The sequence below is a fragment of the Megalobrama amblycephala genome, linkage group LG10 (assembly GCF_018812025.1).
Source record: "Megalobrama amblycephala isolate DHTTF-2021 linkage group LG10, ASM1881202v1, whole genome shotgun sequence".
NCBI lineage: Eukaryota > Metazoa > Chordata > Actinopteri > Cypriniformes > Xenocyprididae > Megalobrama > Megalobrama amblycephala.
This window is the reverse complement of record NC_063053.1, coordinates 836,268-980,446: the sequence shown is the minus strand read 5'-3', so window position 1 is coordinate 980,446 and position 144,179 is coordinate 836,268. Positions and strand designations below refer to the sequence as shown.

At 36.5% G+C, this 144,179-nt stretch overlaps 2 protein-coding genes across 11 annotated transcripts in view; both read left to right on the top strand.

The window, feature by feature from the left end:
* LOC125276421 (arginyl-tRNA--protein transferase 1) overlaps positions 1-1,390 on the top strand; it is a 128,800-nt gene extending 127,410 nt beyond the window's left edge. For all 5 annotated transcript variants that reach the window (XM_048203867.1, XM_048203865.1, XM_048203866.1 and 2 more), the window contains one exon: positions 575-1,390. In XM_048203867.1, the coding sequence (XP_048059824.1) occupies positions 575-753 (179 nt within the window). In that variant the 3' untranslated portion in view covers positions 754-1,390. The remainder of the gene's footprint in view (positions 1-574) is intronic.
* A 52,452-nt stretch (positions 1,391-53,842) lies between these two features.
* On the top strand, positions 53,843-108,433 carry fgfr2 (fibroblast growth factor receptor 2). Of its 6 annotated transcripts, none has more exons than XM_048203860.1 (18): positions 53,843-54,412; positions 57,334-57,581; positions 66,320-66,586; positions 67,125-67,199; positions 71,193-71,362; positions 73,174-73,297; positions 78,601-78,791; positions 79,033-79,171; positions 82,573-82,769; positions 84,725-84,864; positions 87,868-87,989; positions 92,377-92,487; positions 92,729-92,919; positions 95,777-95,899; positions 98,955-99,025; positions 102,520-102,657; positions 104,394-104,499; positions 106,861-108,433. In XM_048203860.1, the coding sequence occupies exons 2-18, from the start codon at positions 57,410-57,412 to the stop codon at positions 107,023-107,025; spliced, it is 2,502 nt and encodes an 833-aa protein (XP_048059817.1). In that variant the 5' UTR covers positions 53,843-54,412; positions 57,334-57,409; the 3' UTR covers positions 107,026-108,433. The 6 variants fall into 6 exon arrangements, with proteins under 6 accessions (XP_048059817.1, XP_048059814.1, XP_048059816.1 ...); XM_048203857.1 differs by lacking the exon at positions 79,033-79,171 and adding an exon at positions 79,790-79,934 and having other exon boundaries at positions 53,844-54,412; XM_048203859.1 differs by having other exon boundaries at positions 53,844-54,412; positions 82,573-82,775.
* The last annotated feature ends 35,746 nt before the right edge of the window (positions 108,434-144,179 follow it).

The following is a 144,179-nucleotide window of genomic DNA, read 5'->3' as shown; positions in this document are numbered from 1 at the left end:
TGATTACGTCATGCGTGGAGCATCACAGAGCAGTGCAAGACGAGCATTTGTGGTTAAAAAGTGTATAATTTTTATTTTTTTAGAAAATGTCCAATGGTTTCTCTAGATGAGACTCTTATTCCTCGTCTGGGATCATGTAGAGCTCTTTGAAGCTGCACTGAAACTGACATTTGGACCTTCAACCCGTTGAACCCCAGTGAAGTCCACTATATGGAGAAAAACCCTGGAATGTTTTCCTCATTTCTTTCGACTGAAGAAAGAAAGACATGAACATCTTGGATGACATGGAGGAGAGTAAATTATCAGGAAATTTTCCCTTAAGTAGTCACATGGACTATTTTAACGATGTCTTTACTAGCGTTGAATGTGGTGATTACGTTGCTCCCTAATAAGTTGTTATATCTTGGGATATAACAACAATGATGTTGCGTTACTTTACTAGTTACTTAAAAAATGTAATCTGATTACTTTTATTTGTAATGTGTTACCCCAACACTGGTTACTAGTGATCCTGCAGATCCTGTTTCTCAGGGTTCATCTACAGTAACTTTTCTCCTCTTTCTGTGTGTTTCAGGTGATGCTCTTGCGCTGAAGGATCTGGGCAGGGCGTTGGTGCTCCACAGGAGGACAGTGATGCCCTATGCGGCCTACGCCCGTAAGCGGAAGGGTTTGAACGACGAGAAGGAAGTGGAGCAGTACGCTAGTCTGGTGGGCCAGACGTGTGCCGAGAGAATCCTGCTCTACAGAGCTTAGATCCCCTTATACCGTACAAGCATCTGTCTGTCTCTCTGTCTGTCTGTAAGTGTTTGTACGCTTGTCTGTTTATTGTCTCCCCGATTGTTTATTTGTCGGCTTTTCTTCTTCAAGTATTTTCCCCATATGTGTGTACAGTTTGCTTTCATTTTTTGTATTGCTTCACTCTCCCTGACTTTCGTAATCTCTTTGAACTCTACTTTTATATTATCTGGCGAGCAGCGCTTTATAATCCCACTTGCACACATGCATCACGCAATCATCAGGCACATCTATTGTCTCACATTGTATCCCAAGATATAACAGCTCACCATCTTAACTAGCCATATATCAAGAAATGATGTGCGCCTAAATATGTGTCATGTCTGGATGACTGTGGTTACCCTAAAACATTTGGCCTTTTGTGACATAATCGCTGCTTTCCCAAACTGTTTAATATTCCTGGTATTTATATATCTTCTTAAGTGACTAACACCATCTGAAGACTTGTCATTGGATTTTCTGGAGGGTTAAATCAATCCATTTTCCTGTGGAACAGATTTTTCTTTTCTCACTTTCTTTCAGTTGAAGTAATAACTCGAGTGCTTTTATTTTAATATTATTGTAATGTTTCAAGTAAAATAAAAAATATATATAATCTGCTGGTCTGGTCTGGATTTAATGCACCTCCTCTTCTCCAGCTGTATGTGACATCCTCTGGGCCGAACTCCAGCCCTCGTTCCTGCGCTTCGGTCAGATCTGAAGACTAGCGTGTGAACGCTGACTCACTCGCGTCTAGCCGGGGACGCTGTGTTTTGTCGGCAGAACTGGCTCTGTTGAGAAGGGGTGGGTGGCCTTGGTGATGAACCAAGAGCGAGAGCCAGCTGTAGATCCAGGAAACATGCGGAATGAACCGCGAGACTTCGGCGGGAGTCACCTGACATCTGATGCTGTTACGTCTTTGGATGGCCACATGAATAACTCTGAGTCCACAGTCAACGGTTGAGATTATCTCAGCCTTTTCTGTCCATGAACGCCCCACTTAGACAGGAATAGACTGTTTGACTGACATGGAAAGTGACCAATCACAGTTCATTTTGTTTTTAGATGCAGTTTAAAGGCGGGTTTAGCGGTTGACGCTGCCATAATAGGCTGGTGTGGGAAAAAAGAAAAACGAATTGCCCAGCGTTGTCTTTACATGACCGTGTTGTGAATTTCTGTCGATCCCAAAAAAAAAAAAAAAAAAGTATTCAAAATTTTTGTTTTTTTCTTAATGTTTTTAAAAGAAGTCTCTTGCTCACCAAGGCTGCATTTATTTAATCAAAAACACAGTAAAAAATTAATGTAATTTATTCCTGTGAATTTTCAGCATCATTACTCCAGTCTTCAGTGTCACATGATCCTTCAGAAATCATTCTGATATGATGATTTGCTGCTCGAGAAACAAATTTTTTGGAAACCATGTTATTTATTTATTTATTTATTTATTTGCAGGATTCAAATGAATATATGAATATAAAGTTCAAAAGAACATTATTTTAAATTTTTTGCAATATTGTAAAGGTCTTTATTGTGACTTTTGATCAATTTAATGTATCCTTGCTGAATAAAAGTATGAATTTCATTTTAATAAAATTGTACCCAATACATTTGAACAGTACAGGTCAATATTTAGTTAATTTTCACCAACAAAGTGTCTTTAAAAGATTCGTTGCCGTTAATGTGGTGAACTTTGTCGAATCTAGTGATAAGTTGGTCACACAATTCCCACTTTTAGCTATTAACTATGACTTTTGCTTCAATAAACTCCTAATTACTGCTTATTAATAGTTAGTAATTAGTTGTCAAGTTTAGTATTGGTAGGATTAAGGAATGCAGAATAAGGACTACAACGAGCTTCTTCCTAGGTTAGTGACATCACAAACCCTAAAATTTACATAAACCCCACCCCCGAGAACACGCAACAAAGGGGGCGGGGCCATGTCATGCTGCTTTAGAGAAGAGGAAGAGTTGTTTTTGTAAATGCCATCATTTTACGCTGGACTGCTTCACAAATGAGGGTCAATTCAACACAAAAGATGAACATGACGGCACATGCTAGTGGATGAGTTGAATCAACTCCACAGCAACTACATCAATTTATCCACTAACCATTCAGAAACGTCTAAAAGTTGTAACTTCTTCCTGAGTCTCTCCATCAGTGTCGACTCCGGTTTGAACAATGTAAGGCTGAACACTTTCCTCATTTTGGCTGCGTGAGATTCTCCAGCTTTGTTGTTGTTGAGCTGTTGAAGCTCCGCCCTCTTCTGGAAAGCGGAGCTCATTTGCATTTAAAGGGACACACACAAAAATGGAAACATTAAATGGCGGCCAGTTAATGAGACAATGCGTCTGTGAAGGGCTGATAGGGTTTAATAAGGATGCTGAAGATGGACTAAATAATACATTTGTGTGTCATCTCAAAGAGCTAGTGGCTCACAGCCCTCTTAGACATATCATTGCCAAATTTTCTATATTGGTAAAGCGATGCCTGGTGTTTTTACAGTCCTGGCTCCAGAGCTCCGCTGGCAGAGTCCAGCACACACAGCGCAGAGACACTCCAGAGAGCCAAGAGACTAAGAGAGAAAGATAAAACAGTTACAAAGACGAGGCGTGTAGACGACACACCCAAAGACAGCATGGTCCGACGTATACTGCATAGAAAAACGAAACTTGCTTCCTCTGGTGAGCTTTAATGTGATCGACCGACTTTATGCGACTCCCAGAAGTCAGTGTGTTCAGGATTGTACCTGGAAACAAAGTCATGAAACACTTCTGAAGAAAACTTATCGGTGACACTTTAGTTTAGAGTCCAATTCTCACTGTTAACTATGTATAATACTACGATATTGATTAGTACTTATAAAGCACATATTAAACAGTGATTTCTGTAAAAGTAAATATCTCTCTTTGCATTGAACTTTGACTTTGCAGATGTTGTTTATGATCAAACAGCACCATTACACACTAACTAAAGTTAAAAAAGTCAAATCATAATCAACGACCCCTTTAATATAGCTGAAGAGTGTGTATTTTTGATGCTTATATACTTTCACTTATGTTAAAATGCTTAAGTGGCTAAAATGTACTTATTTCATTTGCTCCTGTAGAAGTGTTTTTCTGTGGGATATCGTAGACAGTGAAGGATATTATCTTCACTGCCATCTAAAACGAACCACATGCACTCATACGAGTAGAAAGGATCTCATGCTGACACTGGATTGAGACGTGTCTTGATGCCTTCATTCCTCTGTATTCTGCTTGCAAAGGTATCATTTTTCAGGTTTCGGGACACATCCAAGATCCACTGTGCATTCCGCACAATCCGCTTGACCAGCTTATTTCAGTAGAGGTAAACTCTCTGATATTGTTTAAAGCATGTTCAAACACACACACACACTTTGGTAAACCCCTCTACTCCACAGTTTGATCTGAAGAAGAAATGCTCTTGGATTGAGTATGGAGCGGCGACCACAGGACAGAAACACTGGGTTCTTTGTGGCGCTGGTGAAGATTCTTCTCTGCTCTTAGACTCTCTTCATGTTTCATGGAATTAACCACTGGGTTTCCGCACGGATAGGCCACATGAACCGAAGGGAAGCGGAGAAAAGAAAAACGGTAAACATGGAATGAGATGAGAGGATGTAATGTAACCTCTGGTAATGATTCTGCCGTCATCCCACTCAATCTACTGCCGCTGGGTACAATCAATCAGATTATTTCGATGACTTGAGCATGGTGAGGTTAGCTTTCTGTTATTTGAACAGTCTTAATTTTATTTTAATAAGTGGCATTATGGGTTTTGTATCATGTTAAGCATGACAACAGTTTAAGGAACTTTGCACGGTTTTATAGGACTGTATTATGATGCTAATACCATGATATTCTTTGCATTTCTATTCAAATATAGGGCATATGTGTGTGGTACTCAAACAGCTTTATATATAGTGAACTACTGTTTAAAAGTTTGGGGTCTTTTTTTTTTTTTTAAATGGGTCATGAATTGAGAATTTTAACTTTTCCTTGAGCTTTTGATATATAAGAGGTCATCCTGTAAGTTTCAGAACTGAAAACTTCCTTGTTAGTCCAATAAAAGCTTTTATTGACAGCAGACCCAACGAACGACTCGTCCACGAATGTGCCTATAGATAGGTGAAACTCCGCCTCCACAGAAGAAATCAACGCCTACTTCATCATTGCATCATTAGCCCCGCCCGCTGGTGTGTTCGTGAGATGAGGAGGAGAGAAGAGCGACACAGGACTAAAATAACATTACCTTTCAGAGGATCCTAATGCAGGAATATGATTATTATGTCTCAGTTGAGCTTTATTTATTTGTATTCGGTTCATTTCACTGTGGATTCTTTGGTAAATCAATCGCATTTCGGACTTTTACGATATGGATTCGACAGTAATGCAACAACATGTCAGTAACTGTGTTCATTCTAATGCCTGATCTGATATTAATGATTCATGTACAGTCACATGATCTTTGTCTGTGTGTCAGTAAATCAAACCAGTGACTAAACGCTCAACTTCACCTTGTTTCTCTTAGTAGGATGAAAATAATCTGTTATTTAACAGTTATTGAATTATATATAGAAAACTATCAAAGAACGCTCCCTTTACAATCTCTGGAGCTGTCAATCAAACAGAGCGAGTTTATCAGTGACTGAGTTCTGGACTCGCGCCAAAACTCACGTTTTATTCAACAAATCTTATTTACATCGAGTTTGCACTGTTAGTTATGATGAAAGCATTCGTTAGTGTGCAGAAATTGAGTTGCAATGACGAGATCACTGCTTTCATGAGCTCAACAACATGTGTGTGATCGACTACATGTTCATCACTGCAACCTTTCATGCCACGATCTGAATATAATGCAACACTTTTCATGATTAGTTAACCTTGAGAGCTGTAATAGTAAAAACGTGCTAAAAGTTTTTGAAAGAGTAATACTTATTTCATATGCAAATATGTCAGCCAATCACAGCAGTGGGCGTTTACACTGAAGTCTCACAGAGACACGCCCCTTAAAACAGAGCGTTCAAATCAGAGGATAAAATCAGGGTAGGAAAAATGCCTTTTATTTCTGCATTATGACAATTTTTGATGTAAAAATCATACTAACGTTATAAGTGCACCCCAGGAAACATTATAAAACAATAAAACAACGCAGTTCATGACCCCTTCAACGAATTAATTTTATTTAACGAGAATGCATTAAATTGATCAAAGATGACAGTAAATATTGATTCAAAGAAATGCTGTTCTTTTCATCAAAGTATCACGATTTACACAACAATATGGAGCAGCAGAAATGTTTCTTGAGCTTCAGAATGATTCCTGAAGGATCATGTGACACTGAAGACTGGAGTAATGATGCTGCAAATCACAGGAATACATTACACTTTACTATATATTCACATAGAAAACAGATATTTTTAATAATATTTCACAATTTTACTGTATTTTTGATCAAATAAATGCAGACTTGGAGAGTACCATAGTATCACCATCTGTCACTGTGGTACCATTTATTTTTTCCTCCAATCTAATCAAATCTCAGATCTGGATTGAATTTTAAATATTGCAGCAGAATAAACGTGGCAAACAGGCACGTCTCCAGTAAACATTATCTCTCCTTTATCTGTCTGTTCAGAGAAGCTTGTTTTTCCATCTAAACACTCACAATGCCCACCAGTGTGTGTGTGTGTGTGTGTGTGTGTGTGTGTGTGTGTGTGTGTGTGTGTGTGTGTGTGTGTGTGTGTGTGTGTGTGTGTGTGTGTGTGTGTGTGTGATACGTACGTGCTCTTTATACATGTTTGTGCTGGCGCGGACACGAGGAGGAGCGAGTGTTTCTTCTCTGGACTGGGATGAGGGCTGTATCCTGGCATGAGGGGTTAACCTTCTAATTTTGTGGTTTTATTTTTGACATGTTCTTTTGGATGCGTGTTGTTTAGTTTGGCAGCCGGATGTGCGGTGAAACTCTATCAGATATACCGAGCGCGGCGTGTTTATATCGCTCACTCAACTGTGATGATCGCATGGAAGCTTGATGTGAATCACTGCTCAAGTTTGATTTGTTGAAACCGTCCATGTGTCGTAGTTTCCGAACCTTTCTTTCTCTTTGTGTTTTTCATGGCACCCGGACGGGCCCCGAGCGGAAGCGCAGCGGCCAGAGGAAGATCTGAAGTGTATTGTGAACAGGGGCCCTGGATTAAGTGTACCAGGGCCTAAATGCAGGGTTTTTCTCTGAGGGATTATGCCTGGGGTCTGTGGGACCCCCGCCTTCCCTTTGGCTCTGTCAGGAAAATTCATCTGCTTTGAACCGTGATGCTCATGTGAGTCCGCTGAGGGCCGTGTTATATCAGTGCCCAACTGCCCATATTACGCTCGTTTACAAGTTCATAGTTTAATTTTTGGGGTCTGCTAGAATATAGATTTTTTTTTAATCTTTTAGATGCCACAGACACACAAATATGATCCCTGAGGGACCCCCATCCTAAAATTTAAAAGGCCCCTGTCTTTTATAAACACCAGATTTATACATTGAAAAGAATATTATAAATTAGGAGTGTAATGCACATGTATTCCTCCCGAACCGTACGGTTCATACAGTCAGATGATGAATACAGTCAGTCACATGCAATCCACACTCCAATCCAGAAGGGGGCGCTCACGGTAATGAAATACAAAAATAACGACTTTATTGAACAAATTCGTCTCTCTCCCGTCATTCTCCTACGCTGTTGACGTTGAAGCGCTTCCAGGTTCTACATCAGAACGCCGACTCATTATTGGCCGGCTCCTGCGTCAGCATCACATGCATGCGTCGTGCTGATCATGTGACGAGAGCCAATACTGAGCCGCCATTCTGATGTAGAACCTGGAAGAGTTGCAACGTGGGAGACAGGGTAGAGACGAATTTGTAGAATAAAGTTGTTATTTTTGTTTTGTTTTTGTGCACAAAAAGTATTTATATATTTTATTATAATTTTAATCCAAACTGAAAACAAGATTATATATCTTATTTTTGGTTTGATATAAGATTATTTTACTTGCCCCACTGGCCGATTATTTTGCTTGTTTTAAGGAAAAACTCGCTTAATTTTGACTTATTTTTTCTGAAAGCAAGAAAATAATTTTTACTTGTCTAGAAAATGCTTCTTGATTTAAGAACTTTAAGATATTTTGACTAGACACAAGACAAAAACTCTAAGTAAGAACAGCATTTTTTGCAGTGTTGGAGACGCGTCATGCAGCTGACAGACATGTAGGTATCGCGTTTATATCGTTTTTTCATTTTTTATTCAAAATATTCACAAATTTGTTAACTATATCAGAGCTTTCGGATTTACGAAATCTTCCCGAAATACATAAAAGTATGTGGCCGGTGAACTGGGAGAAGAATAGAGTAAACTTTATTGTTTCATAAACAATGTTTATCTGATATAAATAAAACACTCAAATTATATAATTGAAAGGGTTATTGTTGCAGTTTCCGTAGACATCAGCGTATGGAATTTGATTTTAACAAACAATAAATATCTATTTTATGCAGTAGCCTACTTAATTCAAATGTGCATTTAAATGTCTGAAACCTAAAATAAACCTGATGTGGTTAAAAACACCGAATAGTTGTGACACATGACAAGCGCAGAGCGCTGTCTCTGGATCAGCGTTAAAGCACATTTGAATTTAGCAGTGAATCTTTGCATTTTATTCTTTGCCATAATCCTAATCGAACACTGGGTGTATTACAGCTTCAGAATTATATTCATATTGACTATCAACAGTGATGAGGAATAGCTAAGAGTGCTTCAGACCAGAAGGTATACTTAACTAAGAATGTTTCGGGAAACATGTATTAACGTTAAGGTACAGCTTAAGGTATAATTTAAGAACGATGTAGAGTTAAAGGGTTAGTTCACCCAAAAATGAAAATTATGTAATTAATTACTCTCCCTCATGTCGTTCCAAACCCGTAAGACCTTCGTTCATCTTCAGAACACAAATTAAGATATTTTAGATTTAGTCCGAGAGCTTTCTGTCCCTCCATTGAAAGTGTATGTACGGTAGACTGTCCATGTCCAGAAAGGTAATAAAAACATCATCAAAGTAGTCCATGTGACATCAGTATTTTTTAAAATGGGGCGTAAGTGTGCATGTCGCGGATGTCCTAATCAGCAAAAACAACCACTGCGACGTAAAAGTGCATTACCAACGCCGACAGATGAAAGGATTCAATGGAATCAATTCAATGGAATCAATTCAATGGAATCGATTCAATGGAATCAATTCAATGGAATCGATTCAATGGAATCAATTCAATGGAATCGATTCAATTGAATCGATTCAATGGAATTGATTCAATGGAATCGATTCAATGGAATCGATTCAATGGAAAGGATTCCGGAAGAGAAGACGATGCTGAATAAAGTCGTAGTTTTTGTTATTTTTGGACCAAAATGTATTTTCGAGGCTTCAAAAACTTCTAACTAACCCACTGATGTCACATGGACTACTTTGATGAAGTTTTTATTACCTTTCTGGACATGGACAGTCTACCGTACATACATTTTCAATGGAGGGACAGAAAGCTCTCGGACTAACTCTAAAATATCTTAAACTGTGTTCTGAAGATGAACGAAGGTCTTACGGGTGTGTAACGACACGAGGGTGAGTAATAAATGACATTATTTTCATTTTTGGGTGAACTAACCCTTTAACTAATCATTCCCACGACTTGCTAATACTAATTCATTCCCTCGTTTTAATGGGAAAGTTCATTGGGAATCCAAGATTTCTACTTCCTGCAACAGCAAAGACCCCTCATAGCAAGACTGGAACACCTCCATGATTGACCATGGAGATGGTGTTCTTCTGATCATAAGCTTTGCACCCTTGTCGAATGCCACTGTTAAAATAAAAGGCTGACTTGAATATGCATAAATTAATTTGAATACACCTGTGGAGTGGATGTGATCAAACTGGAACTTTTTGGTCCCATGGATCAGTGGTACATCTGGTGCAAAAAAGGCAGATCTTATGAGCAGAAGAACACCATCTCCATGGTCAATCATGGTCTCGTTATGAGGGTTCTTTGCTGTTGCAAGAAGTAGAAATCGTGACATCATGAATTCTTTGAAGTATCAAGCCATTTTGGCAAAGATATTGATGCCTCCAGTGCAGAGACTGAAGCTTGAAGATCAATGGACTTTCCTGAAGGATGGCCGTCCCTACATTTGAGGATAGGAGCGTGTCAGTGATGTTTTAAAACAGAACTGTGGAAAATGAACATTCTCTCACTGTCCTCAGAACCTCAGGTGAGGAGAGATGAAAACCTGTATGAATGCTGCTGTTGTTCTCTAAAGCCTGGCGTCGGCTCTCAAACCCTGCTGTGTCTCAGGGAGAGTTGGCCCGCGCGACAGCAGGAAGATTATAAAATCTCAGATGTTTACGGTCCCTTTGGGCCACACTGTTTTTTTAGCTCACAAAATGGCGCATGTATGTAATATATGTTTGTCTTGGCTCTGGTAGTGTCTCGTTCCAGTGTCTCACCTGGCTTCTGTCATGGATAAACGCAATTAAAAGCACCGAGCGTACTACTGTTCACTCTCACAAAGCTAAAGATGTGACTCCTTCACCCTCCTCGTCTGTTTCTCAGCTCTTCACACCTCATTTGATGCTCTTGGCTCGGCTCTTCGTCCAGTAAATGGTACTTCTGCTCATTAATAGTCTGTAATAGCCCATTATTCCAAGAACTGCTATTGTTCTGTGGGTTCATTTTCCAATTCGGTCTTTATTTTATTTATTTATTTATTTTATTCCCAGTAGATCTCGTTATGAGACTCATATTCGCTAATTCGGTTCCAGTTGCATTTTCTTTGAGAAGCTGAAGTATAATGAAACATGGTATCAGGTCATGTGATCCACTGCCAGAAAAGTGTCCAGCTTTGGGTTCGGAAAATGTTGACCTAATGTTGTAAAGATTTTTAATAAAATGTTCTGTTTTTATTAAAGGTTCGATAATAAAAAAGGAAAAAAGTCAGTTCTGTCATCATATACTCACCCTCATGTTGTTTCAAACATGTATTATTTTCTTTAATACTAACATACTATGTTGTTTTGGACCCCATTGGCTTTAAATATATGGACAAAAACAATCTTTGAAATGTCTTATTTTGTGTCCCACAGAAGACATTTGGACATGAGAGGGAATAAATGCTGAACTGTCCCTTTAAGAGTCGTCCGTCAATCATGTTTGCAGTTTAATATGAAGAAGATGGCAGGAGGTGAAGCGGTGACAGAACGTCTCGGCTGGTTAGTATCTACAGTGTCTTTGTTCGTGGTTTCTGCGTCCGCGTTGTGTGTAAATCACAGACACTGAGACATTTACTGCCCTTCCTGATTTAACACACATTTCAGCAATGTCAGAAATGTTTCAAGCATTACATCCTCCTAAATCCTGCATTTATTTTACATATAAAGCAAACAGATGTGCTGATTTACTAAACGCTTACTACACATTTAGCTGTGATGATTCAACAGTGATTGGCACATGCCAGTATATATATATATATATATATATATATATATATATATATATATATATATATATCAGGTCAGTGTTGAAGTGGATCTAGACGCTCTGTGCTGTGTAACTCTGTGTGTTTGTACCTTCAGAGGATGGGTGGAGCAACTATTTGCCTTTTTCCATGTTCTTGTCCAAAACTCTGAAACCGGACTGCTTGACCACAGACTCATCACTGCCCTTGGATGGATGAACTGCTGATTCGGAGAAACTTTCAGAAGTATAACTGCTTTTTCCTCCAAAACAATCAAATCGTACTGACGCAAGCAATCCACGGTAAAAACTTTTGAGACTGGATTCATAGACGTCCATCTGATTATTTCAGTAAAAGAAAAGTGCTTATTACACACACACTCCACTTTCATTTATTTTATATATATCTATATATGCATGTGTGTGTGTGCATATTTTTTGCCACTGTCCAGATAATGTTTTAATAATTTGCAGTAATTTTAATACATGTTTAGTTTAAGTACAATGCCAAATTAAAGGCATTTTGTTTTTACTATTTCACATTATTTTTCATAATATTTGGGGGCCCTTGTCATTGAAAATATTAAATACTTTAACATGTTAATTACAAAAATAATAATTAAAAGAAATTAGACTCTTTAAAAATATATATATGTTCTTTGCCATTGTCCAGATAATATTTGTAATAATTAAAAATAAATAAATAAATAAATCTGTAAGTTGACTCAGGTCTAATGTTTTGATTTTAATAATCTTTAAGTACAATGTCAAACACAAAAATAATAATAAAATTAAAAATCAAGTCTGCATATATCGTTTTTTTTTTCAATAATAATAATAATAATAATTATAATAATAATAATAATAATAATAAATATAATAATAATTTGTTAAATATTTTTTAGTTATATATGCCACTGTCCAGATAATGTTTTAATAATTTAGTTTAAGTACAATGCCTTTTTTTTTTTTTTTTTTGCAAACTGCCTTTCTTTTTTTCACATTATTTTTCATAATATTTGGGGGCTCTTGTTATTGAAAATATTAAATACTTTAACACCAAAATAATAATTTAAAAAAATAAAAAATCAAATCTGCATATATAATTTTTCAATAATAATAAATATAATTAGTTCTGTATTTGTTGCCACTGTCCAGATAATGTTGTTTTAATAATTTAATAATTTTAATACATTTTTAGTTTAAGTACAATGCCAAATTAAAGATTTTTATTTATTTTTTATTTTTTTGTAAACAATGTTTTCTTTTTAAAATTATGCCTTACTATTTTTCACATTATTTTTCATAATATTTGGGGGCCCTTGTCATTGAAAATATTAAATACTTTAACGCGTTAATTACAAAAAATAATAATTAAAAGAAATTAGAAGTTTTTAATTTAAAAAAATAAAATAATATATATATATATATATATATATATATATATATATATATATATATATATATATATATATATATATATATATTCTTTGCCACAGTCCAGATAATATTTTAATAATTTAGTTTAATAAAAATAAAATAAATAAATAAAATCTGTAAGTTAACTCAGATCTAATGTTTTGATTTTAATAACCTTTAAGTACAATGCCAAACACAAAAATAATAATAAAAAAAAAAAAATCAAGTCTGCATATATCGTTTTTTTTTCAATAATAATAATATTTATAATAATAATAAATATAATAATAATTAGTTATATATTTTTTGTGCCACTGTCCAGATAATGTTTTAATAATTTAGTTTAAGTACAATGCCATTTTTTTTTTTTGCACACTGTTTTCTTTTTAAATCATGCCTTTCTAATTTTCACATTATTTTTCATAATATTTGGGGGCTCTTGTTATTGAAAATATTAAATAATTTAACATAAAAATAATCATTTTAAAAAATAAAAAATAAAATCTGCATATATAGTTTTTTCAATAATAATAAATATAAAATTAGTTCTATATTTGTTGCCACTGTCCAGATAATGTTTTAATAATTTGTAATCATTTTAATACATTTTTAGTTTAAGTACAATGCCAAATTAAAGATTTTTATTTATTTTTTATTTTTTTGTAAACAATGTTTTCTTTTTAAAAAATTTTCACATTATTTTTCATAATATTTGGGGGCCCTTGTCATTGAAAATATTAAATACTTTAACGCGTTAATTACAAAAATAATAATTAAAAGAAATTAGAAATCAGTCTTTAAGTTAAAAAAAAAAAATATTCTTTGCCACAGTCCAGATAATATTTGTAATAATTAAAAAAAATAAAAAATAAATAAATAAATAAATAAATAAATAAAATCTGTAAGCTGACAATGACAAACACAAAAATAATAATTAAAAAAAATTAAAAATCAAGTCTGCATATATCGGGGTTTTTTTTTTCAATAATAATAATATTTATAATAATAATAAATATAATAATAATTAGTTATATATTTTTTGTGCCACTGTCCAGATAATGTTTTAATAATTTAGTTTAAGTACAATGCCATTTTTTTTTTTGCAAACTCTTTTTTTTTTTAAATCATGCCTTTCTATTTTTTACATTATTTTTCATAATATTTGGGGGCTCTTGTTATTGAAAATATTAAATACTTTAACACAAAAATAATAATTTAAAAAAATAAAGAATCAATATTTTCAATAATAATAAATATAAAATTAGTTCTATATTTGTTGCCACTGTCCAGATAATGTTTTAATAATTTGTAATCATTTTAATAAATTTTTAGTTTAAGTACAATGCCAAATTAAAGTTGTTGTTTTTTTTGGGTTTTTTGCAAACAATGTTTTCTTTTTAAAATTATGCCTTATTAATTTTCACATTATTTTTAATAATATTTGGGGGCCCTTGTCATTGAAAATATGAAATACTTAATATTGTATTAATAATTTTTAGTAATTTTAATACATTTTTGGTGCAATGCCAAATAAAAGGTTTATGTCCATTTTCTTTCAGGTTATTTTTCATCTTAGTTGTTGGTCTTTATTCTGAACTAAACACTGTCATGAAATGATTTTTCCCCATGCTGCTTTGTGTTTGTGGTTTAGATGTTTTAGATGAACCTGCGTCTAAATGACAGTTTCTGCTGACAGTTCAAAGTCTGTATATCAAAGATAAAAAGAAATCATTTCTATAACCTGACTCGGGTCTAATGTTTGGAGACACTGGTTTCTCACTTAGTTTCTTGGCTGTGGCGCTTTAACTGAGTGGAATAGAGATTATAGCGGTCTTAATTAGCGGTCATTAGAGAGCGAGAGGAGACATGCTTCATTAAACCCTGAGGGAAACCAGCGGATCGTACGCTTCCACCCTCCACACGTTCATGTGGTTTCAGCTGCGGTGTAAAATTATACACTGCTTTTTCAATTACTCTGATGCTGTGAGTGTCCATCAACTCCGTATATCATGTCTACAGGTGTGTCAGCTTAGAGAATAAACCTAGACAAGATTAAGATAAGGCTTCTATTCTTTTAGCAAAAGACATTAATTCCACTCATATGCCAAGAGCAGTCTCCAGGCACTTCACAATCTCTTAAACTTCTCATCCAGCTTTCTGAGGAATATTTCTCATTATTTGATGCTTGTAAAACACATTATTATTGTGAGGTGTGTTGGAGTTTATGCTGATGGACTCTGACTGGACATAACAGCAGGTATGATGTAGTAATTTCTTCTTGTTTTTAAAATATTAAGAAGTTAATAATAATAATAATGCATTTTATTTACTCATTTAGCAGAACATTGACCTATTACATGCAAATACTGACGATCTTTCAGAGCAGGATGTCCAAACATCAAGATGAGTTTTTGATAGTGTGAATAATCATCCACTTTCAATGTATGGAAATATATTGCACAACATCTCTTTTTGAGAGAGTAAATGATGACTGAATCTCCTTTTTTGGGTGCATTTTTTCTTTAATGCTGATTTATGCAACTTCAAGTGACTTTGTTGAAAGAAACGCTCTGTTCTTCCATGCACAGGCCCGGAGCCAGATGGGAAAATAGTGCTGAGCGATGGAGTCTCTGCGCTGCCGGACCTCTCCGAGCTTCTGTGCCGCAGAACCGAATCCGAGAGCCGTGGTTTAAACCATAAATCCATCCATATATGGAGTCCTTTGACCAAGATGAGCTTCAGATAGCGCGGCGGGTCTGTCCTCAGGGCACACTGCTCTCAGCCGCTGTGTCTTTTGGACGAGATGAACCGGTGGCTTTGAGAGGCAGATTATACGGAGACGTTTCTCTCCCTCCCGTCTGGCCGCAGAGCCGCTGGGTGCGTGAGTGAGTCGTCTTAAGGAGTCTTGCAGGAGATCAGTTGCTCACACACACACACACACACACACACACACACACACACACACACACACTGTGTGTTCCAGAGCAAAGCCTCACACCTTCCTCGCCAAACGTCTGGACGCTCGCCCTCCCTCCATTGTGTCTCGGCTGCGTACAGAGATGGTTTTTCTCTCTCAAAGTTATACATTAACTTTGGCTGCCCTCCATTTATTCTTGCATTTCTATTGCAGTGTCCAAGTCCAATTAATCCAGAAAAATTAAGCCTATTTATAGGGCCATTATGTTTTTTTTTTTTTCCATTCTGACAATTTTCGTGACAATTAAGCACCAATTTTCTCTCAAATACTCATTACTATAATGCACTTTTTTTCTATGATTCTAATCTATACAATTAATTACAGTGAACATTCTTAATCAGCATAAATTAAAGCCAACTTATCAACCACTACCGTGAATGTTTGCTTACATTTCAGTAATGAGAACTGAAGGGGAATCTGTGCTTAAAAATGAGTGAATCTCTGTGTTTCATATCTTGTGTCCACATGACTCAATACAAAAATATCTAAATATCTATCTATCTATATATATATATATATATATATATATATATGAAGACTTCAGATGCAAAAACCTTTAAGTGCCGTCTGAAATTTTCTTCTAAAATAAGCATTTCTATCAAGCACATTTGTTTATGTTCAGTTATTTCACTTTAATGGCAATGAAAAGGACCTATTAAGTGCCATTAAAGTGAAATAACTGAACATAAACAAATGTGCTTGATAGAAATGCTTATTTTAGAAGAAAATTTCAGACGGCACTTAAAGGTTTTTGCATCTGAAGTCTTCATATATATATATATATATATATATATATATATATATATAGACATAATGGAGATATAATTAATTTTGAAGTTTTATTAAGTGTTAACAATGAGATTGTGTTTTTTATAATCAATTAACACTGATTTTATCATTTTTTACAAGATGGACAAAATTTTTCTCCATAAAAGTAATTCGGTTTAACCAAAATTTCGTTTTTACTGAATGACGATATTTTCAATCAATGCTAACAGGCTGATATTTAGCTAGCTAGCAAAAGAACAATCAAACATTTTATATTTAGTACAAGTTTTTAAAATATTCCAACATTTTCCATGTTTTATAGCGGTTGCACCGAATGACCTGATGTTTCGGGACATGCGTATGATCAAGAGAAAACATGAATTTATCAAATAGTTAAGAGAGAGTTAGTTACTTTGCTTCATGATCATGTGGTCTCTTTTAGGTGTCTGAATGATGTCACATCCTGTCACATGATATTGATTCAAAATGGTCCCTTTATATTGGTTACTCCGAATGACATCAATGAAATTCATTTTTCCGGACATTCTTTCTCATAACAAAGCAACGACTTCTACACATAATTTTAGCACCATTTTGCACTTTGTTGATATATGATGTTATAAAATCATGCCAGAATAAAAAATATATACATTTATTACATTTTAAGATATTTTAATCACAAATGAACGGTTGGACGGTTAAACCGAATGATCTTTTGACACTTCAAAATCTTTAAAATACCTTTATATGAAGCAAAATATAATTAAAACCTTTTGGATTCAATAAAAGAGATCTAGTTGTACTACCTTACATACTTTGGATGTCATATCTTTGTTCTTTATTATTATTAAGGCCTTTGGACAAAAAAAGACCCATCATTTATATATATATATATATATATATATATACAGTATATGGGTGGTGGACAGGGGTCAGCATGGGCATATGCAGCTCCATACGCAACAAACTGATGCACTGTGTATTCTGACACCTTTCTATCAGAACCAGCATTAACTTCTGGAGCAGTTTGAGCTACAGGAGCTCGTCTGTTGGATCGGACCACACGGGTCAGCCTTCAATGAGCCTCGGCCGCCCATGACCCTGTCGCCTCCAAAGACTCAAATCAATCATGTGACACCTCTGATAGTGTTTTTAGAGCGGAGTGATCAGTATCGACTGTATCACAACACACTACAGAGGTTTTATTTTTCCACAGCCTTTATAGTCTGTACACTTAATTTGTGAAGGTCAGCGTTTAAGACCACAGCACTGAAAGTTTGTTGGCCGATGCGTTTTCTCAGAAAATATTCCCCACTCCGACTGGAGAAGGACCAGCCACAAATCCCAGTCTTGGCCCGTGTATTTGCTGAATGTGCAAAAAAGTAAAAGAAGAGGGGGAACGGTGGACTGCCATGCAAATTAAGTGCAGATTCTGTCTGTATATGATTTTTTTTTTTTTTTGAGTATGTGTGTAATAAGAGAAAAAAAGAGAAGGGTGAAAAATGGAGAGAAATAAATAGAGAGAAGCTGGCAGAAGTCATTGTTTCGCTTGGCTGCGAGCGGCGCTGTACGGTTACAGCCCAGTCATTATCCTGGAATTCTGAGCTGAGGAGACTAAAAACCTTGACGCCTCTCTTTCTCGCTCTTTCTCCTTCATATCCAGGGCTAGAAGTCATTTAAAGAGAATTTGAATTCACTTACAAAACCCCAAAGAACTGTGACGTGCGGCCAGGGGGAACTGTTTCAGGGGGTTTGTGGCACCGGCGGTGTTCAGACCCCAAGAATCCAGGAGCAAATTTTGGGTTAAAAAATGGAAGAATTAATGATATCAATAATTTGATACTCTGGGCAGGAGGAGAGGAAGTGTTTAGTTGTGGTTGTGTAATTATGATAATTGTGTTTGTACAGCATATATTCCAGGCTGGTTAATGGGAATGCTGGGAGCTGAAGGGCGATGAAGGCCTGACTTCCTTCTGAGCAGCTGAAGAGAAAAACCAGAAATGGAATCAAAAATGGATGCTGGGTTAAAAACAACCCAAGTTGGATTAAATATGGAAAAACCCAGCGGTTGGGTTGTTTTAACTCAGTGGTTGGGTTAAATGTTGGGTAGTTTTATTTAACTCAACTATTGTTTAAAAATTAATGTATTGATCACTTAAAATGAACCCAAAATATGTTGGAAATTATCATTTATTAATATGTTTAATGAATAATAATTATACAATAAACATTTATTAAATTGCTTATTAATAAATGATCACCTTTTGATTATTATTGTTGCCTCTAGTAATTATGTGTCTGATTTTGGGTTCATTTTAAGCCAGACATACAGTAATATGGATAATAAGATGGATGGACGGAACGATAGAATGTTGGATGGATGCATGGATGATGGATGGATGGATGCATGGATGAAAAGAAAGATAGAATGATGGATGGATGGATGGATGGGTGGAAGGACTGATAGAACAATGGATGATGGATGGAAGGAATGATAGAAAGATGGATGGATGGATGGATAGAAGGAACGATAGAATGTTGGATGGATGCATGGATGATGGATGGATGGATGCATGGATGAAAAGAAAGATAGAACGATGGATGGATGGATGGAAGGACTGATAGAACAATGGATGATGAATGGAAGGAATGATAGAATGATGGATGGATGGATGGATGGATGGACGGAACAATAGAACAGTGGATGGATGGATGGATGGATGGAAGGAATGATAGAATGATGGATGGATGAAAGGACTGATAGAACAATGGATGATGGATGGAAAGAATGATAAAATGATTGATGGATGGATGGATGGATGGATGGATGGATGGATGGAAGGAATGATAGAACGATGGATGGATGGATGATGGATAGAAGGAACGATAGAATGTTGGATGGATGCATGGATGATGGATGGATGGATGCATGGATGAAAAGAAAGATAGAACGATGGATGGATGGATGGAAGGACTGATAGAACAATGGATGATGGATGGAAGGAATGATAGAATGATGGATGGATGGATGGATGGATGGACGGAACAATAGAACAGTGGATGGATGGATGGATAGTTGGATGGAAGGAATGATAGAATGATGGATGGATGGATGGATGGATGGAAGGAATGATAGAATGATGGATGGATGAAAGGACTGATAGAACAATGGATGATGGATGGAAGGAATGATAGAACGATGGATGGATGATGGATGGAAAGAACGATAGAAAGATGGATGGATGGATGGATGGATGGATGGAAGGAACGATAGAATGATGGATAGATGGAGATTGGATAGATGGAATGATGGATGGATGGAAAGAATGATAGATATGACAGAACGATGGATGGATGGATGCATGGATGGAAAGAATGATAAAATGATGGATGGATGGATGGAAGGAATGATAGAACGATGGATGGATGATGGATGGAAAGAACGATAGAACGATGGATAGATGGAGGATGGGTAGATGGAATGATGGATGGATGGATTTTAAACAATAGTTGAGTTAAATAAAACTACCCAACATTTAACCCAACCACTGGGTTTTTCCATATTTAACCCAACTTGGGTTGTTTTTAACCCAGCATTTTTTAGAGTACAGTCAAGTCTCATTTAAGCATTAACTTCCTTGCAGGTGATTGTCCGAAACTTTATTAGGGAAATAAATGATTCAATAGTTTATATTTTGTGCACTCTGAGAATTGCTGGGTTAAAAACGACCCAAGTTGGGTTGAAAATGCACAAAACTCAGCAATTGGGTTGTTTTGACCCAGCGGTTGGGTTAAATGTTTGCACAACCTGCTGGGTAGTTTTATTTAACTCAACTATTATTTCAAAATTACTGTATTGCATGCTTAAAATGAACCCAAAATAGATTAGAAATTAAAAGCATTAATAAATGTAATCAATAATTGAGTTAAATAAAACTGCCCAGCAGGTTAATCAAACATTTAACCCAACCACTGGGTCAAAACAACCCAATCGCTGAGTTTTGTGCATTTTCAACCCAACTTGGGTTGTTTTAAACCCATTTTTAACTCATTTTTTAGAGTGTACTAAGGTGGTGATGGAAAAAACATGAGACAGAGAGAAAAAGTCTAAATGTTTTTGTTGTCTCGCAAAAGTTTTGTGTCCCCTCGAGAAACTCTCACAAAACCACTGAAATGTAGTTTTTCCTCCCACATCATATTATTTTCATCACCAGTCTTGAGTTTCTTGGGCGAACACAAAACTTTTTGCGATCAGACGCAAAGTTTCTAGAGGGAAAAAAGTTTTGCAAGCTGATGCAAAGTTTCTTGGGTGAACACAAAAGTTTTGTGAGTGAGATATGTGTGATTATTGGGTGGCTTTTTTGTGTGAACTGTTGATGAACGTTCACTCGGTAAAAGGGCTTTCAGTGATATTTACTAATCTATTTTGCCTATTCAGTGTTCTCTTTCCCAAGCACCTCATGCAAATAACTTCTGAATGATCTTTTAGTCAACATTGGGTCGTCACTGTCATGGAATAATAATCAATCTGTTGATGTCATTCTTTTCAAAATGAAGGCTTGACGTTTTGTTTGTAGTAGTTCAGAACTGATGGTTTATTTGCAGTAAATTGATCCTTGATTCTTTATTGTTTACAGTAGGAGACGTTTGCTCTCGTCTGACGCCCACCGTGGAAACTCACGCTCACTCAAAAGCTCTGAACTTGTCTTCGAACCGATCCAGAATAAATCTGCGAGGAGTCAAGCTAACCCCTCCTGAAGCTGTCTGTGTAAGTTAGACGAGATTAGCTCATCTTCTCTTAGGCTCTCGTAAGCCAGGCGATCACTTAGCCGGGTCTTAATGGATGTGCGGTGTGACAGTGCAATTCCATTTGGAAAGAACGTGAGCCTTGGACTCTTCCCAGACGAGACGGTGGAGAGCATCTGGACAACACCCACGTCTCCCTCCTTTGTCTGACCACATTAAGTCTTCAGATCATGACTAGATGCTCTCACCTAAAGATGAGAACTTGCGTAGTCTACGTAGTCTCTGAATCTTTTTCACAGAGGACAGTCCTTGTGCACGATTCGCCTCAGTAGATCGGCATGATGTTGGATATAAGCTGGAGATTGAAAACTAGAGGTCTTATGAGGAAACGTCCTTGCATTTGAAAACTATTAATCCTAGCAGGGTAGAAATGATCTGAGTTTGTTTGAGGCTAAAGTTCAGTTTTGGGTTTGCACTCATGCCAACTCTTACCCCATCCAATGCCTTTATGCATAAGAATGTGAGGACAGGAACTGTTGTTTACCCACCCAGGACGAATCTCTTTCTAACGCTGGCCTGCAGCAATAGGAGCATTTGCCTCCATGTGCCAAGAGGCTGTAGCACCAGCTCGGCTCCATTCAACTGTCCGTCGGCTGAAGAAAGCACATTTCTCATGGTACATTCTTCCTATTCAGTGGCGCTTTCAGACAGACAGTGTGATGGGCCTCTGGTTTTGTTCGGCCTCTGGCACACAGGAGGTTATAGAGCAGGAAAACCGGCATTGTGCCCGCTCCGCTGTGACTGTGATGAGTTATGGGGAGAGCGGGAGTTTGTCTAGTTAACACTGGACTTTCACATCTGTTGCTTAAGAACATCATTCTTAATTGAGTGTTGAGTTGCATGGGGTGGATGTGGAGTTATATACAGAAACTGGATTTGTTCATTGCTAGAGCCTTCCTATTAGGCCTGGGTAAAAAATATTGATTTCTCGATTTTAATCGATTCTCATTTTTACGAACCGATATCGATTCTTAAATCCCAAGAATCGATTAGTCTAGTCTGTTTTCAGTTGATGAATGAGCAGAATATGTAGCGCCTCCCATCCGATAAATCGCAATAATCTTTGTTACTTTTGATATGAAGCAAAGTCTCAGATTTCAAACGACGTCCATCTTATTATGAGATTCAAAAAATAAATACAGTTTTGGCGCTGTTTAATGTGGCGTGACAGATCGCTTTAGCGCCTCAGTTAAAGAGAAGCATGTGATCATCCTCTCCTCCGCTTTAATACCAGTTACAGCGAAATAAACATGAACATCTGAAGGTATGTTAAAATATACAGTACAACTTACTGAAATCCGTATCATGTCTCGTGTAATCGCTCAATCAGTGTTTCAACCTCAATAAAACAGCTTCAATGTCACGTGACGTCACATTTACCTCAGAAAAACATATTCAGTGACCATAAACTCATTAGTCAGCTAGAAAAGTGACTCTAGAGAGCAGCATTCTGATAAATATAGCTATGCACCGTTACATATTCATTATAATTTTTAATGTTCTTCAATATTTAATGCATGTTTGAATAAATCAGTTATGACAGCCGCGATTTAAATGTTTATATTTCAAAAAAACGAATTGGAGTAGAAATATGATTATGTAATTCTAAACTTTATTTATAATAAAAACATTAATGAGTGTAATTTAAGTGTTTGTATATAAATAAGTTAATTTAATCTTCAATATTATTATAGTAGTACCAGCTGACTCTCATGTGTAGTTTACAGCATTAGTTGAGAGATTTTTTTCCTCTAGAAAATTTACCATGTACTGAAACTGAAATACTACATCCAAAATAATCGATATCGAATCGAAATCATAATCGAATCGAATGCATGTGAATAGTAATCGCATCGAATCGTGAAAATTGTGTCAATACCCAGAACTACTTTCTGTGCCATTGCTAATCTGCTCTGAGGGCATTGATATGGGGTTTCTTTTTTGTATTTTTCTATGGGGTTGCTAGGGTGTTCTGGGTTATTTTTGTGTTGTTATGGGGTTGTTAGTGTGTTCTGTGTTTTATGTAAGTTTGTTACAAGACACATTATTTGAGAAATCATTCATGTGTGTAACACAAACATGCAGAATGAGATACAGCAGACGCGAGCCAGATTCATTTCATTATAATCAGTATTGCTGTCTACACTGGATGCATTGCATTTGTCGTGTTGCGTCGTGCTGCACCTCAAGTAATGTGTCTTGCTTCTGCTGGTGTCTAGTGTAGACATGGTGTTACTGTGAGCAATAGTGACAGTAGCTGGGTATCCGTTACAGATTTGTGCAAAACTTTTGAGATATTTTCTAAATGTCTATTGCGAAATGACGCCGTTTCCATTAACCGATGTTATTCGATGAAAACGTAATTTTTTTCTCTTACGATGTCATTCCAAAAATCATGGCAACTGATGTTAGTAGGTTTAAGTACATCACAATGATCAGGTGAGTTTAACGTACGCCAGGTGACCTGTAAATGCGAAAAAACTCATTCCATTTAAGTTTTGCGAAATATTACTATTTCGAGCACAAATTTTTTTTGTGACATATGGGATTTTTTTGTGAAATTGACGTTTCCATTGGGCATATTTTCAATTCGCACTTTCAATTTGCGCAGTTTGAAGGGTAATGGAAATGCAGCTAGTAGGAGTGTAACGGTACAAGAATTCCTCCCAAATCGTACAGTATTTTTTTTTTCTTTTTATATCTTTATAAATATTATGAATGCATATGCATATGAGCCCGGATGCCATAATTGCGGTTCATTATTTGTTGTCCCTCTGACCCATTCGAGCTTGTGCTTCAGTGCTGTATGACTGACTGACAGCTCATCATCTCATGACAGTTTGGGAATGAGGGACTGTGGCGGGATATAATAGGGCTGTCACTCAGCGTGACTGACGGACTGTGGGAACCGGAGGGCAGGGAGCCGTTTGGTTGGGCAGTGCTGGGATGGGATGGAGCACATGGGGAAACAGGGCGGATTTATATGTTTGTCACTCTACTGACCCTGTGGCGTCCCAGACAGGAAGCACATTGACGGATGAATGGAGAGATCATGGCAATGAAAAGCTAAGAGGAGGAGAAGGAGGAGGGGCTGGTTAGTGTGATGGGATCTAATCATTGATGATCCCCGTCCTCCTGACAGACTTGCCTATGTTTCACTCACAGGACAGAGAAATCCAATGTGAGAACTCAATGGTTTCTCCCAGGAGAGAGAGTAAAAGACTCTTCTGCTGCTCAGATGATAAAAATATCTAAATATACGTCTCTAGTTGTGCTTTCTATAATGTTTCCCTTCTAAAAAGAGCCTCACTGTTCAGTGACAAAACTCAATCTCTCCAGTCAGGATGCAGCTGGTTAACCAAGGAAGACAAGAAGCCTTTTGCAGAAAGCACTGAGGGCTCCTATCAGGCTGAGGTTGTAGGGGAGAGGAGCAGGCGATGATGGAGAAGGTAACTTCAGGTCTGGCCAAGAGAGTTTGATGAGTCGTCATTCTTTCTCTCGCCTCGTTTCATGACGTGATGGAAATTAGATCCAGCTTTATGAAAAGATAAGAAACTCACGGAGGACGTCAGCTTTAGAGCGATTATAAGTGGCAGTGATCGATTAAAGGCGTCGTGTTTGTGCTGGCTGGAGATTTTAAGATCTGTGGGGAAATTCCTCCATGGAAAACCTTTGTTTATCTATCTATCTATCTATCTATCTATCCACCATCCATTGTTCTATAGTTCCTTCCATCCATCCATCCATCCATCCATCGTTCTGTCATATCTATCGTTCTTTTTTTCTATCCATCCATCCATCCATCCATCCTCCATCTATTCATCGTTCTATCGTTCCTTCCATCCATCCATCATTCTATCGTTCTTTCCATCATCCATCCATCCACCCATCATTCTATTTTTCTTTTCATCCATCCATCCATCCATCCATCCATCCATCCATCCATCCATCCATCCATCCACTGTTCTATCGTTCCATCCATCCATCCATCCATCCATCCATCCATCCATCCATCCATCTATCCATTCATCATCATTCTACCATTCCTTCCATCCATCATCCATTGTTCTATCAGTCCTTCCATCCATCCATCCATCCATCCATCCATCCATCCATCCATCATTCTATCATTCCTTCCATCCATCCATCCATCCATCATTATATCATTCCTTCCATCCATCCATCCATCCATCATTCTATCATTCCTTCCATCCATCCATCCATCATTATATCATTCCTTCCATCCATCCATCCATCCATCCATCCATCCATCGTTCTATCTTTCTTTTCATCCATGCATCCATCCATCATCCATCCATCATCCATGCATCCATCCATCATTCTATCGTCCTTTCCATCCATCCATCATTCTATCATTGCTTCCATCCAACCATCCATCCATCCATCCATCATCCATCCATCCATCCACTGTTCTATCGTTCCATCCATCCATCCATCCATCCATCCATCCATCCATCTATCCATTCATCATCATTCTACCATTCCTTCCATCCATCATCCATTGTTCTATCAGTTCTTCCATCCATCCATCCATCCATCCATCCATCCATCCATCCATCCATCATTCTATCATTCCTTCCATCCATCCATCCATCCATCCATCATTCTATCATTCCTTCCATCCATCCATCCATCCATCGTTCTATCTTTCTTTTCATCCATGCATCCATCCATCATCCATCCATCATCCATGCATCCATCCAACATTCTATCGTCCTTTCCATCCATCCATCCATCCATCATCCATCATTCTATCGTCCTTTCCATCCATCCATCATTCTATCATTCCATCCATCCATCCATCCATTGTTCTATCTTTCTTTTCATCCATGCATCCATCCAACATTCTATCATTCCTTCCATCCATCCACTGTTCTATCGTTCCATCCATCCATCCATCCATCCATCCATCCATCCATCCATCCATTCATCCATCATTCTATCATTCCTTCCATCCATCATCCATTGTTCTATCAGTCCTTCCATCCATCCATCCATCCATCATTCTATCATTCCTTCCATCCATCCATCCATACATCCATCGTTCTATCTTTTGTTTCATCCATGCATCCATCCATCATCCTTGCATCCATCCAACATTCTATCATTCCTTCCATCCATCCATCCATCCATCCATCCATTCATCCATCATCCATCCATCCATCCATCCATCCATCCATCCATCCATTCATCCATCATTCTATCATTCCTTCCATCCATCATCCACTGTTTTATCAGTCCTTCCATCCATTCATCCAACATTCTATCATTCCTTCCATCCATCCATTCATCCATCCATCCATCCATCCATCCATCCATCCATCCACTGTTCTGTCGTTCTGTCCATCCATCCATCCATCCATCCATCCATCCATCCATCCATCAATTCATCCATCTTTCTATCATTCCTTCCATCCATCATCCACTGTTATATCAGTCCTTCCATCCATCCATCCATCCATCCATCCATCCATCCATCCATCCATCCATCCATCCACCATTCTGTCGTTCCTTCCATCAATCCATGCATCTATCCATCCATTGTTCTGTCTCTCTATAAGGCCTATAAATCTTTGATTGGAATGTAAAAGGATGAATAACTCTGCACTCGTCAAACCTGTTTAATGAATGAACTGTTAATTTCTAACTAATATTTAATTGGTTCATCAAATACATTTCTTTGTCAATAACTATTAGTATGGGTATTTTCTCAGTGTTAACTCAGGAATTGCACTTCTGAGTGAGTCTGAGTCCAAACTCTTAACGTCAGACTGCTTTAAAGTGCACTTCAAGCTCCCAGACTCTCAAATGAAGATCGTTTGAATCAGTGTGAGAAGGTTTTCGTCCTTCATGTGTATTAATATTATTCAGCGAGAAGCGTTATGTCAGCGGGGGCTGTCGCTGGCCTCCTCCTCCCCCGTTCACTTTTCATTGGTTAAATTCCACGGAAAATTGGACGCCGCTGCCAAACTGGATGTTTTCCCCCCCGGCCGTGGAGAGGAGTGCAGATCAGGCACATTCCAGGGGAAAGCTGTGTAAATCCCTGCCATTGATTTGGTGCAGGACCTCCTGACCTCAGGAATACATTAGCAGATTAGCCGGGCAGACAGCACACACAGAGAGCCGCTGTCATTCACAGCACAGTTAGCACTGGACCCCCGCTTCACCTCCGTCTCATCTGGCCCGTCTCTACACGACATTCCCTGGCCTCCGGGTCAAATATGTGTGGAAGGTTTGGAAAAGGGGAGCAGTGTGTAGTTGGCGGCCAGCTGGAAATTTGGCATGTTTGGATTGAGGCGTGGTGTGTGTGTGTTTGTGCTGTCTGTGTGCATGTGTGTATGTTGTAATATAAGTGCACTTATTACTTTTAATTGTCCATTTTTGAAAAGAATGTTTTTTAAAAGTGTATTTTTAGAAATTCAGCAACTGAATTGCACAGATTTAAAGTGAGAAATGGAAAAAAACAGGAGTGGTTTTTAGTGTCATTGATGCACTCTTAGTTTTTGTTAATATTTTGAGTTTTATTTTATTTTTTATTATATTTTTTATTTTAATTTTAGTTTTAGTGTTTTTCACATAGTTTTCACTTTTAGTTTATTCTGTTTTAGTTATATTAGTACTTCAGATTAAATTAAGTAAAGTTTTTCATTATTTCTTAATTTGAATTATTTTTTATTTCAGTTGTTTATTTTATTTCAAGTTAAACAAATGTTTTCTTAATGATTTTCCTTTTAGTTTGAGGATATGTTTTCATGACAATGATGTACAAAAACAGAAAAGTTTTTCCTTTGCGTTTTTTAATTGTCAAAATGATCCCCATTCACTCGGATCGGGTGACGCTGTATTCTGCTGCCAGACCAGTAGATGGCGATGTCACTTTGTAAAGAAACACTACGCACCTATAGACTGAACACGTAACACACATGATGTCACCGTTTAAAAAAAAAACAGTATAGTTTTCAAAAACTTTCACTTTGAAACCAGTTTTCAAAAGTTTACATTTTCAGACCCCCAAAACGCTGCTGTCATGTAAATAAACAGCCAAAAGCCATAAAAAGTTTACGTTTTTAGTTAAAAATGGTGTGAAGTAAATGGCTCCTTAGTTAATAATAAAACCCTGGTTCACAATCCATTTTACTTACGTAATGTGACATGTTTTTCTGAAAATATACTAAAAACATAAATAAAAAAACTGTGTCAGAACTTGATTTTATCCACTGGGAATTGATTGGACCATGAAAAGTGTCAGTCATTTAGAGGGGAGGGGTTGATGATGTAATATGAATAACAGTCATTTTAAAGGAGAAGCAAATTAGTTTGATGAAAGCTTATAAAGATATATATTTTATTATAATATTCGTTAAACTGTTCACAATAAGACCAGGCATGTACACAGCAAAATCTCCAGAGTTAAATCAACTCTGTTCAGACTACATATGGTCCCTCTCTAAATAGTGTTAAAGTAACACTAAAGCAGAGTTAAAGTTAATGAGATAATTAAGCAATTAATTAAATAATGGTTGTGCATTAGTGATGAACACCTGCTGTTAACAAGCAAAATCACTGAAGAAAAGAGAAATACAAGAAATACAACTGACTTCAGTCACAGCCTTATTAATTGCTTATTTATCTCATTAACTTGTGATATTATAAGGGATTGTATATTAAAGGGATAGTTCTCCCAAATATGAAAATTATCCCATGATTTACTCACTCTCAAGCCATCCTAAGTGTAAATGACTATCTTCTTTCAGACGAACACAATCGGAGGTAAATTTAAAAATATTCTGGCTCTTCCAAGCTTTATAATGGGAGTGAATGGGGGGCGAGATTTTGAAGCACAAATAAATGCATCATAAATATAATCAATACGACATTTCTCTTTTTTCTCATTTTAGACTTCTAATTCGTGACCGGTGTTTTGTTTTGCTCTATCCTCTGAGCTTCCGTGTTCGTCATTACGTCATGCGTCGGGTCAGAGGTCACTCTTCCGCCATAAATCGATGCATACGGCCGTCTGCCGGAAGCTAGTTATTATAGTTAATAAAGTTTTAAATATGGATATTTTTCTTACAAAACCCATCGCTTCTCTTCAGAAGGTCTTTATTAACCTCCTGGAGTCGTATGGATTATATTTATGATGGATGGATGTGCTTTTTTGGGCTTCAAAATCTCGGCCCCCATTCACTCCCATTATAAAGCTTGGAAGAAGATACACCTAGGATGGCTTGAGGGTGAATAAATCATGGGATAATTTTCATATTTGGGTGAGTTATCTCTTTAAGAAAGCAAATATAATCCATTTTGATTTACGTGGCCCATCCAAGGACTTGATTTAAGATGGTGATATTGATTGATTGATTTTAAGTCTGATTATGAGGCCTAGTCTTTGAAGCTCTGAATCAGGAGGCTGGTTAGTGTTTACTCACTGACTCCCGGATCTTTGCCCCATTGTCGCCCCTCAGATACCCCTCAGCCCCTAATCCGCCCCGGATTAACTACCCTCACATGGCATCCGTACAGATCCGGATTTCATTTCCCCCGTGCCTGATGCGAGGAGAGTTTAGGATGAGTAGAAGTGAATACTTTACCTAATGAGCTTTTGAAGCAGGACGTGAGGTTCTGCAGGAGTTTTGGGTCATATGACCCAAAATTTGGCATAATGCTTACAAAACTCCCAAAGTAAAGAAAAACCACAGAACATCTCAATCGTTTGAGAGCAAAAGGAGAGTTTTAGTCAAGTTTCTCCTGAGATAAAGACTCATGTGTCTCCTCTAGTGTTTCGGAAAAGATCTCAACAATGGCTCATTTTCTGGCTGTATAACGTATCTCTGTTCTGTGTATGGAGTTGGTGTGACAGTCCTGATGTTCACGGATTGATGGTCTCACCAAGACTCCAGCCTCCTCTTTTGAGGCCGAGCCACATGGTCCAACACTCCCAGCAGACACCGGCGCTGCAGGACACAACACCCACTGACCAGACAAGCTGGCACACAGATGGACACCGAAATACACGCGGAAAACACAATTCCACATTATCTTGATGGGGTCATGCCCAGTGCTATTGAGAATCGACTTGTGCTAAAGCAGAAACGACAAAGATAAGATCACAGTCATTTATGAAAATGCTAGGAAAGTGCAATTCCCCGAAGCATGACCGCATTGTTCCATTACACGCTCGTGGAATAATTCTTCGCATCAAAAATACTGCATCATCTGTCCCTGTCAACATAAACGATTTTTCAGTTTTTCTCATAAAGACACACATTCCCACAACTCTTTGGGTATCCAGGTGCAGAGTTGGGAAATTCTGCTGAACTTTTGGGGGTCAAATGTTTTAGAAACTCTCAGCGGGACACAGAGCTCGTAAGTCTTGTGTTTTAGCAACAGCAACAAGTGAAAGAGAGTTTGACTGCAGGATGATGGAGTTGAGATGATCTTGTAATTAGTAATTTTTTTCTCTTTAGAAAAGAATTCCAGATCTGATTGGATGGTGGATGAAAGTTTAGGAAAGAGGGAACATGATTTATATAGAGTTTGTGAGAGAAAACTATTGAAAAAATACTAGAAATAGTAATAGAAATCTTATGAAAACACATTCAGGTTATTGTATAATAAAAAAGGTAAATATAAATCCTATTTTTAGAACAATGAAAAATGTTTGCATCAAAGTGTTTATAAAAATGTTGTAGTGATTTATTTTATTTATTTTGGTATAAATACTGTTTAAATACCTTTTGTTCTTCATTTTTAAATGCTATTTACCCCTCATGCTGTGTTCGGGTTATTTTGATCCGGAAAAGATTTTCACGTGCTCGAAAATGCTAGTTAATGTTATCGCATTGGACTCGAATTTACAGAGTCTAATAACTTCACAAACATTTTTTGATACTTTTTGTAATTTTTAATATATTGTAAAATGACCAGCCTAAAAAATTGCTTATAAATCTCTTGTTATGCTACATTATATAATATTGGATTCAATCTTTTTGTCAGGTTGTTTTCTTTCAATTAGGACAGGATTTTTATTTTTTTTTGGAACTGATTGATTTATCTGAGCTTGTGTTCCTCAGTTTTTGAGTGAAAAAAAGTGTTTTTTTGTGGAAAATTTTGTAAATTTTACAAAAAAACATGAAAACATTTTTGCACTTTTTATCACACAAGTGTGCTTTAGTGTTTAGCTAGAAAATTTGTTTTGAAATAGTTTTATTTTGTTTTTATTTATTACAAAATGGCACAAAGTCACACTTGTGGTGTTCCCGGTCTGCAGAAAAATAACTTATAAATCACTCATTACGCTATTTTATCACCAAATATTGGATTCAATCTTTTTGTCAGCTTGTTTTCTTTCAATTAGGACAGGATTTTTATTTATTTTTTGGAACTGATCGATTTATCTGAGCTTATGTTCCTCAGTTTTTGAGTGAAAAAAGTGTTTTTTTGTGGAAAATTTTGTAAATTTTACAAAAAAACATGAAAACATTTTTGCACTTTTTATCACACAAATGTGCTTTAGTGTTTAGCTAGAAAATTTGTTTTGAAATAGTTTTATTTTGTTTTTATTTATTACAAAATGGCACAAAGTCACACTTGTGGTGTTCCCGATCTGCAGAAAAATAACTTATAAATCACTCATTACGCTATTTTATCACCAAATATTGGATTCAATCTTTTTGTCAGCTTGTTTTCTTTCAATTAGGACAGGATTTTTATTTATTTTTTGGAACTGATCGATTTATCTGAGCTTATGTTCCTCAGTTTTTGAGTGAAAAAAGTGTTTTTTTGTGGAAAATGTTGTAAATTTTACAAAAAAACATGAAAACATTTTTGCACTTTTTATCACACAAATGTGCTTTAGTGTTTAACTAGAAAATTTGTTTTGAAATAGTTTTATTTTGTTTTTATTTATTACAAAATGGCACAAAGTCACACTTGTGGTGTTCCCGGTCTGCAGAAAAATAACTTATAAATCACTCATTACGCTATTTTATCACCAAATATTGGATTCAATCTTTTTGTCAGCTTGTTTTCTTTAAATTAGGACAGGATTTTTATTTATTTTTTGGAACTGATCGATTTATCTGAGCTTATGTTCCTCAGTTTTTGAGTGAAAAAAGTGTTTTTTTGTGGAAGATTTTGTAAATTTTACAAAAAAATATGAAAAAAAATGCACTTTTTATCACACAAATGTGCTTTAGTGTTTAACTAGAAATTTTGTTTTGAAATTCTTTTATTTATTTTTTATTTATTACAAAATGGCACAAAGCCACACTTGTGGTGTTCATGGTCAAAAATGACCGATCTGCAGAAAAATAACTTATAAATCACTTGTTAAGCTATTTTATCACCAAATATAGGATTTAATCTTTTTGTCAGCTTGTTTTATTTAAATTAGGACAGATTTTCTACTTATTTTTGAAACCGATTGATCGTAGGCCTCATTGATCTGAGCTTATAATGGTCAAAAATGACCATGAGTCGAAAATCAGAGAAACGGTCAGTGTTCAGGAGCGTTCATCATGTTCATGTTCACATACGTACATGTGGGCGAGCAAAAATAAAGGCCTCGGACCTGTGCATGTGTGGATACACACACACACACACACACACACACACACACACGTTCATGAACTATTTTGAGTATTACAGGCTTTCTTTCTCACAGAGATGAACTTTATCCTCAGATCAATGAGGCTTATGATCAATCAGTTTCATAAAATAAACACAAAACCTGTCTGAACTGAACGAAAACAAGTTGACAGAAAGATTGAATCCAATATTTGGTGATAAAATAGCGTAACGAGTGATTTATAAGTTATTTTTGTAGGCCGGTCAGGAACTCCACAAGTGTGAATTTGTGCCATTTTGAAATAAATAAAACTATTTCAAAACAAATTTCCTGGTTAAACATTAAAACAGTGCAATTTTTTTCGTATTTTATGGGAACTTGACAAAATTATTCACAAATAATTCTTTTTTCACTCAAAAACTGAGGTACATAAGCTCAAAAAATAACGTCTACGATTGATCAGTTCCAAAAATAAATACAAAACTTGTCAGAATTGAAAGAAAACAATATTTGGTGATAATGTAGCGTAACAAAAGAGATTTATAAGCTATTTTTTTGCAGATCGGTCATTTTTGACCGGGAATATCACAACACCGCACAAGGGTTAAATAAACTCCAAAATATTTTTAATTGCAAATCTAAATAAATATGAAAGAAAAAGGAAATGAGGTTTCAGTATATTGACCCAGCTGGAATGTTTTTGTGTGTAAGGCAGTGGGGGTGACGGAGAGAATAACAGGACACGTTTCCCAAGCGCCAACCCTCCTCCGGCTCAAGGTGAGAACACCTCCACACTTTAATCAGAGGACTAATGTAAAATAAACAACTGATCACTCGCTCCTGGAACATCAGATGGTGTCTCCATTTGGGGAAACAAAGGCTTCACACGGTCTTTGATTTATATCTGTTTACGCTCACATAGATCCACACCTCCACCTCAATCTGTCTAACAGAGAGCGCTGCAGCGAGAACATGATGGTACTGAATGATCAGCATCAGCAGTCTCTCTTCATCAGATCTGTCTGGTGTTGTTGGTTGTTTATAGGCACAAACATGAAGTCAGATATGATATTAACTGCTGCTCACCTCTCTCTCTCTCTCTAACTGTGCCAGAGAATTTCTCTCGACCAATCAGGACTGTACGAGCAGAAATAATTAAGATGAAAAAGAATTTACATTTATAAACACAGGCCATTCTATTCCAGTTTTTGTAACAGTGACGGAATGGAAATATTGTCCTGGTAATTTAATATTTTACTCATATTCTGGAGGAAACTCTGGATCACTGAAAACTTAATAAATGATGGTGTTCATCAAAGTCCTTCTGATGCCGAAAAATAAATAAAAATCAAACATTCAACAATATCTCTCTTAAATCTCTCTCTCGTGTGTGTGTGTGTGTGTGTGTGTGTTTTCACACTCTCACCGTCTCTGAATATGTGCTCATGATGTCCACTGGTGTGGCCAGTTGTGTGTTGTCACAGTAAATTACTCTGACACACTGGAGGAGTGACGGCTCTCGCTGGGTGGGATGAAGGAGGAGGGTGTGTGTGTGTGTGTGTGTGTGTGTGTGTGTGTGTGTGTGTGTGTGCTGGAACAGTATTGGGTTTGATTCTGGCCCTCATCACAGGACAACATTTTCCAACAATTCATCTGGACTCTGCAGGAGTTTAATTTCTTTATATCAATCACATTAATATCTTAAATTGTCCATCATAAATGAATGCTGATGTTTTCAAGAAAATTAAGCCAGTCTGAATTGACATTTTTGCAAATCAAGAATCATTTACAATTAATTTTTATACACTGGCAGTCAAAAGTTTGGAATTTTTTTATTGTTTTTGAAAGAATACAAGAAAAACAGGAATATTGTGAAAAATTATTACAATTCAAAATATAAATAATTTATTCCTCTTTATTCCAGTCTTCAGTGTCACATGATCCTTCAGAAATCATTCTAATATGATGATTATTATCAACGATGAAAATGTTTGTGTGGGAACTGCGATACATTGTTTTTTCAGGATTCTTTGATGAAAAGAACAGCATTTATTTGAAATAGACTATTTTGTAACATCTTTACTGTCACTTTTGATCAATTTAATGCATCCTTGCTGAATAAAGTATTAATTTGAATGTATTAATCTTACTGACCTCAAACTTTTGAATGGTAATGTAGCTTTTTATATTTAAACAGGTCTGGAATCAGTATTTGATAGTGTAAAGGCTCATCCACACCAAAGATAAGTTCACAACTATAACAATAACGGCACTGAGGAACAATATTGTTAGAATCACTTTCAGAATAATTTCTGCTTTCCTGCTGATGAACGATAAGAACTTTGACGGCCAATCAGAATCCAGAAAGCTTGCGCATTTAAAGGGATAGTTCACACAAAAATGTTTACTCACTCTCAAGCCATCGTATATGACTATCTTCTTTCAGCCAAACACAATCGGAGATATATTTAATAATATCCGTGCTTTATAATGGGAGTGAATGGGGGGGGCGAGATTTTGAAGCCCAAAAAGTGCATCCATCCATCATAAATATAATCCATACGACTCCAGGAGGATAATAAAGACCTTCTGAAGAGAAGCGATGGGTTTTTGTAAGAAAAATATCCATATTTATAACTTTTATTAACTATAATAACTAGCTTACAGCAGACGGCCGTACGCATCGATTTGCGGAGGAAGAGTGAAATGTCGGAGGAATTTGGTACAAAAGAAGAGAAGCTTGAGTTTGTTGCCCAACCACAAAAGGTGTCTAAGCTAGTTATTTTAGTTTATAAAGTTTTAAATATAGACATTTTTCTTACAAAACCTCATCGCTTCTCTTCAGAAGGTCTTTATTAACCCTCTGGAGTCGTATGGATTATATTTATGATGGATGGATGCACTTTTTGGAGCTTCAAAATCTCGGCCCCCATTCACTCCCATTATAAAGCTTGGATATTATTAAATATATCTCTGATTGTGTTCGTCTGAAAGAAGATAGTCATATACACCTATGGGATAACTTTCTCATGGGATAACTTTCATTTTTGGGTGAACTGTCCCTTTAAATTTGCAGATGATGTAAATTCAGAATACACTTAATAATAAACAGATCAATATTGAGCGCTGGTGTGGATGCTTATCGTCATCGTTCTTGGTGTTTCACTGGCCTCTATTCTCATGAGTCTTCAGCAAATGATCTGTAATGAGTCTGATGCTGTTCAGATCGATGGCTTTATTTCATACAGTGTTTGTGTTTTCCACTTTCCTCCTCATCTGCTCTTTCATGTCTATTCATAGCCACACGGCAGTTCTCCCCCGAGGATCTTCCAGTATTTAACATGCAAATCCTCCATTCCTTCTTTCTACTTGCTGATAAAGTCATTAAATCTAACTTTGCCCGCAGTGTTTTCAAACAAGTTGCGGTTTGGCATAAATTCAGCGAACACCTGAGGGTAACGTCGAGGGAACATTGTGTGCCAATAACATCAGTGCAGAAGTTCGAACACGCTTCTGCTCGCCGTAGGTGAAGCCGGCGGGAGACTCGACTCTGTTGTGTTGTGTAATCGAGTCATTAGGCGGGCAGAAAGTGGAGCAAAGGGGAAGACGACGGTGTAAATCTGTCATTCGTTCACCTGCAGACTTGCATGCCGTGACCTGACGTCCGGCTCAAACTCAACCCGCTCTTTATTAAGAGAAATATCACTGAAACTCCTCGGCCTGATACAGTATGATCTGATGTGTGTGAGCGTCTCTCCACACCTCCTCCTCTGAGCCCGGAGAGCGTGAAATGAGCAAACACTGCCAATAAATCTTTCAAACCCCCTATTTTTCCACCTCACCTGTCTCTCTCCTCTTTCCACTCCTCCGAAGAGAGCGAAAAATCTCGTCTTAATCCAGATTAAGTGATCGTGGTGCTCTGCTTCTGAAGGTTGTCTGAGCGCCGCTGGATTAGTTGACACGGGGGTGTTTTGTTTGACTCAAACTTGGGCACAAATGGAAGTGGAAAATGTGAGGAACGTCTGTAAAAAAGGTCATCCTGTTAAGAGTTTCTGAAAGAAAAACCGTCTTGTGTAAACATGATGGTTATATGATGCCTTCAGAGTACATGAACGTTTGGACACATGTTTTTATTATGATGTTTTCCCACATTTTACATCAAAACAATGGAATCACACATTTAAGTATGGAAATTACCAAAAATGTGACATGAATGAAAACTCCAATATATGTCTATATTCCAGCTATATTTGTAAATGAATAAAACGATCACGTATTATGTTGATCGTATGAACGCAATAGCTTATTTACGGCATTGTTGGACTAAATGAGACATAATGGTGGATTATTTATCAAGCGAAACTCACATAATGGTGAAAATGGACTCATTTTGAAGAAAACATGTATCTTTTTGGCTACTTTTAGGTCAGACATGCAGTAATCGGAGATGAAATGAAACATTTCTCTTAGTTTGTTTACAAATATCAATTATGTACTTCATGACTCATTTTGCAATCATTTGTTCTGTTGTATTGTCAGTAAAATAAACCACATAGCAAAAATCTTGAGAATGAAAGCTTTTGTTTGGTACAAACAAACAAGGTTCAAGCAAACAAACTTTTCTTCTGTCAAACAAGCGAGAACACTTTTTTAATGAGTACAATAGAGATGAATCTTTTAAATGTTTTATTTCTCATACACAGGAATAGAGAAGTAGTCAGAAGACTTGGATAATAGTGCACTACTGACATATAATTAAAGACTTATAATTAAATCATTCATTATTTGCACTATTTATGGTGTTACTTTTGTTCTATCAGGGAAAGTTTTTCCAAACTGGGCTGCTGTCAGTTGATGAAAAAGCTAATAATAAAATCATAAAAATGTCAAATTTAAATAAATCACTTTAAAAGTTACTAAAAAAAGGTCAATATATGTAATTTGTTCACCTGCATGTCATGTGACCATTAACCGACATCAGACACACCTGAACATGTGAATGTGTTGTTAAATTGCTGAAATATTAAAGGGTTAGTTCACCCAAAAATTTTAAATTCTGTCATTTATTACTCACCCTCATGTCGTTCCACACTCGGTAGTCCTTCGTTCATCTTCAGAACACAAATTAAGATATTTTTGATGAAATCTGAGAGCTTTCTGTCCCTCCATTGACAGCTATACAATCACTTTCAAGCCCAAGGAAGATAGTAAAGACATCATTAAAGTCATCCATGTGACTCCAGTGGATTAACCTCAGTTTTATGAAGCGACACGAGTGCAAAAAATAAAAAAAACAACAGAATTTGCACACTCTAAAAAATGTTCAAATTAACCCAATGGCTGGGTTTGTCCATATTTGACCTAAATTTGGGTTGAAACAACCCAGCATTTTTAGTGCTCCAGTATGCATTTACTAGGGAGTGTAACGGTTCTAAGTAAAAAACACAAACCGTATCGATCTCCGCACACGGTTTGGCACGCTCTCGCACCGTGGTTCATCTCATATCTGATGCATATTATGCATCTATAATATGATTTGTTTAAACCTTGCCAATTTAAGCATTCAAGCGTAAGACGCGAAAGAGAACTCTTGCGCGCTGTGAGAAGATTTGTGCACTCATTCGAAGCACGTGTACAGCGCGCAAATATTGAGTTATTTTTCAAGTCTTGCGCTTGAACGGACAAATTCACACAAAAATGGTGTCAGCATGCCTGTCTTGGCGAGTCTCCTATAGCAAACATAGTTGGTTATATCTTAAGTGAACATAAACACTCGAGAAAGAACGCATGTGTTCAGTGTCAGTGTACCGTATCCATGCATTATGTCTTAAAGTGACAGCAGCCTAATATTCCTGCTGTTTTTAATGTCAATCAAACAACAAAAGACAAGGAAATCACTCACTGCTCTTGACTGAATAGGTTTTGTAACTAAATAAGATTATATGCGATGTTGTTTTACATTTGATTAGCTACTTTATTCAATTTCTGCCCCTGAAAATTACTGTTAGATATGTGAAAAAACCTGAAAAGCACTGTTTATTTTAGTTGTATCTTTGCTTTACTGTATTTATTTGTGCTGTTGCTTTAAGTTGATTATTTGTTCTTATTTTCTTTATTTTTATAAACACAGCACGTACTGTACCGAAATCGTGATAAAAACTGAACCGTGAGTAAATTGAACCGTTGCAACCATAGCGTTTATGCATCATCTGCTCTCACATCAACACAATACAACATGCATAGTGGTGCTCTCGTGAACACTAGTTGGAGATTAATATTTTGTTAATAAAGTGGTAAATTCTGGGTTTTTTTGCACAACAAAGCACTTGCCTCGCTTCATAACTGGAGTCACATGGATTACTTTAATGATGTCTTTGGGGCTTGAAAGTGGTAGTTGTGTAGACTGTCAATAGAGAGACAGAAAGCTCTCAGATTTCATCAATAATTTGTGTTCTGAAGATGAACGAAGATCTTACGACTGTAGAACAATAATGTTTGGGTGAACTAACCCTTAACCTAAGATCTCGGGAAGTACTTCAAGTAAATATTTAGGTCAAAAGGGGTTTAACTAAAGAAAAAAGTTTGAGAATGTCTGTTTTAGGAGCTTCATGACTATTGCTTCTGTTCCTCAGAAGAAGGAAAGTCATGAGGGCAGAATGTTCATTTTTGGTTGAACTGAATGTAGAAGTTACGTCAATCAATCAACAATAACAGCACTGCATGTTCAGGTGAACTGTTCGTTTACCGCTTGTGCATGAGCCTGTGAAGACCATGTCCATGTATAAAGCAGAGCGAATCTGTGGTCTCTGTGTTTTTAATGTTTTAATGGAGGAACCTCAGCAGTATCTTCAGTCTAGCCGTTTCTCTCTCCTCACTGAGGTGCAGCCAGGTGCTGCTGTCACAATACAATCCACGTCTTTGTCAAAACAGCGCTGAAGAGGTTCATCATGAACCTTCCCCTCCTACTTCTCTGCGTTTGACTACTTCACATTCTCTAGTGTCTCGCCGAGACTTCGCAAAGCTTTTATGCATCTCCTGATGAAAGACAGCTGAAGGGGAGCCGCATTTACACAGAAGAGAGATGAGTGTGAACATCAGAACAGACCAGCGGAATAATGCATGGGAATAATGAGCTAACATAACTGTTCAGATCTTGTGAGTTGTGTTTTCCTGTGCTAAACTTGCTGCCATAATGCTAGGGAGTGCCGGTTGGTTGCCAGGGTGTTGCTATGCAGTTGGTGTTTTCCGAATTGTTTTTAGTGCATTGTTATGGGGTTGCTAAGGTGTTATTTGTAGTGTTATAAGTTTGTTCATAGCTGTTATGATGTTATGACAGTAAAGACATTTATGGTGTTACAAAAAAAATTCTATTTCAAATAAATTATGTTCTTTTGAACACTTAATTTATCAAATAATCCTGAAAAAAAATCACAGTTTACACAAAAATATGAAGCAGTACAACTGTTTTTAACATTGATAATAATCATAAATGTTTCTTGTGCAGCAAATCATCATATCAGAATGATTTCTGAAGGATCATGTGACACTGAAGACTGGAGTAATGATGCTGAAAATTCAGCTTTGATCACAGGAATAAATTACACTTTACTATATATTCACTCAGAAAACAGATATTTTAAATTGTACTAATATTTCACATTTTTTACTGTATTTTTGATCAAATAAATGCAGCTTTAGTTAGTGTGTAATGTTGCTGTTTGAGCATAAACAACATCTGCAAAGTTACGACGCTCAAAGTTCAATGCAAAGAGAGAGATTTACTTTTACAGAAATCCGGTTTGAACAATGTAAGGCTGAACACTTTCATCATTTTGGCTGCGTGAGATTCTCCAGCTTTGTTGTTGTTGAGCTGTTAAAGCTCCGCCCTCTTCTGGAAAGCGGAGCTCATTTGCATTTAAAGGGACACACACAAAAACGGCGTGTTTTTGCTCACACCCAAATAGAGGCAAATTTGACAAGCTATAATAAATGATCTGTGGGGGATTTTGAGCTGAAACCTTACATCTTGTTAAAGGGGCATTATTGGTCCCCTTTAAAGCAAAGTTTTCATATTTAGCTTACACTAACTAAGCCTTTTGATATATTTATCTGTCAGGATTCATTTTTCAGTTTTTTTTGTCACTGTGGAACAGTAAATGTTGTGTTTGTGTTGGATCATCACAATGTAAATAGATGATTGCTATAAAAAACTGTTTGTAACCACCGCCTCTGTTGACTAATTATCCTGCTAATGACACATGGGGAGTGTTTGGGGTTTGTGTCGGGCCTGTTTGTGACAGTTTTAGTGCTAAAGTTTAACCACATTTCCTGCTTGTTCAGACAGAATGAGTGCAAGGATTTGCTTGGTCAGCACAAATGCGTAACCTGCAGTCCTCACATTACAGACATTAACTGGGACAGATGTGGAAGCTTGTTTCCACCATGAAATAAAAAAGGTAATTGTAACTGTTTATCCCACAATTCTGACTTTTTTTTCTCAGATATAATCTCACAATTGCAAGTTATAAAGTCCAAATTGCGAGATATAAAGTCGGAATTATGAGTTATAAAGTCAGAATTGCGAGATATAAAGTCGGAATTGCGAGAAATAAAGTCGGAATTGCGATAAATAAAGTCGGAATTGCGAGATATAAAGTCGGAATTGCGAGAAATAAAGTCGGAATTGCGAGAAATAAAGTCGGAATTGCGAGATATAAAGTCGGAATTGCGAGATATAAAGTCGGAATTGCGAGATATAAAGTCGGAATTGCGAGATATAAAGTCAGTATTGCGAGATATAAAGCCAGAATTGCGAGATATAAAGTCAGTATTGCGAGATATAAAGTCAGAATTGCGAGAAATAAAGTCGGAATTGCGAGATATAAAGTCGGAATTGCGTGATATAAAGTCAGAATTGCGAGAAATAAAGTCGGAATTGCGTGATATAAAGTCAGAATTGCGAGATATAAAGTCGGAATTGCGAGATATAAAGTCAGTATTGTGAGATATAAAGTCAGAATTGCGAGATATAAAGTCAGTATTGCGAGATATAAAGTCAGAATTGCGAGATATAAAGTCAGAATTGCGAGATATAAAGTCAGTATTGCGAGATATAAAGCCTGAATTGCGAGATATAAAGTCAGTATTGCGAGATATAAAGCCGGAATTGCGAGATATAAAGTCAGTATTGCGAGATATAAAGCCGGAATTGCGAGATATAAAGTCAGTATTGCGAGATATAAAGCCAGAATTGCGAGATATAAAGTCGGAATTGCGAGATATAAAGTCAGTATTGCGAGATATAAAGTCAGAATTGCGAGATATAAAGTCAGAATTGCGAGATATAAAGTCAGAATTGTGAGATATAAAGTCAGTATTGCGAGATATAAAGTCAGAATTGTGAGATATAAAGTCAGTATTGTGAGATATAAAGTCAGAATTGTGAGATATAAAGTCGGAATTGCGAGATATAAAGTCAGAATTGCGAGATATAAAGTCGGAATTGCGAGATATAAAGTCAGTATTGCGAGATATAAAGTCAGAATTGTGACATAAAGTCAGAATTGCGAGATATAAAGCCAGAATTGTGAGATATAAAGTCGGAATTGCGAGATAGAAAGTCAGAATTGCGAGATATAAAGTCGGAATTGCGAGATATAAAGTCAGTATTGCGAGATATAAAGTCAGAATTGTGATATAAAGTCAGAATTGCGAGATATAAAGTCAGTATTGTGAGATATAAAGTCAGAATTGTGAGATATAAAGTCGGAATTGCGAGATATAAAGTCAGTATTGCGAGATATAAAGTCAGAATTGCGAGATATAAAGTCAGAATTGCGAGATATAAAGTCAGTATTGCGAGATATAAAGCCTGAATTGCGAGATATAAAGTCAGTATTGCGAGATATAAAGCCGGAATTGCGAGATATAAAGTCAGTATTGCGAGATATAAAGCCGGAATTGCGAGATATAAAGTCAGTATTGCGAGATATAAAGCCAGAATTGCGAGATATAAAGTCGGAATTGCGAGATATAAAGTCAGTATTGCGAGATATAAAGTCAGAATTGCGAGATATAAAGTCAGAATTGCGAGATATAAAGTCAGAATTGCGAGATATAAAGTCAGAATTGTGAGATATAAAGTCAGTATTGCGAGATATAAAGTCAGAATTGTGAGATATAAAGTCAGTATTGTGAGATATAAAGTCAGAATTGTGAGATATAAAGTCGGAATTGCGAGATATAAAGTCAGAATTGCGAGATATAAAGCCAGAATTGCGAGATATAAAGCCAGAATTGCGAGATATAAAGTCAGAATTGTGATATAAAGTCAGAATTGCGAGATATAAAGCCAGAATTGCGAGATATAAAGCCAGAATTGCGAGATATAAAGTCAGAATTGCGAGATATAAAGTCAGTATTGCGAGATATAAAGTCGGAATTGCGAGATATAAAGTCGGTATTGCGAGATATAAAGCCAGAATTGCGAGATATAAAGTCGGAATTGCGAGATATAAAGTCGGAATTGCGAGATATAAAGTCGGAATTGCGAGATATAAAGTCAGTATTGCGAGATATAAAGTCGGAATTGCGAGATATAAAGTCGGTATTGCGAGATATAAAGCCAGAATTTGCGAGATATAAAGTCGGAATTGCGAGATATAAAGTCGGAATTGCGAGATATAAAGTCGGTATTGCGAGATATAAAGCCAGAATTGCGAGATATAAAGTCGGAATTGCGAGATATAAAGTCGGAATTGTGAGATATAAAGTCGGAATTGCGAGATATAAAGTCAGAATTGCGAGATATAAAGTCGGAATTGCGAGATATAAAGTCAGAATTGCGAGATATAAAGTCGGAATTGCGAGATATAAAGTCGGAATTGCGAGATATAAAGTCAGAATTGCGAGATATAAAGTCGGAATTGCGAGATATAAAGTCGGTATTGCGAGATATAAAGTCGGAATTGCGAGATATAAAGTCAGAATTGAGAGATATAAAGTCGGCATTGCGAGTTGTAAAGTCGGAATTGCGAGATATAAAGTCAGAATTGTGAGATATAAAGTCGGAATTGCGAGATATAAAGTCAGAATTGCGAGATTAAAGGTCCCAATTACCTTTTTTATTTTTTTATTTAGTGGCAGAAACAAGCTTCCATAGAGAAATGCTTGTTTGGACCTTAAAACAATTTTTATTTGTGTTTCTAACTGTTATGAAGGGTGGATTAATCAGAAACTGATTAGTCATTCATGTTAATAGCTTCATTTTGAAGCTCAGCTTTGTTTGCTCATCAAGAAACAATCCACGATGTACCGTCAATCTGAGATGAATGAAAGCAGCTGTACTTTCCTCAGTGTTGTTGTAGAAGTAGTTAACTCGTCTCGGCTTCTTCTTCTCCCTCATGTGAAGATCACAGCGCCACTAGATTGTTAAAACACACTTCAACACCTCGATAGCATAACTTTATCAGTCTTTGAGTTTAATTGTCATCATTTCAGCACTTCCTAAACGTCCGGAGGGATTTTCTTTTTTTCTTTGCAATGTATTTTTGTCATGTTATAATTAAAAGATCAGAGGTAGATGACTCATATCCTGAGTGGAATATGAAACAAATGTGAAAAAATGTGTGTGTGTGTGTGTGTGTGTGTGTACAAACACCCCGGGCCTTAATATGAACCATATAAGTTAAGTGTGGAAACATGTTGGTTTGTATGAAGAGACGATGCAGTGATAGACTGGAGGAAGCTCCGCTGAACTTATACAGATTCATTCTCAATCTGAATCTAGATAAGGTCTTTAAAGATATCCCTTTAAGAAATGCTGTTCTTTTGAACTTTCTATTCATCAAAGAAACTGTGACGAAAAAGAAACATTGAACATTCAACACTGATAATAATCATAAATGTTTCTTGATCATCAAATCATCATATCAGAATGATTTCTGAAGGATCATGTGACACTGAAGACTGGAGTAATGATGCCGAAAAAGCAGTTCTTTTAAATTGTAACAATATATTTTTTTTTTTTAAATATTGTTTTTACTGTATTTTTTGATCCAACAAATTCAGACTTGGTGAGCATAAAACATTAAAAAGTCCTACCAAGCCCAAATGCAGATGCAAAAAACATTTCAGAGCTTTGGTGGGACGATTTTAAAAGAGTTATGACCCAAATTCCAGTATTTTTTCTTACATAAAGCTAATAAGACTTGAAATATATTTGTATGGACTACTTTTATGAGGTGTTTTGTTCTTTTTTGGAGCTTGACAGATGTGGTCATATGAACTGTCTCATGGAAAAGAACTGCATAAATGTTCTTCTTTGTGTTCCCAAAAATAAAAACAACAGCATATGGGTTTGGAATGACATAATAGAAAGTAAAAAATGTCATTTTAATTTTTAGGGGTGAACTATCCTTTTAAGAACTAGAGTACAATAAAGTTTTGGTTCTAATGGAAACCTTTATATTTAACAGTGTATGTAGAATACTGATATGTTAGGGTTTATATCACACAGAATAAAGAAATCTTTTCCAGGTAACTTACACCTACAATCATTTAACCATGGTCAGTGCACATAAAGGTGTCTTTAGAGGCATGATAATGAGTCTCCTTAATTAAGTCTTTGTCTTAAATGGCTCATAAACGTCAGTCCTTGGTGATTTGTAGAGGTGGCGGTTCTTAACCTCTGCCCTTTCCTGTCACCTCCGTGCATTAACAGTTCCTCATCCTTCCGCCCAGAGTCATCTCTTTCCAGCCCTAGAACTGTGTGTGTGTGTTGAAGCGTCCAGATTCTTCAGATGTCTGGGCTGCTGCTCTCTGGAGTGCTTGAAATAACTTGCATGCCTGTCGCAAGACCTCTGCAGCCGCGGAGAGCAGCACGAGCGAGAGTGTCCGATTTCTCATTTAGGCCTGATGACTCGGTTAAAATTTGCATATATTATTAGGAACAATATTGGTGTAATTTTTGCAATGCAAACACTGAAGAATTGGTTACACTTTATTTTAACTGTGCACTTTGGACATTCTGCCAATGATAAGTAACTTTGCTATTACATGTCAACGAACTCTCGTTAGAGTATTAGTAGACTGTTAGGTTAGGGTTTGGGTTAGTAGAATAAGTTAACTAATGAGTCTACTAATAACTCTATTTAAGTGGAAGAACTCAATGTGTACAGGCAGAAGGTAAACGATCGGGACTATTGGGGATTGTTCAAGGTGTTCCCCAAGGATCTGTGTTGGGTCCCCTTTTATTTACCGCTTTTATCTACATAAATAGCCTTAATTGTGATATTCAGGATGCAAATTTTCACTTTTATGTTGTGTATTGTAGTGCGCCCTCTAAACAGCAAGTCCTGCATAAGCTTCAATTGGTTTTTGATGTCATGGCTTCATACATTTGAATGCTGATTAAGTTATTTTCAAACTCGAAAAAATAGCAAATAATCTTATTCCTCTCCAGACCTTACAAGCAAATGTGATTGAGCTAGCAAAAGAGGAAAAATTTTATACATTCTTCAGTGAGCTGTGGATGTGACGGCACTCAGATTCATATTTTCAAAACAAATTGATACTTGAGGTACAAAAATTAAATCGGAAATCACGGGTCATGTGAGTCCAGTTCAGTTCTTAGATTTATAGACAAACCAATCACGGATCTTTCCTGGAATAAGCAAGGTTAGTTTCCCAACTCAATATCAGTCTTGACTAGAGACGAGATCCATTCCCATCAATGGATTTGGTTTGAAAACTCACAATGAGATCTCTACTACTTTCTTTAAATGTTGTCTGAAAGGAAAATAAATGTTCTGAGAATTTTTGAAGCCATGTCATGTTTTGAGTGTTGCATGTTTTGAGAAACATACATAAAAAATGTTTTATGTTTTTAAAACCTGATTTAAAATCCTAAAATGTTTGGTATTCAGTTGTTATATACTAAGGAAGCCTGTTTCCACCACACAATAAAAAAATGTAAAAGATCATTTTGAGTTTTTTTCTCAGAACTGTGACTTCTGAGAAAAAAAAGTCAGAATTGTGAGTTTATATCTAACAATTCTTGCTTTATAACATGCAATTCTTAGAAAAAATGTCTTAATTTAAAAATAATTATTTTTTATTTCATGGCAGAAAAAGCTTGCATAATCTACACACTGCAGTTGAACATAACCCATCTTTGTGCTCAAGTTTATTGCACTTCTTAAATGACTGTGTTATCTGGTTCCTAACTGAAACCCCTAAACGAGGTTTTGTTCTGCCTACTGTAGCCGTGAGGAAGCGCCATATAACGCTTGATGGACTGCAGTTTGAGACCGTCACCACAACCACTAATGGCATCACTAAAGCTGCACCACAGGGCCATTTACTGGTAATGCTTGCTGTCCAAAAGTGCCAATCTCACAGTCAGGAACACCACAAGTTCCTTAACTGGGTTTGTCATTCATATGCATATAAAAGAGAGACCAAAAATCATATTTACACAGTTCTCCACCTCTTACAGTAAGTGTGGCTGGTGAACCAAGACCATTTTAAATACATAATTTTTCCTTATAAGTTTGATCCCAAGCTAATGGTGCTATCAAGACCTTGAAGGCATTAAGACTTTTTGAGCCAGTAAGATACCGTATGGCAAGTGAGTTCTGCATGGGTAAGAATCATCACTTTAACTAGTTTGAAAAGCCATTCTGAACTTATTGAAGTCATCATAGACTCTCAAAAATAAAGGTTCCAAAAGAGGGTTTTCACAATCCAATCCTGCTCCTGGAGAGTTGAGCTCCAATCCTAATCAAACACATCTGAACCAGCTAATCAAGGTCTTCACTAACCCTGCGTCCCAATGTCAGTGTTGCCAAGTCTGCGTTTTTCCCGCGGAATTGCTGTGCCGCGGGTTGAAGCGACTCCAAATAACATCATAATTAGCCCCTGGAATGTGAATTTTACCAAGGGAACCCTGACAAAAACGTGGATTTTACCCCCTTGGAGCGTGATTTTTACTGGGAGACCCCCACTGAAATTCAATCGGGCTAGTTTAGATTAGCAATTGGGCAGGTTTTGTTGTGAAAACCTGGCAACCCTGCCCAATGTCAGTACTATTCATCCTAAATAGTACGTGAGATTTAAATAGGTTAGGTTAGGTAAGGTTAGGGACAGGTTTGGTGGTATGGGTAGGTTTAAGGGTGGGGTAAGGTGTAAGGGATGGGTCAACAGTGTAATTATAAATGTAATTACAGATGTAATTACATGCAGGTGTTTTAAAAAAATATGTTCAATGTAAAAACATGCATGTACACAATAAGTGCATTGCATCAAATGATTAATTTAAATGTAATTACATAGTAGTTAAGGCCACCTAATATAAAGTGAGACCTATTTAATTTTATCCATGTTATATTTTATCTGTGAACTTTTGAAAAGATTAATTTGGCCATTAACTTTAAATGCATCATTATGGATTAATATGAGGAGAGTCTCCGCATGAAAGACCCTCGAATGCAGATCAGCGTGCTGCTGCTTTTCTCTCCAATATGGTAGGAAATGAAATGTGGAGGATTTTAACTGTGACAAGATGATTGACAGGCCAGTTTCCAGTGACAGGATGTGTGTCAGGATTCCTCACAAATAGAGCACATACTTTTAGGGCGGTGTATAAGTAGGCGAATTGGGGCGCAGCATAAATCTTCCAGGTAAGTGTGTTGGGGCGGGTCGGAGCTAAACTCCCTCCAGAAGAACCATTTTTGTTTCCTCAAAACACATTTCTGTGAAGAGTTTTTAACTGAAAACCTTTTTGTGGAATGGAAAGATTCCATAGATGCCAATAAAGAACCTTGATTTTTAAGATCAGGACTAACTATGTGCTCGCTTGACTTTCGTATGTGTCATTACAAGTGGATTATTGCACAAAACATGTCAAGAACACCTACACAGACAGACATTATCCTACAATTGCTCCGTTCTCTATAATTTAAGTGTTCAAGTATTTGGCACACCTTAAGTCAAATTGCCCCAAACACCGCTTAAAGTGTTTTCTTAATGATTATAATGAATATTTATTCTCAGGAACGTTGCCAGGGAGATGATTCTGTGCGTGACATAATGTTTTGCTAAGAATTCTTGCCCTCACAGTGACGTGGGGAGTGAATGTTTATTCTCCGTGTGAATAGTTTTTCTTTTCGTCTCCTCTCCGAGTAAAGCAAACTCTGCATTTTGGTAGGACTGTTTTGAAATCAAAAGCTGACCAAACAATCGTCTGACATAAATCATAACTGGCTGTCAATAGACAGAAGGGCGGCACACAGCAGGCTGGTCACGTGACTCCCCGTGGAGGTAGAATAACACCGGAGTGTCGACGGCCTCGCTGAAATAACTCAACATTAGCATAACAGCAGGATTGGGCTGTGATGAGGGTTTAGCATCCATTCGCTGTGTTCTGATACACTGACCTGAAGAAAGGGCCAATCTTTCTCAAGACATGTTTGAGGAGCTTTACTTGTGCTAATTACTGAAAGCACTGTAAAAAATCATTTTCATGATTTATCACAACATTTCTTCTTTTGTCAAATCAGCTTAAATAATTAATGTGGTTCAGATAACATCATATTTTGAGTTTCTGTTGATTAAATCAATCGCCTTCATTGCATTAACTCAAATTTTTAATTTCAATGAACTCGAAATTTTAAGGCAACCTGGTAACTTACATTTTTAAGTTAAACCAACAATTCTTTTTTTACAGTACTTCACTGCTAGTGTAAAAGTACAAGTATTATGCCTATTTAATAAATCATGAAAAATTGATAATTAAACCATTCTTATGTAAATAGTCGCATTCAATTAGATAATTTACATGATAGTTAGTTAGTAGTGTGTTGAAACTGGCGATTATGGTAAGGAGCGGGAAATTTCCCAAACACCAATCACAACACACTGCTCCAGACGACCAATCAGAGCACAGAAGGAGGGGCTTCATAGAGACTGGGAAGAGAGGAGCTGCAACAATGGAGAATATGAGGAAAATAATCAACATTCAAGCATGAAAACCTGCTCTAGTAGCGTAATATATTCCAAATGAAGTGAGCAATGATAAATAATCTAGCTTTTTTCCAGTTTTATGGCAAGATGCTGATTTCTGACAACGTGTTATTGCATTAAAGGCGCAGTATATGTCCGCTAGAAGCCTATTCAAAGCAAAGGCGTGGCTTGATGATGGCAAGTTTGAGTGCGGAATTTTGGGACATCACCTCAATGGACAGAATCAGGATTGGACTCGGCAAGAAATCATGTTCATGGATGTGATTATTAACGTTACAGTAGTGTGAAGCAGAGCAGGAGCGAGTGTTGTGGAGCTGAACGAGGAGCTGGAGCGATTGATCAACACACGCCTCACGAGCAGCAGGACTTTTATTATGACACAGTCGCCGGCGCCGCTGCCGCTTTTCCGGTCATGAGTATGAGGTAACGCAGCTCTGTTTATCATATTAGATACATTTGAGAGTGTTGAAAATGATGTTATAACGTTACTCTGTGCGTTCGCTCGGCGGCTGCTGTGAGACACTGTTACACACTGCAGTAAGATAGATCGATTTCACAATATCATATTAAATGCTGGATGGCTTGTGTTGATAAATGGCAACCAATTAATTTTAAAACGTATTGTATGATGGAGAAAATGCTGTATTACTGTTACTAAAAATAAAGCTGCATCTGATTATGCTATGTTAGCTACTTCACAAAATATCGTTTTTCTCTGAGGCATGGTAAAGCATGGTACTCGCAAAAAATCAAGAGAATTGCATTTAAACAATAAGACTAAACGTGTTGAGCTATATAACAACAATTAGTTTTTTGTCTATAAATATAACAAAACAGTTGTCTATTAAAGCATGTAAATATTAAAGGTGTTTCCATGGTTTCTACAAAATAAATGACGCCATTGACAGGCGACTCCTCACACGTCCCGGAGCCTTGGTTAAAATTGCAATTTTCTCACGATTTACAAATAGTTGCAAAAATTTGGGATATTCTCAAGTGAACAAAATATATAACACTGGCCTAGTGGTTTTTGGATATTTTACTGCACAAATCTTACATATTGCACCTTTAATATACTAGCGTTCCATTCTGAACTGTTCATGCGTTTTCTCTGTTTATTCGTTCCTAACATCTTCAGCTGGACGAATGTTGCTCGGAGGAAAGTGAAGAACAACCTTTTTCAGTTCTGTCTCTTTCTCTGTCCTATTGTGTTTGCTAAATGTGGCAGGCCTGTAAGACAGCCATAAAAACAATGTAAATCTGGCTCGGACAGGCGATGGGGAAGCGTGTGAAAGACTGTATAGTGCATCTTTTATTTCACACCCCTAAACCTGTGGCCTGTCCCCTCCTTTTCCCGCTTCCCTCTCATTGCTTTCCAAACTGTCACCTTTTATGGGAGTGTGTGATGGCTTCACTGTGTATGAGTGAGAGAGAGAGAATCTGGGCTAGAAGGGAAAGAAAAGCCGTGATCGAAGGCCCCATTCACAGAGGAACCTCTCTCTTTCTTTAACAGCCTTATTAGCTGGAGTGAATGGGAACGTTTCTTTTATGAGGAAGGGGGAAAAACAGGAGGCTCGGGCAGCCTGGTGTAGAGCGGAGAGGGAAAGGCATATTCGCCACAGTTCCCTCCTCCTCCCCTAATCCCGCTCTCCTCCACAACTCTTTAGTTTTCTCCTTCGGATCGGTGAAAAGGGCCTGTCCAATGGAGAAGACAGTTTGGAAGGGGAGTGTGGAGCGCGGCAGGGGGCCTCTCGGTCTGTGACATTTAGGGGTCATTGATTAGGGAGCCTCCCCGTGTGAGCGCTGGGACACTGAGGGCTCCATGGGGGAGCTGCGCGAGGGAGTCTATCAGCAGTGCTGGGAACATAACGGCTCCGTATGCAACAGTATGGATGATATGTGGTGCAGCTTACACTGAGATTATTTACAAGTCATTACACAGCTCTTTTCATGAAAGGCATGAAATAATAATACAATAATAATAAAAATATGATCTGATTGATTGGTAGTTTTGTTTGTGTGAGATTAGAAAATAGCTTTTATTGCTCCTCTGAAGCTCTGAAATCTGTAATTTATGAAAAACATGAAGGAGAGTAAACTTTTTGTCTTTTGTGGATGAGGTGTGAAACTAACTGCCTTTTTGAGAGATTTAATAGCAGAAACCATTAAAAAAATGAATCTGAAGAAGTATATATTCATACTATGATGTTGATTCAAACAAAAAGAAGAAAAAATTACTGTATTATTGTTGTTATTATTATTATTTAAAGTGTTTTAGATAGGCTACTTTATGTTTAGAGGATTTTAGACAGAAAATGTAAGAATATTTACTAATGGCCAAAGGTTTGAATAATTGAGGTTTTTTAAGTCTCTTAAGATTGCATTTATCTGATCAGAAATACAGTAAAAATAGAAAAATTGTGAAATATTTTTACAATTTTAAAATAAGTGAATATATTGTAATATGTAATTTATATCCAGTGATCAAAGCTGAATTTTCAGCATCATTACTCCAGTCTTCAGTGTCACATGATACTTCAGAAATCATTTTAATATGCTGTAATTTTTTTTTTAAAATAATATTTGAATATTTTGATCAAGTAAATGCAGCCTTGGTGAGCACAAAATACTTATTTTATAAACATTACATTTTATTTAACTCAACTATTGTTTAAATGACTGTATGTCTGGATTAAAATGAACCCAAAATAGTTTGGAAATTAAAAATCAGACACATAATTACTAGAGGCAACAATAATAATCAAAAGGTGAACATTTATTAATAAGCAATTTAATAAATGTTTATTGTTTAATTATTATTCATTAAGCTTATTAACCTGTTAGCGGTACACAATAGTTCAAGAACAGCGTGTAATTTACTTTTGGTTTGCCTTTTTAGGCAGATTTTACAGGAATGCTAAGATGTTAATAAATGTTCATTTCCAACATATTTTGGGTTCATTTTAAGCGAGCAATACAGTAATTTTTAATCAATAGTTGAGTTAAATAAAACTACCCAGCAGGTTGATCAAACATTTAACCCAACCACTGGGTTAAAACAACCCAATCGCTGGGTTTGTCCATTTTCAACCCAACTTGGGTTGTTTTTGACCTTGCCTAGCATTTTTACATTTCCTTACTTCGGTAGGCTTGGGTTGTTTTTGGGTTGTTTTGACCCAGTGGTTGGGTTACATGTTTATTGGGCAGTTTTATTTATCTCAACTATTGTTTAAAAATGACTATATGTCTGGCTTAAAATGAACCCAAAATATGTTGAAAATTAAAAAAGAGGCAACAATAATAATCAAAAGGTGAATATTTATTAATAAACAATTTAATAAATGCTTATTGTTTAATTATTATTAATTAAATGTATTAACCTGTTAGTGTTCCACTGTACCGCATATAATATATACAAATAATAAAAAGCATATAATATAACATATTTTGGGTTCATTTTAAGCATGCAATACAGCAAATTTTAAACAATAGTTGAGTTAAATAAAACTAGCAGGTTGATCAAACATTTAACCCAACCACTGGGTTTGTCCATTTTCAACCCAACTTGGGTTGTTTTTAACCCAGCATTTTTTAGTGTACCCTGTTGGCAAAGCATATCTCAACAAATAATGTTAAATAAATCTTGTCACGGTGCAATTTATTTACACTTTCAGACATTCTTTGTATGATAGAATGTTTTCAAATCTTAAATACATGAAATGGAAAGTGTCATGACCCAAGTATGCATGCAATTTAAATGGCCCTGGGGTCTCCGAGACCCCAAAAGGGTTAATAATCCGACAGATCAGCCACTAGGTGGCGCCGCTGCAGTGAATGAATGTCATTCTGCATCGCTGGAGCTCAGAGGAGGAGGGAGACCCCAGTTCCGGACAAACTTTACAGGATTGCGCAGAACTGGTCGAGCTGCTCGTAGGGAGCCCGAGCTCTGCGGTCTGTGATTGGAGGAGAAAGACCGAGTCCAAAAACTATCAGCCAGGAAACGTCTCGAGTTTCAGGGGGGAGTGACATTTCTTCAGGGGGTTGGAAAGAGAGAGAGAGAGAGAGAGGAAAAAAAATCTCTGTAAACCTGACAAAGCGTCTGAGAACAGCCAGTATCCTCAGAGACTGCGCTCATGTCACTGGATGTGTATTTTGGGATGGATGTTTTATTCTGTGTTTGTTGCGCGGTCGCGTCTCGGGTAGCTGAAGGCTGCAGCGCGTTTGCACGAGCCGTCTGGTGAAGCGACAACAACTTGGTTTACGGACGAAAAAAAGTTGCTGGGACGCGTATTTTTTTTTTTCCTCTGGAAGGATTTACTCAAACACGCACGGATACTATCAGTGGGTCGCGGTTGGCATGCGATCCTGTCGCTGGTGCGCTGCTGGATTTGGGAATAGGGAATAGTTTTGGTCGCATTCCTGTCTGGATTCGGCCCATGAGCTCCCTGTTTATATGCGGATCCTGAACTTCACTATCTGCTCCTTCTCTGTAAGTTACTTTTAGATTTAAAGCATTGTCTTTCATGAAAATGCAACTTTTGTTTAGTTGTTGTGACATTATTTCAACTTTACGCGCAAATCATTTTTACGCAAAAACGATTAATAGTATATTAAATTAAATGCTGAATCTTCAGTTATGTGGAAATGCCATATATTCATATGTCATAACTATTTTTATGATCTTGTCAGAAGGTTATCAAAATGTTTCACTTGGTGCATCTAAATGTTTTTGCTTTTTAAAGATAAAAGTAACTTGCAAGATTATAAAATAAAATTATGAGTCTGTGCTTAGAATGAAACATCAGGCCATTTAAAAATGTAATTGTACATTAAAGATGCAAGCAAATGCTAATGCAATATGTGATGTAAAATCATAAAAAGTAAAAGTTGCGAATATTGCATGAGGTCTTAGGACTTAGGCTTGTAGTTCCTCCTAATTAAGTGTCATGAGCAAAATGAGGATTATAATACACTCATAACACACTGCAATCATTTGTAATTTGAACGTGCACATTTGGAACACTTCAAGATTCGATTCGAATTCGATTTTTTAGAACAGAAACGTCTACCTGTTGTTTCTTTTTAATGTGTCGTTTAATAATGGCAATTAAAGCATCATCAGGATGTGGAGACAATAAGATTTACAAAAATGCAAAATATTGACATAAGTTTGCTTTAGAAAGTTTTCTTTGCCATGATAAAGAAGTGGGTTTTGGATTTTCCTATTAGTGATAAACTCTGATGCAAACTTCTAAATGTTGAAATTAACTATAATGTTGGGCTATTTGTAAAAATCTAACTCTAATCATAATATGGATACTGATTAGAGTTGATCTAAAGATAAAAACCGTCTCTTCACATTAAAGTGATCTAGTTAATCTCCCGTAATAAAATCATGATAAACTCATTAGGGTTTTGTTTAGTAATGGGCCTCAATAAAAACAATTCAGATGTAATCAGAGGACACAGTACAGCTAATTCCAGTGTTTTTCTTCTGTGAATACTGATTTGAATGTGAATCGGATTCTGATTAACGCGTGCACTCGTTATATGCAGCGATTTATTTTCGAGAAAAGTTCTCTAAAGGTGACGTCATGTATTGCATTGGGAAATATTTTCCAAAATCATGCTCGTGCAGCAAACCCGCGCGCATTGTGCCTATCCAGCATAAGCAAAAATGCGCCTTAAAAGTGCATTAATTTTCAAACCTGTCATATTCATTCCATGGCGTATGATTAGAAATGAGGAGCTCGTGTTACAGCGTCAGATCCTGCATTGCTCACCTCTCACAGCTCCAGCATAACACTGCAGAAGAATCCGTCAATCATCTCAAATGCATTAAAGCTTTCAATAAATGCTCGCGCACGATCACAGAACAGATCAATACCGCATTTACGCGCCAGATCTGCAGAGAATCACGTGCGCGTTCACTGACTGACTGACTGATTCCCGCGGTTTTAATTCCAATTTCAGTGGTCGTGTTTTGAATGTTTGAAATCACCTTTTCCCTTGTGCAAATGAGTTCTGAACTGCCAATGAAGTCGCTTCCTTCAGAATAGTAGAAAATGCTGGGTTAAAAACAACCCAAGTTGGGTTGAAAATAGGCAAACCCAGCGATTGGGTTGTTTTAACCCAGCGGTTGGGTTAAATGTTTGATCAACCTGCTGGGTAGTTTTATTTGACTCAACTATTGTTTAAAAATTACTGTATTGCTCGCTTAAAATGAACCCAAAATATGTTGGAAATGAACATTTATTAACATCTTAGCATTCCTGTAAAATCTGCCTAAAAAGGCAAACCAAAAGTAAATTACACGCTGTTCTTGAACTATTGTGTACCGCTAACAGGTTAATAAGCTTAATGAATAATAATTAAACAATAAACATTTATTAAATTGCTTAATAATAAATGTTCACCTTTTGATTATTACTGTTGTCTCTAGTAATTATGTGTCTGATTTTTTAATTTCCAACATATTTTGGGTTCATTTTAAGCCAGACATACAGTCATTTTTAAACAATAGTTGAGTTAAATAAAACTGTCCACAGGTTGATCAAACATGTAACCCAACCGCTGGGTTAAAACAACCCCAAAACAACCCAAGCCTACCAAAGTAAGGAAATGTAAAAATGCTAGGCAAGGTTAAAAACAACACAAGTTGGGTTGAAAATAGACAAACCCAGCGATTGGGTTGTTTTAACCCAGTGGTTGGGTTAAATGTTGGGCAGTTTTATTTAACTCAACTGTTGTTTAACTGTTATTACTGTATTACCTGCTTAAAATGAACCCAAAATAGTTTGGAAATTAAAAATCTGACACAAAATTACTAGAGGCAACAATAATAATCAAAAGGTGAACATTTATTAATAAGCACTTGGATAAATGTTTGTTTAATTATTATTAATTAAATGTTAATTTTCAACATACTTTGGGTTCATTTTAAGCAAGCAATACAGTGATTTTTAATCAATAGTTGAGTTAAATAAAACTACCCAGCAGGTTGATCAAACATTTAACCCAACCACTGGGTTTGTCCATTCTCAACTCAGCATTTTTAGAGCGTATACTCCAGATAAAATAAATCACTGTTTACATAATTAGGCTGTCTAATCTCTATGAAGTAGCAGTAGCTCTTGAGGCAGTGGCTGATGAAGGTGTAGTGTGTAGGTGTCAGACAGTAGGTAGGTCTAACGCATCAGAGCTTTGGTATGTCTGTGGCAAGGCTCGTTCAACAGCATTTTGACACGTGGGCCTTTAGTTCCTACAGTATCTGTAGACTTATGCACTGTCTGTAAGTATAGTCGTGCTTCAGAATCAACTGATTAGATATTTAGGGATTTTTCTAATGGTTTTCCCCTCATCTTCTCTCTTTCTCTTTGGACCCTGGACTATTAATACTGCGCTCCTCAGCCCAGGTGATTGGTGAGAATTCCAGTGAGTGACCGACCGTGCAGCCTGCAGTTCATGGTTGGGTGGAGCCCCTCAGATGGGATCCGTGTCCAGGGGGAGGCCGAGGAGGGGGGGACGGGATGCTGACGGGATGTCCTCCCGGGGGTGGCTTCTGGGTGCGCTCCTGCTTTTGACCCTGGCAACGGCGTCTGTGGCGAGGCCATCGTTGAGGATTGCTGAAGAGGTGAAGACCACGATTGAACCTGAAGGTAAGGAGTGATGGATGCAGGAAATCGCAATACTTCATTGGTGACAAGAAAACAGATGCTTCTTTACAATCACCCTCTCCTACAGCTGCACCTATGTGTGAAAATATGTTGTTTTTATTGGGGGAAGTCTTGGGAAAATAAGGCATTTGGGCGAAAACAAAACATTGCAGAGCGGAATTTCTTGTGGTAATAGGTAGGATTCCTCATTGCTTTATAGGTCATTAGTTAGTGCAGATTTATGGGATTTAACTTTTCATAAACGGTTGTGTTCAGCCCTTCAAGACAGCCAGGAAAGTTCTGAGGAGGTGCTGGTTTGCAGTGAAGTGTGGTTTGGAGGTTTTATGAGTTGCTGTATGCAAACCCTCTTTTGCATGGAGCGTGTCTTTGAAACTCTGATAATTATGTGGAGAAAGTGGTTTAAGCATATATCTGGCATCTTTGAACTGCGAACCCTGAGGTTTTGTAATGCATGGAATTATTCTTCGTATGGTATATTCACAACATCTCGTTCCAAAGAGTCGCTTTTGGGATTTTTGTGGCTCCGATCGTAACGTCTCTTTTCCTTTCTCCCCACATATCTTCTCTTTCTCCATCTGTCTGAGTTTAATGTTGTTCAGAGTTGAGGACCACACACATACCTGCTAGCTAGCTTGGCATGCAGACGCAAACCAACCCGTATTAGTTTGTTTGGGAAGAAAATAAACCATGCTTGCTTTCAGATTTGAGCTAAAATGAAACAAGAGATTTGCTCTTTTTGGAGGTTTCCTGACTTCCTTTTAACGGGATGTGGTTTGTCATCGTCTTCATTCCCAACTCAGAGGAAAAAAAGTGATTTTATTTGATTCTTTGGCACTTTCTGGTGCAGTGGCGTGTCTTGGTTCTTGTTGCACCATTCAGTAGTAGTTGTGATTATTGCTGTTAATGCTAAGTGGCCTGTTATGTTGTGTTGGATGAGTCTGCTTTTGTTCTTCTAGCTTTAATCATTATGTTAATTAAAGAGTTGTCAAACACAATCACCCGAAGCAATCACCCCACCCCCCACCAAACAACACTGTCCAGATACCCTTTGACCTCAGGGTTAAAAGAGGTCCGTACATGCCCACAATAGGGTTAAAGGGAAAGTTCACCCTGTCTTTATTTGCTCACCCTCATCTGGTTCCAAACACGCATGACTTTCTTTCTACTTGGAATACAAAGCAAGATATTTTTAAGAATCTTTGCTCTTTCCATTGAATAGAAGCATATTTGAGGCCATTATTGGATCTAAAAGAACAAAAAAGCACCAAAAAGTGTAATGGTACAAGGGTGAGTTAATGAAGGAATCTGCTTTTTGGATGAACTGTTCCTGTAAGAGTAAAGCCTCGCTTAACGTCTTAAATACAAAAGAAGTTCTGTTGCACAATATTGCATTGCAATGTTCTGCCATTTATCTTTTGTCCAAAGTCAGATGCTTAACTTTTCATCTAACGCTAAGTGCTCTATGTTGTGGAACTTTGTAAGACGATTTGCACTTATCATATGATGGAAGATTATGGGAGGTCATGTGATGGGGGATTAAGTGGCTCGAGTGGAGTCATGTGATGCGGATAGGTTTTGGTGAAAGGTGGAGAGCTCTAGTAGCCACACCAGTTTCTTGTCTTACAGACGCAACTCAAGTAGTCGAGTGCTTACGGGGGGTTGTGCTAAACATGTTTACTCTTTGTACCAAAGAACAGTATATGTATCAATTCGACAGAAAACCCTGCCATTAAACGCCCACCCCTGGAGGGAAACTACAACAGCCCCCACTTGATGCATGCAAAGCCCACCAAGGGCTTGGTTGTGTTTCTGGGAGGGGTAATTGTTTAAGATAGCATATCAGTTTTTAGAATTCCTGCAGAGTTTCGCATGAGCTAGTTTTTCTGTTAAGGGAGAGTTATATGATAGAAATATTACATTACCTTCCTGAATCAGCAATGTTGCTAACTTAGTACATGCGTCGCTTCAATTTAGACGTGATAAAGGCTGGGAGAGTGGTTGGAAAACAACACATTGTGAAAGTGTGGGAAAGCAAACTTGGATCAAATGTAATCTGACAGGGCTTAGAGCACAATAGAGTTGAAGATCTTCGCCCTTTATTCTGTCATTCCCTGTCGCCCCAAAAGGTTTGTGGTTGGAACCAGAGGTTCTGGCTAGGCTGACCCAATGGTGGAAAATGTGGATTCGTACATGCTTGGTTCGGATCATTGTTATTTGGATTGTGTGATTTATTTATTGTCATTGGAGTGGTTCTGCTGGTGTTTAGTGTGTGTGTGTGCCCTGTTGGTTTGGACAGAATTAGACACAGTCAATCGGGGCTTTGATGATGTTTCAAACATTGGTTGGAGATCCAAGCGAATCTTTCCGGCCATCACTCTTTTTCCGGAATCAGAATCGTCCCCAATTCCTTGCTCTCTGAGATTTTAGCCTGAAGGGTTTTCTCTCGCAACCCAGACGTTCCTGTTCACTACGGGAATACTCAAACCCGTTCTGTCAGAACTATGAGAGATGCTCAGCCGGTCGCTCAATCTGGGTAAGCGTGCCTTAAAGTGTCCACCTGCTTACAGTAGGGGGTTTCCTGGGCGAATCATTCTCTGTTTATACTAAACGTTTCTAAATCATGATAGTAAGTCCCTGTAATAAAAGTGTCAGCTCACACCCTTTGTTTATTGTGTTTTCTCGGGCGACCAAAGCCTCACTCTCCCACTAAACAAACTAAACGTGTTTTTTTTTAATGTGGCAAATGGCTGTTGTCAACCCTTGCAGTGTTTTTGTTGTAGATATGTCATTTATTTAGTTTATTTTCCTATTTTTGTCCATTTCTTCCCCTTGCAAATCTTTAGCTATTACTATGTGGTGCATTCTGAGTGGTTTTTAACACGATTTTTGGTAGTTGATAGAGTGTTTTGGATGCTAGGTGCACTGTTAAAAACAAAAAGTTGACTAAACTTAAAAGCATTTTTGAGTTTTCTCAACTTCACTAATTGTAGTTGTGGCAACCAATCAAATTAAATTGCTAGCAAGTACTAGTGCTGCACGATTAATTATTGAAAGATCGCGATCTTGATTCAAACACCCAGACAATCTCATTCCTAATTGACAATGATTCGCCTGTGTCTATTAAACAAATATGATCACACGGGAACATTCAAACCTGCATTGGTGCTGCTGCTGAGCCAGAGAGAGCCGTACGGCTTCACAAACAGCTTCTTTTGAACATCACACTATGGTTGTGTATGTTACAAATATTTAAATGATCACAAAAGTACATGGGATAAAAGTTTATATTTCAGATATAAACACTGATGTCTACGGTAGTGATCAAAATAGAGCAAATTACCTTTTGTAAGAAAGTTGATGCTTTAAATAAAGATTTTATCAATTACATTGTTACACCAGTAGGTGGTGACAAGTGACTGTTAAAAAAAATGTTTTTGTCATTGAATCATTCATTCAAGAGATTCGTTCAAAAACGCTGATTTATCCAGTGAAGTATTTATGAGTGAGTCATTGAATCATTCATTCAATACAAATTTTTTATGTTTAAATTATGAATGCAGCAATTAATATTTTGTCAGAACCTCTAGTAAATTACATGCTATTTTGTTTAGTTTGTCTGTTCAGAATCATGAGAGAATCATGATCTCTATTTGAAACAAAAAAAAAATCATTATTCTCAATTTATCCAAAATCGTGCAGCTCTAGCAAATACGTTAAAGGGTTAGTTCACCCAAAAATTCTGTCATTAATTACTCACCCTCATGCCGTTCCACACCTGTAAGACCTTCGTTAATCTTCAGAACACAAATTAAGATATTTTTGTTGAAATCTGATGGCTCAGTGAGGCCTGCATAGGGAGCAACTAACCCTTTAAGACCTGAAGAACCGTGAACGTACTTCATTGGAATCCATAATATAGAACTTTTCACTCACATCCCTTAGACACTAACTAGCACACCTCTCCTCAAGAAGCTGCATAATTTATAGCACAGAAATAGTATTGAACAGCTTATATAATAAAGTTTGAAGTTAGCAGTTAAATCCACCACCAAATTCCAGTGTTTATATGTGACTCCAGAGGATTTGGAGGGAAAGTTGGCCAATGAGATTTGCCCAGATGCTTGTGTGTCGGTCTGTTGCCGTGGGCGCCTCTGAGAGGCCTGTGCTTTTGGCTGGGCATGCCATTGTCATGACAATAAAGCTTGCAGAAATTACAATTTGAAAGGCGATTGTGATTAGTAAAGAAAAGGAGCGGCTACGGAAGAGTGTTGGGATTTAACTGGAGTAGAAACGGGAAGGGGTGAGAAAATAAGGAAGGAGGGGAACGTGAAACGAGTAGAGTTAACTTGTGTGGGGCGGGTGGGTTTTCTTCTGAACCCCTGTGATCTAATTAACAGTGTTTGCTAAGGAAAGCTTCACTATTACTGTTTAAACTATTCCCATAATAACTACTAAACGTGTCCCACATCTTTTGTCCTTTAGAGATGAAATGTTTATTGAGGACAGATGTGTTAAGACTTTGTGGACCAGAATGTCATCAAGACCTGAGGGTGACTTTGGCCTTTAAGCAACCACCTAAAACACCATTTACTTTGTGTGATTTTAAAGGGATAGTTCACCCAAAAATGACGCTTCCGCTGTAACTCGACTTGCGTACGGCTGTCTGCTGGAAGCCAGTTATTATAAAGTTTTACATATGGATATTTTTCTTACAAAAACCCATCACTTCTCTTCAGAAGGCCTTTATTAACTCCCTGGAGTCGTATGGATTATATTTATGATGGATGGATGCACTTTTTTGGGCTTCAAAATCTCGCCTCCCATTATAAAGCTTGGAAGAGCCAAAATATATCTCCGATTGTGTTCTTCTGAAAGAAGATAGTCATATACACCTATGATGGCTTGAGGGTGAGTAAATCATTTTTGGGTGAACTATCCCTTTAAGTAATGTTTGAAATGTTTATTCAAAATAATGAATAAACCATAAGATTTTGGCTATAAGGTTAATGGAAATAGATTTGATAATTTAAGACATTTTTATGTAATTACATTTGGCTTCAACATTTCTACTAGTTCCATCATGAACACCTAGATGTTTGCAACTCCCTGGTTTGGAAATCCAGGAATAGGCTGTATACCTCTGTTATCAGAGCCATTTCATCATCGCATCTCATCCGACTGACCCCGGGCACTCAGTGAAGCGCACAGCGGTCTCGATTCCAAGTCGCCAAGCAGCCGGAGACAGAAGGATGATAGTGTGAGAATTGGACAGACTGGTTCCTGTCACTGTTTGGTCGAGAGCCTAATTATCTGTTCTAGCAGAGGCGCAAATGAGACTTGGTGGAGCGGACGGGAAGTGCGAGACAGTCCGTATCCGTCACTCCTGACGGGACGTTTGATAATAACCGCCACGCACGGCACTGTGTTCCCAGGAAAACACAGGAGAACAGATACAGTCACACCTCGAGAAATTGAGTTTTACCGCAGTCGACTAAAGACTACGTTTATTGTGGCAGAGTAGGATGTTTCTCTGACCTTTCCCAAGAAGAAAAATCCGGAATTTGCAGGATGTCAACAGGTTGTGGATTTGTGGAGGGGTCTGTGTCTTGTGGACGGCAGGGGGTCGGTTGGCAGGGTGAGAGGTGAAAGGTCAAAGAGCACATCAGAGGTATTGTTGATGGTAAAGAACAGATGTACTGGACCTGAAGAATAAAGAGAATGAAAGCATGTCAAATGTTTAAAGACGTTGCGGTTGCATCAAGTTCTTGACTCGCCAGAACGGACAAAATTTATCGCAGTGCTGTGAGAAAAGTTTGCTTAACCTTTGAATTACGAAGTGTCCATGAATTTGATCATTTGATCAACAAAAACTGGTTGAAATTGGCTGGTATGTTGCTGGTAAAGCATGGCGCTAGTCAAAAGTTATTTCACCAAAGTTGCCAAAGTTTAATTCCCAGGGAATTGTACTGATTAAAACAAAAGTGGTAACACTTTACAAAAGGTCCTATTGGATAACATTAGATGCATTAACTAACAATGAGAAATACATTTATTACAGTATTTATCAATTATTTTTAGTTCATAACAATTTTCATTGTTAGCTCATGTCCATTCTATAATATTAACTTGTAATGTATTAGTAAATGTCAAAATTGGCATTGATTAACATTAATAAATGTAGTTTTCATTGTTATAGCTCATGTTAACTAATGGAACATTATTGTAAAGCATTACCATAAAAGTTAACATGGAAGTCAGTCTAAATAAAAGTGTCTGCCAAATTCATACATGTACCAAAACCATAAGCAATAATTTGGATGTGTTGGAGAGCTCTCTTGTCTTATTTCTGCATTTTTGCATGGCTTTTTCCACTTTCAGCATGCACAGCTTAATCTTTTGCACTGCTTAATCGGTTCAGTACCCATTAGCATCTTATCTACTCTCTATTTATATACTAAAAGTTTAGTGAGACTTGAATGTCCACTGGTCATCATCCAGAGTATATGTAAAAAAACTGATCCACATGTGTTGGCTTTCTAACAGGACTTGAGTGAGAGCAGGCCTCGTTTTTTTCAGGTTGTCTTTAATCGTACAATAGAGGGAAATGCGCAACCAATTACAGTTAAATAACAGTTGGACAAACAGAGGCCTCCGGAAGAGCAAGGCAATGAATACCGGTCCCATCAATCAACGGCAGAGTTCGTTCTGAGGCTGCACAGTCGCGAAAGGCATAAAGGAAAAGGTAATTGTTTCCGGAGTAGGAACAATACAGGAACTAAACTTGCGTAGGGCGATGTGCCTGGGGAGAGAGTTTAGACCTTCAAGCACACTCCAATTCCCCTTGAGGACTGAGCGCAAGTCATATGACTTTCCCTTCCTGCGGTGTGTGTAGTTCACACTCACAATAGGACAAGAATGTGCAGGAAGATAGGTAGGGTTGGGAGTGTCTGTGCACAATTATTTCTGATTCTTGACAAGTCCGACCATGTTTTTCCATACCTCTCGCTTTCAATGTTTATGTCTTTTTGTACACTTATAAAGCTGTTTAGTCTATCTTAATTCATAGTTTCCGCTCAGATGCATTGGGTTATTGTTATATCTGCAGAAACATGAGATCTCCTTCATACAGAGTCAGAAGCTTGGATCATGGTGTACTGGCCAAATTATTGGACAATTAGTCTTGGGGATTCGCTGAACGTGTTTGTCAGTGTGGTTCTGTGGTCTGGGTTTAATCATTCGGCTATGTTAATTGCCCAGAAATGTAATATCTGTGCTCGGATTGTAGATTGTACAGTTCTCCTCTGTACTAGAATGTGTTGATGGCTTTAGTTTGAGGAAGAAAGTTTTGACCTCATTTGAGTGTGTAACAACATCAAGGCGCTGTTATGATTGCTATGCAGTGCGGTGTTAATCATTGTTTATCATTCTACCCAAAAGATCAAGTGAATTAAACGGATAAAATGTCTTTCCTGAATTCCTCTCGCTCTCTCTACAGCTCATTCTGACTTTCTGATTGAGTGTTTGATTTCTGTCCGTCTTGGCTTTGCTCTCAGTGGAATCTCAGGTGAAGTGAAATGGATATAGATGGTATGTTTTGCTTGAACTAGCAAGTGGTCAACCAATATGGGTTTTATAATTTACCGAACACACACACACACACAATCACACATACACTGGTTTCCATGTTTTATGGGGACTTCCCATAGATGTAATGATATTTATACTGTACAAACTGTATATTCTGTCCCCTAAAGCCCTGGGTATACTTATACTGTATAGTTTTGAGCAATCTCTTGCCACGAGTTACAACCCATGTAAACATCCTTGTATTCTTTCATGCTAGAGTTGAGGGAACTTTCTAACCTCTTCGCACAATCTCCCGTCCATGTCGGCCTCCATTGTCGCTGTAGCTTGCATGAGTTCCTGTTCTGTTTATGCAGTTTTTCTTTGACTACCATTGTGAACCGATGCCCTCAGAGCACGGTTGCCACCTTGTGGATAAACTAATTACATTTACGTAATTGCGAACAAGTACGCTTCTGGTGGCGAAATTCGCGTCGCGCACTGTTCGCTGACCCTCGTGTATGCATAAAAAGTGAACTATACTTTGGGTTTAACCCTATCCCTACTTTATTTAGTATGATTTATAAGCTGTTTTACTCATGGGGGACCAAATGTCCCGATTTTTTTGGTCCCCCATGAGGAAAACTTATAAGCTTATAAATCATGCTAAATAAAGTATGATTTCCAGGCACACACACACAACATAATAAAAAATAATATAATGAACCAGCAATAATGGCTTAATTCTAATGTGTGAGGTCGGGGTTGAAATGACAGGGAAAGGAAAACCGAAGGCTCTGTTTATGAAATGAACAAATATTGAGTCCTATTTCTCAACTGGCACCTCTTTCATGTCAACGCACTGCTAATGCCACACTCTTTCCCTTTGGTACAGCTGCATGCTTCCAGAAACGCTCTGTATACACAATTCACAGCTAATGTGGACACTCTAAGGTGTCTTTATTTGGGATAGGCTTTTGGGTGAGCTGTTATTTAATTAATAATCTGAAGCCTCTTCTTCGCACTCTCACTAGGCACTCTAGGGATGTTGTTTTGGTGCAGTGTTTTTCATCTTACACTCTTGGTCTTTGTCTTTTTCTCTGCACCCTATCACCCCTTTCCTCCTGCCCTCCTCTCTTTTCCTCTTCGCTCTGCAGAGCCTCCAACCAAAAACCAAAACTCTAAGCCCACCCTGTGCTCGGTGCACCCGGGTGAACTGCTCAAGCTCAACTGCCCGCTGCCCGAGGCGGCCGCCATCATCTGGACCAAAGACGGCTCCTCGCTGGGCCCTGACAACCGCACGTTCATAGATCAGGAGTGGCTACAGATCCGCGACGCCACCCCTAAGGACTCGGGCCTGTATGCGTGCAGTGCCGCGGGCTCACAGGCCGGCGACGTGCTTTGCTTCATCGTAAACGTTACAGGTGAGGCGCTTGTCTACCACAGGTGGCGCCATCTGCAGAATAAGACTTTCATATTCACAGATGAGCTTTCGGACGCCGTCTCTGCCTGAAATTGAATGCCGATATAATTCTGTTTGTCTTGTTTTCATTGCATTTTTACAGTTCGTCGCTCACTTTACAGTGCAGAGAGGTGGAAGATGTAGTCTTTAAGATCACTTTGCACGTTTTACCACATTCGCTGGCTCTGTAATTTGAGTATTAAGATCATATTAGTTGAAGTGCTTATTGTTTGCTTATGTTTTACTCCTTTTGTTATTGTGTTTTACAGACATTTTGTCTGTTTTAACATGTCACGTTAAAATAGTTTTTTTGAATGTTATGTCTTTTTGACAGTTTGCTAGCTAGCATTCATAGTAGCTCTGATCACAATCGTGAAATTTCAATGAAAAATTGAAATGAGACAGCTTATGTTAATGTGTCAAAAATAGCAAATAATTGAATAATAATTGACGGCTAGAGAAACAAAGCAAGGTTACAGTATTCCCGGTACTCTCTGCAGATGCCATCTCATCCGGTGACGATGAGGACGACACGGAGCGATCGGACGATGTTGGGGCGGACGGCGAACAAATGCGTGAGTATCGGGAATGGGGGCCGATCAGCAGTTGTCACAAAGTTCCAAGAAAAATGCACTTTTATTCCCAATGATATTTAGAGAAAATAAACAAGTGCTAGCTGTAGATGTAACACGTTTGGCGTATTGGGTTTTTTTTTATTAACGAAGGTATTCGTTATTTGCTACATTTCACTGAGGCAGTCTGCAGCGGAGTCTGATGTTAACTATGACATCAAGCAATTCCAGCACAGACACATTCCCAGAATTCCAGGCCCTCTTTCCTTCTTCCTTTGTGTCTTTGTGCCCTCCCTTCTCAGGTAGCTAGTCAATGAGGGGCCTCTCTGTAATTTACCTGTTAAGAGATTGGGCTCCACTTTGAGAATGGCAAAAGGGAAAGACCTGAGGTAGAATATTAATTCTTATAAATATTAATTAAGTATAGAAAAAGGAGAAATTGTGAAGATGTTAAAAGCTTTGTTAATCAATGGAGTGCTGCAAGGATGATGTGTTTTTGTAGGCCCGTAAGTTACCTGTTTCCCTTTGACAAATAACCAGTTTTGGATTATTGCATAAAATAAGCTCTGTGACCAACAAAAGTTTGATTTATGTAATAATCTTCACAAATAAACCCAACTTTTATGAATTTTGAAGCCTAAATACAATCTTCAGAAGTAAACTTAGGCACCAAATCACACAAACTACTATAATCACAACAAGGCTGTAAAAGCAGACAATTGAGTAGATGAGTTTACTTCATGACGTGTAGTGTCCTGAACGACCTATGCAGTCCCATTATAACAACCTTTTTAAAAAATCAAGTTGGGGTATTGGAGTGGGGTATTGATAAGACCTTATATTAGGCCAAAAATCAAGAGTGGGGTATTGATGAGACCTTATTTCAGGCCAAAATTCAAGAGTGGGGTATTGATGAGCCTTGTTTCAGGCCAAAAATCAAGACTAAGTTATTGATGAGCCTTTTTTAAGACCAAAAATCAAGAGTGGGTTATTGATGAACCTTATTTCAGGCCAAAAATCAAGACTGGGGTATTGATGAGACCTTTTTTAAGGCCAAAAATCAAGAGTGGGTTATTGATGAGACCTTATTTTAGGCCAAAATTCAAGAGTGGGTTATTGATGAAACCTTATTTCAGGCCAAAAATCAAGAATGGGGTATTGATTAGACTTTTTTAAGGCTAAAAATCAAGAGTGGGGTATTGATGAGACCATATTTCAGGCCAAAAATCAAGAGTGGGGTATTGATGAGACCTTTTTTAAGGCCAAAAATCAAGAGTGGGGTATTGATGAGACCTTATTTCAGGCCAAAAATCAAGACTGGGGTTTTGATGAGACCTTATTTCAGGCCAAAATTCAAGAGTAGGGTATTGATGAGACCTTATTTTAGGCCAAAAATCAAGACTTGGTTATTGATTAGACTTTTTAAGGCTAAAAATCAAGACTGGGGTATTGATGAGACCTTATTTCAGGCCAAAATTCAAGAGTAGGGTATTGATGAGACCTTTTTTAAGGCCAAAAATCAAGAGTGGGTTATTGATGAGACCTTATTTTAGGCCAAAAATCAAGACTAGGTTATTGATTAGACTTTTTAAGGCTAAAAATCAAGAGTGGGGTATTGATGAGACCTTATTTCAGGCCAAATATCAAGACTAGGTTATTGATGAGCCTTTTTTAAGGCCAAAAATCAAGAGTGGGGTATTGATGAGACCTTAATTCAGGCCAAAAATCAAGAGTGGGTTATTGATGAGACCTTAATTCAGGCCAAAAATCAAGAGTGGGTTATTGATGAAACCTTATTTCAGGCCAAAATTCAAGAGTAGGGTATTGATGAGACCTTTTTTAAGGCCAAAAATCAAGAGTAGGGTATTGATGAGACCTTAATTAGGCCAAAAATCAAGACTAGGTTATTGATTAGACTTTTTAAGGCTAAAAATCAAGAGTGGGGTATTGATGAGACCTTATTTCAGGCCAAATATCAAGACTAGGTTATTGATGAGCCTTTTTTAAGGCCAAAAATCAAGACTGGGGTATTGATGAGACCTTTTTTAAGGCCAAAAATCAAGAGTGGGTTATTGATGAGACCTTATTTCAGGCCAAAAATCAAGAGTGGGTTATTGATGAGACCTTATTTCAGGCCAAAACCCCACTGACTTTGGGATGATTGAACCTTAAGTTCAAAAATGCTAACTCTTTTCCAGATTTTTTGTCATGGTCATCTCTAATTGCTTCATATTTCTTGAGAACCTTATGCAAAAGAGAAGCCGTGACAGGTGAGGAAAGGAAATTGACTACATTTCCACTGTTGAAACGAGTGCCATATCCAAGAAAATCTGTTTTGAGTTGTGCAAAACTAAATATTAAAGAGGGTTGTTGGAAAGAGGGGTGGAGCGAGGTTTTTCAGCTAATGGGCTCTGGTTTGGATCTGCACCAACACTTTTTGTGTAAGCTTTGGAGGTCTGGCCTTTGGCCGCGTACGAGTGGAGTTGAGGTGGGTGTGTGGGGGGATTGGGGTTGGGATGGAGGGGTGTTTAGCATTGTGCTTGGGGCGGTTTCGGGCTCAGTGGGTTGGATTTCTGCCCAGCTGAACCACTCAGAACGCTTTGATATTTCTGTGCAAAGGGGCCTCAACAACAGCCGTCTCGAAAACACCAATTTTTCCCCCTCTCACGAGAAAGTTTCCTTTATTTGTGAGATGTGTTGCTCTCAGACGAGGTGTGCTGGAGTAGACAACACTGGGATTGTTTAAAGACTTAGGGTCTGGTTTACATGTTGTGTTTTTTTTTTTTTTCTTTCTCTGCTTAATTTGATGGAATTAGCTGCTGGGACGTCTCAATGTTTCTGTTTACTGACCGATCTTTGCAGATAACGGTGGTATTTGTTAATAGTCCCTTGTAGATTCCAAGAGTTTTTGAAGAAATAAAGCTTTCAGTGGTCGCTGGAGCTCACCTGTCTTGGGGTTTCCCACCACATCCGACCCTACCACCCCAATGTCTGAGGGTCATACCCATCTTCTCAATGAAAACCTGAACCGTTAACAAAGTTAAAAGGCTTACAGATATGCAGTCTGCTGTCTGCCAGGGCATTGAGGTCAAAGAGAATGACCGTTACGAAAGAATTCCCACGAGATGAGATGAAAAAGTTGGGTGGTGAGGAAAGAAAACAGACGGACAGATAGACGTTGAAGGAAAGCCAATGCCTTAACGCTGAAGGGAAGATGTCTGTTTACACGTCTCATATCAAGTCATTTGCAACCTTCCGGTTAGCATGTCTGTCGAACAATAGAAATTGGATGTGATGGTCCAGTTCCTTCTTGGCAAGCCGCTGTGCTTTTGGACTGACTTGTTTTATCCTCCTTTTCTCTTGTGTATTTTCAGAGCAAAACGGGAATATGTTTTTATTTAAGCCGCTCACTGTGAGTTGCAGGGTTCCATTAAGCAGATGGGCGGTGCAGTCATGCAGCGCTGCGAGTGTGAATAACTGTTTCGATTTACATCCGTGGTCATGGCTTCCTGTTTCTCCTTGCTGAGATTCAGACGCCTCCTGCTTTCGCTCTCTTGGCAATGATCTAGTTCTTTAGGGATATATAGGTTGCTTTACTTTATTGATTTGCCATTTCTTTGTGTCCGTGTTATTTGTTATTATTTATTAATATTTTGAATTCATTTTTATTTGTATATTTTCTTTAGTTTAAGTTTTAGTAGTCAACCATACAAGTCAAAAGCTACTGTTTTTTGCTTTGATCTTGGGTTTTTCCATAAACATAGATGTAGATGTCAGGGGCTGATCTATGAATGGCTGAAAGCAGATAAGAGAGGGGGTGTAGATAATAAACCTCCAGTTTTGCATGGATGTTTTATGTGATGCATATCAAAGCTGCATGTAATCTTAAAGGCTTAGACACTGACATCAAAGAAGATATACAGTGCACTGCAAGCGTGATTCTTGATATTTGGATGATGTAAACGGTTGGTTGTAATTGTTTCTTCTTGCCTGCAGGGGCGCCATATTGGACCTCACCGGATAAGATGGAGAAGAAGCTGCATGCCGTCCCGGCGGCCAACACCGTGAAGTTTCGGTGCGCGGCAGCAGGAAACCCCAAACCCAAAATGCGCTGGCTGAAAAACGCAAAACCCTTCAGACAGGAGGATCGCATGGGCGGCTACAAGGTAAGAGATCTCCACTAGTATGAGAATTTGCATGGTCTTCAACATATACATTTAATAAGGCTTAATTACTAGTGCTTTTTAGAAAACGAATGGGTACCTTTTTTGTACGGGCAGATTTGCATGAGTCAGAATTGTTAGTTGGTGAAGCACTGACTCTTGGTTAAAGTGTAATAGATGTGTGCGGCGATTGGCCGATGTACCCCGATCAGTGTCTGTTTGCACTTTCGTCTCTGAAAACACAGCTGATCCACACAGAAGGTCACTAATGATTGAGCTGCTCACGCTCGATTGATCTGGACACTCAAAAATGAGCTCAGCGTCTGACTATAGACCATGTAGACATGTTCATTCGATAATCCAGACTTGAATTACCTTTTACAGAAGTTACTGACAAAATTACAATTTTTCTGATAATTCCTCAGTTTGAAATATATTAGTTTAGTTTGGCTTTATGTGTGTATGTATATATATATATAAACATGTTATAGTCTGTTAGTGGATTAGAGGAGGTCAAGTTTGAACTGCTTTACTAAAAAAGAAATATCTAAATATTTCCATTGATTATCTTGGTCATGATTGGTGCAGCTAATGAAAACTTTTGGATTAATAATGAAGAAATATTATGATAATAAATATGAATTATTTTTAATAACAATAATAACTTTCAACATATGTGACCCTGGACCACAAAACCAGTCATAAGTCACATAATAATAATAATAATAATAATAATAATAATAATAATAAACTTTATTTTATATAGCGCCTTTAAAAGTTACATCTCAAAGCGCTTCACAGAAACATATAAATACAATAAACATGCATTAGAGCAAAATTAAGAGAGAAAGATGCATTATACAAAAAGCAAAACAAAACATTTATAATAATAATTTATAATAATAATCACATGGGTATATTTGTAGCAATAGCCAACAATACATTGTATGGGTCAAAATTATCGATTTTTCTTTTATGCCAAAAATCATTAGGATATTAAGTAAAGATCATGTACCATGAAGATATTTAATAAATTTCCTATCGTAAATATATCAAACATTTATTTTTGTGAGTGGATATGCATTGCTAAGGACTTCATTTGGACAACTTTAAAGGTGATTTTCTCAATATTTTCATTTTTTTGCACCCTCAGATTCAGCTTTCAAATCTCAATTTAAAAAAAAAAAATTCAATTTCAATTTTTCCTTATGACTGGTTTTGTGGTTCAGGTCACATATATGCTTTGTAAACAAAAAAAATTATAATTCAATGTGTCAGCAAAGATTTGAATTTCATTTTAGAGTTTACAAAAAGAAAATCTTCATGAAAAAGTCACCTACCCCACAATTTTAGTGTAAATAAGATATCAAATGCTTCATAAAATAAATGAATCATTGGATAACGTGCATAAACTAGAGTGCCTGAGGTAAATGAACCCTCATTTTGTCATCATTTGACGGGTCTCTAAAGGCCGAGGCTCGAGCAGGGTTGTGGAGTGAAAGTCTCCATGGAAGAGACGCTGGATTTTGTGGCCTGCAGTCACGAGAGCGGCATTCCTGAGGTGGGGGCGGGAGCTCGCTCGTCTGTCGGCACGGCGATATTACTTTTCCCATGGTGCTCTCGCTCGAAAAACCCTCGTCTTCTGGGCCAATTTCTCTCTCTCCTGTTTGTTCTGTCAGTGCTGCTGTCAGATTTGCCCTCCATTTTGTAAGACGTCACACACAGGTGTGAAATTGAGGATAATAGGTGCTGAACTAAACCTGTTCAGAATGTGTCCTGGAAGTTTGTTTTTGATTTTTCCTTTTCCTGTTCAGGTCCGGCTCCAGCACTGGACTCTAATCATGGAGAGCGTCGTTCCCTCTGATAAAGGAAACTACACCTGCCTGGTGGAGAACGCCTACGGATCCATCAATCACACCTACACGCTGGATGTAGTAGGTGAGTCTTGTTTACATGTGTGTAGACTGTTTTTTCTCAGCAGGCCTCTTTTTCTCAGGGCATGTAAGATTGCTGCAGGTATCTTTGAGCGGACAACACAGCAACTGAAGTGGAGAGGAAAGAGTCAAAAACGAAAATTCTGTCTCTTATGCATACCATTTATTTGATCAAAAATGCTGTAAAACTGTGAAATTGTTTCACACAATGCTGTCGTGTGGCTTTAAAAGACTTGGAAGGCTTAATTTTCATTTTTGGGGTGAACTGTCCCTATAATTCATTGCTGTCTGCACTAGTTGTTTGAGTAGACCTGCCCTATCTGACCTCAGAACCAAGCTATATTTTTGCATGCACACACCCTTGAACAAAACACAGACATGCAAGGCTCACACACACACACACACACACACACACACACACACACACACACACACACACACACACACACGCACACACACACATATATATGCTCCCTATTTAGGGCCCCTGTTCTGGGTAAGTAAAAGCAGTCTTTCAGAAGGTCTCTGTTTTTCTTTGCTGTTTTATTGCATGGCTGTAAAGCGCTTTTGTGTCTGGCTCAGTCTAATACTCTCATCACAGAGAAAACAGAGGAGAAAAGAGTCAGAGGAAGGGATTATGCTGTTTTTCTCTTGTTGTTTTCTTCACTTTAATGTCAGACTAACCTACCTGGGAAGTCAATGAAAATGACAAGATGAAAAAAGGTTGAAAACATTTTCCCTGTGTCTCGCTGACCCTTCGAACAGGTCAATGAAAGTTGCGCCAGTCTGAACTGGCCTGCATTTCAAAGCTGGACAAAGTACAAAGCGCTGACACTTAAAAGAGCCAAAAAGACTCTAATTATTGCTGTTTACTGTGGATGTCGGCCAGATTCCAGCGCAGAAACTTCTACTGTAGATAACTTCCAACAATAGCCCCTTATACTAATTTGTGTGCACATTATATACTCATTTAAGTTTAGGACGCCCAGTCACCCTCCACTGATACTGAAGTTAACTTTTTATGATTTCACTTTTTTAACTTTAGTTAGTGTGTAATGTTGCTGTTTGAGCATAAACAACATCTGCAAAGTTCAATGCAAGGAGAAATTTTCTTTTACAGAAATCACTTTTTAAAGACTACAACAAATAATAAGCTTCTTTTCGGGTTGATGACATCACAAACCCTAGAATTTACATAAACCCCGCCCCCCGAGAACACGCAACAAAGGGGGCGGGGCCATGTTGGGCTGCTTTAGAGAAGAGGAAGAGTTGTTATAGTAGAGTGTTGTTGACATGCTGTCATTTTACGCCGGACTGCTTCACAAACGAGGGTCAATTCAACACAAAAGATGAACATGACGGCACATGCTAGTGGATGAGTTGAATCAACTCCACAGCAACTACATCAATTTATCCACTAACCATTCAGAAACGTCTAAAAGTGTAACTTCTTCCTGAGTCTCTCCATCAGTGTCGACTCCGGTTTGAAAACTTTCGTCATTTTGGCTGCATGAGATTCTCCGGCTTTGTTGTTGTTGAGCTGTTAAAGCTCAAAATATATTATTTTTTTCTGAAAATGCAATGAAAAAGGCTCAACTTAATGAGTTTTTGCTCACTTTGACTTGTTTGGGGAGCATATTAATACGTAAATACATCTTCTGAAATATAAACCAGCAAAATCTCTAGTGATTGACGTTTCAAATGTAGTAACACATCTCCATCTGGATTTTTCTCTCAGCCAATCACATGCCGCAGTCCCTCCCATGCATGCTAAGTCAGCAGCTTACCCAGAGTTCAACAGTCTCGCTTCGGGATGCCAGATCAGCCTGTAAATGCCTGGCTAGTGATGTAATCAATCGATTGTGATTTGGTGGAGAATGCGGGCACTTGGCTTAACGTGTTGCTGACTCAATGGGTTTTTGGAGGAGGATCTGACCCTCAACCTGGTTTCAGTTGGGTTTTTGGAAAGTTGCTCGGTTAGGGTAGTGCACAAGTGGCTAGCAAGTGTTTTAGCTGGAGTGTTTTTGCACAAAATCAATCTAAAACACTTGCTAGCGACTTTCTGTCTTTCTGTATGGTACAGATCTTTGTGTGTGAGCAAAGTTTGTCTTGTTTCTCATCTGTTCTTCTTCTTCTTCTTCTTTTCTTTTCACTGCCCATCTGTTGGGCATCTTTTATACTCTGCATCCTTTTAACCCCAGCCTTTCTCTTTTTCTTGCACCATTGTTTTGAGCTTTTCTTGTGCCCCCTCTGGTGCCCCTCAGTCCTAAATCCTCTTACATCCCCCGCAAACATTCGCTGCATGTCTGTGACGGTTGACCTCTCCACATCTCCTGTGTGACATCATGCTTGTGTGTCTGTGTACATCGGGGTAACCAGGAGACGTGTCAGAATTACAGGGCGAGAGTAATGTTGTGCTGTGAAGACAATGAGGTGTGTGTTAGTAATGTGGTTTAGTCTGTTTAGTTTGTGATTTTTTTCTTTGGAAAGAGTGATTCGGTAGTTCTAACTGTATCTAAAGCAGGATTATTATAGTTAACCAAAACTAAAACATTTCTGTTACTTGAAATAAGCGTTAACTGAAATAAAATATTAAAATAAACTTATTTTATTTCAGCTAGTTTCCAAGGAAACATTTCTTATTTTTATTTAGTTTAACTTGATGTATTAAAATTACTAAAACTAACTATAATTTAAAATACTAGGCCTATATAGACATTCATAAAAATGACAGACACAAGAAAATTGCTAAAAATTAAGTCTAAAAATATAAAAATAAACACTAATAACAAATGAGTGCTGTCAAATTGATTAATCGCAATTAATCGCATCTGACAATAAAGTATGTAAATATATAATGTGTGTGTATGTGTGTATATATATATATATATATATATGCATATAAGCACACACACATATATTTACAAACTTTTATGTTAGATAACCATGATTAATCGCATCTAAATTAAAAGTTATATATATATATACATACAAATGCATACACGCACACGCACACATATTTACAAACTTTTTCTTAGATCAGATTAATTGCAATTAATCGATTTGACAGCACTATAAAAATATAATATTATCTGAATTATACTAAAATAACCCTGAAAATTGTCCTAATAATAGGAAACTTCACTACCAAGTATTTTTAACTTATCATAACAAGTTTACTCATCGTTGTGGCATTTTGGGCAACAAAAATCATATCTGATCATATCTAAGTGGGAAAAGGGAATAAAAAACGAGAAGGTTCCTGATACACCAATGCTGCAGGAACCGCAGCTGATATACGGTGGACACTGAACATCTGTCTTATTCCCCCCCCCACTTTGCCTTTCTTCATCTGTGTTTGTTCAGTCCTTATCTGCTGAGATAATGCAGCAGCCTCTGTTTTGTGAAGTCTTAACAGCAGTCTGATATGACAGTAGGTGTGGTGATCTGAATGCCAAATGTTCACGTATACCTTCACAAGCTTACTGCGCAAATTGGGCTGGTTATCGTTTGTGACCACTGACTGATTATTAATAAAGGTTAAGAAAAATTAAACCCACAAACAACTACACCGAAGAAGGATATATTAATGTTCTGTTCCTAAAGCTTGTAAGCTTCCTAACTAGACATGGGAATTGAAAGATTAGTGAGTAAATATTTGTTGCTTTACACGTCAATTTGGTGAAATCTTAGACAGCACTGCATGTGTTCTTTGGCAGAGAAGGCATTCCCAGAATGCAGTGTGAGCAGCAGCATTATCCAATGGAAGTGTGTCATCCAAGGAAATGTAGTAGATGTTATTCAGTACAACACCTCAATCTAAATAAAATCTCAGTCGTTTGGAAGCAACATGCTAACATAGATGTTAAGTTATTAAGAGAGGTGGTTTTGTTGCACAAATAATTAAATGATCCTAGTGTAGCTGTTCAGAAAGAGCATTTCAAATCTCTTATGAGGTTTTATTTGTCTTAGAAGGTACCTGCCTATGTAGACGCTAACAAAAGTTTGGAACTGTGGTGTTGTGCTGTCGCGAGTGTTTGTTGTTAATGTTCGGTCAGAATCAAAATGGTACATACACTAATGTTGTACAGTGTTTTGAAAGAAATTAAAATACTTTTATTCAGCAAGAATGCATTAAACTGATCAAAAGTGACAGTAACAGCATTTATAATAGTGCTGTCAGATCGATTAATTGCATATAACATACAACTTTGTGTGTATATATATATATATATATATATATATATATATATATATATATATATATATATATATATATATACTTGTGTGTATATAAATATATATACATACATATATTGGTGCTGTCAAATTGATTAATTGCGATTAATCGCATATAGCATGCAAGTTTATGTATACATGCATATATTAGGGCTGTCAAATCAATTAATCGTGATTAATTACATATAGCATACAAGTTTATGTATACATACACATGCATATATTAGTGCTGTCAAATTGATAAATTGCGATTAATCGCATGTAACAAAAGTTTTTACTTGCACACATATATTAGTGCTGTCAAATTGATTAATGGCAATTAATCGCATATAACAAAAGTTAATATATACATACACATATATTAGTGCTGTCAAATCGATTAATTGCGATTAATAGCATATAACACAAGTTTTTACTTGCACACATATATTAGTGCTGTCAAATTGATTAATCGTGATTAATCGCATATAACAAAAGTTTATTTATACATACACATATTAGTGCTGTCAAATCCATTAATCATGAATAACAGCATATAACATACAAGTTTATATATACATGCACACATTAGTGCTGTCAAAACGATTAATCGCATCTAACATTATATATACATTATATAATATGTGTGCATGTTGTCTTATATTAGATGCGATTAATCGAATTGACGTTACGAAAGATTTTTATTGCAAGTAAATGCTGTTTTGCACACAAAATATTAAGCAACACAACTGTTTTCAGCATTGATAATAATCATAAATGTTTCTTGAGCATCAAATCATCATATCAGAATGATTTCTGAAGGATCGTGACCCTGAAGACTGGAGTAATGATGCTGAAAATCACAGGAATAAATTACACTTTACTATATATTCACATAGAAAACAGCTGATTTACATTGTAATAATATTTCACAATATTCCTGTTTTTACTGAATTTTTGATCACATAAACACAGCCTTGGTGAGCATAAGAGACTTTTTAAGAGAAAAATGTAAACTTTTGAATGGTAGCATTGCCGTACATGGTAAATATTCACATAACAATGCTCATTCTTCTTGGTTTTTATCAGAGCGCTCTCCTCACCGGCCCATCCTTCAGGCAGGCCTGCCGGCCAACATCACTGTTCATGTCGGAGGGGACGCAAGGTTCGTCTGTAAAGTTTACAGTGACGCTCAGCCTCACATCCAGTGGCTGCAGCACATTGTGAAGAACGGCAGCCGTTACGGTCCCGATGGACTTCCCTACGTCCGGGTGTTAAAGGTAGGCTTGGTTTTAATCTTCAAAAGAATCTAATTTGGGTTTTTTTATTTTCAGATGTTGTGATGCAGCTGATTTCTTTTAGAAACGAAAAGACTCTTACAGGAGATATCCTTGTTTTTCTTATGCCATGTAATGGGTGGTGCTCCCTCCCTTTCCGCTCTCCTATCCTTCCTAAAGAGTACGAGAGATTGTAACAGGTTCCCATATGTGTGTTTTTGTCCCTCGTCGCGGCACCCTCTAGCGCTCGGGCATAAACAGCTCGGACGTGGAAGTGCTCTTGCTCACCAATGTTACGGAAGAGGACTCTGGTGAATATACGTGCCGAGTGTCCAATTATATCGGTGAGGTCAGCCAGTCCGGTTGGCTCACTGTCCTTCCAGGTAAAACCAAGAACGAGACGTTGATCCCCCGGCGTTCCTTCCCCCTTCTGCTGGTGTTTTGGGTTGTTTTTTTGTCGTCCTGGTGATCCTGGGATTTTCGCTGATCCGTTGTGGTGTGGTCTGGTGTTTTATTTTCTTTATTTTTTTGGTGGATCTTTCCTGGTGCCCCTGCCATCCAGCCAATCAGCCATGGAAACAAGCCTTTGGTCTGTCAATGCCACTGCCTTCCTGTTCTGTCCTGTGTCAACTTCCCATGTCTGTTTTTCCCTTTCCTTTATCACTTTCCTTTATTTTCTCTCTTGGCGAAAGGCAGTGGCTTGTTTTCCATGTTTCTTCACTTGTGTTTGCATGGACCCTTGAGGATCTGATGGGTTCACCTGCGTTGGGATCTACGTTTATGGCGATTTTTTTTCCCTGCTCTTCCTGTTTGACGATCTTCTCTAACAAAGTGGAACATCTACCATTTCTGTAATGCGTAGATGGGAAATACAGCATTGAACATCTCTTTTTCTCTTCTTGGTATTTTGGGTCTGATTTGTTTCTTTTCTTCTTTCTTCCCTCCTCTTCCAACATCTCCATCTTCCTCTTCTCCTGCGTTTCCTCCTCTGTTTCTCTCAGACGGCAGGTGTGAACACTACGGACAAAGAGATCGAGGTGCTCTACCTGCCTAATGTAACTTTCGAGGATGCGGGCGAGTATACATGCTTGGCGGGTAACTCTATTGGGATCTCCTATCACACTGCTTGGTTGACGGTGCTTCCAGGTATACATTCGTCCTCTACTGCTCCTGTACACACACTTCCTTTATGTCGACGTCACGTTGGTTGATATCGACGTTCTTTGAGAGGAAACCAGAGGCACTTGGGACGGTGTTACTTTATAGTTTTTGTTAATATTTATAATTTTTATAGATTCTGTTTTCACTTTAACCCTCTGGTGCTCTTCGGTCATTTTTTACTTTTTGATTTTATTTTATTTTTTTTTATAATTTTTTACTTTATCGGACTGGTACGAAACTTGTCAAAGGTTTTGGCACTTGCTATGTGAATGCACAAAAAATCATGGACCTTATTTGAAAAGGTTAAATGGTCCTGAAAAAAATGAGCGCATTCGAAATTAATGGGAATCAAATTTCATCTAGTGGAAACTTTTGGTACTGCGGCCAAACAAAATCTTACTGAAAGCTCATTTTTTGAGATATCAAGCTCAAATTTGGAACATAACTTGTTTAGATTTATGACTTTGATTTTTTCACAGTTTTAGAGTAAAATTTGCTTTGGAAAATATATATTGTATATTTTTATGAAAATAGTATTTTTGTGCATTTTTCGTAACAATAAACGTAAAATTCTATAACTCTTTTTTTAAGTTCACTTTTTTAAACATTTTACTTCAGCAATAATATGCCAAGTGTTGTCTTCAAAAAAGAAACCTAACTTAAGTCAGTGCTCTAAAGCATTCAAGATTTACCACAGTTTAAGTTGGAAATTTCATTTCTATGCTTGAAAAGTAAATAAATGGATTATAACTACTGCATAAATATAATTTAGTACAATAAAATCCCATAAAAATGCAACATATTAAATAAAAAACATTATCGAACTAAAATATAATACAATAATTTCATTGAAATAAAAAAAGAGCACAAAGAGCACCAGAGGGTTCGTTTTAGTTAAAGTTTTAGTAATTTTGTTGTTGAGTTTTTGTCATTTTTTTAAATAATTTTTTTAGTTATTTTATTAAACTAAAAGATAATGAGAAATGTTGACTATATATATTTTTTATATTTTATTTTGTTTCAGTTAAGGTTTATTTTGTTATAAGTTAAATAATTTTTTTTTATGTTTTTAGTTTTAATTAACGATAATAACCCCAGCCATTTTTCTAAAAATTGTACATTCTTAATTGCTGAACATTTGTTCAGCATTGTAATTTATTTGTTCATCAGATGTAAGAGTTATGAAATAATCTTTAAAAATCTCTAAAACTGCACCCAAGTGTCTCGAAATCCTTGTTTTTTTATTTTTTTATTCTCTTCCCAACTAACATTTTATTGGATGCATGTTTGGAACGACATGTTTTGAAAGAATAGTTCATCTGAAATTAAAATTCTGTCATTATTTACTCAAAAAAAAACTCATGTTTTTTATGACTGACTTTCTTCAGTGAAATGAGAAATTTTCCAGATAACGGAAGAATTTGTGCAAGTGTGAATGAGAGAGGGGGAATATGTTCTTGCACAAAACTATTGTATGACCTGGAATATATTTGGCACAAATCATATGAACTATTTTAATGCTAATATTCCTCAAACTCAATTCTTTTTCAAAATCTCCCATAGTGTTTAATTGAAGAAAGAGTCACATGGTTTTGCAATGACATGAGAGTGTTAATGATGATAAAATGTTGGTTTTTAGGTGAACTATTCTTAAAAATCTTTAAGCTCTAATAACTGTTTTGTTCTCTAAAGAAAGTCTAACCTTCTCAAATGCTGGACTTTCTTAGTTATTAGAGCCACTTCACAACCAGTGTGTGTGTGTGTGTGTGTGTGTGTGTGTGTGTGTGTGTTTGAGTGTGTATTTAAATGTACATGTCCACAAATTTAGTGCAGGTTTAACTAAATATTAGTGAAATGTTTCATAGTTTTGGAAACACAGGGGCTGTCTGTCATCACGCACAAGGCAGTGTCAAGTGTGCACACTAACATACATAATGCAACAGCGTGAACCTCACTGCATTTTAATAAGAGTCCATTTCCTGACAAGGAAACAGACCAAATCTTTGACCGCAAATGGCACCACTTACTGGTGTGCAGTCAGACAGATGGAAGTCTGTGTGTGTGTGCGACTGTATCCGTGAAGTGTGTATTTCTGAAGGACCTCAAGTGTCAGGAAGTACTTCAATACTGTGGTCATATGCAAACCATTTTGTAAGCATGTGTACGTTCACAGTGTCAGGAAAAATGCTGTGATGGAAAGAAAGATCACAGAGGAGATCTCTTTAATATCTCTTAGGTCTCAGATTTTTCACATGAAATCTCACATGGACCAGGATCTGAACTACTGAAGTTGATATTTAAATGAAAAGTTTCCTGAACATCTAAATAAAATCTCCGTCAGAGTGTCTTTTATTAGTTATTTAATGCTACAATACTGGAAGGAAAGATATTTGTAGATGTTTTTATAGTTTGAGTCAGAGTTTGAAGTGAGTGAGTGAGTGTTCATCTTGTAAGTCACCTTCATCTTTTCCTCTTTTTCTGTCTTTGTTATCTTTGGTGGAACCTTAATGTCCTTCTTAACACTGTGCCGTGTCCAACATTAAGGTTTCTGGTGCAACATTCATCGGGCGTGCCTTAGTTTGTTTCCTCACGTCTTAGTCCGATCCTTCTCGCTACTCTACAGCCGAGCCAGACGCCATCGAGACGGACTACCCTCCGGACTACGTGGAGATCGCCATCTACTGCATAGGCGTCTTTCTCATCGCCTGTATGGTGGTGATCGTGGTGGTTTGCCGAATGAGGACGTCGGCTAAGAAGCCTGATTTCGGGAGTCAGCCGGCGGTGCACAAGCTGACCAAACAGATCCCTCTGCGGCGCCAGGTAACAGAAAGTAGATAAAGAGTTCCAGAAATCTTATACACACAAACACTCACACTTATATTAGAGGGATTTGTCTTTGAAATGTGTAGTTCGTTGGTTTTATGTTTAGTGATTTGAACCAACGTCTTATTTTAAAGTACGCTCTTAGAAAAAAGAGTTTTATATTGAACTCTAGGGTTCTTGACTTGATTTTAAAGAACAATTTATGCCAAAAAGGTTCTATATAAGGAGAAATGTCTTGCATAATACACTTATTTTAATTTATTATCTTCTGATAAAGTGTTACAAAATGCTTAATTTATCAAATGTAATAAAAATAGAAAATGAATTAAAATTATTATCTTAATTGTTAAAAGATAATTGAGACTGAAGTAATTGAGTAGATAATTATATAAATTATATTATATATAAAAGTTTAGGATTGGTAAGATTTTTTAATGTCTTTAAAAGAAGTTTTGTCGGCTCACCAAGGCTGCATTTATTTAATTAAAAATACAGTAAAAACAGTAATATTGTGAAATATTATTTCAATTTAAAATAGCTGTTTTCTATGTGAATATATAGTAAAGTGTAATTTATTCCTGTGATCAAAGCTGAAGTTATTTGATTAAAAATACAGTAAAAATTGTGAAATATTATTTCAATTTAAAATAGCTGTTTTCTATGTGAATATATAGTAAAATGTAATTTATTCTTGTGATCAAAGCTGAATTTATGATTAAAAATACAGTAAAAATTGTGAAATATTATTTCAATTTAAAATAGCTGTTTTCTATGTGAATATATAGTAAAATGTAATTTATTCTTGTGATCAAAGCTGAATTTGATTAAAAATACAGTAAAAAAATGTGAAATATTATTTCAATTTAAAATAGCTGTTTTCTATGTGAATATATACTAAAGTATAATTTATTCCTGTGATCAAAGCTGAATTTTCAGCATCATTACTCCAGTCTTCAGTGTCACATGATCCTTCAGAAATCATTCTAATATGATGATTTGATGCTTTTTTAGGATTCTTTGATGAAAAGAACAGCGTTTATTTGAAATAGAATCTTTTGTAACATTATAAATGTCTTTACTGTCACTTTTGATCGATTTAATGCATCCTTACTGAATAAAAGTATTCATTTCTTTTCAAACAAAATAAAATAAAAAAAATTCTTACTGACCCAAAACTTTTGAACGGTAGTGTATAATGTTACAAAATCTTTGTATTTCAGATAAATGCTGTTGAAAAAAACTGTTTTCAACATTGATAATAATCATAAATGTTTCTTGAGCATCAATTCATAATATTAGAATGATTTCTGAAGGATCATGTGACACTGAAGGGCTGGAGTAATGATGCTGAAAATACAGCTTTGATCACAGATATAAATTATTCTGTACAATATATTCAAATAGAAAACAGTTATTTTAAATTGTAATAATATTTCACAATATTACTGTTTTTACTGTATTTTTAATTAAATAAATGCAGCCTTGGTGAGCAGATGAAAAATCTTACCGATCCCAAACCTTTGAGCGGTAGTGTATATAGTGAATGAAAGTGTTCCAGTATTCTAGATTTTAAAAGTTTATTAATTTCAGTTTTGTACAGTGGTGATTTGTTAGATGTTGTATTTTACTGAATAACATGTCAAGTTCTTTTGTTGAGAAGTTGAAGGTATTGAAAATGGTGGTAAGTTGGAAACATTCTTTAAAACCATGAAATATATTAAATATTCTTAAATTTATGAACTGCATGGCTTTTAGGTAAAGTTACTTCAATACAGCCTGATACTTTTGATTTTATGCTATAATTTGTATAATGTCTCAGTCACAGATTACTGTAATGATGATGTTAAGGCACACACACACACACACACACACACACACACATATAGCTGTTAATAGTAAATGACTCCGTCTCCAAGACTCAGGTGATCAGCCATCCGTCTTTCCCCTTACAGGTGTCCTCCGACTCCAGCTCCTCCATGAGCTCTAGCACGCCATTGGTCAGAATCACCACTCGCCGTAGTTCCGCCCACGATGACCCGATCCCAGAGTATGACCTCCCCGAGGATCCGCGCTGGGAGTTCTCAAGAGACAAGTGAGCATTTGTTAAATTCAAAGTGTAATCTTGCATCTTTTTCACTCATAAATCATTCTTATACACTCACAATCCCATTATGTCTAATTATTAACCTGTGACTTATGCAGGCGCGACATACAATCAATCATTCACATCACATTTTTCCATTATTAGACCATTATTCTTGCAGAAATCAAATGCAAATTTGTCATATTTTTCTGGAAGATATGAGCAGCTGTTTTGTTAGCATCACATGTTCTCTGACCGTGAACCAGAGAAACTCAGACTCGCATATTAATGTTTAATCGTCATGCTTAATATTTACGAAATGCTTCCGGCATCACTTGGAGATTTACAATGGATCGTGTTGCCAAAACCTTACAGATTTCTAATTAATGACTAAGAAAGCCTGTTTAAGCAATCTGTGACTAACATGGTGGTTTAAAAGGTACTTTGATTGTCTCGAGGATGATTTGTAAGCAGTTTGAGAGTTTAACATGCTATTATTCAACTCCAAACTATAACCAAGTCTTTATTTATTAAATTAATCGTGGAAACTCAACAAATGCATGCAGAGTTACTCATTGTATTTTTGCAGGATTATCATGCAGTGGATAACAGTCCTTACATGCATGATAAATAATGGTAATTCTATAGGTGAAGGGAAGCACCGTTTCATGGAATTTTTTAACTTCCCACCCACTAAAGGAATTGTTGCTCTTGGGCAGACGAGCTAAGACTTGTTTTTTTGCGAGGAACGCAATATCTAGGAAAGAAAAGATTTGTTAGAAACCATTTACTTGATATTAGCCAAACTTATTGAGTTATAAAGTTAAGCTATAACTCTCTCTGCTGTCTTCATCCCTCATGACGAGCCCCAGGGCACATGCCATGCAGAAGACATGTTAGCGTTTGTGGTCGGCATGGAGGATAAACATAACATTGATTATCTGTGGTGGGCTGGAGTAGACAGAGGCCGCCATTGATCGTACGGCACAGAGGGGGATTGTGTTATCATAGCCACAGATCGGCCCCGGGCCCTGCTGCGGGTGTGAATGTTTACATAGCCCAGTGGTGGAGGGGGCCGGGGACAGACCCAGCACCTGTCAATCAAAGGGTGACTGAGGGCCAATGGCAGGGCAGGAGGTCGAATGTCACAGTTGCCGTGAGGGATGAAGATGAAGTGTGTGTGATTGTGTTTTTATGTGTTTATTTCCAAACTTGATCTAATTAGGGAACAAATTTGCTGGAAAATGCCATCGAAAGTTGGATAAATCAGATGAAATCTCATTTCTCAAAAGGATAGGTGGTTCATAAATATGTTTAAAATCTATGTCCTTGCAAAAAGTAGCTAGTTTTTGTTGAAGGGGGCATGACATGAATTTTATTTTTATTATTTTAATATGTTCCACTTGTAATGTTAAAGCATTAGTTCACTTCAGAATTAAAATTTCCTGATAATTTACTCACCTCCATGTCATCTAAGATTTTTATGTTTTTCTTTCTTCAATTGAAAAGAAATGAAGGTTTTTGATGAAAACATTCCAGGATTTTTCTCCATATAGTGGACTTCACTGGGGTTCAACGGGTTGAAGGTCCAAATTCGGAGAGCTCTACATGATCCCAGACGAGGATGCTAGTGCAAGACGAGCATTTGTGGTTAAAAAGTATATAATTTTTATTTGTTTTAGAAATTGAGCGATGGTTTCTCTAGATGAGACTCTTATTCCTCGTCTGGGATCATGTAGAGCTCTTTGAAGCTGCACTGAAACTGACATTTGGACCTTCAACCCGTTGAACCCCAGTGAAGTCCACTATATGAAGAAATGATTTCCTCAAAAACCTTCATTTCTTTTCCAGAAGACATGAACATGTTGGATGACATGGAGGAGAGTAAATTATCAGGAAATTCATTATTCATCTTTCAAAAAAAGTTGATTTGCGAACTCTCCATTGCATTGTGCCTCATTTACAAAATCTGCTGTCAAATGCTCCGAACAAACATATAATCCTCTGACGTGATTTGTGCAATGTTAAAATAAACCATCCACTTGCTCCTGACGCTGGGATCCTTCAAAGTCTGAACAGAGACACATGCAAATGTCAGCAACTAAACGGCAGTGGGCGGGGCCTATGGTGCAATGATGTATAACTATTGGTCGATGTCTCTGGAGGCGGTCATATGCAAATGTATTTGCCTGTGTGATGTTACAATATCAGAAAAAAACGAGCCCTTTTTGGAGCTTGATTAAATAAATGCTTTGTTTGAGGAGGGCGTTTTTAAGCTATGAATCTTGCAGAATGATTTAATAATATAAAGACCTCTTATATGTCAAAAGATCAAATGCTGTAAAACCGTAATAAAATAATATGGAGTGATTGCCAAAAACACGGTATTTACATGGAACGGTATGGGCAATGACTTTATCATTGGCATTAGTTCTAGGACTACCTGTTTGGTTGAACAAGTGTTCAGAATTGCATTTTTTTGTTCGATGTAATACACTTCACCCCTTTAATAAAGGTGGGCGTCTCCTAATTGATGTCTAAGTTACAACACTCTCTTAATACATGCTCTAATCTTTTTTGCACTTGAGCAGAGCACGCTAGTCAAGTGTTAACCCCGGTATCCATCCCTCTCTTACACACTCTAAGAAAGTCTCTAAATCCCCAAAGGCATATTGTTACTCACCCCAGAGGAGCGTAACTCTAGATCTCCCAGCCAGACATTCAGCTGTCACACTCGCTAATGTCTAATGTAAGCTTTGCAACGGAAGGCAAAGGGCATCCACTTAACACCTACGAGTTAAGTAAACACAACAGAGCAACACATGCACTCGCAACTCTGATATACGGTTAAATGTCGCGAATGCTTGCGTTTAGAGATTGTTTATCGTTGTCTCCAAACCTAGTTTTTAATTGCATCTGGTGACTGAAAATGTCTGGATGGATTGAAATGGGCGTAAATAACTTCTATCAAGAGCGTTGAGTTTCTCTGTAATGTTTGTGGTCTTTGTGCAGGTTAACTCTGGGTAAACCTCTCGGCGAGGGCTGCTTTGGGCAGGTTGTGATGGCTGAAGCTCTTGGCATCGACAAGGACAAACCTAAAGAGGCCGTGACGGTGGCTGTCAAGATGCTGAAAGGTAAATGTTTCTACACGAGTAAAATTGCGCCCTGTTGAGCGTCCTCGGTCAACATTTACTCTTAGTTTGCTTGCGTGTGAACAGTATCTGAAGGTTTTTATTCATCCAGGCCTTTGCAGAATTTGTATTCGTGTGCAACTGGGCCATTTTTGCATTTACATTAATTTATTTGAAAACATTTCACCGCTAATGGCTTCATCAGATGTGGGATGGTGGGAATTACTTGACATTTAACCTCATTGGCTCATAAATTGATGTGGGCGTCACCTTTCAAATGGTTCGAATTGCTTTTTACAAGGGAGCTGCCTCTCCGATGCTGTGAATCACAAAACTACTGGTTCAGATATGGATGGTACACGAGTGAAAGATCAAAGCCCGGCAGATACAGGCCACAAATCACACCAGCTCAGCAGACGGATAAAATTCACATGTGATATTCTACAGACCGCCACTTTTACACTGTTTTATGCAGAAGACCGAGTGTTCAAAGAAAAGTAAAGCGTTCGAAGATGAAGGGATGCATGTCAAGAAATCTCTAATAGCGTGTGCATGCCCAGACGAGGCAAAACAGCTAAAAAGTCTTTCGAAAACACCAGACGGACAGGCAGAACTCAACACAGACAGAATAATATTGTCATATGGACCATATGAGGCTAAAATATCAGTGAAAACCTGGACATTTTTCAACAGAAACAGTGGTGTTATGATCCCAGCAACATGCAAAGACAACTCCCTGAAGCATCATCATGTCCTAACACTTCCATTTATGATTCATAACGTCAGGGATTCATATATAAATTTATATACTGACCATCTGCCATCTTGAGCTCTAAATATCACTATCGGATTCATTTATTTAATTAAATAATTAATATATTTAATTATATATATATATATATATATATATATATATATATATAGTTTAATTATGGAATATATATATATAGTTTAATTAGAGTATTAAATAGTAAAAACAAGTATATATATATATATATATATATATATATATATATATATATATATATACATATATGTTTAATTAGAATATTAAATAGTAAAAATGAGTAAAATAATTTATATATACATGCATGCATTAGTATATATATATTTATATATATATATATATATATATATATATACAGTATTTATATATACATATACAGTATATATATATATAAATATACACACATAGTATGCTAATTATATTCTACATTGAATTAATTTAAACTGTTTTACACCTCATTACTTGTGTATTTTTTTTTTTCATTTATATATTTTTATATTTACTTCTATTTATACCTTCTATTGGTACCTTAACAATTACCTTTTTGTAATATTTTAGACATAATAAATATGATTGTATATTGATGTCTATTTGGAGGCGTCTGGGCACATTTATCATGAATCGGACAAATATCAAAATATTAAAAAATCCAAATTGATATTAAAGCTACTTGAAATAAGCTAAAGCTGCTTTTCCACCGAAATTACCTGGAATAATTTGTCCCAGGAAGTTTTTTCCCCCAGACCGGTTGCTGTCTGTGTTTCCATCACAGTCTAAAGAAATTCAACTGGATTTTGTTCTCTGCATTTAAGCTTAATAATGCCTGAACCTGCATTTTTGCATTTTTTAAACTCTGTTGTTGATTTGAAAAGCAAACTACTCTTACTGCACCGCAACAGACTTGTAAAAATGGAAATAAAATGCTGAGTGAACTCAACCAATCAGCATATTCAGCGACTAAGTCCCACCCCTGAAAGTACCTGAACTTTGAAAAAGTACTACCTCGTGAGCAGGGACTTTCTGAGGGGGAATCTTTACCCGGAACTTCATTTAGACCTTCGAAACACACCGAGTACCACCCCAAAGTCACCCCTAGTTCCTGAGGAACAGCTTAAGAGTGTTTTAATTGGTTACACATTTACAATTGAGTAAAAACTAAGAAATAAACCAGACTAGTTAATGCATATGATCTGAGAATGTGCATACGTTGAGACGGGGAGAAAGTGTGAGACGAGGTCTTTACTGTAGAGGCCTGCGCAGGGTTATTTGTTGGTGCTGAGTGATGCTGGTAGAGCTCGGGTCAAGAGGCCGCATAGCTGACCCGGCGCTCTCCAGCTGCACGGCTCTCGCTCTTCACCTGCACAAAGAAAGACCCTCACACTGAAAGAAAGAAAAGAGAGTGGGGGAGGGAGCGAGCGTCTCAAAAGAAGTTTTAAAAGATGGAGAGCGGGCTGAGGGGGCAGGGCTGCGCCGGAGAAAACACTTGAAACAAGAGCCCGTTCACTGCTTACACCTGGCTTAATTACTGGAACCTGAAAAACATTTAGAAACTTAAAGAAATGTACGTCCTGCCATGCAAATCATTTTTGGGCCACTGAACAGTTTTTGTAGAGAAACGTTCGTGATTCTAGTATGGAGTGCACAGCATTCTTAGGAGAAGAAACCGGAGTAAGATAAGACAGGAATGGCGGTCAGTGGATTGTGTCAGGTTCGCTCCAGTGGTCAGCAGGCAGATAATGAAAAGGCGACTGTCTCTAAGGTAATTACTCTAAATGGAAGAAACGCTTTTTAATTGTGAGGCAATGAAAGGAGAGCTGTGTGGCGGCTCTTCAGTGAAACACTAAACCACACAGACAGACAGTTACACTGGGACACAGTCTGGCCAACCCACTCATACAGGAGTGTTGGCATACTACTCATGCTACTTTTGCTTTATGTGTAATGTGCATGTAAATTAATATTATTTACTACAGTATACATCCAGAACACTGAGCAGAAGTGCATTGACCTTTCATTTCTGTTTTCATTTTTGGATTTAAAGGGTTAGTTCACCCAGAAATGAAAATAATGTCATTAATTACTCACCTTCGTTCATCTTCAGAACACAAATTAAGATATTTTTGATGAAATCCGATGGCTCAGTGAGGCCTGCATAGCCAGCAATGACATTTCCTCTCTCAAGATCCATTAATGTACTAAAAACATATTTAAATCAGTTCATGTGAGTACAGTGGTTCAATATTAATATTATAAAGCCACGAGAATATTTTTTTGTGCACCAAAAAAACAAAATAACGACTTATATAGTGATGGCCGATTTCAAAACACTGCTTCAGGAAGCTTCAGAGCGTTATGAATCTTTTGTGTCGAATCATGATTCGGATCGCGTGTCAAACCGCCAACGGCTGAAATCACGTGACTTTGGCGCTCTGAACCGCTGATTCGACACGCTGATTCATAACGCTCTGAAGCTTCCTGAAGCAGTGTTTTGAAATCGGCCATCACTAAATAAGTCGTTATTTAGTTTTTTAGGTGCACCAAAAATATTCTCGTGGCTTTATAATATTAATATTGAACCACTGTACTCACATGAACTGATTTAAATATGTTTTTAGTACATTAATGGATCTTGAGAGAGGAAATGTCATTGCTGGCTATGCAGGCCTCATTGAGCCATCGGATTTCATCAAAAATATCTTAATTTGTGTTCTGAAGATGAACGAAGGTCTTACGGGTGTGGAACAACATGAGGGAGAGTAATTAATGACAGAATTTTCATTTTTGGGTGAACTAACCCTTTAGCTGCCAAATTTTAAGATGTTATTACTGAAAAAAAAAGATTAAAAATACAAAATAAACATTTTTATTTCATGTCTATTGTACGTTTAGATCATACCGTCACCATTTTGTGTATTTAAACGGGAAAAAATCTAAGATAACGTCAGTAAATTATGGAGTGCCACAAGGCTCTGTGTTAGGCCCGCTGTTATTTTCAATATATATGCTGATACTTGGTAATATTATAAGAAAAGATGGAATTAGTAATGCAGATGATACTAAGTTATATATTTCAACACGACCCGATGAGGTCTCCGAATTATCCGAACTGAATTCTGTTAAATTCAGATAAGACTGATGTATTACCAAAAACCTGTACACAGAATCTCTTAAAGTACAATTTTCATTTAGAAGGATGTACTGTTACTTCATCCTATAAGTTAGAGACCTGGGTGTTATATTAGACTGCAACTTGTCCTTTGAAAATCATATTTCATTTTACAAAAACAAAAAGTCATGCATTTTCTGTAAAGCTGTTTTGAAACGATATTGTGAAAAGCGCCATACAAATAAATGTGAATTCCCCAGTTTAAGACACCATTCCATTCTGAATCATTTATCATTGTTCTGTTTCACATACTATTTTTACAATATAGTTTGCAGAATACAGTATATACTGTCAAGTATGCATCTATGGGCTGTAGGAAAAACTAACAGGATTTATTTAGGATTTTTCCAAATCAAGCGGATTATTAGATTTTGTTGAGTGGACACAACAAAATGTGTTTTAAATTTAAAATGACTTTGTTTTTTTAACCTTTCTAGATGATGCAACAGAGAAAGATCTTTCTGACCTGGTGTCAGAGATGGAGATGATGAAGATGATTGGCCGGCACAAGAACATCATCAATCTGTTGGGGGCGTGTACGCAGGACGGTGAGCGAGTCGTTTTAACCCTAGCCTGCTGTGTCATATTTGATACATTCATTTCTAAGGTCTCTATATGATCAACATAATCAAAACTTTGCTGAAAAACCTGATGTACATAATCTAATTACATGCCTTTTTTGGAAAATAAAAGGCCTTTTAATATCATTCATCATTTTTCTACTTTTGACTTCATCTGTATGAATGACAGTGGGATCCCTGACAACATCTCTTTCTCTCTCTTTCTCAGGTCCGTTATATGTCATAGTAGAGTATGCGTCTAAGGGTAACCTTCGGGAGTATTTGAGGGCCCGGCGGCCCCCGGGAATGGAGTACTCGTACGATATAGCGCGAGTATCGGATGAGCCTCTGACCTTCAAAGACCTGGTCTCCTGCACTTATCAAGTAGCCCGTGGCATGGAGTATTTAGCCTCACAGAAGGTATCAGCACATCACACCACATACAAATGTCATTTAACTTTTCATATATCGATGAATGTCACTTACATAGAGTTTAAGTGCTGCTGGTCTCAACTAGTTCATCAAATCTTGGAAGGTTATTCAAGAGTTTTTCCGAGCGCACCTGTATATTTTGTTTTGTTCTTAGAGTTTCTGATTTCTATGGAAGCTTGTTTCCGCCACGGAATAAAACAATTTAAATGATAATTGCAACTTTTTTTTTTTTTGTCGCAATTCTCACTTTTTTCCTCAGAATTGGAAGATATAAACTTGCAATTGCTAGTAATAATGAGAATTGCGAGATATAAACTCACAGTTCTGACTTTTTTCTCACAATTCTGACATTTTTCTTGCAGTTGCAAGTTTATATCTCACAATTTTGACTTTTTATCTGGCAATTTTGACTTTTTTTCTTGCAATTCTGACTTTTTCTTGCAATTCTGACTTTTTTCTAGCAATTGCAAGTTTGTATCTCACAATTCTGACTTTTTTCCTCACAATTCTGACTTTTTTATTGCAATTCTGACTTTTTTCTGACTTTTTTCTAGCAATTCTGACTTTTTTCTAGCAATTGCAAGTTTAAATCTCACAAGTCTGACATTTATTCTCACAATTCTGACTTTTTTATTGCAATTCTGACTTTTTTTCTCACAATAGCGAGTTTATACCTCACAATTCTGACATTTATTCTCACAATTCTGACTTTTTTATTGCAATTCTGACTTTTTTCCTCACAATTGCGAGTTTATATCTCACAATTTTAACTTTTTTTCTTGCAATTCTGACTTTTTCTTGCAATTCTGACTTTTTTCTAGCAATTGCAAGTTTAAATCTCACAATTCTGACATTTATTCTCACAATTCTGACTTTTTTCTTGCAATTCTGACTTTTTCTACTCACAATTGCGAGTTTATATCTCACAATTTTAACTTTTTTTCTTGCAATTCTGACTTTTTCCCTCACAATTTTAACTTTTTTTCTTGCAATTCTTACTTTTTCTTGCAATTCTGACTTTTTTCTAGCAATTGCAAGTTTAAATCTCACAATTCTGACATTTATTCTCACAATTCTGACTTTTTTATTGCAATTTTGACAATTTTTCTCACAAATGCGAGTTTATATCTCACAATTTTAACTTTTTTTCTTGCAATTCTGACTTTTTTCCTCACAATTTTAACTTTTTTCTTGCAATTCTGACTTTTTCTTGCAATTCTGACTTTTTTCTAGCAATTGCAAGTTTAAATCTCACAATTCTGACATTTATTCTCACAATTCTGACTTTTTTTTCTTGCAATTCTGACTTTTTTATTGCAATTCTGACTTTTTCTCTCACAATTGCGAGTTTATATCTCATAATTTTAACTTTTTTTCTTGCAATTCTGACTTTTTTCCTCACAATTTTAACTTTTTTTCTTACAATTCTGACTTTTTTATTGCAATTCTGACTTTTTTTCTCACAATTGCGAGTTTATATCTCACAATTCTGACTTTTTTCTCAGAATTGTGATATATAAACTCACAATTGCAAGTTATAAAGTCCAATTCTGACTTTTTTCCTCAAAATTTTGACTTTTTTCCTTGCAATTCTGACTTTCTCACAATTCTGACTTTTTTATTGCAATTTTGACAATTTTTCTCACAAATGCGAGTTTATATCTCACAATTTTAACTTTTTTTCTTGCAATTCTGACTTTTTTCCTCACAATTTTAACTTTTTTCTTGCAATTCTGACTTTTTTATTGCAATTCTGACTTTTTCTCTCACAATTACGAGTTTATATCTCATAATTTTAACTTTTTTTCTTGCAATTCTGACTTTTTTCCTCACAATTTTAACTTTTTTTCTTACAATTCTGACTTTTTTATTGCAATTCTGACTTTTTTTCTCACAATTGCGAGTTTATATCTCACAATTCTGACTTTTTTTCTCAGAATTGTGATATATAAACTCACAATTGCAAGTTATAAAGTCCAATTCTGACTTTTTTCCTCAATTTTGACTTTTTTCCTTGCAATTCTGACTTTCTTGCAATTCCGACTTTTTTTCTAGCAATTGCATGTTTAGTTCTTGCAATTCTAACTTCTTTTCTCAGAATTATGATATATAAACTCACAATTGCAAGTTATAAAGTTCAATTCTGAGAAAATAAAGACAGACGTTTTTTTCTCAGAATTACGAGTATGTATCTTGCAATTGTGACTATAACATGCAATTGCAACTTTATATCATGTGATTCTGAGAGAAATAAGTCAGAATTGTAAGACAAAAAGTCACAATTACCTTTTTTATTTTTTATCCGGTGGCCGAAACAAGTTTCCATAAATTTCACATCTTTCTGTCCCTACATGTGACTTTTAGAAAAGCCTCTAAGGCTGATTCTTGGCCATAATAAACAGAAATGGATCAGACTTCATGCTAATGGCTTTTCTAAACTATTTATAGAATTGAAATCCAACAGATGAATATATAACAAGCTTTTTTAATGCAGTTAATTCTTACATGCATGTTTAAAGAGTGCATGTAATAGCAGCATTTTTCATACGATCAATGAATGAATCACAGCAGATGTGCACGACTCTCTGAGCCGGTCACAACGCTCTCACTGCGAACATGCTAACTAAACACTGTCATCACGCTCGCCTTCCCGTCTGGAATGCGCACAGAGCCTTATCGTGCTCTCAGACACTCTCGCACGGATCCACCCTGCGGTTTATCCCTGAAGTACCTAAACGTTCCTGTAGTGTGTTGTTTGTGTCTGCGTGTGTGATGTTTGTCTGTGTTTCCGAGATGAAGTCGTGATGATTTATGTTCTTTCTATCTTTCTCCATCTCTATGGCAGTGTATACACAGGGATCTGGCTGCCAGGAATGTGTTGGTCACAGAAAGCAACTTTATGAAGATTGCAGACTTTGGCCTGGCCAGAGACGTCCACAATATAGATTACTATAAAAAGACCACAAATGTGAGTTTCATTTCGTCAGGTGCCACTCCTCTTTACCTTTATACACATTTCCTGTTGCTTTTCATCTTGGTATGCGATCTTTTGTCTGTGTTTAAAGATGCATGTGATGCACACCATTACTATCTGTTGTGTTGATGTTGAAAAAGGTTGAGAATTGCTGTTCAGAGGTTTCTGAGTTTTTAAATGTTGGGATAAGCTCCTGAGTGAGGACACTTTTGGCTCATTTTTCCTTACTGTAAATTTTAAGTGCATCTACTAAATGTTAATTTTGTCAATGTTTAAGTGTACACAACCATATAAATGGCCTCAAATCCAATATACATGTTCTAAAAGCTATGAAACTCCAATTTAGATCTCATTGGGACTTGAATCGTCCTTTATATAGATATATTCAGGCTCGACTCCTTTCAGCCTCCCGCCATCTCTTTCTTTGTTCTCTCACCTTTTCTCTCTTTCATTTCTCCTTTTCCCCCCTCTGTTTATCTGCCACTTCCCCCCCTCCCTCCTCTCACCAGTCTTGGCATGATTTGCAGATTCCCAGGCAGTCGGCGTGTAAAGTGATTTCAGCTCTTTGCTTATTTGGCCCTGCCCTCTTCTCTTATTCCAAAGCTTGTTGTTCAAGCTCATGAGAAAGAAATGTTAGTGACAAACCTAAACACATTAGCATAGCTTTAACTCCCATTCCCACCATTATACCAGTCTCTAGCCCATCTGTGATGCTTGTTTAGGCTGTAATTCACTCATCCAAGAGTTTAGGTCATCAGACGTGGCGCAGAAAGAGTGTGTGAATCTTGATAGCATCGTAATCATTATTACATTTGGGTCAATGTTCACGAAAGATCAACATGAAATCAAAATTGACCCTATTTAATAAATAAACATAGTATTATTGTGCATGATTCAAGTGTCAAACTCCACTCCTCAAGTGTCTCCAAACAGCTCCATAACACCTGCCTGGAAGCAATCCTGAAGACCTTGATTGGCTGGTTCAGGTGTTTAATTAGGGTTGGAGCTAAACTCTGCTAAGCATTGGCCCTCCAGGAACTGAATTTGACACTCTTGTTCTAGTTGGTCATTTATGGTTGTTAGATGGTTTATCAACTGGTTGAAAAATCAGCAGGAAATTCAATTGATCAATGGATCCTGATGGATCATGCTGGTTAGAGCTGGCTGGACCAGTAGAAAACCAGCTACCATGTCCAAAAAATTAGCCTGCCAACCTTTAACTGGTAGGACTTGGATTTTACAACAGGGAAGTAAATGTTAACAGCAACTTTTCCCAACTTAAAGGGTTAGTTCACCCAAAAATTAAAATTCTGTCATTAATTACTCACCCTCATGTCGTTCCACACCCGTAAGACCTTCATTCATCTTCAGGACACAAATTAAGATATTTTTGATCAAATCTCCATCCCTCCATTGACAGCTACGCAATTGCAACCTTGACACTTCAAAAAGTTCATAAAGAGATTGTAAAACTAATCCATATGAATTTAGTGGTTTAGTCCAAATCGCAGCTGCGTAAAACGAGAATGAACCTCGCTGGTTCTTGCTGAAGCTCAAACGTGCCGCGTAACACCAGAATGAACCTCGTTGGTTCTTGCAGAAGCTCAAACGTGCCGCGTAACACCAGAATGAACCTCGTTGGTTCTTGCAGAAGCTCAAACGTGCCGCGTAACACCAGAATGAACCTCGTTGGTTCTTGCAGAAGCTCAAACGTGCCGCGTAACACCAGAATGAACCTCATTGGTTCTTGCAGAAGCTCAAACGCTGCAAATGTGCCGCGTAACACCAGAATGAACCTCGTTGGTTCTTGTAGAAGCTCAAACGTGCCGCGTAACAGCAGAATGAACCTCGTTGCTTCTTGCAGAAGCTCAAACGTGCCGCGTAACACCAGAATGAACCTTGTTGGTTCTTGCAGAAGCTCAAACGTGCCGCGTAACACGAGAATGAACCTCATTGGTTCTTGCAGAAGCTCAAACGTGCCGCGTAACACCAGAATGAACCTCATTGGTTCTTGCAGAAGCTCAAACGTGCCGCGTAACACCAGACTGAACCTCACTGGTTCTTGCAGGAGCTCAAACGTGCCGCGTAACACGAGAATGAACCTCACTGGTTCTTGCAGAAGCTCAAACGCGCCGCGTAACACCAGACTGAACCTCACTGGTTCTTGCAGAAGCTCAAACGTGCCGCGTAACACCAGAATGAACCTCATTGGTTCTTGCAGAAGCTCAAACGTGCTGCGTAACACCAGAATGAACCTCATTGGTTCTTGCAGAAGCTCAAACGTGCTGCGTAACACCAGAATGAACCTCATTGGTTCTTGCAGAAGCTCAAACGTGCCGCGTAACACGAGAATTAACTCCTTTGGTCAAGAAAACATGCTTGAGCTTCCATTTACCACAACTGATGTGTGTGTTGATGAATGTTTATATGTGAATAAAAGCCTAAACTCAATCTGTTCATCATATGAAGCGATTGTGTCTCATCAGAATATTTGGACTAAACTGCTCAATTCATATGGAGGAATTTTAATTTTTAGGTGAACTATCCCTATAATTCACCAGTACTGCATTAGTCCTGATTTATTTCTTAGTTCTTATCAAGGTCACCAAGATCTGGCCATGAAAATTTTAAACATAGTTTGGCATTATTAAAACAACGAGCAAAGCCCAGATTGAGCGATACTGATGACTGATTAATGGCTGGGGTTAGATTCAATTACACTAGTTCAACCCCGTCTAAATAAAACACTGTGAGCCAGGAGATTGTGAACTCGGAGCCCTTCCTATTGGATCTAGCACTGTAAATGCCATTGACTCTTGTATCTTCTCCACCAGCCTCAATTTATAAACCCGCAATGACTCCTTTGGGAAATTAGAGTTCTGCGATACGTCCCACTAGGATTTAATTCCCAATCATTACTGGCTGTTTGGGGCTTAATGAAATTTCAGGCTAACAAGGGTCTCGTGCAGATAAAGATGTGAGTTTGGCAGTGTGTGGATGTTGTTGTGTGTCGACCGTCTTTGACCTTTTCTCCTATTGATGTCTGTAGGGTCGTCTGCCCGTGAAATGGATGGCTCCAGAGGCGCTGTTCGACCGAGTATACACGCACCAGAGTGATGTGTAAGTCAACCATTTCATTTTTAAGTAGAGATATCATAGAAAACAAGATTATTATTGAGCTTTTGCTGAGATTTATGACCCAAACTCCCTCCCTGGTCCATGCATATTATTTACTGAACCTAAGTGATGGCAAATAAACCTCACACATCACAACCATAAGCTGTGAACATATGATGCATATTTACATGCAAGTGCAACTGTTACTAGTTCTATATTTGAAGAGTTGAACCAATTATAACAGGAAATTAGCGTATAGAATGACGATAGATTATTATTATTATTAATACTTCTGCTCAGTGGTTTTGAAGGAAATGTGAAAGCTAGTCTAAATGGCTTTTAAAAATGATACTGTTAGAGATGTTTGTATTTCTGCAAATTGAAAAAGGGACTGAAGAGCAGGAAAACACTTCTACTGTGGTTGGAGTCGCTGTGTGTTTGTATAAAGTGAGTAGTTTGGGAATGAATAGGAACTGCTGGCAGGTGAGTTCAGGCAACGAGAATTGATTCCCTTCTGAAAAGTGGTGGAAAGTGAAGGAAGTGTTTTTGCAAGGCAGAGAAAGAAGAAGGGCTGTTCGCGGCCAGCGCTACACCGAAAAGCGAGAGATTTCACGCTCGACTTGCGGCCAGTGCCGTGTTACTAATCTGCGCAGCTTCAAAGCCCTTCAGACTCTCACCTCCCAGAGCCTGGACGGAAATGCCCACGATCTTCCCTTCACTCCGTCCTCTCTCCAGCTCTTCTCTGACTCATTGTTTTTTCTTTTTCTGAACACTTGAAAGTCTCTTCCCCTCTTTTTATTTTCCATAGAGTGAAATAATCCTGTTTCTTGTCATTTGAGTTTGCGTTTATCCGTTAGTACATGCTTGTTTCATCTCATTTTAAGCTTACTTCTCGTAAAGAGATGAAACGAACCGGAAGTTACGCTTTGGTGCATGTTGGATTTGTCAGGCAGCCTCTGCGGGACGTTTTGAAGTTTTGGTTGTGTGCTTGGGCTGCAGTCATTTCTACATTCTTTTGTTATTAATAATCTGGTCTTTTGGTTTGCAACCGATCAATCTTTAATTTGTCTAGTACTTAATGCATTGGAATGCACAAAAACAGACATTATCATTTAAGATTTTGGCCATACTGTCCACCCCTAATGAAATATGTTGTAAGTGTGTGCGTGTTGTGGTCATTATCTTTTGTCATGTGTGTCCGCTCTTTGTGTGGTCCGTGCAGTAAAATTAAATCAATAGCAAAGAGACCCTTATTGATGGCAAACTCTTGAATCTTTTGTCTCCGTTAAGGTCCCGAGCTCTCTGATTGGCTCAGAGGCAGACACAATCTATAAATGACATCATATTAAGTGAATACATAAATTATAATAAAAATTGGCATGTTTTGACAAACAAGACCCCCAGGTAATGGGATGATGTAAGTTGCAGAGCTTGCAAAAATGGAAATATGGATGCATGTGTGTGGATTTCCTGTTTATTTAGGATGTTAAATTGATGGCTTTTATGGTTAAGGTTCATCCGGCCTCATGCAAGGTCAGCTATATTAGATTAGAAAGGTGTCGCCCGTGATATATATACATATATATTGTGGCTCGGTTTGTGGCTCATTGATGCACGTGGGGAGCGAAGGCTGGCCCGTGTGGTCCGATCCAACAGACGAGCTCCTGTAGCTCAAACTGCTCCAGAAGTTAATGCTGGTTCTGATAGAAAGGTGTCAGAATACACAGTGCATCAGTTTGTTGCGTATAGAGCTGCAGACTAGTCAGGGTGCCCATGCTGACCCCTGTCCATTACAGTTAAGCATGTTTTCTTCATGCAAAATATAATTTCTTATTTTTTTCTTTTAATTTTGAGGTGAATTTTTGTAAGATTCAATCATTGCTAATTGGCAAGCAAAGTCTTGTAGAATAGTAGACGCCTGTATTTTTTCCATGCACGCTGATTGCGGCTTATTGCATTGAAGCGTAAGGGTTCAAGAGGGCATTGCAATGACCCTTTCTGTGCTCTCGGTGTGAGTGATTGATCATGGGGAGGTTAGCCGCGGTTACATGGGGTGACTGAATAGAGTTGATGAATTTGGCAAACATGTCAGAGAAGATGCGGCGCTAGATAAAGACGAGAAGAAGACAAACAAGGTAACTGATTATATAAACAAACACATGGATGGGTAACCGCAGGAGTAAACCAAAGCAGAGAGTCTTTGTGCTGTGCTTTGTGTATTGTGATTGCTACAGGTCACCAGAAAGATAAATTGTGTTGCTCAGAGAGACTTAATGGGATAGTTCAGCCAAAAATGAAAATTCGGTCATCGTTTACTCACCCTCAAGTTATTCCAAACCTGTATTCGTTTCTTTGTTCTGTTGAACACAAAAGAAGATATTTGAAGATAACCAGATAGTTGATGGTTGCCATTGACTATGGACGTCAATGAGGCCCATCAACTGTTTGGTTACCAACATTCTTCAAAATATCATCTTTGTGTTCAACAGCTTGAGAGACAAAATATTGGAGTTCATATTGAGTTTTGATTGCAAACTTTGGTATCTGAGAACATTTTGAGATATTTTTTGGAATTTTATTTCAGGAGAAACATCTGAGAAGCAGAAGTCTCAATTTGCTCTTCTTTGAATCTCATTACAAAAAGCAATTGAGAAGTTACGAAGATCTCACTTAAGCTTTTTCTTTTCTATAGTCTGCGTGTGTGTGTGTTTGTAGAGATGTTTCTCAAGCACATTGTGTAATGCACTGATGATTTTAAACCATTATATCTTGTGATTGTGAAATGCTTTTACTAGCTCAGCAGGATAAATAAAAGCTTATGCAGATGATAAGGATTTCTGGCTCTGCATGTCCGTTGGCCTATTTTGGGACCCTTTCAACTCTCATATGATGAGTCAAAGGTGTGGAACCCTCTGAGAAAACTCTTATCATCATTTGAGTATATTTTATCCCCCCCCTCGTCTTAGATGAAGCAACATGGAATTGGCACGTGATGAAAAATCATTCCCCGCTGCAATCTTCCGCCCTCTGGACGTTTGTTTCCTGTGGGTCTCGCTAATGTTTGTTTTGGCTGGACAATATGTGTCATTGTGGCGTTCCATGGAGGACAAAAGCCAGCTTTGAGTCGTGTAAGAGTGGTCCCACAGTCTGAGACGCTCACAGAAAGACCGCATTTAGACCCCAACAGCTACTGCGTTGTTGGCGCCAACAAATATCGCCACTGTAAATGGATCAAATTTGGATTTTTGGCTTCATTTCTCAGAGCGTTCCTCATCCAAATTTTGGGGATAGTGAAGTGATGGTACCACAGAAGAGGCTTCCTTAAATAACTGTACAAAATGCTGATTGTTCAACATTTCAGTTGCATGCCGATATACTCTCACTGTATTTACAGTCAAAACACTGATTGAAAGTGTAATATGAACCACAAGAGGAACGTGTTTGCTGTGTGTTCTACTGGGAAAGTGATCTGATGAATGTGTTTTTGTCTCTTTCAGCTGGTCGTTCGGGGTCTTAATGTGGGAGATCTTCACGCTCGGTGGTTCTCCGTATCCTGGAATACCTGTCGAGGAGCTGTTTAAGCTGCTAAAAGAGGGTCATCGCATGGACAAACCTGCTAACTGCACCAACGAGTTGTGAGTGTTCATTTCTCAAACATGGTTTACATGGTTTGTATTAGCAATCATTACTAATCACTGAAATCTATTTGAATTTGGAACAATTTAGCATGGCTGTTAGTTTAAGCCACACTTTTGTCATTTTTACTTGCGTTCAACGTGACTAGCTAAAGGTGTGTAGGCACCTGTTGTATCCATTGGCGTTCTTCTTCTTCTTCCGTTCTGGAAGTCAGCTTATAGAACCACTTGTGGGAAAGTTATGAAATTTGGCACACTGATAGAAGACAGTCTAAACTCTCACCATAGCAAATCTGAAGTCTCTAACTCAATCGCTGTAGCGCCACCAACTGTCCAAACTTGCACTTATATTTATGCTAATAACTTTTGAACCGTAAGGGCTAGAAACAAAAATTTTCCTTTTTTGATTTTTCGCCACTTTTTCGAACTCCTCCTAGGTTGTTGGTCCGATTTTCACAAAAAATGGACCAGATCATCTTACGACCATGTCAACAAAATGTTGTGGAATTCAAGTTGATTTCTCAAACTGTTTTCGAAAAACGTGCGAATGAATTTTACATACCACTTGCGAAAATAGACTGTATCTCCGCAGCACTTTATCGTATTCAGACCAAACTTGGTCCATGTCATCACAAGTATGACCTGAGGCCACCTACTGGTCTGGAGATATGAAAAATGGATGTTTTTGCTTATGACTTCTGAACGATTTGTCCTAAAATCATAAAAGTGGTCTTGTTAGATTCGGGGCGGCATGCCAAGTCAAATTTTGTAGTAAAATACTGTATTTTATGAACGCATGAACGTATCATTACGAAACTTGGTAAGGGTCATCAGCTCGATGCCATGAAGGAGTCTGAGAAGTTTCAGGCTAGTGCCACCTAGTGGTGAAAAAAATTATTTACATGCTTTATCTTTGGATGTGGTTGACTTATTTTCACTAGATTCATCCCAAATCCTTGCAGAGTCCAAACTCGCTAGGTTTATGGTTTGTGCAATGTTGTGATTTAGCATTTAAACAACATTCGCAAATATCTTTGAAACCGTTAGTCCGACCGAGACGAAACCACCGTAGGAAAATTGAAAACATAGGTCGTTAACTATATGCCAATGGCCAAATGTCAAAATTTTGATAGTAAGTGGCAAAAAAATAAATAAAAATGCAATCAAAGTCAGGTGTGGGTAATTTTTTATGTGTTCATACATATAAATATCTATATCTCTTAAACGAAAATGAGATATTTTCACCAAATTTGACATGCTTATGTATGAGGTCATTCTGAGGTAATTAGTTTCCCTACTAATCATTTACTTTTTCTGCCATTTTTAGTTAAGCTAGCGTCCCGTTAGTCATTTTCTTTTCTACCATTGTTTTTTGTCTTGCAAAATGATAAAATTCTGTTCATGTCGACTTGAAGCTCGTTTCCCAGCTAGTGTGAATTGGCTCTACTCTTTGCAGCTTCTGAGAACATCCGACAGATTGTAATGTCACAGTGGCAGTCTTTGGTCAGACTCTCATAGCATTGATAGCAATGAGCTCCTTCTCACCCTAATCTACCAGCCATAATGTCAATGACCTAACAAACTTTCACGTTGATTTACTGCCAAAATGAGACGTTGCAGTAGTTGCCCTTTCATCGAACCAGCTATATTCGCCATAGCATGTCTGATTACTCAAATGGTTGCACCAAAAACAAAGCATAGAAATAAACAGATGATGTCACACTGTCTTTTCTCAGGTACATGATGATGAAGGACTGCTGGCATGCGATCTCCTCCCACAGGCCCACATTCAAACAGTTGGTTGAGGACTTGGACCGCATTCTCACTTTGGCAACCAACGAGGTGAGACGCGCACACAATTACACACGCTGAATAAACAGACTCCCAACCATTCACGCTTTCCCTATAGTTCTGGGATTCATCAAACCCATGCCAACGCTGGCTCCAGCTCGCAACGTTTCGCAAGATCCGCGAGGGGAAGGAAACCGCTTTTACAGGTCGAGAGTTGCACGCGCTTGATTTCATCCAGTTTTCGAGCTCGGACCTAGCGTTGCTCAATTGTCAGATTGATTCCTATGTCGGAACGCTAGACGATTCTTTCCGTTCTCTAGCTGTCATCCGTGATATCCGTGTGGCGGGATGAGGGATGGAAATCTGTCAGAACTTGTCGAAGGGGGGATTGAGCCGTGGAAGAGAGATGATGCCAAAAGCCCCGCTCTTGCTCGCCGTTTTGAACTTTAGAAATGTAATAAAGTGCCTCTGCTTTCTTCCCCCCGTCTTAAACTGCTCACAGATGTGAAGGTCTTTAGTAATGTGAGCTGCCTTGTGTTGAGCAGCGAGAGTTCAATCCAACACTCATTTTCAGCAACCTAAAACCCCCCTCTTCCTCTAGTCAAATAGCTCAGTACCAGCCACAAAGAGAAAATGGCTCCAATTTTGTTTGAAGAATGAACCAGGAAAAACATTCTTCTGTACATTTTTCTTATACTTGTATATTCGACTGCATTGGATGTTTATGTGATGTATTTCAAATATATATATGTCTTCAGGTGTGGTCCCTTCTGTTACTGATTCAGTGAATTTCGATATCCAGATATTGGTTAGACTTGACGACGTTCTGATCAGACGTGGTTTCCAGCTCGGTTAAACTCGGATTGAGTGTTCTAACATTTGAGCGCGCTTTATGTTGAAGGAAGCGAGTGTTATTGCTGGTGAACCACAGCGGAAAGTATTATTTGAGTTATAAATAATTATTTGATTATAAAAACTGGTGTTCAAAAGTTTTATTTTTAAGAAATGAATACCTTTATTCAGCAAATTGATCAAAAGTGACAGTAAAGACATTTAGAAAAGATTTCTATTTTAAATAAATGCTGAAAAAAATGTAGCACGATTTCAACAAAAATATGAAGCAAAACTTTTTCAACATTGATAATAATCATAAATGTTTCTTGAGCAGCAAATCATCATATTAGAATGAATTCTGAAGGATCATGTGACACTGAAGACTGGAGTAATGATGCTGAAAATTCAGCTTTGATCACAGGAATAAATTACACTTTACTATATATTCACATAGAAAACAGCTGATTTAAATTGTAATAATATTTCACAATTTTTACTGTATTTTTAATCAAATAAATTCAGCTTTGATCACAGGAATAAATTACACTTTACTATATATTCACATGGAAAACAGCTGATTTAAATTGTAATAATATTTCACAATTTTTACTGTATTTTTAATCAAATAAATTCAGCTTTGATCACAGAAATAAATTACACTTTACTACATATTCACATAGAAAACAGATATTTTCCATTGTAATAATATTTCAAAATTTTTACTGTATTTTTAATCATAAATTCAGCTTTGATCACAAGAATAAATTACATTTTACTATATATTCACATAGAAAACAGCTATTTTAAATTGTAATACTATTTCACAATTTTTACTGTATTTTTAATCATAAATTCAGCTTTGATCACAAGAATAAATTACATTTTACTATATATTCACATAGAAAACAGCTGTTTTAAATTGAAATAATATTTCACAATTTTTACTGTATTTTTAATCAAATAAATTCAGCTTTGATCACGGGAATAAATTATACTTTACTATATATTCACATAGAAAACAGCTGTTTTAAACTGAAATAATATTTCACAATTTTTACTGTATTTTAAATCAAATAAATTCAGCTTTGATCACCGGAATAAATTATACTTTACTATATATTCACATAGAAAACAGCTATTTTCCATTGTAATAATATTTCACAATTTTACTGTTTTTACTGTATTTTTTAATTGCAGCATTGTTGAGCAGAAGAGACTTCTTTAAAAATATAAAAAAATCTTTTGAAATCAATATCACAAGTAGGTTTATGTTAATATGAAAAAACTATATATACAAATATGTAAACTATGTATAGAAAAAAAAAAAAAAAAACCTTGCAATTTCACTAAAAATGTAAAACTAAAATCTTGTTCAAAATATTAACAAAAACTATAAATGATACTAAAATAAAATGCATTTTTCTCCTGGAGAGGGTTCTCCATTCCTAATTGACTAATTGAAATATAATTTGGCTGCAGCTGTTTTAATGATCATTTCCCCTCTATTAAATGCAGCAGCTCTAGTTGAATCACGACCTTTCTCTCCATATACTGACATCTTCATCTGTGTGTCTGCAGGAGTATCTGGACCTGTGTGCCCCGGTGGAGCAGTACTCTCCCAGCTTCCCCGACACACGCAGCTCCTGCTCCTCCGGAGACGATTCCGTCTTCTCCCACGACCCCTTAGCAGACGAGCCCTGCCTTCCCAAGTACCAGCACATCAACGGAGGCATAAAAACATGAGCCCCTTCAACGTCCTCCAGACCCACCACATCCAAGCTACACCTCCAGTTCTCCAAAAGAGTGAAAGACTTTTACCCACAGTTCACTTCGACCCACCCAGAACCGTACGCTGCCTCAAGACTCCCGGCGAAGCTCCCGCTGGACTTTGGGAGCGTGCCGAGGGAGGCTGAGACTCGGCCTCAGTGCTGCTTTTCCGGAAAGAAACTGAAGTGTGTGAAGCGCAGGTGCTTTTTTTTTTTTTTGTGGAAACACACACTTGCGCGCACAAAAACACGTGACCAAGCTCTTAAGAAGAGGACGAGGACCGAAGAAAAGTGACTGTTCCCAAGGGCCCACCTCTTTGTTTATTTTGCTGAATTTTTTTCCGTTTATGTTGGAATTCTCTTCCAATCTTGCCGTCATTCCGTTGCTTGGCATTCCAGGAGTCTGTGTTCCCAAGTGAAATGAAACGGAGCACGTGGACAGAACTCTTAAGAGACTCAAACCAAGACGAAAAGGAGAAAATAGGAAACGAGTACTATATGGAAACAAGAAGAAGAAAACATATCACTGCCTCCGGTTGGTTTTTACAATGTTTTTATTTTGAAATGCTCCGTTTTTACCGTGATAACGCAGTTATCGTACAAAAGCCCAAGCAGTTATCCTTATTGGTTAAAAAAAAATGAATAATACATGGTATATAGTGCTGGGTATATTTGTAAATATATTCAAATATGTAAAAATATATATTATATATTTACAATGAATTATTTTTTGTATGGACTTCCGAACAATTCCTCCCCTTTCCCTCTTTTTCAGTCAGAAATGGATGTAGACACGTCTAGATGTTTTTATTACATTCCCATTCGCACATATACAGCAGGACTCGACATTAAAGACTGCATGAAAAATGCATTTTTGTGTGTGTGTGTTGAGGTATTTCCTGTTAAAACAGGAAGTCTCTTTTCTTTGTCTTCTATTAGGAGTTCACTAGCATTTTAGATGACCTCAAAACTAACAAACATGCACTAAAAGCCACAAAACTCTTATTTTGGTGTATATGTTCCAGACACATTTGCTGGTTTGAATCCGGGCGTGGAAAATCTTCCTGGAAACGTTTATAATGTCGGGTCCTGCTCAACTCTCACTTGCTGACACAGTCACGTATTGGCTTTCAGGGAAAGAGATAGTGTGTTAATTTATTGACTTATGTTAAAAAGAATCAAAAGGATAAAAAAAAGATCAAAATAATAAAGAGATAATAATATTAATGATGACAGTAGAAACGATAATGATTCATAATGTTTATTTTGTAATTTAAAATGACATTTCAGTGAGGCAATGGTACAAAGAATTATGTGTAGCTGGTATCGAAAGATTTGCATTTCTTACGTTTTTATATATATATATATATATATATATATATATATATATATACACACACACAGACACACAAATGTGAATGGTAAGTTAAAATGCAAAAATAACGTACATTTTTATAGTCAGCTAATCCCTTTTCTATAGTAGAGGATGTTGTTTTTATCCGGTTATTTTACTCACACTGAAGTTTGCATTTGAATTTGACAGAATACTGGAAAAAGTTTGCAGACAGTATATATTTTTTGCAGTTTTACCCACATCAGCTCAGTTAAATCATTTAGATCAAAACACAAAAGTATTAAGAATTGTTCAAGTGTTTCATTTTCTTCCAGACAAATGAGATGAGGGTGTTCTCAACAAATGTTCCTGACAGATTTGTAAAATTAAAGATGGAAAAAATTAAATGTGTGTGATTTGTTTTTACATGACTACATGTACGTTGCAAGCACTTAGACATTGTGTTAGTTGTAGTCTTTATGTAGAAAAGAATTTGATAAGAAATATTGAGATATCTGATATTAATTTCAGGTTTTGATATTTTGGCATATGTGAGAACTTGTTGAATTCTTTAGATGAGATTATTGGGGTCTTTTTCTTACGAGAATCACCTGAAAAGCAGATGTTAACCTGAGCAAATCAATCAAATTTGAGATCTCCTACATGACTTTTCATTTCAAGGATTCCCCGAAAAAATGCCAAAATTACAGATTATTTTCTTCTTTTTTCTTCATATGGCTTGTGAGGCAAAAAAACACATCTCACATCTTAAAAATCAAGATTCAAACAGGGTGTTTTTACAGCCAATGCCATAGAAGAACCATTTTTGGTTCCCCAAAGAAACTTTCAGTGAACAGTTCTTAAAATAACGACTTTTTTCTTAGTGTAAAGAACATTTAAAGGGGACCTATAATGCCCTATAATTTACAAGATGTAATATAAGTCTCTGGTGTCTCCAGAATGTGTCTGTGAAGTTTCAGCTCAAAATACCCCACAGATCATTTATTACAGCTTGTCAAATTTGCAAAAACACACCTTTTTTGTGTGTGTCCCTTTAAATGCAAATGAGCTGCTGCTCCCCGCCCCCTTTCGAGAAGAGGGCGGAGCTTTAACAGCTCAACAACAACAAAGCTGGAGAATCTCACGCAGCCAAAATGACGAAAGTTTTCAGCCTTACATTGTTCAAACCGGAGTCGAAAATGACGGCATGTCAACAACACTCTACAACAACAACTCTTCCTCTTCTCTAAAGCAGCAAATTGTTGAATAAAGTTATTTTTGTTTTGTTTTTGCACACAGAAAGTATTCTCGTCTCTTCATAAAGGTTGAACCACTGCAGTCACATGACTGTTTTAACAATGTCTTTAGTTCCTTTCTGGACCTTGAAAGTGTTGATTACATTGCTGCCTATGGACGAGTCTCTCAGATTTCATCAAAAATACCTTAATTTGTGTTCTAAAGATGAATGAAGGTCTTACAGGTGTGGAACGACATGAGGGTGAGTAATTAATTTCATTTTTGGGTGAACTAACCCTGTCAGATTGATCCTCAGAACGGAGAAGAGAGTAAAATGTTCTCCAGTGGCCGGTGACTTAAGAAAATGTACCAGCCGTAAATATTTTTTACCGACCATGAAACAGCCAGTTATGATACCAAAATGTTAAATGTTAACTATTTTCAGGTACAGAAATGGAACAAAGTAGGCTAATCAAATGTAAAATTACACTATATAGTCTTCACTGTATAAATTAAACATATTAATCCTTATTAAAGTTACAAAAGTTATTCAGTCAAGAGCAGTTAGTGTTTCTTTAACATTAAAAACACCGACAGCAGCAGGTATATTAGGCTGCTGTTACTTTAATACTGAATGCACAGATCCAGGGCCGGATTTGAGGAATCCTGCAATATACTGAACATACTGTACACATGCATTTTATTTCTCAACTGTTTACGTTCATTTAAGACAAAACCGACTACTTTTGACATATTTTCGTGTGAATTTATCCGTTCAAGCGCAAGATGATGTTAAGGAGATAGTATTTGCACAACTGTCTGAGACACAGCTTTCTGAGTGCGCGCTTCAGATGTTTAAACTTTCCACACAGCGTGCGAGTAATGAATTAAGTTCTCTTTGGCTTCTTCTTGCGCTTGAACATTGCACATACTCGCCAACGCCGATTTTTACTCGCATTCGGCGCTTGCATTTATGGCCCTGGTTTTAGACTTTTTTGTGATCTTTAGATGAGACACTTATGAGATTACTGGGGTCATGGGACAAAAACTATGGTGACTGAAACCTGTCATGACCATCAGTGACACGAGCATTCGGACCCCATTACTGGTCTCCACCAGCCTGTATGATCCCCTTAATGAGAGACTGCGATGAGCATCTGCCGCATAGAGTTCTTCAGCTCAGAGCTGTTGAAATACACGAGGAGACCCATCAGAGCACCATCTCACTCTGCTCGTTCTCGTACCCTCCATCTGTCAGGAGGCTGTTTGCACAAGGTCCAGTCCTCTGGAATGTCAACATGAGCCGGGCGTGAGCAGACCCACACTCACGGATAACACACCGGTGACGCTGGAAGGGAGTTAATCAGTAACATAAAGCACATTGAGCAGGAAGCCTATGCGTTCATAGCTTTGCAAATTCATTATTTGCATCCGTTCATAGCATTTTCAGTGTGGCGATTGTCTACACGAGAGAAATGTGAAAGTTTTTCATGGAGGTATAGGTACAAGCTAGTCCTCAGATTCTCCTCAAAGGTTAATTAAAAAATGATCAAGTTAGATATTAAAGCTTGTCTCTACAGGGCTTAATAGAGTCTCTAAAGCTTAAGAGGAACAGCAGATGTGCAGCTACTGTCATAAACTCCAGTCTTCATGATGGCCAATAAAAACAGCCATAAAGAAACGCAGTCTCATAAATGAGCTTTAATTGAAAATGAGCAGATGAGCTCTGATGGTCTCGTCCTGGTGTTTTCCTCATATATCTTGAGGTGGAGCGTGATGCTTTGAACGTCAATAATCCAGACGTTGAGCATCAATATTAAGGAATTGTTTTATACTAAACAATGACATTAGACATAGTCTAGAAATATCTAATGTAGCGGTGGGCGATATGACCAAAATCTTATATGAGAAATTCTTTTCACCATTTTCAAAACTAATACTAGCCTAAAAATCCCTCAAGCTTACTGAAGACAAATCAACAGTGATAAAGAGCTAAGAAAACAAACTAGCAAAGACACAATGAAATAGACCTTCCTGAAAAACCTCAAGCACTAGAAATACATAAAATGAAGTCATCAGATGTATAAAAAACTATGCATATGATTCAGTCAAGAGCAGTGAGAGACTGTCTCTCTCTTTTTGTTTAACATTAAAGGGTTAGATCACACAAAAAATGAAATTTCTGTCATTAATTTTTCACCCTCATGATCATCTTCAGAACACAAATTAAGATATTTTTGATGAAATCTGAGAATTTTTTTTTATCCTCCATTGAAAGCAACGAAATTATCACATTCAATGTCCAGAAAAGTAGAAAAAACATCATTAAAACAGTCATGTGACTGCAGTGGTTCAACCTTAATGTTATGAAGAGTTGAGAATACTTTTTGTGCGCAAAAACAAAACAAAAATAACGACTTTATTCAACACTTTTTCCTCTTCCCTGTCAGTCTATTATGCAGTTGATGCAGTGCAACGCTTTCGTGTTTATGTCTGAATGCTGGCTCATTATTGGTCAGCTCCTTATTGGTCGGCTCACACGCATGCCTCATGCTGGTCACGTGATCAGGCGTCGGCTAATAATGAGCAACCGTTTAGACGTAGAACCTGGAAGCGCTGCAACGAAAATAGACCCTTTTCACATTTCCGCATTTCTCCGAAGCAGAAGTCGTCATAGTTTGGTAAAATTCTATAGCAGTGAATGAGGGAATGCATTAAATATATTTTTTGTGTTTCCATTTGCTCAAATAGCAAAAGAAAAACTCCACAACAGTGTTTTCACAACTTTCATAAATAGGAAAAAAAATAGAGAGCGATTGATAACGGCGGTCAGAAGAGAGGAAGATGTCACTCCCATAGCCGCTGTATTAGAAACACCCTCACAGCAACGTTAACCAGATTTTTGTAATTTGATGCAAAAGTAATATAATACTACGTATAGTGTTATAAATGTACATTTGTTTTTTAAAAAATTTAAATTTTGCAGGATTTATGATATTGATGACCATTAAAATGCATCATCACAGTCTGTGAAAGGGTTTATAGCGTAGCAGAATAACAGGTAGGAAGAAGAAATTGTTGCATAAAGTCGTTATTTTTGCGCACAAGTATCGCAGTATCGCATCAGGTAAATTTGGATGCTGGTACAGAAAGGCATTTCTTCTTACGGAGGTGCAGAATGGACGTGCTACTTGGCCGTCGGGTGTCGAGCGTCGGTTTGGTGTGTCAGGCCAACTTTGGACCCAGACGCTTTGAGCAAACCCCGCAGTCTGCTTTCATCGCCACTAGTTCGTCGACTTGGTGTGTTCATGCCTTTATAGCCTACTCGTGCATTGTTCTTTCTCAATTTCTTAGTTCTTTTTCAACTGTTTATATTGACTTCCTCCCAGCAAACATTGGCCTGACGGTAACGTTGTGTCCCTGGCCAAAAATAGTTGCCATAAATCGGTAAAAATATGTAACACTCCTAAAAATGCATTGTTATGTTTCATAACATTCATTTTGGAACTATTTTTCAACCATGACGGGACATTTTCTTTCAACGTTCATTAAAATGTTTGCTGAGTTAATACATAAATTACTCTGTTTACTTGCAAACACGTCACTTTGACATGTAGGTATGTGTACACTGCAAAAAAATGCTGTTCTTACGTAGAGTTTTTGTCTTGTTTCTAGTCAAAATATCTTAAAGTTCTTAAATCAAGAAGCATTTTCTTGACAAGTAAAAATAATTTTCTTGTTTTCAGGAAAAATAAGTCAAAATTAAGTAAGCTTTTCCTTAAAACAAGCAAAATAATCTGCCAAGGGGGAAGCAAAATATTCTTATTTCAAACCAAGAATAAGCTATATAATCTTGTTTTCAGTTTGGACTAAGATTATGTTGCTTACCCCATTGGCAGATTATTTTGCTTGTTTTAAGGAAAAACGTGCTTAAATTTGATTTATTTTTCCTGAAAACAAGAAAATAATTTGTTCTTGTCAAGAAAATGCTTCTTGATTTAAGAACTTTAAGATATTTTGACTAAAAACAAGACAAAAACTCTAAGTGAGAACAGCATTTTTTGCAGTGTATTTAACTGTTCAATCTCAATTAGGAGGCAAAAAGCACTCTGTTCAGTTCTCACATGCTGTATGAGCAGCATATCATGTGTGTGTGTCTCTCAGAGCATATATCCTACTGAAATCAGTTCTCATTTGCTGCTAATTGCGATTCTACGGTTTAAGATCAACTTTTTTTGAATCCGCAGTGCTTAAAAATGCATGCAACCAATAAGCTTTATTGCCGCGATAGCGATGTTAGTCCAAAATCTCTAACGGTTGACAAATGTCTACTGGTTAATCGTGTCTACCAATATATCGTCCACCCCTAGTCATAGATAATGTCTGTGTTTAATTAAAGTGTCCTTTTTATTTCAACAACTCAAAATTAATCCGTTCTGAAAATTAATTTGTTTTAGTTTATTCTGGACGTTGTGAAAGTTATGACTTCGAAATCTGCTACGACTAAGTTCAAAACTAATTTGTTCAAGACTAATTTTCATTAAAAATAACTCGCATAAAAGAGTCATTTGCTCATGAATCGTCTTATTTTTGCATTATTATTGACATTCTAAAACTATTAAAGAAACCAAAAATAGTGAAAATCATGTTGTAGATAAGAACTAATTGTAATTTAGAACTGGTTCTCAGATCCTAACCTTGCTTTTTTGGGTGATATTTGCTGGCGGTTTCAGCTTTAGCATGACTTAATTAGTCTGTGGCTTGCGGATCAGAGACAGCTGCTCGTTTGAGCGGGAAAACAGACGGGCCAAACAATCCAAAGGTTCATTCAACACCATATAAAAGAAGGATGACCTCCTTCCCGCTCCTGTTCCCTGCAATTTTTCCCTCAGCTAATGCGCAATATCTAAAGTCATTTACCTGGACACAGTGTCTATTGTGTGGATAATTAGCTTGCCGGCTGCAGGTTGAAGGAGGCTGCCCTTCCAAACACTCAGGAATGTCTGTGCTTGTCTTGGGGTTAGAATGTAATTAAATCAGTTTTCTTCTTGGCTGTGACTCAATGCCGACTACCTGTGAGGACAAGAACTTCTCCCATCTTGTCCTGGCAAGAAACACTAATTCCAGTTTCCAACTAGCATCGCCCCCTAACTGTCTTCGCCGCTTTCTTGTTCAAGTGCCCTTGGCGAAAACAGATTAGACAAAAAAAGTTCACAGTGACTTGTTCTGGACTTTCGAAATAAATTTTCTTGGCTAAAAAAATGTAAAAGACTAATAACTATCATCCATCCTTTCCCAAAACTGCTTATCCTCTGTAGGGTCACAGGATGAAAGTTGTAATGGAAATCATGATAATTATAAATTAATTTTTTTCCAAGCTCCTGGAGGTGACTGGACCAAGGCAGAGGGGAAAAAAGTGAGTTCTAAGGAGAGCGAGAGCTGAAAAGGTGCTTTGTCCAGGGCTCCAGGTTGACAGAGGTGTGGTCCCATCAGCGGTTGTGGTTCTAGGCGGACGTCCAGGCCCGCGCTGGCACACAGCTGTGCCCAACACCTCAACGCAGTCCAACTCTAACTGGAACCAACCCCTGGATGGAAAAACAAACAGTACTCCTGTGCTTCATTCCCATGAGGGATAGAGTCTTAGTGTCCCTTGTGAAAAAGAAGTTTCGATTGTCCACTTTAGAAACCCTACTAACTATAAGTAACTTTGCAACTACATTTCAACTAACTCTCATTAGAGTATTAGTAGACTGTTAGGTTAGGGCTGGTTTGACATGTACTTGCAAAGTTACTTATAGTCAGTAGAATGTCTGTTGGGAGCATCAAAATAAAGTGTTTTTACGCCTCTTTCACAAGATGTAATATCAGTCTCTGGTGTCTCCAGAATGTGTGTGTGAAGTTTCAGCTCAAAATCCCCCACAGATCATTTATTATAGCTTGTTAAATTTGCTCCTATTTGGGTGTGAGCAAAAACACGCCATTTTTGTGTGTGTCCCTTTAAATGCAAATGAGCTGCTGCTCCCGCCCCCTTTCCAAAAGAGGGCGGAGCTTTAACAGCTCAACAACAACAAAGCTGGAGAATCTCACGCAGCCAAAATGACGAAAGTTTTCAACGTTACATTGTTTACTTACATTTCAACTTTTAGAATGAAACTGGACGTTTCTGAATGGTTAGTGGATAAATTGATGTAGTTGCTGTGGAGTTGATTCAACTCATCCACTAGCATGTGCCGTCATGTTCATCTTTTGCGTTGAATTGACCCTCGTTTGTGAAGCAGTCCGGCGTAAAATTATAATGTAATTTCATAATTAATTCTATTGTCTTTAAATATGCTTAAAATGCACTGCTGAATGTACTGAGAAGTATGTATGGTATACTAATGAAACGAGTACATTTAAAGTAAAGTCGGTAAATTTAAAATACATTAACTTTAAATGTATAATATTCAATAACACACTACACTTAAATTATAATTAAGTACTTTACTTCTTTAAACTACGACTGTTTGACATTTTTACAAAGTGCACTTTTTGAAAAGTATACTTAATTGTGTTAAGAATGTGTAAGTGAAAGTGTACTCTATTTAAGTGGCTTTTTGTTTATTAATATTATATTATCTGAAAGTACAGTTTTTAAAAAATATATATATACTTTAATATTTAAAGTACAGTACAGTCCAAAAGTTTGGAACCACTAAGATTTTTAATGTTTTTAAAAGAAGTTTCGTCTGCTCACCAAGACTACATTTATTTAATTAAAAATACAGTAAAAAACAGTAATATTGTGAAATATTATTACAATTTAAAATAACTGTTTTCTATTTGAATATATTTGACAAAGTAATTTATTCCTGTGATCAAAGCTGAATTTTCAGCATCGTTACTCCAGTCTTCAGTGTCACATGATCCTTCAGAAATCATTCTAATATGCTGATCTGCTGCTCAATAAACATTTAATGTGTACAATTGTACAAAATATTTCTGTACAATATTTTTTTCAGGATTATTTGATGAATAGAAAGTTCAAAAGAACAGTGTTTATCTGAAATCTAATCTTTTGTAACATTATAAATGTCTTTACTGCCACTTTTGATTGATTTAATGCATCCTTGCTGAATAAAAGTATTAATTTCTTTAATTTCTTTTCAAAAAAATAAAAATAAAAATTCTTACTGACCCCAAACTTTTGAACGGTAGTGTATAATGCTACAGAAGCTTTGTATTTCAGATAAATGCTGTTCTTTTGAACTTTCTATTCATCAAGGAATCCTGAAAAAAAAAATACACAACTGTTTTCAACATTGAAAATAATCATAAATGTTTATTGAGCAGCAGATCATCATATTAGAATGATTTCTGAAGGATCATGTGACACTGATGTATAATATCATCCGATCGTGGCTGTATTTCTCTATTAGTGTTATTAGATCTCAGTGCTGCTTTTGACACTATCGATCACAACATTCTTTTAAAAAGACTTGAAAACTATATTGGCATTAGTGGAATTGCTTTGGCATGGTTCAAATCGTACTTATCTGACCGTTATCAGTCTGTAATAATTAATGAAGAGATGTCGTATCGATCACAGGTTCAATATGGAGTACCACAAGGCTCAGTACTAGGACCGTTGCTTTTCACTCTGTACATGCTGCCCTTAGGAGAGATAATTAGGAAGCATGGTGTTAGTTTTCACTGCTACGCTGACGATACTCAGCTCTATATTTCCTCGCGCCCTGACGAAACCTACAAATTCACAAAACTAACAGAATGCATAGCTGACATTAAAAACTGGATGACAAGAAATTTCTTATTATTAAATTCAGAAAAAACTGATATCCTAATCTTTGGACCAAAAACTTCCTCACGAAAAAACCTTGAATACTCTCTAAAACTTGACGGGTGCTCCATTAAATCTTCGTCCTCAGTTAGGAACCTGGGTGTGCTCTTCGATACCAATCTTTCATTTGAAAGTCATGTTTCTAGTATCTGTAAAACCGCCTTCTTCCATCTAAAAAATATATCTAAATTACGACATATGCTCTCAATGACAAATGCGGAACAGTTGATTCATGCATTCATGACCTCAAGACTAGATTACTGTAACGCTCTACTGGGTGGTTGTTCTGCTCGGCTTTTAAACAGACTACAGTTGGTCCAAAATGCGGCAGCTAGAGTTCTTACTAGAACCAGAAAGTATGACCATATTAGCCCAGTTCTGTCAACATTACATTGGCTCCCTATTAAACATCGTATAGATTTTAAAATCTTGCTACTTACTTATAAAGCACTAAATGGTTTAGCTCCCCAGTACCTAAGTGAGCTCTTAATGCATTATAGTCCTTCACGTATATTGCGATCTCAGAATTCAGGCCAGTTGATAATACCCAGAATATCAAAATCAACTGAAGGCGGCAGATCCTTTTCCTATTTAGCACCTAAACTCTGGAACAATCTTCCTAGCATTGTTCGGGAAGCAGACACACTCTGTCAGTTTAAATCTAGACTAAAAACACATCTCTTTGCTCTTGCATACACATAACACATTATCAATACATTAACATTTTTCAAATCCGTTAAAGGATTGTTACGCTGCAATAATTAGGTCGGCCGGAACCGAGAACATTTCCTATAACACTAGATATACCTGTACATCAGAATAAGAATGGCATCTACGCTAATATCTGTCTCTCTGCTTATCCCGAGGTTTTCCGGGTGCTGGATCCAGGCCGTATCCAGATCAGATGGAGAACCTGTGTCTGGACCTGACTACAACGCAGCCCAGGAGACAATGGGCCTACAGATCCAGTTCTGGCTGCATAGATTTTTAAATCCCCGTATCCGCTTACAAATATATATATATATAATCTATTTTTAATCTCTATAATAAAAATGTATAATTCAGATTTTGATCTCCATATCCATTTACATATATTATATATATCTTCCAAGGGGTTTTTTCCCTCCTAGGACTTTTTTCCCACGCTGGGTTTTCTCCTAGGGGGTTTTTTCCACCCCTGGGAGTCAGCCGACATTGGCTTAATGTAGCACCATCTTGTATATGTTACATATTACCACGCTTGTTTGTACAGCTTATTTTTAACCACTTCCCTTTTTTTTTCTGTGCGTCTAATATGTAAAGCTGCTTTGAAACAATTACCAATTGTAAAAGCGCTATATAAATAAATTTGACTTGACTTGACTTGACTTGACTGAAGACTGGAGTAACGATGCTGAAAATTCAGCTTTGCATCACAGGAATAAATTACTTTGTCAAATATATTTAAATAGTACACAGTTATTTTAAATTGTAATAATATTCACAATATTACTGTTTTTTACTGTATTTTTAATTAAATAAATGTAGCCTTGGTGAGCAGACGAAACTTCTTTTAAAAACATTAAAAATCTGAGTGGTTCCAAACTTTTGGACTGTACTGTACACTACAAGTGCACATTCAATATGACTTTTCAGGGTAACAAATTAAGTGAAGGTGAAAGTCACCATAAAAACAAAACTGCCAATTCTTGTTTTTTATTTTCATGGAATATTGCAGTATATTTATTATAAATTATTTATCCATGCACATCTTTTTTTTATTCATCTTCTCTTCTCTGATGACGTGTATACTGGCATGAGATCCACCAATAGCAAACCACAACCATCCAATCAATTCCCACCCTACATTTGTTCTTGTTTGCAAAGCAGTTTCACTCAGATATACGTCACAATAGGGAAGAAAAGACTATCACAACATGTTCTCCAACCAATACGCCTATATAGGTTGTTTGTCACTTCCCTGAAATACGACCCATAGGAGCGTTTACTAAAATTACGCCCCTATCGACAACAGGACACTTTCATTTTAATGCATCGTTCCCTTTTATCTGCATCATATTTCGGGTTTTGCAGAGCTCAATTGGCAGAGCATTAATATATAAAACAATATGCAATCATGTGATGGTGGGTTTGATCCCAGGGAACGCATGTGCTCATAAAGAGTAAATGCACTATAAATCACTAAGGGTAGGTTTAGGGATGGGGTGGGTGTAGTCGTTAATAAAAAAATGAGTTTTGCTAAATGGAAATAGGACAAATGGTGTAAAAGTCCACACATTGCATTTAAATGAACACGCATTTTGATTGGTAATGTCAGTCATAACACGACACTATCATTATTTTTACGCCAGCTAGAGGGCGCATGACTTTAAAACGTAAATATGGGTTGTAATAAGGTGCTCGAAAAACAAGAACACCAAGATGTGCCACAGCACTTGTGGACTGGAAGGTTTTATCCCCTGAATTTATGTTGGCCGAATGAACATCGTCAAAAGTGATTTATGATGTTAATAACACATATGCTGCGTCTGTCAACAACACCAGCGTTCTGTGTTTCACTTGGAATTCTGAATGCATGATTGCGACTGTTAAAGTCAACAACCCACCAATTTTTATTTTCTTAATACTTGCTCTGTTTGTGCACAATTCATTGTTCCACTTGAAATCACATGAATATCCTGTTTCATTCAGAAATGCGTCAGATTATGGAAGTGAAATGGGATTGTGTTGACTTAAAAGAATCGTAAGACTCTTAGTTTCCTTTGATGGTTCTGAATCGCAGCAGCTTTAAATCCATTCGATCTCAACGACTGTGTGGTTTAAACCTCAGTGGAGGATAGGCAGATGCTGGTTTGGAAGATGATCTCAATTTGGCTTATTTAATGGTTAGCAAATGGAAGAGAAATTAGAGTTTTCCGACTACGATTTCAGCGTTCATTTTGTCAGTGGTCTGAGTGAGTGAATGTGATAGAAATCAAGCCCCTGAGGATGTTTATATACATCAATAGCCTGTTTTCTGTGATTATGACGACGGATGATTCATGGTGCATTTAGTATGAGATGAGAAATGTGAACCAAATTAAAGGGGTTTGTGAGTGAGGGTTCAGTCCGTCACACCAAAAGCACCAAATAAAAACCCCTCGCTGATGGACGGCATCCAAACCAAGCAAATTATGAGAAAACTCTTTTTATATGAACCTCAGTCACGCAAAAACACAAAAAACGCCTCTTGGTGCGGCCTGGAGACTGTTTGCTCTCTGTGTGCAGTGATCCATCCAAAATTAATACTTTTATTCATCAAGGATGCATTAAATTGATCAAAAGTGACAGTAAAGACATTTATAATGTTACAAAAGATTCTATTTCAAACTTTCTATTCATCAAACAATATGAAGCAAAACTGTTTTCAACATTGATAATAATCATGAATGTTTCTTGAGCATCATATTAGAATGATTTCTGAAGGATCATGTGACACTGAAGACTGCAGTAATGATGCTGAAAATCACAGGAATAAATTACACTTTACTATATATTCACATAGAAAACAGTTATTTTGAATTGTAATAATATTTCACAATTTTACTGTTTTTACTGTATTTTTTGGTCAAATAAATGCAGTCTTGGTGAGCAAAAGAGACTTCTTTCAAAGAAGCCTTTGGATGGTATAGTCTAGCTGTCTTTGCAAATGAACTGGTATATTATAACATCACTTCACCTTTAAAAATAATATGTGTATATTTTTGGCCCTTTTCTTAATTCTACAATATAAAGTCGTCTCAATGCAGCTCTTGTGGAGTAACATCATTTCCATATGGGAATCGTCCAGTCATGCGTGCTCCTCGCGGCTGAGGGTCACGGCTGTGGACGCCCTTTCATTGCCTGGTTGCTGTTTACCCCAGTGTGAAGTGCTTCCCCATCTCGAGCCGGTTAGTGACATAATCTGCACTTAAGAGCAACACAGTGCAGACCATAAACACCAGCACTTAGCTAATAGCAGACATGTGGCAGCTGGCTCTCTCTCTCTTCATTGGTACCTTCAAAGTCGAGGCTCTGAACTGCAGTAGGTGTTCACAAACCCCTAGAGGCTCTCAATGGAACTGCATGGGTTCATGAGATCATAATGAAATACTTGTGGTAAATCAAAAGTCAGTCTTCTGAGTCGTAATGCTCAGACACATTCATATATATTCAGTATACCTGACTTGGGAGAAGAAGAAAAAAACCTCATATTTCAGCAATAAAATCAGACTTCTTTAGCCCAAATCACTATAATGCTGGGTTAAAAATAACCCAAGTTGGGTTGAAAATGGACAAACCCAGTGGTTGGGTTAAATGTTTGACCAAACTTGCTGGGTAGTTTTATTGAACTCAACTATTGTGTAAAAATTACTATATGTCTAGCTTAAAATGAACCCAAAATAGGTTGCAAATTAACATCTATTAATAAGCTTTAGTAAATGAACATTTATTAATAAGTTTAATGAATACTAATTAAACAATAAACATTTATTAAATTGCACTCTAAAAAATGCTGGGTTAAAAACAACCCAAGTTGGGTTGAAAATGGACAAACCCAGCGATTGGGTTAAATGTTTGTCCAACCTGCTGGGTAGTTTTATGGCTAGCTTAAAATGAACCCAAAATAGTTGGGAAATTAAAAACCAGATGCAATTAGAGGCAACAATAATAGACAAAAGGTGAATGTTTATTAATAAGCTTTAATATTTTATTAATATAAATTTAATAGTTTAATAGTTTATTAATATAAATTTATTAATAAGCAATTTAATAAATGTTTATTGTTTAATAATTATTCATTGAACATTAATAAATGTTCATTTCCAACATACTTTGGGTTCATTTTAATTAAGCAATACAGTAATTTTTAAACAATAGTTGAGTTAAATAAAACTACCCAGCAGGTTGATCAAACATTTAACCCAACCACTGGGTTAAAACAACCCAATTGCTGGGTTTGTCCATTTTCAACCCAACTTGGGTTGTTTTTAACCCAGCATTTTTTAGAGTGTAATAATAAATGTTCACCTTTTGATTATTATTGTTTCCTCTAGTAATTATGTGTCTGATTTTTATTTTCCAACATATTTTGGGTTCATTTTAAGCCAGAGATATAGTCATTTTAAACAATAGTTGAGTTAAATAAAACTGCCCAACAGGTTTGGCAAATATTTAACCCAACCGCTGGGTTTGTCCATTTTCAACCCAACTTGGGTTATTTTTAACCCAGCATTTTTAATATACTGATTTTAAATGAAACTGGATGGGACAAATATTTTTTATTTCACTGGATAAAATATTAATCTCACAATATTGAGATCAAATGATTTGCTTTTCTATTTTCAGTTGCTGTTTCTAAACCACAAATAATTGGAAAAATAAAAGTGACTTTTATCATAAAAGAGTGCTGCAGTAACATTTTGAGAAACTAAAACTGAAGAAACACCTAAAAATATTCAATAAAATAGAGATCTTCTGGAGAAGATTGTCTTAATTGTTCATCACTTTCAACCTAGTATTTTGTAAAATCCCTTTAAATAACAAAAGCCAGTTCCTTAATGATATAATCATACAGGAAGTGACATCATATTGGAGGGAATTCAACAACAAAAGCATCAGTAAGTACATGATGAATTTCTGTGATGTATTGTGGTGTTAGTAGGTTTGTTGCACTCAAAATCACCACATCACTACTAACTTGACCTCCATCTTGTTTATTTTCTTGCCATTGTTGCAAATAATCAAGTTGCACTGAATTCAGTTTAGGGTCAGAAATATAGAAGATAAATACACTGAAGAGAATTTTCTGCTAAGATGTTCAGCTTATAGTTTATATATGTGCATGTTCTGTATCTTGAAGCATGAAGCAGCTTGAATCTCTGGCCCTTTAGCTTGTTACTAGACGTTTGTTTATTGCGTTTGAAATGACGTCAGTTCTGTCAGTGATTGTCGGATTAGTCGAATGGGAACTTACTCTGTTGACCTTCCCCTGATTTTAAATGCCATTGACGCCCCTGTGAATGAGTCTTAAATAGATAGTGGGCTGGAAACACTGAGGTCACGTATATGTTTTGGCAGAGTGACAGGACAGAACATACAATTCCTCCATAGACTGAGAGAACCGTATAATGACCCTGCATAATTACTGTCAATACTGATGTGACATTATAATCATAAACTCTGTGTGTACAACGGTGGGCTTGCAACTTGCCTGAATACGCTCAGACTGTTAACAGTTTTAGTGTGAAATTACAGTATATTCCAGGTTAATAATTCCCTGATTTTGTTAATATTGTTTTTCTGTAGAAAGACAAACATAAATAGTGATGAAAGCCAAAATATTGAACATCACAGATGTATATTTACTGAGTAATCACTATTTTGTAGAGGGGGTCAAAATGAGATTTGGAGCAATTTAGAGGGGTGTAAAAATGACTTTATAAAGATGCCAGCATCATTATTTTATTTTCACACAGAGATTGGTAGATCTATTAGTAAAATCTGTTGAGTTTATCAATCTTTGTTTCATTATATGCCAACAGTGACCGTTCAAAAATGGGAAAGAAGCACTTCTCGTGTTCTTTTGCTTCAAGTTTGCATGCCTGAAACTCAAGAAATATTAAAGATATATTAATATCCTTTTAGATTCTGGTTCTTAACAAACTTTTCTTTTGGTTTCTTCATTTTAAAGGCCCTCGATGGTTCAATCCCAGAGATATGGAGATCTTAATGCGGCTCCATGAGTTAATTGTACACATTTTCAGTGGTCAAAAACCAAATGTAAGTCACTTTGTCTAGAGCTGATACTTTTTTCTTTTAAAGAGGAATATCTGAAGAATAAATAATGTTTGAACAAGAAATGTATTTTGTTACCCTCTATCAAAAGAATTGCATAAAACAGAACTCTCTGAGTACTGGACATCCGTTACAGACATGCAAACTTGAGGCAAAGGAACACAAGAATTGCTTTTTACCATTTTTGAACGGTCACTGTTGGCATATAATGAAACAAAGATTGATAAAGTCAACAGATTTTACTAGTATATCTACCAATCTCTGTGTAAAAATAAAATAAAGATGCTGCCATCTTTATAAAGTCATTTTAACACACCTGTAAATTGTCTCCAAATCTCATTTTGACCCCCTCTACAAAATAGTGGATTACTCAGTAAATATACATTTGTGATGTTTAATGTTTTGTCTTTCATAACTATTTACGCTTGTCTTTCTACAGAATTTATTTTATTTTTTTTGAAATTTGGTTGATTTGACATGAAATCACTCAGTAGTTTCACAGTAGGACTTCTCTTGGACTTCACTCTCAGATGTTTCTTGTAAAATCTACAGTATTTTACTGACAATTTTAATCATGTTTAGTTTTAATCAACGTTTTTTTTTTTTTTTTTTTTTTACAATTTAACTGTGAAAAATACGCTTTTTTACAGTATAAAAAAGTATACAGTATTACTGTAAACAAAAAAAAATATCATTTTGTATTTCTACAGTGCATGCAGTTTGTACTATGAAGGCACCCAGCATGCAATGCAACATGAATAGATTATGCTGCAGAGTTTTTTGATGCTTGTTGGTTTTGTCTGTGCTGTTGAACTTATTTTTGGTTCACATTTAGCAGTTTATGGTTTGTTTTTGAAATGTTGATTTAATGTTGTAAGGGTTTTCTTAATTGTTGACTGTCACCATGTTGTGTTTTGTATGTCTGTGCATCATTATGTGATGCTTTTAAGAAAAACAATTGTGTTGCAAGATGATCTCAGTTGCTTCAAAATGATGAAACAAGTTTCAATTTGCTTAAATAATGCTGAAAGTTAAATCTGCATTCTCACTCATGCTAAAAAATAGTTTGACTAACTTAAAATTAGCCAATTAGCTTATTTTATATTCTAGTTTGTCATCATTTTAACAAATGTTTTCATTTGTCTCATTTCTGACTTAGAAATTTGAATATGAATATATTAGGCGAATTGAACACTGATCACCATAATGGCGATTCAAAACAATTACAATGGTAAGCAATTAAAATTCTTACAGTGGCATGATTAAAGACAACTTTATAAAACAAGAGCAGTAAATTACTGTGATGTTCACATCATTCTGCTGCTGATTTACAGTAATTTTATAAGAAAATGACTTAGCATGCATTGATTTCACAACAAATGTCTGACCACAGTAATACTCTTTAATCCTAATTATGCATGATTATATTGTCAGTTGCATGTTATTGTTTGCATTAGGCATTGTTTTTTCTCTGCTGTCAGAAATGACCCACCATTTGAGAAGTGATCATTTTAGCTGGTGGAATAAGAGCATTTTTTTTAAAAGTGATAAGTAACTAATATGTGCACAAGTTATGGCTGACCTCATCAGCAAGAACTAAGTGAGTTAAATAAAAGTCATGGACTTAATATATTTTATTCTGCTGAACATTTGATCAGATTTATAACTGGGCTCAGAGTAATTCTCCATGATTTAATATCTGTCGAGAAAATCCTGTAAAGCTCTACCCTGCCGAGAGACTCCAGACAGGAGGCTTCTGGTTAGTGATAACTGTAGTTAGTGTGTGTGTGTGTGTGTGTGTGTGTGTGTGTGTGTGTGTGTGTGTGTGTGTGTGTGTGTGTGTGCTGGTGTTATACACACGCTCCAGCCTGAGTGATGTCAGTCCTCTGACTGCAGCGTTTCCCATGTAAAGATAAGCAGTGAAATGCACTCTTTTCTCCTCCATCATAAATGAGTTTCGTCTCAGAGCGTCAGACGAAACTCAATAAACTCTGTCATGTTCTCTTGCGTTCGGATTCTGGTGTTCGGGAACACAATCATGTGAGACGCTTCTGAAGGAATTAAACCAAATCATTCTGATGACAGACTTTGACTCAGGCGTTTCAGAACCACCACACAAACATCTGAGATGCTGCGATGCGATTGGTCCGCTGGTTAGTGCAGTTATCCAATCACATCCTCTGCTGAGGCAGTCACATGAGGTTTTTGCTGTGCATTGAGGGATTTATTCAGTAAATGTGTTTCCATCAAAGTTTATGCGCAAAAAAATGTATCCGTCTCAATCAAGTGCATACGTTTTTTATGCGCATCTTGCCATTTCCATCCAGCATTTTTTTTACGCGATATCCTAAAATTCATATGAAAATAGGTGGATGGAAACCGTATATAAAACACTATATAAGTACTGATTTGTGCGCTTTTTTGTATATACAGTACAGTCCAAAAGTTTGGAACCACTAAGATTTTTAATGTTTTTAAAAGAAGTTTCGTCTGCTCACCAAGGCTAGATTTATTTAATTAAAAATACAGTAAAAAACAGTAATATTGTGAAATATTATTACAATTTAAAATAACTGTTTTCTATTTGAATATATTTCACAAAGTAATTTATTCCTGTGATCAAAGCTGAATTTTCAGCATCATTACTCCAGTCTTCAGTGTCACATGATCCTTCAGAAATCATTCTAATATGCTGATCTGCTGCTCAAGAAACATTTAATGTGTACAATTGTACAAAATATTTGTGTACAATATTTTTTTTTTGGATTCTTTGATGAATAGAAAGTTCAAAAGAACAGTGTTTATCTGAAATCTAATCTTTTGTAACATTATAAATGTCTTTACTGCCACTTTTGATTGATTTAATGCATCCTTGCTGAATAGAAGCATTCATTTCTTTAATTTCTTTAAAAAAAAATAAAAATAAAAATTCTTACTGACCCCAAACTTTTGAACGGTAGTGTATAATGCTACAGAAGCTTTGTATTTCAGATAAATGCTGTTCTTTTGAACTTTCTATTCATCAAGGAATCCTGAAAAAAAAAAAAGTACACAACTGTTTTCAACATTGAAAATAATCATAAATGTTTATTGAGCAGCAGATCAGCATATCAGAATGATTTCTGAAGGATCATGTGACACTGAAGACTGGAGTAATGATGCTGAAAATTCAGCTTTGATCACAGGAATAAATTACTTTGTGAAATATATTCAAATAGAAAACAGTTATTTTAAATTGTAATAATATTTCACAATATTACTGTTTTTTTACTGTATTTTTAATTAAATAAATGTAGCCTTGGTGAGCAGACGAAACTTCTTTTAAAAACATTAAAAATCTTAGTGGTTCCAAACTTTTGGACTGTACTGTATATATTTTGATTATGTTTATCCCTATATTACAATAGACTATTCCATAATTTTTAGTTGAATAGTTCTGGATCTAAAATCTAAAATGTGCCTGAAGCTGTAGTTGTATTGCCCAGTAAACACACTTGACATCTTTAATTGTGTGTATAAATAATATATTGAGTACGTAAACAGATTCGCAGTGAAGGGAAGTGATGGATTTAGTGTGGAGGATGTGTGTACCTTTAGGTAAATAAGAGCGTTTGTGTCAGGAACGTTCTCATTCATGCTCTCCACCCGCTGAGCGCTGAGATTGTGTTGGTCTCTCGGTTTGAAGGGTGTTGTAAATTTAAGCGTGGTGTGGGGAAGTGCACAGGTCAGAGGAAAGGCTCTTTATCACAGTGGCAGGGCAGTGGACGTCCTGTGGATGTTCAGGCGCCAGAGACCCAACAGACTCTCCGTGTATGAGACCCTCCGGCCATCGCTTACACATGAAGAGCATGACAGAGACCCAGCCCGTTCTGTAATGTGGTGCACTTCAGAGTGAAACTGGATGTTAAATGAGACAAAATGTAGGATGAGACTTGATTTGATCCATTGGGGTTTGACTGGATGCTGAAAAGTGTCTCTGTATGACAGAATAAGAGCTGAATCAGCTGAAATGACAGTCATTTCACAGGTGAAGTGAGTTATATTTTAACTAAAGAATATGAAAAATACACACAAATATTTATTGAATCTTGCAGAGTAAGGTCATGTAGATGTCTCTTAGTTGATTAGTGAGGTCAACTAGTATGTAGATATATATTATAATATATACCTTTTTACTTGAATTGATTTGAATTAATACTATAGTTTTTTAAAGACATTGTACCATGTTTTTTTTTACAAATATACCATGGTAATGCCATGGTTGTAACAAAGTATTTTCTGGAGTACCATATAAATCCCAAAAGTACCATGGTATATCATATAGTAGCATGGAATTACTTTATTTTTATTTTATTTATTTTTATACATTGTTCCATAATAATACAATATGCTAGATTATCTGTATATTATACACTACCAGTCAAAAGTTTGGAAACATTACTATTTTTAATGTTAAAGTCTCTTATGCTCATTAAGGCTGCATTTATTCCATAATAAATACAGAAAAAAACAGTAATATTGTGAAATATTATTACAATTTAAAATAATGGTTTTCTATTTTAATATACTTTAAAATATAATTTATATCCTGTGATCAAAGCTGAATTTTCAGCATCATTACTCCAGTCTTCTGTGTCACATGATCCTTCAGAAATCATTCTGATATGATGATTTATTATCAATGATGGAAACAGTTGTGCTGCTTAATATTATTTTATAACCTGTGATACTTTTTCAGGATTCACTGATGAATAAAAAGTTAAAAAGAACAGCATTTATTCAAAATATAAATCTTTTCTAACAATATAAATCTTTAATATCACTTTTTATCAATTTAACACATCCGTGCTGAATAAAAGTATTAATTTCTTTCAAAAAAAGAAAGAAAAAAAACGGTAGTGTATATTGTTACAAAAGATTTCTATTTTAAATAAATGCTGATATTTTTAATGTTTTATTCATCAAAGAGTCCTGAAAAAGTATCACAGGTTATAAAATAATATTAAGCAGCACAACTGTTTCCAACATTGATCATAAATCATCATATCAGAATGATTTCTGAAGGATCATGTGACACTGAAGACTGGAGTAATGATGCTGAAAATTCAGCTTTGATCACAGGATATAAATTACATTTTAAAGTATATTAAAATAGAAAACCATAATTTTAAATTGTAATAATATTTCACAATATTATTGTTTTTTTCTGTATTTATTATGAAATAAATGCAGCCTTAATGAGCATAAGAGACTTAAAAAACATTAAAAATAGTAATGTTCCCAAACTTTTGACTGGTAGTGTATATAAATGACAGTACCCTGGAATTACCATCACTTTACTATAGTATCATATTGTTTTTGGTGTGGTAACACAATACTCTAACACTAGAACTATCTATTTAAAAATCTATTTAAGAAGTGATTTGAAACAGAGGGCAGATGTCCATCAGGAGAAGTCATTTGGAGGGTTGTGGTGTGGGTCATGTGGGTTGGCATGAAATGCTGGGCACGAACCGCACAGACCCTTGAGACCTGCCCGCTGTAACACTCTTAAAGTGTGTCCTTCCCTCTTCGGGCCAAACCACGACCTCCAGGGACCACACAGACCGTCAGACCGCATGAGTGCGCACACACAAATAAACACGCTCAGAAATGAACGACAGGCCAGATCTGCTCTCAATGGACACACAGGCGTCACGCTTTACTGTCCGCCTTCACTTTTTGTTCTTATTGAACCGTTTAGAGCAGGAGCGTGTGGACTGCTGTTCACAAAACTCATCACCCCATCTAAACACACACACGCAGCGCTCAGTCAGACAGCGAAACAGAAGGACCTTTGTGAAGTGTGTTGCAGGCGTCATGTGAACACATGTACCACATATTTAATTCTTATAATGAGCTCCATAAATCATAGACTGGGTAAATATGAAATTGTAAGGGGTGAATCATGTGTGATAGATGTTATTCTCTGTGTTGCTTTAAGATTGTTAGCACACTGTGTATTGATAGATTTTCTGAAACCAAATCTGGACTTGGAAGTGGGGATTTTACAAATGACTGTAATTACAGCTGGCACTGATATCCTGGATGCCACATGCTGAGAGATCTGGAAGTGTACGTGTGTGTGTGTGTGTGTGTCAGTAAATGCATTGTTTGTTTGTTTTCTAACATGAAATATTATATAAATTTAATATTTTGAATGTTGTACTACTAAAGTTTCTAGTGAAGTTTGAGGTCAGTAAGAGTTTTTATGTTTTTGAAAGAAATTAAATAAGCATGGAATTACCTTATTTTTTTTTTATTTTTATTTTTTTTATACATGGTTCCATAATTATACAATATTCTAGATTATCTGTATATTATACACTACCAGTCAAAAGTTTGGAAACATTACTATTTTTAATATTTTTGAACAGAGTCTCTTCTGCTCATTAAGGCTGCATTTATTTCATAATGAATACAGAAAAAACAATAATATTGTGAAATATTATTACAATTTAAAACTATGGTTTTAAAAACTCACAAATGCTGCATTTATTCAATCAAAAATACAGTAAAAAATGTAAAAACTGTAAAATTGTGAAATATTATTACAATTTCAAATGTGTTTTTTATTGTAATATATTTTAAACTAATTTATTCAAGTCACATGATCCTTCAGAAATCATTCTAATATGCTGATTTGCTGCTCAAGAAACATTTATGATTATTATCAATGTTGAAAACTGCAATTTTTTCAGGATCCTTTAAATAGAAAGTCCAAAAGAACAGCATTTTATTTGCAATATAATTGTTTTATGGCATTATAAATGTCTTGATCAATTTGATGCATCCTTGCTGAATAAATAATTTCTTTAAAAAACCTTACATTTAGGAGTACAGCTGTTAAACAAACATCTTTCTTTGATTTGCTTTTGATTTCTCTTTTAAAGAAAAGTGTCAGCAAAACAATCTATACTAAATGTAAATTTGGAGAAAACGTGTGCATGTAATTTATGGCAAAGGATGTTTGGTCTCTCTCCCTCGCTGTGGTAGGAAGTGTGAAATATGTGTTTGCTTTAAGAGAGCTGTTATTTTTCTCTGCTTCCAAAAGGCCAACACAAACAGAGAAACGAAACACACACTAATGAACGCAAACACAGATCTGGACTCAATACAATCACAATTACACACAGGGTTTCAATCACTATTTGAGAACTTGCATCTAAGCATTCATTTGTAATATAAATTATAAATGAGCATGCATTTTTGTAGTTTGTTACATATTATTACATTATATTAGTACAATGTACATTTACTCTACAGGTTGTCTGATATTTGCAGGTAATTTTGCTATCAAGTCTTTGTGTTTGCACACAGTGGTGGTAATTTTAACATTGCACTCGTTGCCTGTTGAATAATTTCCATGCGAGTTCAAGAAGTTCAGAGCCGTTGGTTTGACCACAGACTGGCCTTGTTTCACTGTGGTGTCATTTATGGCCCTTTAATAAAACTACCACTCGAAATTTAGTCATTTTATGTTTTCAGCAGAATTATGCTTGAAGGGCTGGTTGATTATGATTTGACTTTTTTAACTTTAGTTAGTGTGTAATGTTGCTGTTTGATCATAAACAACATCTGCAAAGTTACGACGCTCAAAGTTCAATGCAAAGAGAGATATTTTCTTTTACAGAAATCACTGGTAGGGACTACAATGACCTTCTTCCTGGGTTAGTGACATCACAAAGCCTAAAATTTACATAAACCCCGCCCCCGAGAACACACAACAAAGGGGGCGGGGCCATGTTGGGCTGCTTTAGAGAAGAGGAAGAGTTGTTGTAGTAGAGTGTTGTTGACATGCCGTCATTTTACGCCGGACTGCTTCACAAACGAGGGTCAATTCAACACAAAAGATGAACATGACGGCACATGCTAGTGGATGAGTTGAATCAACTCCACAGCAACTACATCAATTTATCCACTAACCATTCAGAAACGTCTAAAAGTTGTAACTTCTTCCTGAGTCTCTCCATCAGTGTCGACTCCGGTTTGAACAATGTAAGGCTGAACACTTTCCTCATTTTGGCTGCGTGAGATTCTCCAGCTTTGTTGTTGTTGAGCTGTTAAAGCTCCGCCCTCTTCTGGAAAGGGGGCGGGAGCAGCAGCTCATTTGCATTTAAAGGGACACACACAAAAACGGCATGTTTTTGCTCACACCCAAATAGGGGCAAATTTGACAAGCTATAATAAATGATCTGTGGGGGATTTTGAGCTAGTTTGCCTGTGCGCCATGTTATTTCAGTGTTACTTATATACTATTATACTTCAATATTTTACAGTAATATAGTATAGTAATAATATTTTGAATCATCACAAACACAGAATCACAGTGGTGAGTTTTGCATCAGGGTTATTATTGTGAACTAAAACTAAATCTATTAAAACATTTTTGTTAATTGAAATAAATCTGAAAGAATTAAAGACGCCACAACATTGCGCAACTTCTGGTTGTAAAAATTGCCGAGATTAAAATTTCAGAAGAAATGGCATAAGCTTTTTCAGGTGAGAATGTGTCGGTTTGTGTTTTTATATGTTTTAACGCAACATTACAAGTTTTTTACTATGGTACTTTTAATGTCTTTACTTTTACTATGGTACCTTTTTTAATGTTGTCTTCGTCTTGTATTGTGTTAGTTTATCGAAATCATCTGCTGAAGTCTATTGCAGATATAGTTATTCATAAATGCGTCTAACTACGGTTGCAGACGCTCAGTCAACTTCCTTTCCAATGTTCATGACTTTGACTGTTCCAATATGGCGGACGGCTTACGTATAGCGGTCCATAGAGTGTATTAGTGCCCGCCCCCGTATTTTTTCCATTTATTTTTCCCATTGGTGTTTTAAAAAGTTATTCATTAAAGAGTTATAGGCCATGAACCTACAAGTTGATTCACAACTCTACAATTTGGGTAATGTAGTTTTTCACTATGAATTACGCTGTTAAACACGATTATTTTAAAACTAAGATGAAATAATGCGGGCTGATATCTTCAGCAGAAGCAAAAGCTATCAATTAACAACCTTGCAGCTCACAGTAGGTCTGTCTTTAAAGGTTTATTAAAGTTATTGACTGTTGCTCTATATAGACAGCCGACATATATATCTATGACTAAACCTGTGTTTGTGTTTCTGAGTGTTCTAATGCATCAGACATCATGTGTTCAGCAAATCAAATCAGTTTTTTAGTGATAGTGATAAACTAGTCATGTGTAGCCAAACATGACTTTCTACCCCTCACGCCCCATTACTGCAGTTTTTACAGTGTGTAGAATATCTCTCCATATCATTCCGCCTCCATACTTCCAGGCTCCTGTGCACTGGAATTCTGGGGTGATTATCAGGGGGAGGTAGTGTTTCACTGGCCCTGCTGTGATGGTATCTCTGTGGCCTCTCGAGTCGTTCTCTACAGACAGGATGGTGCCACCGGCTCCGGAACCAGTAATGGGCCCAGTCGCTATAATACCGCCACGCTATTTCTGTCCTGAACTCGTCGTTACAGGCTGTCAGACTTGAGATTGCCACTTGTAGATCTCTGAGAATAATTTCATGATCCATTAGGTCAATCCCCCCTTTTTCTCAGGCATTCTGGATAATTCTGTGGTGTTTGTTGTAAGGAAACTACTATAAGGATTCTATAGACATGAACGAAATACCCAAAATCTAGATTTTCATCAGATGTACAATAAAACAAAATTGATTATCTTATCATACTAGCTGTCTTTAAATTCATTATTTCCATTAGGGCTGGGTTAACCCTCAAGTGACCGGATTTTATTTCTTTTTTTAATTCTTTTTTTTTTTATTTCAGTGAAATGCATATACTATATTTTAGTTTGATAATGTTTTTATTTAATTTTTTTTATTTTTATGGTACTAAATTATATTTATGGAACAGTTATGATCCATATTTTGACCTGAAATGAAATGTTCAACTTAAACTGTCATAAATTAAGTTTGGTCTCTTTTTAAAGCAGATTATTGCTGAAGTGAAAAAAGTTTAAAACGTTATAGAATTTTAAATTTAATGTGGAAAAAATGCAGTAAAATACTCTTTTTAATATTTTATATGAAATATATATTTAAATGTTACTATGAAACTGAGAAAATCAAAGCCATAAATCTAAACAAGTTGTGTTTCACATTTGAGGTTGATATATCAAAAAATGAGCTTTCAGTAAGAGTTTGTTTGGGTGCAGTACCAAACGTTTCCACTAGAGGAAATTCGTTTGCCATTCATTTACAATGTGGTCTTTTTTAACCGTGAACAATGGAAGTGTGATTATTTTTTATCCTTTTTTTTTTTCATTTCAAACATGTCCATGATTTTTTTTTGTGTGTGTTCATATAGCAAGTGCCAAAACCTTTACCAAGTTTCGTACCATTCTGATGAAGTAAAAAATTCTGAAAAAAAAAAAAAAAAAAATTGCAAAAATTTTCTGTCAAAATGACCACTTTTTAAAAATTTTAAAATTTATAATTTTAATAGATCTACATTTCAATGAACCTATATTGAGATTGATCTTTTTCAGTTTATGCATGAATAAAACCTCACTAAACATCATTCACAAATTTTAAAAATAAAATGATCATGTACCTGAAATATTTCCAAATGAATAACTATCGTATGTGAATTGAAATTAAATTGAATTCTTAGATCTGTTTCAATACCAAGCCCTCCTTTCCGTCCAAACCCAAGCCTTCTCTCGATTTTATTCCTAGACTTTTTAAAACAGGATGACGGGATATATTTATAGGATGAACTATAAATACAGCGATCCCCGCTGCTAGTTGTTTGGTGAGGGTTGCATGTGGGTGAATTTGGTAAAAACAACACCGCTGTCATCTACAGACGAATCTTCATCCGAGAACGCTGAGCATATGGTGCCGTTTGGTTGAACTCTTTTCTTGAATTGCTTTTGTTTAATTTCTCATGCGCCTGCTTAAGAGAATGCAAAGATATTTCTGTTTATCCCGCTAATGGAATTTAGATTTGTTTAATGGCTTTGAATAAATGTTTATGGTCATGGAGAGGGAAAATAAATCACGCCGGTGACGATTTCAAGAATGAGCAACACCAACAGACGCTCTGCCAACAGTAAACACTACTGATTTTGCAAACGAGATCTCGAAGAACAAATCACAAATGTTTAGTCTCATCTTATTTATCTCTGCGATGACATTGTTGCGTGTATTTATCGCTCTGTTCATATGGCGCCATCTTCCCTCGAGCGACGTCTCATTCGGGCTCTGGTATCACCTCATAACCGTGATTGTGAGACGCTGCACATCTGCGAGATGTCACATTTAGCCAATAAAGCTAACATAATCGCCATAGTTCATTGAAATAGGGAGTGTTGAAATATATATTTGAGCAATGAAACAGAAAAACTTGGAGAACTGACTTTAGAATTACTTTTCAAGATGCCTGCGTTGGAGATTCTTTAGTTCTTTACAGTTATGAAAGCTTTAATAGTTCACTGAGAAAAGTGTCATTTATTTACTCACCCTGTTGTGTTGTATAAAATCCACATGCTGTTGTTTACTCAATATTCTGAAATGTTTTTATACAGCACTTTTCCATACGATAAAAAAGCTATCATAAAACCTTTCGTGTGAAAACTTGGAAAACAATGCATGAGCCATAAGAACTGGACAGTTACCAGCTGTCATTTTATGGAAAAGTGCCGTGTAAAGATGCATTAAACTTTATTCTTTTGCATTGCATGCAAAAAATAACAGCATACAGATTTGGAGTAACAAAAGCTGTTTCCACTAAAAGTTGCAAGTTTAGCACCATTTCCATCCCATGTGTTCAAGAGAACAAAATTGTCACTTCCTGGTAAATTACTGCCAAATATCTGTAATAGAGGCACTGCGGCTCTTTTTTGCACATCATAAATGACATGCGAAATGCAGTGATGAGTTTAGGCAATCATTTTTATTTTTGATGATGAAAGCTATATCATCTGATTATCTTTATTTATGGCTTCATTTGCAACAAATGAAGTGCTTTGGTGAACACTTACAAAAACCACAATCTGACATGAACGCCCATGCCAAACTAAATGAAACACTGATCACAGTAACGGTGACCAAACATTTTCAATAAAACATTAACACCTAAACCTCTGTTGATTCTCAAAAAGAACTGTAGACAAATGACAGACATAAAGCCAGTCTGGTTTGTAATGAGAGAGATTTAATGTATTTTCAGTTGATTTCAACTAAGGCAGTGGTTCCCAAACTTTTTAGCGTGGAGTACCCCTGAAGGGATCACCATCCTTCTGCGTACCCCCTCTCTTCCACTTCCACTGCAGTCACACCTTTACTATTAAGGGACAATATTTGCCCCCTAAATTGATTTTCCAGTGCATATTTTTACCTTTATGAATGACTTTATAAAATAAATAATGTTTTTTTTTTTTTTTTTTGTTCAATAGAGAAATATGCAATGATGAAAAAACCAAGTAAAACTTTTAAATATTAAACTAAAACCGCCAGTAGGTGGCAGCAAGTCACTGTTTTTATGAGTGAGTCATTGAATCATTCATTCAGTAACGAAGCAAGTGGCTGTGAATGAATCACTGAATCATTGACTCTCACGATTCGTTCAAAGACGTGTGTTGAAGTTCTGCTGTGGTTTTCGTTAGAACTATTATTTCACTGCAAAATAGAGTAAATACTGACAATACTGTGTTTAAAATGTGCGTTTTATTTTTTGACCTGTTGTATAATAATGTCACGTTTGCAGTCATGTGGATATTTGGGAACAATTGCATTCTTGCTCGTTATCATCATTAAATATAATAACTCACACAATGTATGTTTTTGTATCGGAGAAAGTTTGAGTCTTAAATCGATATCAATCCACTATCTGTGTCTATATTTGTTCTTCATGCGAGTAAGTGCTAAATCCCCACTTTTACAAAGGTGCATTGTCGAGAACGACAGTAATTTAGCGCGATTTAAGTTAGCAGATTCTGCACGCGATTTATCATATGCATGCTGCTTGTGTGGATACAGTCATTTTTGACTGCAAATGCTGAGGTAATTTGATTAAATTGACTGGATTTACGACATTTTGGCAGTCAAAAATGCATGCTGGATTTTAATATTACTTTAAGCTAGAATTAAATGAACTATTCAGCATTTTGTTCGCGTAATTTGTCACCTCACGTACCCCAGTTTGGGAACCACTGATCTAAGGCGGTGGCTGAAGTCAGTTGTAGTTCTTGTGTTTCTCTTTCCTTCAGTGATTCTGCTTGTTATAATCAGGTGTTTTAAATAATTGAACAATCATCATTCAATTAATCACATAAGTATCTAATTAACTCTAACACTGCTTCACTGTTACTTTTAACACCCTGCTGGTGGTTCCCATAAGAACACTGAGCAGTGTTAAATTCGGGAAACAAAAACAGTGATGCTTTCAAAATGCTCAATTTTTTTTTCATCAAAGCACCTGGTCTAGCTGTTGTAGTAGTATGTCAGTAAGCTTCTTGACCCCAAGGCCCTGGTGCTATCAGGTTCAGTTATCGAATGACCAAATAAAGCTTCACCAAGCCAAGAAAAAGAGAAGTGATCTCGGTAGTGAAGGCTTGATCAGCGTTCCGTGCCATCAGATAGAGACAGAGAGGGTGCTTTGGCAGACCTGATTTCCAGTCAGGCACAATGGAGCCCAGTGTCATCCGGGGACGCCTGCGACAATCAGGCTTTTAAACTGACCACCAGCGTGAATGGAGAGCTGCAGCGAGGAGGGTCTGTGGGCAACTACAATATTTATCTGGTTAACTCAATTTAAATGGATAACCCCTGCTCTCTGAAGATAGAGTTTGCTCGTGATTAAGTGCAGCCAAGCAGAGATGAGATCGAAACGACTTGATTTCCTGCAATACACAACAGCTACGGACAGACAAAAGTAATATACCATTCACAAGTTAAGGGTGGCTAAGATTAATGTTTTTGGAGAGAAGTTTCTTATGCTCACCAAGGTGGCATTTATTTAATCAAAAATACAGTCAAAATTGTGAAATAACTGTTTTATATTTGAGTATATCTGAAATATAATTTATTCCTGTGATGCAAAGCTGAATTTTCAGTATCATTACTTGATCATCATAATTATTATCAAACATTTCTTATTATCAATATTAAAAACAGTTGTGCTGCTTATTTATTAGGGGTTCAATCGCGTAGCGCTTAAATCCTATTGCAATTGTTAAAATTTCCAAGGATCAGCATTTTTGAAAAACCTACCTTTGCGAACGAGTCGTATGTTTTTGACCTGTGCAGAAAGATACTCTGGAGTCTGATTGTCAATAGTTATCAAAAAAAAGCTGAAATTCCGATTCACGGTCTCTAGGGGCCGCCAAAACGTTCGAAGTGGGTGGAGCCACTTTTAGTAAAATGTCTATAATTCGTGAACAGAATGAGATATTTTCACCAAATTTGGCACACCTATGTAAGAGCTTATTCTGTGGTTGTGTGAGAAAGGACGTGGCAACTGGCCACTTGGTGGCGCTATAACAGAAAAAAAAAACTGAAAATGGCTATAACTACTTCACCGTTATACCGATCGACTTGAAAATTGGCATACAGTGTCTTTGTCCGAGGGGCCACGACATTGATTCATCTCAAAAAAACATGTCCACTCAGCAACGAAACTTGGTGGGCATGTTCGACTCAAGGTCTTAGAGGTCTGTGAGAATTTTGAAAAAAAAAATTGTCCACTATGTGTCACTAACGAGTTTTGCATCTCTGTAATCACACATACACTAAATATAATTTGTTAGATCTCCTCATACTGAACAAATTTACCTCAAGAACCACGGCTGTCAAAAATCAAATCATTCATTAAACATGTAAAAAAAACTACTTTTGCAAAGTAGTCCTAGGTTTGTCGCTTTATTTGGAAAAAAAAACAATGCAGTACAATTCTCTGGACTCTTTAGGTCAATAATTATCAAAAAAAAAAAATTTGAACATTACCCTTTGGTTAGATTATAGGTGTCGCTATAAATGTTAAAAAGCTTTAAAAAAACATACATTTCCTGTGGTAAATTGCCTGTTTTGGCTGTAAATTGTCTTTTCCTTCTATGATTTAACTGGTTACATTCTTGCTTAAAACATAAATAAAACATAACACCTTTTTACACATTGGCTTAAAGGTCTTAAAAGGCTTGAACCCCGTTATCTGCTGCTCGCAGCTATATTTGTTTTTATTATTTATTTATTTATTTATTTATTTATTTTTGGGAAACTGTGCATACATTTGTTTTCAGCATATTTTGATAAATAAAAGGTTCAAAAGAACAATTTATTTGAAATAGAATTTTTTTTTAACATTTTGTCTTTACTGACACTTGTTTATTTAATGCATCCTTGCTGAATAAAAGTATTAATTTTGTAAAAAAAAAAAAATACAGACCACAAATTTTTAACAGTAGTACAGTAACTATAAAGAAACAATAGCCTATAGTACAGCTTGTTTAAGAGTCTGTCATTTTCAGTAGAGATGCAAAGATGTGAAGCTCTAGCTTTCATTGAGATTTTGCTCAAATTTAACAACACCACAGCCCAAACATGCTCAAAACAGACTGTTTGGCTGAAAAGTTATCATAGACTTACATTAACTGAAGGACCTGAGCCAGATACCAGAATATTACAGAGCCTAGAAACATCCTGTTAAGAGCAAATGCCACTCATATTTTCTTTGCAAAGTGTAAACATCCAGTTTGCTTCTAAACATATTAAACCAGTTATCTTATTTAGCTGCATATTTAGAATCAAAGACTTTTAAATGACAGACTTTGCAATATATTTTAAAAAGTGTTATTCTAATAACATTCACTGTTTGTATTAAAATAGTACATTTTAAAAGTAAAGGTTTGATGCACGCTTAGATTTGGACTAAAATGGACTCTGATCTCTGATTTTAAATCAGTGCTGTAACGGCCAGCTTGATTACAGGAAATAGTTTTGTGTTGAGGGACCCTCAAATTCTCCTATCAGATCCAGCGCTCCGTGAACCTTACAGACGCTGTTCGCTGGAATGACTGCAGGAAGTATGGAAGCAAACTGCACATGAAATTTGCACAAAATTACTAAAAATTGCAACAAAAGCAATGGTCTACGGAAGTAGGTCCTTTTTTGAGAAACGTTTAGGGCAGGCGTGCTGGAACATGCTCATTTCTGCACTGTGGGTAATGTTTTATTTTAGGCCATTTACTGCATAATTCCTCCATTAAGTTAAACTGATGCCATAGCAAACACAGGCTTATTTCTGACGCCAACAGTGTCATTAAACTAAGATGTCGTATACAGGAACATGTTATAATTTCAAGTCTGATCCCAAGCCATGTCGGCACATGCAAGACCCTGCAGACTGTAGACAGGAAGGTTTGAAATGACGTGTTTATGGGTCATTAACAAATAAGTGAATGATGAAAAAATGGTTTAAAATGCATGTGCTAAGTCTGTAAACCTTGCATTCATGATGGTATGTGTAAATATATCAACCTTAAATATAATATGAATCTCTCTTGTTTTTTCCAAATAAGTTTTTTTTGGAGTTATGCCATTTGCCATCCTGAACTGAATCTTTTTGACTCCTCCAAAAACAAAACAAACAATGAATGAATGAATGAGACATTTAAAAAAAATCATCATTTTTTTTTTCATAGTTTTGAACAGTTTTGACAGTTTTGACCTGTTCACATTTTTTCATATTTATTTGTTTCATTTCATTTTAATTTGATTTCAGTTTGTTCCATCGCCTTCTTCCCGTTCGCTCAGAATCCATGAGCTCATGGTGTGAGATCACACAAACTGCAGTTTAATTTATTTTCTGTCAGCTACTAAAATGCTAACACCTGGGCACAGGCTGGTACCACCCATCGCTTCAGTCTGGAGGGATTACTTGTGATTGATTCAGTTTTATTTGTTTGCGATTAGAGGGTTTTTTTCTGGAATGTTTCTGTTTTATTTGGAGGACGTTGCCCCGTCATCACCCTCCATCATGCGGCTTATGTGTTGAGTGTGTGTGTGTGTGTGTGTGTGTGTTCATTTAAAAAGGGTTGGCAAGGACTGTAATTTTATTAGCCATTTCTAACAAGTACATTGGACCGCTCTCATGTTTGACTCTCATCATAGGGATAAACCGAAGGGGAAACGCAGGATAATTCGGGGCAGGAAAAATATGAGTAATTTGATTTTAACAATGACGGGGGAGTGAAGTAAAACATAAATCTGGCATAACAGTTAAAGTCGTCCATAACTGATCTTAAATACGGACCTCATGTCAGACGGTTAAACTAGATTTTTACATTTACTGACCCATGTCAAAAGAGCCTGTGATATTCTGGTCTTTATGGCTTGAGTCCCTCCTTCAGTATAAGTCTGTGGACTTCTTTCTGTCTCAGCAGATGATGAAGGTGAGGTCCAAAGATTAATGGGGTTAAACTGAGGTTTTTCCACCTCCAGGTGTGAAAACAAGTGTGTCAGAAGAGGAGTTGAGTGGATGAGTGTTGAGAGTTTTATGGCCCAGAGAAGGTCAAACTGATCCATAATCTTCATACATACATATATATATATATAGACCTATAAATTGAGAGAAGTTTAAAAGTTTGGGGTCTGTAAGAGTTTTTTTTTGTTTGTTTGTTTGTTTATTTTTTATAATGTTTATGTTATTTTTCTTACTTTTTTTTTTCATTTTAAGAAATGTAAATATTATGAGATATTTTTACAATTTAAAACAGCTATTTTCTATGTGAATATATAGTAAAGTCTAATTTATTCCTGTGATCAAAGCTGAATTTATTTGATTAAAAATAGTGAAATATTATTATAATTCAAAATGTCTGTTTTCTATGTGAATATATTGTAAAATATAATTTATTCCTGTGATCAAAGCTGAATTTATTTGATTAAAAATACAGTAAATATTGTGAAATATTATTAAAATTCAAAATATCTGTTTTCTATGTGAATATATTGTAAAATATAATTTATTCCTGTGATCAAAGCTGAATTTATTTGATTAAAAATACAGTAAATATTGTGAAATATTATTAAAATTCAAAATATCTGTTTTCTATGTGAATATATTGTAAAATATAATTTATTCCTGTAATCAAAGCTGAATTTATTTGATTAAAAATACAGTAAATATTGTGAAATATTATTAAAATTCAAAATATCTGTTTTCTATGTGAATATATTGTAAAATATAATTTATTCCTGTAATCAAAGTTGAATTTATTTGATTAAAAATAGTGAAATATGATTACAATTCAAAATATCTGTTTTCTATGTGAATATATTGTAAAATATAATTTATTCCTGTGATCAAAGCTGAATTTATTTGATTAAAAATAGTGCAATATTATTACAGTTCAAAATATCTGTTTTATATGTGAATATATTGTAAAATATAATTTATTCCTGTGATCAAAGCTGCATTTATTTGATTAAAAATACAGTAAATATTGTGAAATATTATTAAAATTCAATATATCTGTTTTCTATGTGAATATATTTTAAAATATAATTTATTCCTGTAATCAAAGTTGAATTTATTTGATTAAAAATAGTGAAATATTATTATAATTCAAAATATCTGTTTTATATGTGAATATATTGTAAAATATAATTTATTCCTGTGATCAAAGCTGAATTTATTTGATTAAAAATAGTGCAATATTATTACAGTTCAAAATATCTGTTTTATATGTGAATATATTGTAAAATATAATTTATTCCTGTGATCAAAGCTGCATTTATTTGATTAAAAATACAGTAAATATTGTGAAATATTATTAAAATTCAATATATCTGTTTTCTATGTGAATATATTTTAAAATATAATTTATTCCTGTAATCAAAGTTGAATTTATTTGATTAAAAATAGTGAAATATTATTATAATTCAAAATATCTGTTTTATATGTGAATATATTGTAAAATATAATTTATTCCTGTGATCAAAGCTGAATTTTCAGCATCATTACTCCAGTCTTCAGTGTCACATGATCCTTCAGAAATCATTCTGATATGATGATTTGCTGCTCAAGAAACATTTATGATTATTATCAATGTTGAAAACAGTTGTGTTGCTTCATATTTTTGTGGAAACCAGGATTCTGTTATGAATTGAAAATCTTTTCTGTTTGAAATAGAAATCTTTTGAAACATTGTAAATATCTTTACTGTCGCATCAATTAATGGATGCTTTAAAAAAAGTATTAATTTCTCTCGATAAAAATTACTGACCCCAAAGTTTTGATTGGTTGTATATGTTTTTGTGTATAAATATGTTTATATTATAAGCATTTAGTTATAAAAATAAAAATTGCATATATATTTCCCCAAAGTAAGTAATGCAAGTTACATTTTTCATGGAGGACGTTTAGTTTATTATCAGTTCTCATAAGATTATGAAAAGCATTGATGTTAAATATATTTTTGATAATAAAAGAGTCTTGTGGTCTGGACCCCTGCAGAGGACCGCGGAGCCAAGAGTCTTTACACAACCGTGAAAAATGAAGAAGGAATTGCAAAATATCTGGCCGGTCAGTTTGCTATTGTCTTCTTGAATTATCGTATTGTATGAGCATGAGAACGCATTAAACACATGACGTATTGAACCTGACTGATGTATAAGAATTCGCAATAGATCTGAAACCGATGACTGACCTTTTTTTGTAAAGTCGTTTGGACGTGTTTTTGTAAAGTCTGTTGCAGTAACAGGAGCTGCCGCGTGTGGCAAAAGAAAATAATACATCGAATATTTCAAACCATGTACTGAAAACTGGGTTAGCGATTGATAGAAACTGTGTAAAGTGAGAGATCTATTACAGTGAAATATAGCTGGG

Excerpts from the sequence above, each read along its gene's own strand:
- fgfr2 (XM_048203856.1), top strand. The coding sequence starts at position 57,410 with ATGGGATCCGTGTCCAGGGGGAGGCCGAGGAGGGGGGGACGGGATGCT. Across the intron at positions 95,900-98,954 it reads ACTATAAAAAGACCACAAAT|GGTCGTCTGCCCGTGAAATG; the intron begins GTGAGTTTCATT and ends TGATGTCTGTAG. Across the intron at positions 102,658-104,393 it reads GCTAACTGCACCAACGAGTT|GTACATGATGATGAAGGACT; the intron begins GTGAGTGTTCAT and ends GTCTTTTCTCAG.